We start from the raw sequence: 102,184 nt of genomic DNA, 5'->3' as shown, positions 1-102,184 counted from the left end.
ATTGAGATGTCATTAATCCGAAAATTGGTACGATTGCAAAAAGAAAAAACAACTACTGGCAAAACCGGAAAATAAAAAAACCGAGAGAACCGTCAGTTATTAATGAAAAATGTCAGTCAGTGGAAACTTTTGGATATGCTAAATTGTCTCAATTGAAACCCAATGAGATTTACCATTAATCAAAATAAATCTTACGACTACAAAAAGGAGAACAAATACAGTCAAAAATCGAGTAGTCAATCGAAAAGTGCAAGAAGAAGAAAGCTTTGAAGCCATATAAAACTATTCAATGATAACTTTTTGTTCGCCTAAAGTTGTTTTCAGCGCCAATGAGAACTTTTAAATATTCGATAACGTGATAAAATTCGAAAAAACCAAACTTTTGAAGGAACATTCAGAAATCAAAAAGAATTATGGAAACTCGTAACGTTAAAGTAATGAAACCATTAGATATTGGATGAAACCGCTGACCAGACTAGTTGTTTATTCATTTTTAAGCCTCTGGGGCCTGTCAATAATGGGACCGACCATCGAATTTAGAGAAGTGAGTTTTCAAAAATTAATTCAAAAAAGCGGGTACGGTTTTTGAAAAATGTGGTTTCAAAGACTTAACAACCATTAGGTATGCATTCAAAGAAATAGATAGGTTAACTTAATCCTCTTTAGGAAACCGATTGCACTTTTTGTCAACGAGATTAAGCTATAGGACTACAAAAAATCAAGAAATGCAGGAAAAACACCAAAATTCACTAAAAATTAGGAAAAGAAATTTTTGAAGCGTTGTGCCTCATTTGATCATAAATGGGTTTCGTTATTAATGAAGCTGGAAGTGATTCGTCTCCGAGTGACATGAGCAAAAACAAAAACTTGTGAAAAAATTACAAAAAACAGCTCTCCATTATAATTTGTCTTTTAGGTTGTAAACTGCCGGATGAAACCAAAACTAACTTTTTTAATGGCTGCTCGTCTTTTTTTAGGAACACCGATTTGTTCCATATTTTATCGTAAAAAAAACAAATTATAAATTTTTGATAGAAAAATCTCAAATTGATCAAAAGCGAAGCTAAAGGTGGAAAAAAATTACAGCAAAATGTGAATTATTCACTGAAACTTTAAACCATGATAAGTCCTCGAAAAAAAAGAAATTCAAAAAATCTTAATTTTAAATTCTATGCTGGAAGAGTTTTCTAATGATACCACTCTCGATTCTATGCGACGATTATATCGATTGGCCAAATTTGACCGAACAAAAAAAACATTTGAGTATATAGTTCGTCCCCCCACAATGTGGGTTGGAACAATAAAATGCTTAACCCATGATTGTGACAAGATGTCTTTGCTTGTAGTAGTTTCAAGGCAACCCATGTGCTGTTCTTCCTTTTCATACCTCCGATTATCGTTTAGGTTGTTTTTCTGTGGCGGTTTTCGAACCGAAGCTTAGTTGGCGAGTCCAGTGATGGTGTAGGAAAATTTCAGGGAATCTTGCGGTAGCAGTCCTAATTTTTTATGAATTAACTCATTAGCGATCGCTGAATACCACGGAAATCTGAATCAGTGGCGAGACTGTGCTGTGAGATTAGACTCTTTTTCCAACACTGTTGCTAAATGAAGGCTAGTGGAAAAACTCTAATCAGCTGCAGTGTGGCGTAAATTATGCAACGAGAGCTTTTAAATTGCTCTTGAATGAAGTTTGTAGCAATTATTGTAAACGTGATGGTTTTATATGCAAATTTTTTGCTTTACCGTTTTTGCGCTTTTCGTCCAGAATATTTTTTGATTTCTTCTTTTTTGATTGATCTCTATGGCTCGCACTCCGAAGTAAAGTTTGTTGCTTAAATAAAACTGATAATAAAATTAAAATATTAAAATAAAATTGATCGCAGCGTAGCAACAAAAAGGGCCAGATAGGTAAGTAGGCAGTGCTTTTGTTGAGCGAGCGGGCGGTCCATGGTTTGGATCCCGGTGTGGGCAACGGTTTTTTTTCCCATCCTACTCAAGTAAGAGTTTAGCATACGGCACTAGCAACTTCTCAGTTGTGCTAATCGGATACGTGCGATTCGTGGCAGCGTTTGTTCTTTGGCTATCTTTGGTGGTGTACCTACTTGCTGTCTTTGTTCAACTGAGTATGGACTGTGTGTCGGTGGATGCTTTTGAGCGCATTTTTGTATTCTTTGCGATTTAATTGCTCTTGATTGTTTGTGTATTGTTTCACGCGTCCATACATGTATCATTTAGTGTCGGTCTCATGGGACGAAAACTGGTTGGAGAGGTTGTTTTATGAGCACGATGGCTCTGATAAGTTCCCGCTAGAAATTGCTCTGCTAACACTGTATGAGCTTTCACAGGCAGCATTTCACCCACATTGTTTAAGTAATTGATACCATACGATTTTACAGCGCCAGTAATTGCGCGAAGAGCAATGTTTTGTTGTGTTTGAAGGTGGTTTCAGTTTGTAGTGCTGTTTGTGGAAGCCCAAATGGGAGCACCGTAGTTCAAGACGCTCCGACCGACAGCTTTGTTAGTCACTGAGAGTGTCTCTTGTGCAGCTCAGTCGCTACTAGCAATCTCTTTCAGGATGTTATTGCGTTTTTGTTTTCTGTTTGGTGCTGCTTAAATGTTCTCCAAAATTGAGCATCTATCGAAGGTGACAACAAGTACTTTTACTTTGGACTTTACTGGTATTGGTGGGTTGTTGATAGTGAGTTGTGGGTCAAACTTGTGCTCCTTGCTCCAGGAGTTATCATGTAAGGTAATTTTTCAACCTGTTGGTGAGATATAGTTCAAGTTATATCATCAGGGTAAGACTTATATTGTATATTGATGATGATAACGGCTGTTCCAAATGTGAAGTAGCACCACTTGACGTAAACCACATTTTCAACTGTAGTAAGAAAAGCACGGACCTGAAAGTGATTGACCTGTGGGAAAGACCTGTAGAGGTAGACCAGAGGAAAGACCAGTAGACCCTTCCCCCGATGTTGACGATGCCCCTCCTGGCCTCCCTAAGCCGGTGACCCGATGTCATTCACCGTGGCGTGGATGCAGAAAGGTCGCCGCAGCACAAGCATGTTGTGGATAGGCAGTCACACACTACTACTAATATATCTATCGTTATTATGATACCAATGCAACTAGGGTACCAGTTAAAAAGGGCAATAAGCGCCGGTATCCCGATATAATTACCTGCGAATTGCAGCTCTGTGCGACAGCTACAATAACAACATTTTTACACCCATAAAGAAAAATTTATCTAGGCTACAGCCCCTGAATTAAATTGCATCGTCTGTCGTTCTTCCGACATTAGTCGGTTTGTGTTTTAAAACTGTTATCGCCCTCTTGAATTTTATGAACAACTCGGCTGCGAGTTTGATGTGATAACTTCTCAATAGAGATAACAACAGTGTATTAATATTCATTGTACGTGATTTCTGTCACTGAAGCTCATATCGTTTTCAGATTATCATTATGGCTAAACAGCAACAGGAAACAGATGTGACAGCCTTTGCGGTATCTTTTCTGTCTTTCCTGGAAAATGAGTCCACTCTTCCTCTTTTCGACCCTGTGCGACTGTGGTTGACAAACCACGAAACATATTCAGAGTTTTTCAGAACAGTGGAATTCGAAAGACAGACTGAGGCTGAAACAGACAGAACTCTATGTAGAGCAATTTATTTGCTTGTTGACTTTCTCAAACTTGAAAACCACGAATTGCGGGAAAACCAAGAAGCTAAACCTCGAATTAGGTTCCCTTTTCGCCTCCTTGTGGATTTTCGGCCTGAAGGTGCCCTTTGCTATATTCTGGGCGAAATGTTCACAGCGAAATTTGAGAAATGTTGGGCATTTTTTGATTTGCGTTCTGTTACCAAAAGAGGAGAGACATTGCTGTTGCTAACCCGAATTGAAAAATGTCTAATTGATAAAAGTTTGTTCATTATTCCTAGAATTTTTTTCAGTGGCGAAGTTTCTCAATCGCTGACTGATGAGCTGACTGAAATTGTTCGGGATCATAAAGGTGTTATTGTTGAGACAGAAGTATTGGCCTCACATATTATCCACAACAAACAGCAAACTGTTCATAATCTAATGCAACGAGAGGATAATTTAAAAAGACTCGTTTTTTCCTCCAAAGAATTTTCACTGGTTCATCAGTTATTTACGCCTGAGAGTTTCATGCAGTGTTTGAGTAATTCACAAGTTGCCAAATCAGAGAACGGTTTTAATATCAATGCTTTCAACAATGCTATTTCAAAATATCACGTCGACTATAGCTGGCTCTTGACTGTGAAGTGCTACGGCGAGTGGGTTTCTGAGTTAGATTTTCTCACAAAAGTTGAAAACTCGACTGAGATTTTAAGTCTGTCATCAAATGTTTTCTCAAGTACCGATCTGGGTGATATCAACGTGTCTCCAAGCAATGGAATGGGAAATGAGACCTGGAAGGATAAACAAAATGATGGAAGTGAGGAAAATATTGTTGTGGAGATTCCTGAAACCACTGCTGTAGTGAATAATGTGACCAGTCCTAATGTCATTCAGTCTCTTGTTCAAGCTAATGTCACCCTAGTGGATTTGGATGAAGAACCAACCATGTCACTAGCAAGCCAGAGCAAGCGAGCCAGGTTGTCTTTGGAATCGAATAATAAAACGAATAAAGAAACTTCAATTCTTGCTGATCAGACGTTTCACATTATTATACCTTCTTACAGTGCATGGTTTGAGTACGAGTCCATTCATAATATTGAAAAGCGAGCTTTGCCCGAGTTTTTCATTGACGACCAAAGTGAAGTTAAATGCCCAGAAAAGTACTTGTATTTGAGAAATTTTATGATTGATAGCTACAGAATCAATCCTTTTGTCCATCTAAGTGTCACAGCCGTGAGAAGAAATTTATCGGGTGATGTTTGTACAATATTTCGTGTGCATGCATTTTTGCAGCAGTGGGGTTTAATCAATTACCAGTGTGAGTTTGAGCCGAAACTGACCTCAACCAGGGCCCTGAGCTTAGCTAATCCAGCTACTTTTCACGTATTTGGAGACATCAAGCATAGTACAGAAGCTAAATTGGAAACAAACATAGAAGGAAAAAGCTTTGCGGAAGTGAAGCCTAATATCAAACCGGTTCAAATTGTAAGAAGTCTGAGCTCTGTGGAAAGAATTGCTCATTTTCCTGAAAGTGAGGATTCGACGAAAAATGTCTCATCTTCCAGTAGGACAAATGTTTACAGGGTAGGCAATTTCGGTCTACATTTGGACATGTACGCGGCTAAAAAACAAAAACAGCAACAAAGTGCAACTACACAGGGAAATGCTTCGTCAACAAACGCTACTGAAGATACCAGTGAGTGGAATCAAACTGAAATTTTCCTTCTTCTGGAAGCAATCCAAATTTATGAAGAAGATTGGGAAAAAATTGGTGAACATGTCGGCACCAAAACTTCGGAGCAGTGCATTGCCCAGTTTCTCAAACTGCCAATTGAAGATAGCTTTTTGAACGAATCTAAAACTGGTCAGCCCAGTGCAAGGTTGGATCCGGTTCCTTTTGCTAGCACCCCAAATCCAGTGATGACAACTGTCGCTTTTCTGGCCAGAGAAGTTGACCAGCGACTGGCTGCCGAAGCAGCAAAAGGTGCGTTGGATACCCTCAGTCGGCTAGCTACAAAGAGAGTTTTGAACTGTGCTTTACAGAATGACGATGCAATAACAATGACTTCAACGCACAGTGAAGGCCCCTCGTCCAGCATCTACTCGGAGAACGAACACGATGATGGTGTGTCGTCCTCCGCAGCATCTTGTCACGATTTCAGTGACGATCTAAGTTCGAACAAAGAGAACATTGAAATATCAACAGCTGCCAATCATAATGAAGAAATTTCATCGAGCGAGAGTATTGCAGAAGCCACCGTAATGCGTTCAGTCCGAGATGCCGATATAGAAAGTCGCAGTATAACGAATGACGATTACGTAATGAACCCCGAGGAAGACCCGTCTTCGGCGTTGGCAAATTTTGTACCGACTATGCAGAGCTTACGAGAGGCAATTGACGAGTATGAGCGGTTGGTTATTAACGTGGAAACAACGGATGAGGAGACAGATCAAGTGGAGGGTGGTGGTGGTCACGTGATGACGTTTGAACAGATGGAAGCTATCCATAACACTCCAATTGATCGACAGATGTCCCTGCTAGCGACTGAAGCCGCTCTTAAATGCTCTGCCGAGAAGGCGAAACATCTCAAGTCACTGGTGGAGCGCCGAATACGTGTTGCAGTAGTGTCATTGGTTGAAACTCAACTGAAAAAGTTGGAACTGAAGATGAAACATTTTGAGGAGTTGGAAGCAATTTTGGAGAAAGAGAGGTCAGAGTACGAAGCAAAGAGGAAGTCAATTATGGAGGAGCGACAGAAGTATGTGTTAGAACAGACTCAAATTATGTACGAAATGCAGGCTCGGCAACGTAAAGAATCGACGCCTCCGCAGCAGAATGCAAACACAGTTCAAGTGCAATATTACCCCGAGAGAGGCGGTGATCCTAATGTTGGCTGTCAACAATCAAACCAATTGCAAACTAGTTTTCAATCTACCAACTGAAGAAATCAGATAGAGTTCATTTTATATGGAAATATTTTGTCACTTTTGTCAGCATGCTTTGTAGAGTACATTAGAAATGCAACCTTTTTAAAAATTGTAGAATAATATTGAATGTTTAATTTAATTTGGTGCCAATTGAAGCAGCCACCGGGAAGAGTTAGTAATGATTAGGAATGCGAAGCAGGAGTCGTGTTTCTTATGCAAACAGGTAGGTGGGTGATTGCAAATCATCAAGAAGGTTTACACATGCTTTCAGCAGAAGGGGTATTTCCGAGCACAACTAACTCGGTGTTTCGAGAAAACCATCGTTAGCACAGATTAAGTATTATGTGAAGATGTTATTTAATTTAGATGACATTAGATGCCAATGAGCACAGCTCATTTAGGAGAACGTTAACAAACATGATTTTTTTTCAGTTTTCAATTCAATTAACGTGTCATAATGCAATCAATAAACAATTATTATTGGCCCTCTTGGTTTTGTACGACTTGAAGAGTTTTCGTTTTCTGGGGGTTTTTTCATCAGGCGGCTTTTTAACAAACCATTTTTACAGTTTTTAAAATATTTTCTCAAGATTTAGAGCACTTGTTTTGTTTTGAAAACGAAAATTGATCGCTATCAAAAGAACTGTTGTAGCATATAAATTGACTCTGTCGGTCTTTAGCTGTTCATTTTGCTTACTTATCAATACGTACCTCAGACTCTTTGACATTTTTCAACCAACAGATCCCAAAAATTTCTAACGGCTTAATGTACTAGTACTTACGCATTGCACTTGCAACCTTTCAATTTTACTAATTGACTGGAACTTAAATAAGTAAAAACTGAAAGCCGTTTCGATATTTTGAGAAATTTCTTTAAGACGATTCAAGAGTGTGTATACGACCTTTATGCGTTTTTATTTAACGAAACAGGGAATTGACTGCTTTTTCTGCAAAAAGTTATCTGACTGAAGGCAATGAGATCTATTGAACCGAACCATACTTTGTCATCTGAGACAAGTTTGATTTTTTTACTGAATGAGCATAGTTAGTTAAACTTCCACATTTTCTACTGAATGAGCATTGTTAAACTTCTACTGAATGAGCATAGTTAAACTGCTACAGGTATTCGGTTGCAGTTTTGGTTTCTGCCCGTTGTAATTAATTGCTCTTGAACGAAGTTAATATCAATTATTGTAAACGTGTTGGTCGTTTTTATGCAAATTTTTTGCTTGACCATTTTGCGCTTTCCTTCTAGAACAATCTTTGACTTTAAGCGAGTGGGTAGTGCTTCTGACGAGGGAGCGGGAGGTCAATGGTTCCAATTCCGGTGTGGTTAGCTATTTTTGCACCCATATAGAAAATTTTATCTAGGCTACAGCCCCTGAATTAAATTGCCTCGCCTGTCGTGCAAGAGCAATTCTTCCGACATTAGTCGGTTTATTTTTGACCTCATTTAGGAAGAAGACCCCGCACGGAAATAAAACCCCACGTAAATAAGCCCCTTTTCAATGTCTCAGCGAACTAACTATCACGACCGAACTAACTATCACAACCGAACTAACTATCACGACTGAAGTTCGAGGTATTTTATGTTGGAGGGGGTTTATTTCTTTGAGCCAAAAGTTCTCAAGTGTTTGTATTTACGTGTCGAGTGAGGATAATTGTTCCTGCTAAATCTAAGATTCATTAAATTAGCAAAAATTTTGCTCGCCGAGTTTTTTTATTTTGAGTAGTTTGAATGCTGCCGCCTCTTTAATTGCATCGGGGGTTATTTACTCTACAAGAATTTTTAAAGTTTTTGTGCATCTCCTAAGATATAAATAAATCAGAAGCAATTTTTCTTCAAAAGTTTTAGAGTTATTAGCAGTTATAGGAGTCTGCACAAGAATTTTGAGAGAGTAAAAAACGACACCAGTCGACAAATGATGCATTCATGTCATTGCAAAGAGCTAAATTTCATTTAATTGGAAAGGTGAGCTCCACATGAAATAAAATATAATTTGGGTACTTTAAACATCGTTGAAGTTTTCATGACACCATGCTTGAATAAGTAAACAGTTTAATAGTTCACCATGAGCCCATTCGAACTTTTAATTGTATGCTGATGCCTTAAACTTTAAATTTTGTTTTGATAGTAAGAATGTTGACATGCTGTGTTATTTACACAATTTTGTAATAGTCACGTGACCTTGGTCGACATGTCAAATAATTCAGTTTGATTTTCGCTTAACATTTTCTCAGATTTATTTCACAAAGTGTCTGAAACACCTCCTGGATTTGACACGGTGAGAGAAATGTTGAACTGTATCGCAAGAAGTTTGTTTTTATTGTTTCTCCTCATCATAGAATTACAGGGAAGGCTTCTTATGCGACAAAATATTGGAACCGAAGATGAATCAATTGAACAGAGCATTATTGAAGAAATAGCGTATAACATCCCTGACAACTCAAAAGGCTATTTACCATTTACTAACTTGTACTGGTGGACGATGGAAGTTGCCGAGTATGATTACGATGATTGCGAAACACTTTGCAAGAGTGACAAGAACGATTACGTAATGACTCACAAATGTATCATCACTGGCAGTATGATACCGAGCAAGGCTGAAGACAATGTCTGCAGTTGCTGCTGTTTTTTTCCATACTTCCATGCTAGAGAAGAACTTCCATAATTTAATATTTGAAAGAAAAAACTTGTCTTCATATATTTTCTGAAAAAGCTATACAATATTATGAAAGCATCAACGCAAATTTTTTCCTTCAGTCCGTTGTCAAATTCCTTACTCTCTTTCAATATCTATTCGTCTAGAGTACGATTCCAAAATGAGAACCAGATATCAAATTAACTATGAATATGAAAGTAGAACATATCACAGTCCAAGCCAAATTCCAAATCAGTGATTTGAGATTCCAACCGCGCATTTCAGAACCATAATTAACATGAGAACTGGTCTAAAGCCGTGTTATTAGTTTTATGAAAACGTTTTTGGCTCAATATTAAATTACAAATCGCTTCAGAAAACTGACGACGAATATATAGTCAAAGTCTGCGCATTTCAACCAAACTTAACATGAGAACTGGTCTAAAGCCGTGTTATTAGTTTTATGAAAACGTTTTTAGCTCTATCAATATTAAATTACACATCGCTTCAGAAAACCGATCAAGAATATATAGTCAAAGTTTTGCCGGAAATGACAGTTTCTGAGAGTTTGACAGTTTTGGTCCATTTTCCAAGGAAATGGCTTTTTACCATGATTTTTTTATGATATGACCGATTTTAATTAGCGTTTTAGCATAATGCATTGACCGTTTTTTTAAAAATAAAACAGTTTGTGACCGCTTTTGATCGCTATTTTTATAAGAAGGCCGTTTTCGACTGCTTTTTGGTGTGCCCAGGTGGTTGTTATATCAATAGATTAAATATATACACTAAGAACTGAAAACTTAATTCATAGCTCAATTGAAATCCAGCATCACATATACAACCTAAAGCATTATTAACAGAAGCCTGTCAACAGCATTCATTCCCTCAAATCCTGGAACTTCAATGCATAACATCTGAAATGAAAAAAAAATGGTGTCCCGCCTTTTCACCCCTATTCGTTTAACCCCCTATCATTTAACCCCGATTTAATCACCCCTGTATCATTTAACCCCTCTATCTTTTAACCCCTCTATCATTTCACCCCGATTTTAATCTTTCTATAAAATAAGGATAATAAAATTAGCAATATAATCATTTGGCCATGCCTCGCGGGCCATGGCCATGGCTCAGCGGCCCGTGGGACTTGATATGAAACTATCACAACTGAACGTGGGATTAATTTATCCACTTAATTAGGACAAAACATGCCTTTAATGTCGACTTCTAAGTGCCGGGATGAAATGCTAGAGGGGCGAAATGATAGAGGGGTTAAATGATAGAGGGGCGAAAAAATCGGGGTTAAATGATAGGGGGTTAAATAAATAGGGGTGAAAAGAAGTAGAACCCCAAATTGAAGTAGTATCCTTGTCCGCGCTGAACTGATCAATACCTAACCTGACAGAATATTTTTTTTGGTTCTACTTTTCACCCCTATTTATTTAACCCCCTATCATTTAACCCCGATTTTTTCACCCCTCTATCATTTAACCCCTCTATCATTTCACCCCTCTAGCATTTCATCCCGGCACTTAGAAGTCGACATTAAAGGCATGTTTTGTCCTAATTAAGTGGATAAATTAATCCCACGTTCGGTTGTGATAGTTTCATATCAAGTCCCACGGGCCGGATTTTATTATCCTTATTTTATAGAAAGATTAAAATCGGGGTGAAATGATAGAGGGGTTAAAAGATAGAGGGGTTAAATGATACAGGGGTGATTAAATCGGGGTTAAATGATAGGGGGTTAAACGAATAGGGGTGAAAAGGCGGGACACCTTCAATTTGGGACTATCTAAGCAACTTTGCGAAATATCCAGTGAACAACAGGAAAAAGCTATCAAAAAAATTGTAAAACAAAAATAGAGATTAACGAGAGGCGAAAAAAGTGATGAATGCATAGAGCAGTGGATTTGTTCTTCTAAATATACATCAGCCAAAATTTTTTATTTGCACAATATCCCGCTAACATGGTGGACAGAACTATTGTTTTGTTTTTGTTCGAGGATTGAAATAACTAACAAAATAATTTCCGTTATAAGAAATGATAAAAACATATCATTCATCAAACCGCTCATGTAAGACAACTGTTGAAACGCTCTTTTGGCTCAAAAAGTGCTCAAAACCCTCAAACCCTCTAATAATTATAGCCGAAAATCAGTTGTCGGAAAGAGTGCAAATCTTAACGGCCAAATAATTGTACAGGTTTTGACAAAGCAAGTAATCATTTCCTATGTGTTCTGTTGGAAAAGTTTGAGCAACCACTATGGCAAATGCTTTTACTATGAGCTCGAGATCTTAATTAAAATTAGCTTGCTGCAAATTGGTTGAGTTAAAGAATATTCTCCAATGTTTTCATTGAACAACTAAGAGATTACCAGCCCATCTGAACAATTTTGTCAGCCATCTTGAAATACTTTTCTATTATATCAACATAGGGAATGAATACTGGGAATAGTATTTTTGTATTTTTCACAAAAGTTGATTATTATTCAAATCTTCTTTAAAAAAACATACGTTTTGGGCACATTGATGGCTGTATTACTTGGATGCGCAGCCCAGATATGCAGAAATTAGAGGACAAAAATTCTAAATCTCTAAATTGTACGCCTCCTAAATGTAGATTAAATGTGTATTGTTTAACAAACAACAAACTCTTAAGATCAAAAGGGCTTTGAAGAATTCATATCAGTTTTTTTAGATTCCTTCCGACACTAAATTTTTGATTTCTAAGGGAATCTAGATAAATATGTCTTCAGAAGTCAAACAATAAAAATGTTACAATGACCACCTGGTCATTTGACAGCAGCTAAATTTTATTGTGAACTATTTAGTGTTTTCTCTCAAATTAAATTTTTATTGTAAAATGTGCAGAAAAATCAGTTAATTATGAATATTTTAAATATCTGCCGAATTTAAATTGTGAATCAACTGTTCAGTTAAAAAAAATTGGCCATGCAAACCACCAGTTAACTTAAGGCTTTGATGATGTTCCTTCATTCTATAATTCGTAGCATCCCTCTAAATAAGTTGTATAAAAAATTAGCTGCCAGATTCGCTTTAGAGGAATTCAAAATGAGTATTTCCCCTCTGTCGAAGTGAATATGAAATTGTTTGTTCTGTAAATACTTTGTTTTTCACTTTGAAATTTTATAACGTAACCCAAAACGTATGATAGAGGAAACGTGCTCTCAAAAACTGCAAAAATATTTCGCGTTGAATAATTACTGCAACCATTTGCAAACAAAATGTTATTTTGAAACGTTTTGAAACTTATTCGTTAGTTCCATTTGCTCATTTTACCCTAAACTTACTTGCGTGCAAAAGCCAGGTCACTGCAATCAAACTTCCACAGTGCCAGATTTTCCTCTATATATAATATATGTGAAAGGGTTTTTAAACTTGCCAGCGTTCGCTAAAATTTCATATCAAGGACAGAATATTTTAAAACTTTAAAGCATGTGTTTCAAGCAAAGTCACGTGACTCTGGCTAATGTCATTTCGAAATTTTGATACGCATCTTGAACAACTACGCGGTTTCTTTTAAATTTCGCAATTACTCAATTATTTTATTATATTCACGTAACCTATACAGATGGCCTTCAGTTATTTCTAAGACATTTAATGAAAATATTAAAATCGAAAACAAAGTCAATTCTACAGCACAAGGATTGAACGACTTATTTAAAATAAACATTGCAATAATTGTAAGACTATAAGTAAAACTGCCCATTAGCACAGCCAGTTATTCAAAACTGGCAGATAAAAAATTGCGATTAAAATCTGACACAAAAAACATACACTGTTTAATTAAGAACATTATGCTGCAGTTTTTTGAAAAATGTTTAAAGCATAGCTCCAATGCACAAAAAACTCGATTTAAAAAATGAGCTTTTTGAGGTTATTATCACAGACAATCGCTTGCTTGCAACATGTTAAGCTTTTTCTATTCTATTACAGTCACATGCTTGATGATTTGTTTTTGTACTGTTTTTTGTACTATCAAGCCTTCAACAGTTAACATACAAAAGTTGCCATTGCACGGGTTATTTTTCTGCGTCTATTTCTTTTTTTCTCGCATCGAATCTCTTGACCAAAAACGTTTTGAAAAAATTCATCGTTTTTGACTTTCTATTTTGAGAGACTTTTAAAGTGTAAATTGAAATTTGATTGAGCAATTTTAGGACATTTTGGAACAACTTCAAAAGTGTTAAGAATTGATAATAGCTAGTAAAAACCTCCGCTATTCAAAAAAATTAAATACTGCTATTAAAATAACAAATAAATCCATCACTGTTTTTGTGAGTGTTTGACAACAGCTAGTAAAAACCTGCACAATTCACAAAAATTTATGAGTTTCTGATAAAAAGCATCACAGGGCTTAGCACTATTTCTAGATGGAAATTCCAGCCGAAAATAGGACACCCGTTTGCTTTTCAGTGTACGGTATAATGAAAAAAGAACTTCATCGCTTGTTCCCTAAAAAATTCATTCAACAATTGCTGAAATTAGATTGATTCCATCTTCTGAAACAATTAGTGCTTCAATTCTTGAATCAGTTGTATAAATAAAATGTCACCTAAAGTGTCTGCTGTCAAAAATTTCTGTTTATAGTGATCAGTCTATAAAATAAATTACTTTGAAAAGCTGTCATCAATTTCGAAAAATAGAAGACTTTTAGACAAATAGCCCAGACGGCTTTACAGATTGAGTTTCAGCCAAAACGAATAAAATTGGATATATGAAGTTTAGGCGACGGGTTCCTTAGAAATAACATAAAAGAACACGTTTCAATTACAAAAGTGCTTCTGGTGGCCAAAAAGCTGCCAAATAAGAGGTAATATAAGTTAGAAATATTACAGTGCAACCGAAAAATTATATAAACACTTTCCGCTTCCATGAAAGTATAATTTCAATTACAAAAAAAAAACAAATGAAATGTATGGGGAAATATTAAAAGTGGTTGCTCGATTTGCTATTTGGAGACCTTGATTTATAAGTGTTTGTCTGCTCCTCGAAAAACACAGCTGTGGTTTTATAATAATACGTAGAAAACATCCAAATTTATTTTAAAACTACGGACGCTCAAAATAATTTGGTGAAACAGAACGAAAACAAAAGGAATGAATGTGAGCTAATGACGAAATTTGTTAGTTACTAATATAGAAAGAGGTCATAGAGTTTACAATCTACAACGAACAAAGTATTTGCGGGAGAAGTAACGCGAAAATTCCTCGAAATTACAAACTGCTGTGCTCTTTCTGACATGCAAGTTAGCGATGCTGTTTTTATAATTAAATAATTCGTTTTTTTTTTTCATTGAAATAAAATGAAATGACACCAATTTGGCGAATTCAAAGATTTGGTTTTAAAAGTTTTTGTCAAGAGGTGCAGTGAAAGAGAACAATAGATGAAAAAATGTGTTTGCACACTTCGGTTTTTGATTTGATTGATAAAAGCCAAGTATCATAGCTGTGCGAATGAACAGTTTTTCTGACAAAAATAAAACCATATTATACAAAATTAACAAAACGGTAAGCGGTAAGAGGTACATTTCTCGTTGGTAAAGGAAAAGCAAAGATTTAAATGTCATTTGCGCATTTTTCTCCTGGTCAAAAAGCTGTCCTAGTCCCAGAACTTGTTCACCTAAGGTGACTGATTTGGTATAATTCTTGCTCGTCAGGTTCAATCGGAGATAGCAAGTTTTGTGGTCTATAAAAGGGGGAACTTTTTTGAAATTAAACGGTTTTTTGTTTTATATCATTGTAAACTATTTGAGTAAACATTAGTTTATTTTCGCCAGAGTTTTTGATTAGACGTCAAAATTGGAAAAAAGCAACCAAATTATAGAACAATAAATTTAAAACGTTATTGTTTTACAACATTGTAGTAGAAAGTAGATAAGAAAATTGTCTTCAATTATTTGCATGAGTAACAAGTCAGACGTTTAGGTCTGTGCATTTTGACGACTTTGGGCAACATTGATAAAACATTTTGTTTTGCACACGTTTTCGATAAAAAAGATAAATAATTAAAAACGGAGCATATATTATAGCAGCAAGAGTCAATTTAAAACCAAACCGAACCGGCAAGCAATTGTAACAAAATTTGCTAACATAAAATCTAACTTGAATGGAAATTACAGACGAAGTAACAAAGTGAAAAATACAAAATTGTGAACTATAGACAACCATCCAAATTTGTACAAAACTATGCAACAAATTAAACCGTTAAAAGTAAATATATACCAACAAAATGTTACCAAAAAGGAGGCAAATTAGAGTAAAATTGACAAATGGCTACAAACTGCTCGGTCCAGATCACTCGAATAAGAGAAAAATCGAAAATCCGCAAGTTAAAGGTCTACTATCAACAGATTCCTAATCGTAAATCGACACGCCAAAATTCTCTGAGCAAAATCAAATGAAAACCAGTTAAGCATATGGTCACCCTCTCCCTTAAATGGGATGAGAACAAATACCGATATCAGGATAAAAATTACTGTTATGTCTGATCTCACTAACAAATATATATCTTGAATCGACACTCTAACTGCTTTGCTTCAAAAAAATTTAATTGGCTCTTTTAAAACTCAAAACGGGAGTTCCAGTAATTCCCACTGCAGCCATTCAATTGATTGTGCTCAAGATTCCCCAAGGATGAGATATCACTCTCTGAATGTCAAACGCAAAGTTTTATTCAAAAGCCAAACAAAAAATCAGCTGCGTTCACAATCAACAGGAATGATGCTAACCAATAATCTTTATCACCTAGGGTCTAAATCTTAGTATAAAAACAGCATCATTTTTAACAATGATTTGTTTTAACTACTCACAAAGTTTTTGGGCTTTAATGTTCCACCGCTTCTTAGCGTGACAGGAACTGTAAGCTCGACTAAATTTCTTTGCTTGGTCAATTTTGGCAGCCCATATTTTCGACTTAGATTGTTGTGAGTGTTATCATCCGAAAAACCGTCCCGTGTAGAATATATGCTTGAAAAAAATTAACTTTTTTTCATTGCATTATCAAAGCATAGTTCTTTGAAAAAAATTGTACGTTGTTTTGGCTAACAATTTTCTCATTTTTGAATAAAATTTGACCATTTTGGTTAAAAAATGTGTTTAAATGACTAATAATGGTGTTTTATATTTAAAGTCAATAGAGTGTTGCTATTAAAAATGTACGATCAACTGCATTTCCAACCTTCAAAAATAAAAATTTAACTGACTTTTTTATGAGTCCATTTAGTGTTTTCCGGGTCAAAAAATGGACGTGCTAAAAATGCTAAAAATTGAAACAAGAACCAGTAAAGCAACTAATTATCCCCACAAGTGGGTTGATAACAAAGTTTGACTTCAGAAAAAAGACTATCGTTACGTTTGCTGTGATAACTAAATTGATATCTTGAATTGATCCGCTAACAGCTTTCAGTTAATAAATTTTCATAGGCTAGACTCTTGGCTCAAAACCGGACTTCCAAGATTTCCTTCTGCAGCAATTCGAACTTCAATTGATTGAGCTTGATATTTCCTATGGAGGAAATCTTTTTCACACAATGTCAAACACAAAATTTTCATTTTTTAGTAAAAAAAACAAATAAAAATTCAGTTGTCTTCAAAATCAATATAAATGAGGCTAGTAATTGATCTGCTCATTTCGGGTTTAAGGCCATGGTATCGGTTAATCATCATCTTATAACAATCAATTAATTAACTACTCAGCTCAACTTACTACGAACTTTTGACCTATCACACCTTAGTGAGGGAGGAACGATCAGCTCAAATGGGTTTGTTTTGTCCAGCCAATATTGGCCGATCAACATATTCATTGTTGAGAACAGTGAGCTTTCTCATAGGAAAAATGGTCCAATGTAGAATCTATGCTTACAAAGATTTTAGATTTTTTATTTTCCTGAGGTTTAATCGAGTTTAAAAGTTCGGGTAAATTTGAATGCTGTACGTTGTCTCAATTCAGATTCTCCTCATTGCTCACCATTTGGACAATTTTGATAACAATGGGTTTGAAATGTTAATAATGGTGTTTTATCTTTGAAGGCTGTTAAAATTTTTTGATCAATTGGCTATCCCAATTTCAGAAACAAAAAATCAGCGGATTTTCTTATAGAAGATTTTCGTTTTGTTTCCAGATCAAAACTTGGACGCACCAAAACTGCCGAAATAATAGAAGGAGAACCAGAAAAGCACTTAATTACCCCTCACTAAGTGGGATGGGAAAAAAGATCTATTTCAGAACAAAAAAGATTGTTAGGTTTGCTCTGATACCTAAACAATTGGCTAGATTCTAAACTCAAAACCGGACTTCCAAGATTTCCGTCTGCAGCAATTCCAACTTCAATTAGTTGACCTTGATATTCCCCATGGAGGAGATATCTTTCAGTCAATGTCAAACACAAAATTCTCATTTTGTTGGTCAAAAACCAAATAAAAAATCAGTCGTCTTCAAAATCAATATAAATGAGGCTAATAAATGATCTGATCATTTCGGGTTTAAGGCCGTGGTATCGGTTAATCATCATCTTATAACAATCAATGATTTAACTACTCAGCTCAACTCACTACGAACTTTATTGTCATGTCACATCTTAGTGGGGGAGGAACGATCAGCTCAAATAGGTTTGTTTTGTCCAGCCAATATTGGCCGATCGACATTTTCATTGTTTTGAACAGTGAGCTTTCTCATAGGAAAAATCGTCCAATGCAGAATCTATGCTTACAAAGATTTCAGAGTTTTTGTTTTTCTGAGGTGTTATTGAGTTTAAAATAACTGGTAAATTTGAATGCTGTACGTCGTCTCAATTCAGATTTTCCTCATTGCTCATCACTTCGACAATTCTGATAAAAAAAATGGGTTTAAAATGTTAATAATGGTGTGTTATCTTTAGAGGTTTAAAAAATTTTTTTTTATCAACCAGCTATCCCAATTTCAGAAACAAAAAGTCAACGGACTTTCTTATAGAAGATTTTCGTTTTGTTTCCAGATCAAAACTTGGACGCACCAAAACTGCCTAAATAATCAAAGGAAATCCAGTAAAGCACATAATTACCCATCACTAAGTAGGATGGGAACAAAGATCTATTTCAGAACAAAAAAGATATTTAGCTTTGCTCTGATAACCAAAAACAATCGACTAGGTTCTAAACTCAAAACCGGACTACAGTGATTTCCGTCTGCAGCAATTCAAACTTCAATTGGATGAGCTTTATATTCCCCATGGAACAGATATCTTTCACTCAATGTAAAACAAAAATTTTTCATATTTTAGTCAAAACCAAACAAAAAATCAGTTGTCCTCAAAACCATTATAAAATGAGGCTAATAAATAATTTGTATCATTTCAGGTTTAAAGCCGTGATATTGGTTAATCATAAAGTTTTAACAATCAATTATTTAACTACTCAGCCAAACTCAATACGAACTTTAATGTCCTGTCACACCTTAGTGGGGGAAGAACGATCAGCTCAAATAGGTTTATTTTGTTCAGCCAATTTTGGCCGATCGATATATTCATTGTTGAGAATTGTGAGCTGTCTTATAGGAAAAATCGTCCAATGTAGAGTCTATGCTTACAATGATTTTATTGTTTTTGTTTTTCTGAATTGCTATCGAGTTTAAAATTTCCGGTAAATTTGAATGCTGTACGTCGTCTCATTTCAGATTTTCCTCATTGCTCATCACTTCGACAATTCTGATAAAAAATGGGTTTAAAATGTTAATAATGGTGTTTTATCTTTAAAGGCTGTTTAAAATTTTTGATCAACTGGCTATCCCAAATTCGGAAATAAAAAATCAACGGACTTTCTCATAACAGATTTGCGTTTTATTAACATATCAAAATTTGGACGCACCAAAACTGCCTAAGTAATCAAAGGAAGTCCAGTAAAGCACTTAATTACCCCCTCCCCCCCACTAAGTGGGATGGGAACAAGGCTCTATTTCAGAACAAAAAAGATTGTTAGGTTTGCTCTGATAACCTAAACAATCGACTAGATTCTAAACTCAAAACCAGACTTCCAAGATTTCCGTCTGCATTAATTCCAACTTCAATTGGTTGACCTTGATATTCCCCATGGAGGAGATATCTTTCAGTCAATATAAAACACAAAATTCTCATTTTTTTTCAAAAACCAATTAAAATTCAGTTGTCTTCAAAATCAATATAAATGGGGCTAATAAATGATCTGATCATTTCAGCTTTAAGGCCGTGGTATCGGTTAATCATCATCTTACAACAATCAATTATTTAACTACTCAGCTCAACTCACTACGAACTTTATTGTCATGTCACATCTTAGTGGGGGAGGAACGATCAGTTCAAATAGGTTTGTTTTTTTTTCAGCCAATATTGGCCGATCGATGTTTTCATTGTTGAGAACTGTGAGCTGTCTCATAGGAAAAATCGTCCAATGTAGAATATATGCTTACAAAGATTATAGAATTTATTATTTTTCTGAGGTGTTATCGAGTTTAAAAATTCGGGTAAATTCGAAAGCTGTAAGTCGTCTCAATTCAAATTTTCCTCATTGCTCAACACTTCGACAATTTTGATTAAAATAGGTTTAAAATGTTAATAATGGTGTTTTATCTTTAATGGTTGTTAAAAATTTTCGATCACCTGGCTTTCCGAAATTCAGAAGTAAAAAATCAACGGACTTTCTTATAAACATTTTCGTTTTTTTCATGTCAAAATTTTCGACGTACCAAAACTGCCTAAATAATCAATGGAAATCCAGTAAAGCACTTAATTACCTCCCATTAAGTGGGATGGGAACAAAGATCCATTTCAGAATAAAAAAGATTGTTAGGTTTGCTCTGATAACCAAAACAATCTTGAATGTATCCACTAACTGCTTTTTTATTTAAAATCCTGGATTCTAAACTCAAAATGGAACTTCCAGTAAATCTGTCTGCAGCAATTCCAATTTCAATTGATTCAGTAAGATATTCCCCATTGAAAATATATCCTTCTCATTTTTTAGTTAAAAGCCAAACAAAATCTCAGTTGTCTGAACAACTATTATAAATGAGGCTAATCAATTATCTGTATAATTTCGGATTTTAGGTCTTTGTATCAGATTATCATTAATTGATAACAGTCAATTGTTTAAACACTCAGAACTTTTACGAAATTTATTGTCCTTTCACACCTTAGTGGGAGAGGAACGATCAGCTCAAATAGGTTGTTCTGTTCAGCAGATATTGGCCGATCGATTTCTCTTATCGTGGAGAATTGTTAGTTATATCATAAAAAACATCGTCCAACGTAGAATATATGCTTATAAAGACTTTAACGTTATGGCTTTTTCTGAAGTGTTATCGAGGTTTGAAGTTCCGGGAAAAGTTATGTTGTACGTCATTTTTGTTCTCATTTTCTATATGTTTGCTCAATTTCGTTTTTAGACAATTTTTCAAAAAAATAAGTTTAAATTGTAAATCGTGGTGTTTATTTGTTTTACAGGTGAAGTCAATAGTGTTCTTGTTAAAAATCTACAATCGAAGTGTCCAGCATAGTATAATTCAATAGCAGAATTTTGAATTTCAAAAGAATAATAGGATGATTTTTTTGTCAGAAGCTCTATCTAGACTAAAAGTTTTGCAAACTTTTATTGTTTTGCAAAAGACCATTCATTTGTTGCGAACATAGAAAAGAACACAGTTAATTCAATGAGAACATCTTTGAATTTATTAGCTGGCAGTGTGAACTCTAACAAAACTCGTTTAGGTTTGAGTAGATTAACAAAAACAATTGAATGAACCTAGAGAGATACATTAGTAATATTAAAGCGTGAAGCAATAACAAAACATGTCTAACTTTTTGCTAATCGCGAAGCAGTTGTGAAATGCTGTCAATGTCTCAGAACAGACAGGTGCTTCAGCTGAAAATAAACTGTCAAGGGCACAAATGTCATAAAAATGCTAATTGGAATAAGCAAAATGATTTGCACTGGGCGTGATTAGTGCGTAATTGAATCATCTAATTGGCTACTCTTTTAATCGGCTATACTTTTATTTAACTTTGAATAAAAACTTGAATACACATTTTCACAAAATATATAGAAAATGAGCATGTGGGGTTTGCTGAAGATCTTTCACGTCACTGCTTAAAGCTGATAAGAGACGGTCCCACACTCTAAATGGTTTCCAGGTAGATTTACATAGAATTTTTTTTGCAAGTAAAATTTTAGGTAAATTTGCCTAGAACTTACCTAGAATTTGCAGGTATTTTCACCTAAAAAATTACCTGCAAAATGAAATTTCTAGGTAATTCTACCTGCAATTTTTACATGCAATTTGCAGGTAGAACTACCTAGAATTTTTTTTTGTAGGTAAAATTCTAGAAGGGTAACACTGCAATTTTTACGTACTTTGCAGGCAAATTTACTTAGAATTGCAGGTAGTTTAGTAGTAGTAGTAGTAGCGAAGTCTTTAGAGATATACCATGGGTTTTCACCCTTTATGTCATTAGTGAGTAAGTTTGGAATGTTGGTTACAGTTCGTGCATCGGCAGAGTATCCTCCACGTACATAGATTTGCTTCGTTGAACTTTTCGAAGAATTTCCAAAATTGCTGTGTTATTCGTTCTTTTCTGTTTTCTTTCGTTGTTAAGTCGATATGTTTATTCAGAATGTTGTGCAGTGTTCCGTTTCGTGTCCAGAAGTTATCGTCGGTCCTTTTGAGTCTGGTTTTGGGAATGTTGAAGCTGGAGTTGGAGCCTTGTCTGGTTCGTTCGTTGGTATTACGTGATATGTAGTCTGATGTTTTTATGTCATACTTGTGGTCAGTGATGGCACAGAACATTAGGAGACTGTGGAGTTCGAAGTACATTGAGAGTGGCAGTAAGTTGAGTTCTTTGAGTCTTTCTTTATAGGGAAATGTTTTGTTTAGAATCCACTGTGTTGCACTTTTCTGTATTCTTTCGATGTTTGACAAGTCTGTTTTGGTGGGGTACCAGACCTCACATGCGTACAATATGAGGGGTGCCACGTATCCTGTGTATGCGTTTAGATTGGCTTTAGTCGTTGACTTGAAAGAAATGTTACGCTTGAGGAACCACAATGATTTCAGAGATTTAGTTCGACGCAGATTACAGTATTCCTTCCAGGAGAGGTCGTTCGAGATTAGGACACCAAGGTCTTTTTGAACTTTAACAGGTTTGACAGCGACTTCGTTCATCTTGACCACTGATTGTTTTTTGAAGTGTATCAGACTACATTTGTCATCATGGAGATTCATTTTTTTTGCGACACACCAGTTATGTAAACTTATTTGGTCACTTTCTAGGAGTTCATGAGATGTGCTTAACATTTTTTGGTCATCGGCATATCCGACGCATTCACTTTCACTCGCAACAGTGGTGAGTTCATTTATGTAGATTAAAAAGAGTAGAGAACCCAGTAGGGACCCTTGTGGGACCCCGCTAGTGACATCACGGAATTCAGATCTTGAGTTGTTTATTTTCACGCATTGTTTTCTATTGTCTAAATAATTGGCATTTAGATTTAGGGTTGTTCCACCTATTCCCATTTTGTAGATTTTCAAAAGCAGGAGATCGTGAGGAACCTTGTCGAAGGCTTTTTCGAAGTCTAAGTAGAAAACCCTTAGTTCATCAATTGCCGACGAATCGTTGAGCAGGTATGATTTATCGAGGGAGCAGATAATTTGTATAATGGCTGAGCGACTGTCTCTAAATTTGAATTGAAAGTTGTGAAGCTTTTGCCTTACTACTGGGTATAACCAGTCAATGTTGACGCTTTCTAGGACTTTCGACGGGCAACAGAGGCAGTTAATGGGTCTATATTTGGTTACGTCGCTTTTATCACCGTCTTTGTAGATTGGAGTTATTTCGCTTTCTTTCCAGTTTTGTGGGTATACACCTTTGTTGAAGCAGGTTTGAAAGATGACAGTTAATGATTTAGCCAGTGTGGTTGCAAGTTGTTTTAGGGTCTCGTTTCCTATTCGATCCGGTCCTTTCGCCTTTTTTGATTTAAGAGAAGTGAGTAATTCCGTGACTTGTTTTCTGCAGCAAGTTTTTTTGTTGAATGTATTTGGACCGAAGTCAACGTTTGTATTGTCTGTTTTTAAGTTAAAAACACTTTGGAAGTATTCGTTAAAGAAGTTCGCCTTTCCTTCATCATTTTCTGCTACTTTGTTTCGTAAATGCGTTTCATGTGGGTACGGTGGCGCTTTTTAATGGATCTCAGATAGGCTTGGATCTTACTGAATTCCCTTGTTCTGAAAATCTCGTTTTCGTAGTCGGCTTGGTCGTTACAGGATTTGATTTCTATTTTGCTTTCAAGATCAAGAATATTTTGCAGGTTTAGGGGTTCGCCTCTTCTGGCTTCTTTGCATTTGAGTGTGTTAAGTTGGTTGATTAGGTGGGAGGTAGGTTTGGAGATGCATGGAGGGAGGTAAGATCGGTGGCTAGTAATTCTTGGTACGTTTTCGATAAACAGTTTGTTGGACCATAAGTACCATTGATTGGTGACTTCGTCTACATTGCTATAACATTAAAGTGCGAAGGGATTATCGACGATTGTTTGATAAAAGTTCTCCCAGTTAGTCCAAGAGATTGTATATTTGACAATTTTATGGTGTTTGTCCGTTGCTTTATTGAAGGTTAACAGGGATTAGAATGCTGGGTGGTCTGAGCACTTTTTTAAATTGGTTGAATAGTTATCAATAAGTGTGGTGTCAATTGTTGAAATAAGCCAATACTCAGGTTCATCTATTAGGAAGACGTCTAACTGCGGTTTGCTGCCAAGTATGCATTAGAAGTCAAAATTTTGTTCATAGTTGAGATTCGCTAGTTGATCAGTGACTGTGTCTTCATATTCATCTGTGGACTGCAATGACCCCCAAGATGTATGCACAAAATTATTATCTCCAGTTATTATAGAGCTGGAGACTTTCAACTGTTTACGTTCGGTTTTGAGACTTGTAAGGAATTGCGCGCATTTCTCAGGTGGCCATCTGTAGGGACTGTTTTTTGAAGGGTTATATATAGAGCTGATCAACAATTTTTGTGCTTTGGTTTTGTCAGTTAGTAAAACAGTTATCGCGTCTTCAAATGTATGGCCAAGTGTCAGTTGTTTAGCGTTGATGTCTCTCCGGACCGCAATGAGTACTCCTCCGTGTTTGGAGATATTTTCAGTTGATGTTCTGTCATTTCTGAATATTTGGAATTTATTGAGAAAAATAGACTCGTTCGGGACAGATTTTGTTAGCCATGTCTCACTGAGACATAACACATTGTATTTTCGGGTTAAAATTGCATTTGCAAGAGATAAACGTCTTTGCAGGTCGAGGACGCTGTGTACGTTGAAATTGAGCAGAGTAATGTGTTCGGTTCTGTTTTCGTTGGTGTTTAGTCACCATCCCGTATCCAGGGCGGCCTCATCCCAGATGTTGCTTTGATCATCGTAGTGGAGTAGTTTCAGGTTTTGGACCTTGGGCTTGTTTCTTGGTATTCCCGATTCGATTTATTCTCGTCTTTTTTAAGTAGATCGTTCCCAACAGTTGTTCTTCTTTTGACAGTTCTCTGCTAAGGTACACTTTTTTATCATAGTTCCGCAATTTGCCAAGAGATAGTAAGAGCAGTTTTCTGTTCCAGTCATTACTGAGTTTGACTAGGACTGTTCTGTCCTTGTTTTCGTTGTATGTTCCAATTCGCCTACAGTCTTCGATGTTAGAATCGACATTTAGGAATTTTAGTATGTTTTCAATCTCAGCTTTGTCATTTTCAGCACGTTTTCTAGCATTGGTGTCTTTTAGCTCGGTTATTCCACGTACACGTACGCCGCTGGGGTGATCGTTTGTGGGAGGTTCGGTTTTTGGTTTGGCTTTTTTGGTCACAATGTCTCCTAGGTCGTTGAGGTTACTTTCAACAGCGCTCTTAAAGGATGTTATCTCTTTTTTCAGCTGATTACCGACGGTTTCCTTAACAAAAGTTTTCGTTGCCTCCTGATTTTCGTTGCTTTCGTCGATTTTGTTTTGGCTGCTGATAGCGTCCAGGACGACGTCCCGTTTGTTCGTTTTTACGCAGTTGTTTCATAGTAGAAGTACATTCAAATTTATCTTCTGGAAAGCGTTGATGACGGTGCCAGATAGCTGAGTACATTGGGTGGTCATATGCATAATGTTTTTGCATGATACGCATCAAAAGACTGTATGTTTTTTAGTAATGCCAGCCTTGCATGTATTACAGTTGATTGTAAGGCCCATTGCAATTTTCGATTTTAAACTTACTTCTTTGTTTGTTATTCGATCGACTTTTCGTTTGAGGCTTTTTCGTATTACTTCGCTACTACTCGAGGGTTGTTAGGATCGTAGCTGTTTCACTAGTTATTTCTCGCTAGGAGAGATTGTAGTGAAGCAGCGCTTGCTTGCTGTTATCTTTTGTTTGTCGCGAGGAGAGACAGCGGTATAACAACAAACAGTTAATTAGAAACTAGCTATCGTTACCTGGGTGGTTCTCGCTGGGAGAGCCGGAGGATACGGAGTTAGTTGTTGCAGTTGCAGTTCTTGAATGGGCACTCGATGTAGTCTAGGTGTCCTTCCTCGTTGCACTTGTTCAAGTAATTCTTGTACAACACTCGTTTCTTCAGGATCGTTTTCACGACGCTGATCCCGGACTTGCTAAGGTGCACGTCGTCGTGGCCGAGGTGTATCTCACTGAAAATTTCTTCTGACACACCACGATATTTCCAGTTTCTGCTTGTCTTATTTTTGTTGTCCAATAGTTTATTAGTTTTCGAAGAACGTTCACGATAGCTACCACGGTGGGGGATACCAAGTATGAAAACTTTTTTGGCAAGCTTGAACAGCTTTTCGCCCAGAAAGTCTAACTCGTCCACTACCTGTTGCTCGGACAGTGAAGATGGGAGGGTACCGTCGTATAGGTCGTTGCCACCAATAAAAACAACAATAATGTTGAACTTATCTTTGATGGGGAGGAATTGTTGAGCGTGGGCAATGCGTGCTCCAGCAATGGACAAGATGTTGAAGTTGGGGAACTCGATGTTTCGGGCTTGTGAATCTGCGAGGAGCAAGTTCTTCGAAGAAGAAGTCCATAGAGTGTGAAATCGTCCGTTGGACATCAAAGCATCAATCTCACCCGTCAAAGCTAGGAACGACGGGACTTAGAACTCGTTGATGTTGAAAGGGATTCTTGTTCCTAGCTCAAAAGATCTGAAATTGAATGATTTGACGAAGGGAAATGGCAATCTATTTAATAAGTTTATCACAACAATTAGATTGTTTGCAGGTAGTTTCTAGGTAAGTTGCATTAAAGAACAGTTTACTTGCAAATTCTAGGTAAATTTGCCTTGAACTTACCTAGAATTTGCAGGTATTTTCATCTAAAAAATTACCTGCAAAATGAAATTTCCAGGTAATTCTACCTGCAATTTTTACATGCAATTTGCAGGTAGAACTACCTAGAATTTTTTTGCAGGTAAAATTCTAGGAGGGTAACACTGCAATTTCTGGGTACTTTGAAGGCAAATTTACCTAGAATTGCAGGTAGTTTAGATTGCTTGCAGATAGTTTCTAGGTAAGTTGCATTAAAGAACAATTTACTTGCAAATTCTAGGTAAATTTGCCTTGAACTTACCTAGAATTTGCAGGTATTTTCATCTAAAAAATTACCTGCAAAATGAAATTTCCAGGTAATTCTACCTGCAATTTTTACATGCAATTTGCAGGTAGAACTACCTAGAATTTTTTTTGCAGGTAAAATTCTAGGAGGGTAACACTGCAATTTCTGGGTACTTTGCAGGCAAATTTACCTAGAATTGCAGGTAGTTTAGATTGCTTGCAGATAGTTTCTAGGTAAGTTGCATTAAAGAACAATTTACTTGCAAATTCTAGGTAAAATTACCTGCATTTTATAATCAATTTATCTGCAATTTGTTTAAAGTGCATTGTTCACCTTTCATAAACCCGTAAGAGAGTGCTAGTTGCAACAATTAATAGAGTTCTTGTTTCTGCAAACTTTATTTGCATATACTTTAATATAATTCTTACGAAGTTTTCAAATTTGTTCACCCGACTTGTTACCTGATATTTCTATAATGCTGGAAAAGATTTGAGGCAGCGCATTTTTGGCGATCGGCAATTTAAGGGGTAGACAAGAAAAACAAGGGTATTCATTGTCTACCGTGCAATAGTTTTCACATTCTTTTTAGATTTCTTTCCCAATTTCTCTACAATTACATTTTTAATTTCAGGTTTTTTGTAAATGATAGTTGCTAACCGGTGCAAATTTAATAGTGGTGGACAATTCTATTTGGTTGAAAATTGTTTGAAGGTAAATAGCTTTTAAATCTAATGACCTCCATTAATTTAGACAGCTCCTTTGGCTCGTGCTGCTAAGTTGCCCAAATGTTCATCCCAAATTAAGTCTCATCTGCGAAATTTGAACCATATTGAATGTATTCCTGTTTTATGTCTCACGCATTCACATCATATTGAGTAGTTACTCAGATTTTCGTTATAAATTATCATCAGTTTTTTAAATCAAAATGCTTTTAATCAAGTCTAAAACATGTTTTCTCATAACCAAATCTGTGCTTATAAATGCAAAAGTTTTGTTCTCGTTGTCAATGGTCAAATAGTTTCAGCAGCTGGCATTTTTCTTGAGTTACGTTACGCTTTGATTCGAAGTTTAGACTCAAGGCATTTTGCTCTTTCTTTCTCTCTCAATGGTATGCATGGTTGTGAGCTTAGTCACCACTTTAGATCAGTCAAACATACGCACAAACATATCAATGCTTTACTAAACTATACAGAATATTTTACTCAACTGTAAACCGTATTCGATTTTATACAACCGAATTGAGCTTTTTGAAAAATATATTACTGCATCGTAAAAGCATTTTTAGTTATCGCGACGGTTTAGTTTAACATGCATTTATCTATTATCTAACGATGCTTTGAATTTTGAAAAAAAACGGGCAATTTTATTTTTCCTGGTTATTTATAGTTGTTTTTAGTGTATATCGTCCCCAAATTCACGTATACTTGTATATTCTTTACTGATTGAGATGTCATTGAAGATGGAGTCCACGTTCTTGTGGTTTATTCTTACCATATTTTTTACTGCTCGTTTATCCAGCGCACAGTTCACTCCGGCGATCAAGAACGATTACCAGAACATTTTCGGTAAGATTGTCTTACAGTGTCTATCACCCCCGAAGCATCGGTCCATTTAGACCGCTTCACCCCCGATTAAGATCATAACCATTAAAGACCATTAACGGTATCTTGGGTATTTTAGACGTTTTGTTTTCGGCTATTTTTGACGTTTCCCCGGCTATTTTAGACGTTTTTTCGGCTATTTTTGGCGTTTATTTTCGGCTATTTTTGACGTTTCCTCGGCTATTTTAGACGTTTTTTTTTGTTCGGCTATTTTTGACGTTTTTTTTCGGCTATTTTTGACGTTTCCCCGGCTATTTTAGACGTTTGTTTTCGGCCAGCCGAGACTTGGATTTAGAATTGTCACGTCTTAAATCAGTCTTGGATTAAGAATTGCCAAGTCTAAAATCAAAGTTGGATTAGACTTGCCAAGTCTAAAGTCAGACTTGGATTAGACTTGCCAAGTCTCAGCCCAGACTTGGATTTAGAATTCCAAGTGTAAAAAGTGACATGATCTTAGTTCTGAATCAGTAATGAAATAAGACTTGGATTTAGAATTGCCCAGTATTGACTTGGCGTTAGGTCCGGGCAGTAGTAGGAGCATACATGAAAACTTCTCCTGCATTTAAGAAGATAAAATCACCTTAAAATACATATGAAAAAATATATACTACAGTGGCAAGCTCCATAGTCTTGATCAATGATTTAGTGTAAAAATTAAGGAAGAAATCAGCCAGAAGTATTTTTCAATTTATTCAAGGTCTGGTCCCCAAGTTGTTTGTTCGTGTGGTAAATTTTTAAAATACCTTTTGGTAAAGGCCTGTTGGTCTCGAGAAAGTTAGGTGACCTTTAGTTACACCATTTTGTTTAATGAATTTTGCTAGTCTTCTACTGTAAAATTCTTGTCATTGCAAAATCTAACTGGAATAAATTCTGACCTTAGGATTGCCGCCTTTCTAATTGATTGAAAAATCTCCTTTTGACTTTTAAGGTTATCAACTGGCTCCACTTATGAAAAACTGACTCGCACCAACTTAATCTCATATGATTTTTCTTTCTACCAAACACATTCCAAATTGTCTCCTAATTTAAAAAAAATGGTCGCCTGAAATATTGATTTTAGGATGTCTGCTTAAAAGTAAAAAAAAAGCCCGACAAATATTCTTCAACAAATTAAAGTAAACTGACGTTGTTTCTTTTTTAATCCAATGTTTTGTGCATTGAGCCCAAAATGTTGGTGCTCCAAGCTTTTGAAAAAAAATAAAGAAAACAGGAAAGATTTTGGATAGAAAAACGAGCTATCACGGTGTCCGTAAGAAAAGTAGCTCTGCTTCGTTTCGAGGCCATTAAAAGACAATTTCAATTACCATTGAAGCATCCAAGTGCTGATGTGATGCTGTTGTATTTGAATAAAAAGCATTTGAAACTGAGTGCGATTCTCCTCCATTAGGTGAAAAGAAGAGTTTGTCATGAAAATTCAGTAGTGTGTCGGAGAAATTGATAACTATTAATTTTATTCAATCATCGCTTAGCTACCGAATCAAATCATTGCTACTATCACGTGTGTTTATTTTCAATTTCATCATTGACAATTTTGCGGGAGTTTTCAAGGACACGATCTTGTTGGTAACAGAGGTAAACAATATTCAACAGCATTACCAAAATGTTTACTTTTTCTCCAAAAATATGGGGAAAAATACTAGCAGGGGAAGCCAAAGAACGATTGTTCATTTTTAATTCAAAAATCTTTTGAGTTTATAATATGTAAAATTTTGCTTCCAAACAATCGAGGAAAAATAGTATAAATTCCTAAAACAAGTTTGCGAAATTTATTCTACCTAAAAAAGAAACGCAAAAATACTTGAGTTAATTTTTATTAAAAAGATAATTCATTTTTCCTCCTCATGTTCCCCGATTTTCTCAATTCTAAAGCTTCGATTTTATACGACGTTAAGTGAATATAGAGAACAGGGCAAAATGGCCCACATTTTTCTTGTTACCGAAAAATCTTGTGATAATTATATATACAAGTATCACAAAGCTAAGGGTTGGGAGACTAATTGTGATATTTTCTCAATTTTCTTAATCTCGTCTTCTCCGTATACTGAAGGATCTTGTCTGTGAGAAAATGCCACGGGGTCACAATAGCAACGGATGTGCGCCAATCAGTGACAGCTAAACTAGAGTTTCAAAGACAAATGGAATCAAGAGGCTTCAACTTCCCAAAAATTGTTTGAAGAATTTCTGTTGCTATAAGCAAAAACTGTGGCATGTCAATTCTTTGTGATAGGAAATCTGTGATTAGAGAATTGGCTCCTGTCTGCATTTGTTATTGTTGATGTTTCTAAAATACGGTTGATATCCAAGATGTTAGCAGGTGGAAACAGCAATTCTTTTAAGGCATTGATTTGATGCAACACAACTTTAAGGCATGGATGGATTGAATAGGAGGAAAAGTTTTTCAAGAATCGTTCCTTGAGAGAAACACGTGTAGCCACTGCATTTGGAAAAGGCGATTTGCAAAAGTTTTTGGTTTTCAACAAATTGCCCTGGAGTTTTTATTTCTGTTTATCAATTAAGAAATGGTAGCATTTCTTCATGAAGTAACACTTCTTCGTCAATTCAGTTTAGCTGATCAAACATTGCGAAATTTCTCTCGGTGTCATTTCTGGTTTATTGGTTTTTAATATCTTTATTCTAAGTTCTATGATTTTGCAATTTATAAAACTCAATCCATATTGTATTTCTGATGAGGAAAATAAGAATCAAAGCTATTGAGCAGCATAACAACTGAATTCTAAAGGTTAATGGTTTCGTTCATAATACCAATCACTCTGTAGCTTGTGAAAAAAAAGTAGAAAATTGGTTTTGACTTTGACAGAGGTGCAAATTAAGTTAGCAAGCCAGCATTTCACAAAACAAGGGTTAATCATTTACTTGCAAAAACATTGGACTTTACTTTTCAAAACAGACAGAGATAATAGAAAACTTACTGGCAGTTGAGCAATATAGTTTTCATTTTTTTCTTCTACTGGCCAATAAAAACTTGACAAAAAATTGAATTTTAGGTTAAATTTGGGAAACTGTTTTACGTTGACCCACATGTTCGATGCACTAAGGTTATCGTATGACACATGTTACACAATCAGGTTCACAATTTTTTTTATCCTCGCGATAATTTATTCGGCCTGCCGCCTTTGAATATTGAACATTTTTTGTTACGATTTACGGTGACCATTGATACAATGACCTTCAATGCAATCCGAGCAAGATAAAGAAAAACAATGATAATTAACCACGTGCTGAAACTAAATGTTCATAATTTCAAACGATAATAACAAAATCACTTGGTCTTTCCTAGCTTCGGATTTTTAAGCATTAAACGTTATAAAGCATTTCTAAGCAAGTGATTCAATTAATGTTGCACCGCAACACTCTTAAATTTCCTCGTGTCATATTGCCACGCAATGCCTGAAAAAACAAACAATAAATGATTCGGTAGCATAAAGAATTTCATCAGCTTTACAAGATTAAGGTTCGGAGCTCTGTCTGGCTAAGTTTCAAGGTTTTTTTTGTTTTGCTCACCTTGAAAAAATAGCCATCTGGCAACCAATTTTTGATTTTAATGGCTTCAATAATTTGTGTTTTCGCAGATTGTTTGTTATTTCTTGAGTTTTTCTGCATCTTTAGTCCGTTTCTATGGCTTAGTCTAACCAAAGACAGGTCCTCTCAGTTTCGTTATGACATTTTAGTAAATTTATCGGGAATTATTTTGTTAAAAGCTAATGATTTTTCGGACATTTGAAATTATTTGGTTTTAAAAATGTTGATAGATGCGTGTTGTAGTTATCTATCGCTTTTTGTTTCTTGGATGGAAATTTAAATATTGTGATGATACACGAGAAAGCTGTAGTTGGAACTTTACACCTTTATATTGGAATATATTGGAATTGTAATGGATAAGCGCAATCCTCTGGAGTCTATAGGAATCATTATCAAAGCAGTGTTTTGTTCTTGCATGAAAAAAAATATTTGTTCACGCGGGACCAGTTTCGTATGTTGTGTTGCAGACAACGTGTTCCTCAACAGCCGGTGTAAAGATAGGACCAGGTGTATGATGAGTGAATGGGACTATGTGAAGGAACTGACTAGAGACATGGCTGATCAGTTCGTGGGACCCACCATCTACATCAGACCCAGGAATTTCTACTTCAACAAAGACAACACTGATAACATACATTTGGCCACATTCATGTGTGCAGCCAGACAGGATTTCGACGACATCGCATTCTACAAGTTGGTTTCTACTGAAATGTTGCTATTTTCACGTTTTGACTTTGACACGTGGCATGTGTTCTTCGTTCTCAAGCTTAGGTCCAAAATGTTTGTCAGGATCTTTTCCGTTTGTGACCCCCTTATAGAGCAAGTGTCATTACATGGTCAATCATTATGTAAAAATTTAGCACGTGAGTGGGGGGGGGGGGGGGGGGAGGTTGCGAATAATATGCACCCACTAAACTGGGGGGGGGGGCACAAACAGAAAAGATCCTGTTTGTCAACTGATGCACTAAACATTTGAAGAGCTGTAAAATTTTCTGTATATCACAAGTTAAGAAGACGGCTACATACCAACAAGTGAAAAGCTTTAATTTTTTAACCGAGAAAACACATTCGGTGCACAAAATTACGCGATTTTTCAAGTCAGGTTGTTTGGGTATACAAGCAATGTTGTCAAATAATAGTAGCCAATGAAACAATCCAAAACTGGCCACAATTTAAACGGACAAGAAACATGAAATTAAGCGCATTCGACTCCTGCTTTTTAAACTCGGCCTAAAAACCTAATTTTAATCCAGTTTTTACTCGATACGAGAAAAAGCAGTAGACTAGGTAATATGTTTGCACGAATTTAATGATTAGTTAGTGATCCAGGAGAGTTGAGAATTGGGAAAGCCGACGTGACACTCATCAATGACGCTCTAAACACTGTTCTCTTGTTGTTTCACAGCACCTATCTAAATAAGCAGAAAAAAACTGTCTGAGAAGAAATTTTCAAAGAAAAGAGTTGAGCGAAGCCGTGTTTTCAAACCAACTACGAACTTTGATAGAGTAACATATATCAAAAATTTAAACCAAGGTAAAATATTTATCAAAGACAAAATGCAAGAAAAAACCTAGAAGCAGTTATGAGAGTTGAGAAACAAATGCAAACTTTTTTATTTTCAAAATTTTTATGGTGACTTCCAAGGTATAATGCATGCAAGAAATTAGCCGTAGAATTACCAACCAATTGAAAACCAGTCTCTGGAATGCCCGTTGCGATCACAAAAAGCAAATAGTTTCTCGACATTGACATCCATAGGGGGGCAAAGCGCATCGAAAGTTGGTCTCAATTCAGATTCGTATTTTTTAAGTTTATAAGTTCTGGGAAAAATTGGCTCCTTGAAAAAATATAGCGATCAGATTCGTTTTACTTTTTTAAAAGAATGAATAAACCTTGGCAGGGAATTTTGATGACAATGCTTTTAAAGTACAAGGTAGTCAAAGATTTTTCTTTAATCAACAGTGTTTAATTACCCTAAATTTAAACTTCAACTTAATGCGGATTAATGAGAGGTATATGGTCAATCAAATAGGTCAATAGTCATGTTGGATTTGTCAAGAAGATTGGTCAAACTTGAAAAATCTGCAGGTTTTTTGGAAATAAGGAATTCTATCAAATTGTATTAAGCATTTTTTTGATATTGAAACCTTGGCTGAACAAAATAAATGATAGTGGAGAGTGAAGTTTCATCAACACAAATGAAAATCTTGAATATCTTATGATGTGTAAAAAATAAATTATCAAGATTTGTTTCATTGGGTGTTGCTTGTGCCGCGGCTGCGACAGCCTCTGATGGAGAGGTTAAAATTAACCAAGAACCAGGTTATGTTAGTTGATAGGAATAACACGTACATTTTTGGCTCTCAGAAACTGCACTATGAGATACTCCGTTCTCATTAAGTATAAATTGCTAAATGGTCATCATGTCTTAGAAATGTCTCAGAACTTTTGGATAGCTGACAACTGGCACTTGGATCAATGTTTCAGGTGGTACAAAGATGGTGTTGAAGTGCAAGTCACAGAGAAACCACACATCTCACTTGCTGGTGGTATGTTGGAGATCAACTCTCCGAAGGAAGAAGATGCAGGTGGATACTATTGTGCAGCTACCAACATAGCGGGAACATCACGTAGCAGAACCCGAAACCTCTATGCTGCATGTACGCAAAACCTTTTGAGGAAATTAGTGGATATGTTGTGATCAAGCCCCCCCCCTCCCTTATACAGCCCCCCCCCCAGTGCGCTGATTTTTTTTCCTGTTAAATATAACAAGGAGGCGCGGTAATGTGCCTTCCCAAAAAAATTTTTGCGACCGCGCATCGACATTTTTGACTTAACCGTCTAACAAATTAGGATAAGATGTGAAATTATTGTTATGAGCGCTATCCACTAACTGAAAAAATAATCTCGCATTAGGGGGCCGATGACACCCGCCTTTGACGAGACAACGAGACAAGACAAACAATAAATTAGAACAACCACAACACACAATAATTTCGGCAAAATTGATTATCCAGTTTCCCTGAAATACTCAGTAAAAGACAAAAAAAAGCGTCGAAAAACAGTAAGCAAACAAACTTGTACTCCGCCAGAAAGCATATTGGACCTTTGATTAAATAGATTCGGTAACAAGTCGTCAACATTGAGCAAATTTAAAAAAACTTCGGAAAATTCTGAACATGAATAATTTCAAGAAGCCAATGGAATCTGTCATTAGTGTGGTTAAATCATAAGGCTACAAAAGAATAACAGGAAAAACCAAAACAATTACAAAAACAATATACGAAAGCACAGTGGTCAAGCCATTGAAACCCTGAGCATTTATCTGAACAGATCTCATAAATTCGATTGGGTCTCAGTAGAATTTCAATGGGGCCTCTTCTTCAAAGCATTATGTGAAAAAAACAACGAAAGAACCACAAAGTTTTGCAAGTATCAAGAACTTTTTTGTTAAAATCGTGTCAAGGTGTTAAAATCATTAGTTAAAACGTTAATTAATAACAGAGAATAAAGATTTCTTCAACAGAAAGTAAAAATGATTGGCTTTAAATTAGATTAAGTTACAATTACTCAAAAATACAAATACACAACGATGAGGAAAAAAGCACAAATATTACAAATACCTTGAAAGTTCTTGCAAACAAACAACAACAATCATTATAACCATTTGTTAGTTTAGTTGATTAAAGAAAACACAAAATATGTTCACTTATGTGTACCTCCTTAGGAATCGAATCAGAACCAACATCGTTCGCAATATGTTATAGAAGTACAAAAAGAAACGATAAAAACACTAAAATTTGTGAGAAATTAGAGTCGAAGCCAATAAAACGATACGTCAATGAAACTCCTAGTATAAAGGTCATAAAATTGTTAGTATAATGCTTAAAAACTCTATGCAAATTTTGTCAGTAGAACGAAGATGGCATCTTTCAATAAGGAGACTATTCGACAAGCTGACCGAAATCAGATCAGAGCTTAAAAATTCACTGATTTTTTAACAAATTACATTCAAAGTCATAAAAAAATTGGGAATCAATTGCAAGCTTGAGTTAGGTTCACATTTATTCTTTTTTGGGAAAATAATATGCTCTTTGATTTATCACCGCAAAAACTTTTGATATGTGACCTTTGATTAAGATGACCACAAATACGAAAAATGGAGGCATAACTCAGGAAACCATTAAAAGTAAACAAATACACATTATCGAAACAAAAACCATACGTTTTTTTCTGAAAACAATATGTATCTGTTCATTGCGCCTTGTTTGATTGAAATCTTTCTTGGTTGTATGTAACTGACATAGAAAACAAATTAGGGCGATATGATTTTTTAAAAAAACAACACCTCGTTTTTATCCTTTTTGTTTGTAGAAGCGCCATTTTGAGAGCAAAACTAGACTTGCTATCACTGCTTGCTATATGGGCGTAGTTTTTGCAAAATTGGGAGCCATATATTGAATAATCTTATTATATCAAAAATAACTGCGTGTGTTAAGTAAATATCGATTAAAAATAGACCTCATTTGAAAGTCCGTGGCTTTTTATCAGCAGTCGTTTGGTTTTTGAAGTTGGCAAAATGGATCAAGTGGTCTTAAGAACAAATCTTGCTGCCATTTTTGATAAAAATTTCAGTCAAAAAGTCAAATCAAACTGTTCAAGAACCGTCCTTTTTTCTAGACATAACACTGCCATTCTTAATTAAAACATATTCTTAGCGCAATTGATGAAAACATGAGCAGAAATTACAGAAGTTGTGGACGAAAAATGAAAATCATGTAAATAATAGTAGGCAAGGGAATTGTGAAGCCCAGAAGTTGATTTAAAAGTATCTCAAACTAATGACTCTGCTGAAATTTGGCTTCCTTTCGCCTTATTGTTCATGTACTAAGACTAAGTGGAGTTGAAGTGAAGAAAAATCAGATTGTTATCGCTGAATTTAGCGAACATTGTGTTCTCGTAATTTGTTTGTTGAAGACCCGTCTGTTTTTCGTGGACTGTTGGTCATTATTCAGAAATTTGTCATCTGTAGCTCTTTTATACTAATTTCTCAAGTTGACTCTGTAGGAAAGCCAACAAAAAATTTGCGAATACGCAGATGAAATCTGACCAATTGCCGTTTCGAAAACAAATTATTTAAACTTAAAAAAAATAATTCGTAAACTCAGATTATTTAATTAAAATAGAATTTGGGTCGATTGTTTCAGATGTTGACGAGTTCAACCAAGGTGAACGATTCCAAGTTGTCTCCGCAAACCAAGTGGCCATTATAGGATGTGATCGACCAAACCACTTTAAGAGGCTTGACTACTTTTGGAAACGACAAGTACTGGCTCAAAATGGAACTCTGCTTAACCAGTATGAGTTTATAGAGCAGAATGAACGATTCATTATCGACGAAAACAATGGCAACCTTTATATGATTAAACCTGGTCGGGACGATTTGAACCGAGTTTACAAGTGTGTCGTGAGAAATGAGAAAGAGTACGAGCAGGAAACGGGAAGTTTTAGTTTTGTTGAGGGGCCCGCAGTTAGTGTACGAATGAGTCAAGATCTACCCACTTTGAATGATCTGTCAATCAAGTTCCCAACCGATGCGAATGCAGAGTATAGAACACGATCAACTAGGAACATAACGATGTACTGCATTGCTGATGGCGGGTAAGTTGCAAGCATATCAACATCCCAGTGAAACGAAACTTGATACACCTTGACAAGACATGCAAGATCTTGACAGTCTTGACAAACCATGGATTATCTTACCAAGATCTTGCTAGGACAAAAATTCTTAGTACATCTTGATAAAATCTTGCCATGATCTTACCAAGGTGTATCAAGAAAATTTCTTGATCAAACTTGCCAAGATCATGGTAAAGGTGTAACATGGCAAGATCTTGGTAAGATTTTCAATGATTTATTATGTTTCTTATCGAGGCTGCTTTGCCTGCTTTTTTTTCCACTAGATGAAGTGTAAACCGTTTTCTATCTTTTCATATGAAAAAGAGGCCTTGTAAACGGATTCCTCTTGTATAGATAGGCGTACACATTGATTTATGCAACGATTTTAAAAGGTTTAAACACTTTTTAGTGAAGCTGTCTTTTCACATCACTTTTTGGTAATGCATGGGCTTTTCATAACTCGAGGAAATGATTTATTGTAATTAATGAGAATTCTTCCTATTTATTTCTGTGGATGCCTCAGCATCCAACAAGTAACTCCAAACTAGCATTGCAAATAGCATATTGACCTCAAGAATGATGGCATTTTGCCAAAAAAAAAATTACGAAATAATACAATTTTTAAGATCAGTTGTTGCAAGTGTAGGTTGTATTAAAATTTCGAACGAAATGAAGTTGATACTGTAGATATAACGATCATGATTTCATTAGCAATTAGGCTTAGCGGTGTTTCAAGTAACGAAACTGTTGATATTTTGGGTGTCCCGCTTTTTCACTCCTATTCATTTAACCCCCTATCGTTTAACCCCGATTTATTCACCCCTGTATCCTTTAACCTATCTATCTTTTAACCCCTCTATCATTTCACCCCGATTTTAATCTTTCAAAAAAATCAGGATTATTAAATTAGCAATATAATCATTTGGGCATGGCCACGCCTCGCGCTAAACCATTTGATCAGAAGTATCGCGCTAAACCATTTAAGCAGAAGTTTTGGCAGTTTTATGCTAATTAAAACAATTTAAAGTATTTGAATTTTCTGCTGATTGAGACATTTAACTATTTTTCCTTAGTTTCAGCGTCTTTTTCGATCTATCTTAGATTTTTGTTTCTTTAACAAATATTTACGGATTAATATTGAGTGTATTATAGAGCTCATTGTGACTGTCCACAATCCACAAAATTTCAATTATATTGGGTGCTCCTCTTATAATTATTTGTTCATATATTCTTGATTCTTTGAGTTCAATGAAAAATCAATCTTGAGTAGGGATATTAATCATGCTGGAACAACAAATTGAGCAACAAAGTGAGTTGCTAGTTTTAGATGCTAAATTTTTCAATTCTTTAGAAAAACGAAGGGATAAAGCTTTCGGCTTTAGAGATATTTTTTCTGCTGCTGCTGTTTTTCTTGATTTGACAACAACTGCTACGAAATTCATTATTTGCTCTCATCAAAGTTTCTGGAATAATTTAGTTTTGCCCGAAATTTTCTGTCTGTTGTTGTCCTATAAACCCTTATTATTGGCAGTACATGTTTTTTTTATGTTTTCAGTGATTGACTTACGGTTTTCATAGTTGTAACATTTAGTTCAAAAAAAATTGAGCTTTGTGTGCCTGTTGCTTTTTTGTACTGTTGTTACTGAGACTGAAGGCTGATAATTCTCATTGAGTTTTTAAGGAGTCATAAGTTAGCATATGAAATAATATTACTTTAATTTTTTTCCTTGAGAAGAACTGAAGCATTATGATTTTTACCCTATCTTTTGTTTTTTTTTACATTAAAATTATTCTCATTGAAAAAAAGCATGCAACTATTTTATAACAAAAAATGATATTTGTCTTTAGTTTCAAGGAAAACGGAGTTTTGACTTTTATACTGTTTGCCCCTAGTTATCAATAGGAAACTCGAGTTTTGATGCAATTGCTAGTTCTTGCGATCACATAATACTGCTTGTAATCTCTATAATAAAAAAGTTCCTCAGCCCTAAAACTGTGTTGTTTTAATTGTTCGGACCCCTCTTGAGGGGGGGGGGGGAGGAGCTATACTTAAACGGGGTTTTTTGTTCAGACAATTTTGGCCGATTGATATATTCATCGTTGAGAGTTGAGACAGGTATCATTAGAAAGCTTGTCGGGCGTAAAATATTGAATTAAAAAGATTTTTTAATTTTCGTTTTAGGGAATTATCGAGGTTTTAACTTTTGAGAAAATAGAGTGAATTACATTGATTTTATTGACTTTTTCCGGAATTTTTGACTAAAATTTTAAAAGTTTTGCATTATTTTGTTAAAGTTTTGTAAGAAAGTGTTGTTTGCTTCGTGTTTTAAAACAGAAAATATTGTCGACCACTTTATTTATTATTTTTGTTCAAAATTCTTGCTAAATATTTCAAAATTCAGAATTTTTCATCAAAAACAGCACGAAATAAGTTTCTTTAGTCCACTTTGATTCAATTTGCAGGAATCACACGACCAAACACCACTAACACAATCTTTGTAGACTCAAAAGGGGGCTATTGCTACTTCAACTTCCGTTGAGAGTGCTCTGTAATTAAAACTTTGCCGTTTTTTGCTAACTTTACTCATTGATTATCAAAAAGGCAGCATTCGTTTTTGATTTCTTAACTAACAATTTATCTATATCTATAAAAGTTGTTAAAATAAATTTTTTTAATGAACAAACAATTTTTGCATGGCTAGTTTTGGACCAATCGTGGGCTGAAGCAATCCAAAAATAATTTGGATTGAAATCAGCCGGCCCTTTTATTAAATTAAATTAGTCGATCTTTTTATACTATGTTGATAGCAGAGCTTTTCAAATCAAAACTCAATAGTGATAGGTTCAATTGCCTTCCTAAGCAGCTCCAAATTAAAAATCATCTAGTTTTTTACTGGAAAGTTTTATGGTCGTTTTGACTTTTAAAAAAAATTGACCTTCAAATAAATAATGGTTTATTAAACTTTGCCATTTTCTAATTTTGCCAATTTGTAGCTTGGTGTCAGCAAAGAAAAACGGCTTTGTCTTTCTACTGATTTAATAATTAACCTTTATTGCGGTTTTACGCCTTAAGATATGGTTTTCTGTCTTTGATACTACTAGAATTCACATTTTTTTTATTTATAGGCAATTGCCCACTTTTCATGTTTTCTAGTCTTGTCACATTATCACGTTATTGAAAGTTCATATATCACAATTTTGGCGTTCTGAAACAAGAAAAAGTTGAATATATTAAAATCAGTAAAGATAAAGATTTTGGTTCTGACTGCTTCGACACTACTTTCTCGAAGAACCTAAATGAATTTTTTAATTTTGTTTTTAACTGTCGCTTTTACTTGTCTTTTTATTATTTGATTTTTCCTCTGCATCGACATGGCTTTATTGGTTTCAATGGAAGAATAGCTAAGCCAATGTTCCGATTTTAGTAGATAGCTGATGATGCTTTAGTGACTTTAAAAACAATTGTTCTCCAAAAAAAACCTTTTTGTTTTCGCAATTTTGTTCCTTTTGTTGTCAGTTTGTTACCTAGTCCGTTATTTAGAGGCCAAATATTACATCATTTGTGTCAATCGGAAGTGTCAAAAGGGATTGGTGCCATAAAATCTGATGTTTTTAAAGGTTTCGTTACGACTTTACTGGCTTCGACACAGGTTTTTCACACAAAAAATAAAATAATTATTCTGGACAAATGCAAGTCTCATGGGCTTCTTTTGTATGAATGAACGAACATATTCATTTATTTTCATTTGTAATTAATGGCTTTGATTACTTTGGAAAAAAAATTTTTCGAATAAAAAACAAGTGACTCTTTTGTCTACTTGTTTTCTGGTTTCATTAATGAGAGATCTCAAAATAAATTATTGGTGTTCAAACAAAGGTGCAAACAAACATTTTTTGAGGTCCAAAGTATGGCTTTACAGCTTCGAAAGCGTTTTCTGGCAAGTTTTAATTGATTTTTTGTTGGTTGTCTTTGTTGATCCTTTTGTAACGTCATAATAAATTAATTACCGACAACTTTTAATTCCTTTCCATGGAAGCATTGATAACCGTAAACCGATGGGATACTTTAGTTGATTTCTAATGTTTCTCATTACTTTGAACGTAATTGTTTTATTTTTCGACTTAACTGTTTTTCTTTATCTTCTAATTGTTACCAAGCCTTATGTTGGGCTGGTCCCATATCTTTTCTAGTAAATTGCAGGTTATTTTTTCTAGTTTCAGTTTTATCTGACGCTAATTTGACTTCTGTATTAAGCTTTGTTTTTTAAAACGGACAAAAAGTTTTTCATGCAATTAATGTTTGTTGCTGTTTTTTTTATTTTTCTGTTCGTCTTGACTCGCTTTCTTAATTTGGCATATCTCATCAATCTAATGCATCCGCCACTGAGTTTTTCGCTTTGGAGGCTATCTTTCTGTTCATACACCAATTTGTTTTGAGAAATAGTCGAATTTTTGGGTTTTTCTATCTGTTCCTCGTTTGGTAAACAATGGATGAGCGGGGTCGGAACCTTATGTGCGATCGCACATTACCAAGCCTCCTTGTTTCATTTAGTGTTTTTAGTTTATACGTACTGTTATTTACTTAGGAATCTTCTATTTTGCTATTTTTCGTGTCAATGACTTTTTCATTTTGTCATTGATAAGAACTGTTAAACGATGTTAACTTTTTTAATGTTAAGTGGAATGAAGTGGCTATGAATTTTGATATATGATTACGTTTTCTTTTATATTTCACGCCCCTAACTTTCAAAAACGTCTAAGTTTTGCAGTTTTCCATGTTTGTCGTTTTCCTTAATTTTTCTCATTTTTTGCTTTCAAAGTTGCTGTATTTTTTCTCAGAATGCGTACGGTGGAATTTATTAACTTGTTGTAATTCAGTTTTCATAATTTCACCAGCTTTAGTTTTCGGTGAGAAGGCAGTTCTGTTAATCAGATTGTTTCTGCTTTTTTTCGCATACATATGTATGGTAATATTGTCCAATGAAATCAAAGTGTATTATTCTTTTAAGTTTGTTGGTACTTGAGTAATTAGTCAATTATATTTCTTGTGTTGAATGAATAGAATTTGAATACAGAATCTCATTTTTTGTTGTTTTGCAAAATTGGTGTATATTTGATAGAAATGCATTTTTCTTCTTGAGAAATACATCAGCTTGATATATTTTTTAACTAAGGGTTTTTCCTAGTTCAGTTTTTGGCCGGACTAGTGAGATTTTAAAAATACATCACTGGTGTACTTATATGTTCATGTTTTGGAATCCATCAAGTTTCCTTGACAATCCATTGCTCTGTTTTACATTGAAAGTTTCCTTATACTGAAGCAAGCTTATAGTTAAGCCAAAAATATGGATGAGCGGGCTGGGAACATTACGAACAAAAGCACATTACCGAGCCTCATTGTTTTTATTCTTATTGAAAGTTTTGATCTCAAACCTCAAATATTATTGTTTGGATGTTGTTTAGGTACGATCTGCTCACGTACAGTTGGGTAGTGCCTGACCCGGATGCGGGTAACTACTACTACAGATACCAGGGAGCCAAACTGGAAATAATTGGGGCCACTCTCGACAACAATGGGGAGTACGAATGTTACGTCCGAAATCAGGAGAGGGAAAAGTCCATTGCTATGAAGTTGTATGTTTACGGTATGTCACTGTCTTGTCAAATAAAAACACTTTCAACATAATTTCTAGATTTGGTTAATAATCTTCTCGAATAAGTTCCTCGGAAGTTATGAAAATTAGCCAACTTTACAAGTTTTTTACTGAAGTTTTTTTTTACAAATGAGTAACATCAAGTAAGCAAATATAAGCGCACCCATGTTGAAGTCGACTTATTAAAAACTGTTTTACTTTTTTTTCCGCGAGGAAAAACAAAATATTTTCATTAGCCCATGTGAACAAGTCAATCCGCGTTAATGAAAATGGTTGTTACATAGATAATTATAAAATTTTTCTCAGTGTAACAGATGATCATAATCTACCGGAATAGTGGGGGAGGGGATGGGGGGGGGGGGGGTTCTGGAGACAAAGCATTGTTCGACTGAAACGGGAATTTAACAAGAAACGTACAATATGGTTGGTTTGATTAGAGCGTCCGAGAATAACGAAGAAGCTGGAGAATTTGGAGGCAAGAGCGGGTCAACAGTATACACTTAGTTGTGAGGCGAGTGCTGAACCTGCACCATCATACAGGTTTGTACTGCAATCAATCATACTACATACAACGTGGTAACACTTGGTAGATAAACAGTAACTCGTTTGTATAGCTCGGAATAATCGTTTCCGTATTTTTTATTTTAAAAAAGAAATGTGAATGCTCATCTATTGCTAGCTGTTATCATTTTTAGCTAATGGCGAGAGCCTATAAGTCAGATCAGAAAATGGATTTCAAACAATTCAGAGCGTTTTCGTAACTTGATGGTTCTTGTTGAATTTTGTGGTGTCAACAACACCTTATTTTTCTGATTTAGAAAAAGCTTTCATTTCAATTTTTTGTTACTCGCTTGAGGCTGTAGTTTGCAGCCATAAACCATTGCCGACAAATGCAGTTCACTGTTCAAAAAATGTTAAAAAGAAGTAAAAAAAACATCAGATCGTTGAAAAAACCGTCGGTTTAAAGCATTCAGTATCACAACTTATAGCAAAACAGCTTAGATTTTGCGATGGTTTTCAGTTTTCTGTAGTTGGTTCTTAAATTGTTTACTTTGAAAGAACAATAGTTCACAAATAAATCTGTGTGATTTTTCGGTTAACTTAAAATTAAATTATAATGAAATTTCATCATTATGACCAGGATACATGCAGTGACGTATTTTTGATTGATTGTCTTGTACATTAATATTTTTAAGTTGCAAATTGCTTTTTTAAACCCACGTTGGACAAAAAAAACAATATTGCTCTTTAGTTATTCAGGCAAGTAACAATTTGATGGTTCTGTAGTTTCTTTAATAAACCATCATTTTAAAAGTAGAACCTGTAGTTCTGTAACCTGTTTTTTTCGTAATCTTGTTATAGATAATAGCTCTGATGGCCTATGATCAAATTTTTTGTAGCAAAGTTGCTAAATATGAGATAGAATAAGCAGCATATTTCTCGCAAGTACTGGCAAAACTCAGAAAATAATTGGGCAGCACTACAAATTAAGTTCAATTTGCTACCTCTGCTAATTGCTACCAATAGTAAAGTTTTTGAGGTATATGAACAGTATTGAACCTGCTGAAAATTCTTCATGTAGCATACGGAACATGCCAACTAGCATTTCAGTATGATTTTTTTATAGCAAGCATTTCATTTTCCTTGAGGATGCCGTCCGTAACCGTTTGTCAAAAAAGTCCGGATCATGTTATAGAAGCTGTTTGATAGCGTACTGTTTTTTTCAAAAGGTGCCATTATTTCAACTTTATAGGACACGCTATAGTTAGGCTCAGAAATTGCAACACTAGCTACCGTTTGAAAAACGCATGACATGCAAATGAACAACGAAATGCAGATCTCTGCATGTTTAATTGCTTTTGAACGAAGTTCATAGCAATTAGTGTGAACGTGTTGGTCTTTTTATGCTAAAATTTGCGCTTGACCGTGTTGCTCGTTTCTTCTAGAACATTCTTTGACTTCTCAGGTGACTTTTTCACGTTTTCGTTCTTTTGAGTAATCTTTATTGCTCTCACTCCAAAGTAAAGTTTGTTGCTGAAATTGATTGCAGTGTATCAACAACAAGCGCCAGATAGGTGATTGGGCAGTGCTTCTGGTGAGTGATCGGGAGGTCCATGGTTCGGATCCCAGCGTGGGCAAATGTTTTTCCACCCGCCTGTCGTTCGAAAGCAATAATTCAGACATTAGTCGGTTTATGTTTTAAATTTGAACTTTGACCTTTGAAATAGATAGCGTTGCAACTTTATGGGACTAACTATACCAACAAGTTGTTTTAGATTACTAATTTTTTGTATGTTCTTTTGACTGTTTTTTTGTCCGATCATTGGTCAGTTGAAAGCCAGTAACCAATCAGTTCAAAAACGTTCAAAAAACAAACATTATCAATTAAACGCGACGTATTTGATATAGTCTGTCCCATAAAGTTGAAATAATCGAATGTTCGAAGAGGTCCAAAAACATGCAATTCAGTGTTAATATGGCCATTTTAATGCAAAGGATTTCCCTTTTCATCTTTTTTTGTCTACATGTTTTCAAATTGAATTTTCACTTTTGAATTCTGTGCAGTGAGTTTTGGAAACATTCGGTTATTTCAACTTTATGGGACAAGCTATATATTTACTTAAATTTCATTATTTGCACTTTTTCCGATCTTTCTACGTGAATTAGAACGTGTTTTATACGCTTTTTGGCATCTATATATTAATTCAGTGTCGATATAAAAGGCACCATGTTTAAGCTCCTAATCTTTACATGTTTTAACAGCCCCTAAACATGCTTTTCGGCAAAAAGCGACTTGTAACAGTCGAATTCGAACCGGGGTCCGTGAGTTAAGAGGCAAAAGCGCAATGAGTTGAGCTAAGAAACAGATCAGCCGCGTTTTTATCTGGATTTTTGTCCATTAAGGTCGCATCCGTTTCCACTTTCTCCAATTCCCTCCTTTTTTCACAATTTTTTGTGCTCCATGCCTTTCTCCTGTCACTATCTATCTTGTATCAATCTACCTATTAAAAATAATTTGAATACCTATACCACAATATTAAAGCTCCTTATCTTCACATGTTTTAAGGCCTCTTAAATAAACATCAAAGCGTTTTGATTCGCATGTATTTTGAAAAAGGTTAATGACCGAAAACTTGACCTTGCCAAAAAGTAAATGACCGAAAAGTTACCTATGCCGTAAAGGTCAATGACTGAATACTGAATGTAAAAATGGTTCATTGTTCGAAAAGCTGCCTATGACCGAAAAGCTGTCATCTATATCTATATATTAATTCAGTGTCGACATAAAAGGCACCATGTTGAAGCTCCTAATCTTTACATGTTTTAACAGCCCCTAAACATGCTTTTCGGCAAAAAGCGACTTGTAACAGTCGAATTCAAACCGGGGTCCGTGAGTTAAGAGTCAAAAGCGCAATGAGTTGAGCTAAGAAACAGATGAGCTGCGTTTTTATTAATTCAGTGTGGACATAAAAGGCACCATGTTTAAGCTCCTAATCTTTACATGATTTAACAGCCACTAAACATGCTTTTCGGCAAAAACCGACTGGCAACAGTCGGATTCGAACCGGAGTATGTGAGTTCAGAGTCAAAAGCGCAATGAGTTGAGCAAAGAAACAGATGAGCCGCGTATTTATCGGGATTTTTGTCCATTAACGTCGCATTCGTTTTTCTATTTTCTCCAATTCCCTCCTTTTTTCACAATTTTCTGTGCTCCATGCCTTTCTCCTGTCACTATCTATCTTGTATCAATCTACATATTTAAAATTATTCGAATACCTATACCACCGTATTTAAGCTCCTAATCTTCACATGTTTTAAGGCCTCTTAAATATACATCAAAGCACTTTGACTCGGATGTATTTTGAAAAAGGTCAATGACCAAAACTTGACCTTGCCAAAAAGTAAATGACCGAAAAGTTACTTATGCCGTAAAGGTCAATGACTGAATACTGAATGTAAAAATGGTTCATTGTTCGAAAAGCTGCCTATCACCGAAAAGCTGTCATCTATATCTTCTAAAAATTAATTCAGTGTCGACATAAAAGTCACCATGTTTAAGCTCCTAATCTTTACATGTTTTAACAGCCCCTAAACATGCTTTTCGGCAAAAAGCGACTGGCAACAGTCGGATTCGAACCGGAGAATGTGAGTTCAGAGTCAAAAGCGCAATGAGTTGAGCTAAGAAACAGATGAGCCGCGTTTTTATCTGGATTTTTGTCCATTAAGGTCGCATCCGTTTCCACTTTCTCCAATTCCCTCCTTTTTTCACAATTTTTTGTGCTCCATGCCTTTCTCCTGTCACTATCTATCTTGTATCAATCTACCTATTAAAAATAATTTGAATACCTATACCACAATATTAAAGCTCCTTATCTTCACATGTTTTAAGGCCTCTTAAATAAACATCAAAGCGTTTTGATTCGCATGTATTTTGAAAAAGGTTAATGACCGAAAACTTGACCTTGCCAAAAAGTAAATGACCGAAAAGTTACCTATGCCGTAAAGGTCAATGACTGAATACTGAATGTAAAAATGGTTCATTGTTCGAAAAGCTGCCTATGACCGAAAAGCTGTCATCTATATCTATATATTAATTCAGTGTCGACATAAAGGCACCATGTTTAGGCTCCTAATCTTTACATGTTTTAACAGCCCCTAAACATGCTTTTCGGCAAAAAGCGACTGGCAACAGTCCGATTCGAACCGGGGTCTGTTAGTTAAGAGGCAAAAGAGCAATGAGTTGAGCTAAGAAACAGATGATCCGCGTTTTTATTAATTCAGTGTCAACATAAAAGGCACCATGTTTAAGCTCCTAATCTTTACGTGTTTTAACAACCCCTAAACATGCTTTTTGGCAAAAAGCGACTGGCAACAGTCGAATTCGAACCGGGGTCCGTGAGTTAAGAGGCAGAAGCGCAATGAGTTGAGCTAAGAAACAGATGAGCCGCGTTTTTATCTGGATTTTTGTCCATTAACGTCGCATTAGTTTTTTTACTTTCTCCAATTCCCTCCTTTTTTCACAATTTTTTGTGCTCCATGCCTTTCTCCTGTCACTATCTATCTTTTATCAATCTACATATTAAAAATTATTCGAATACCTATAGCACCATATGTAAGCTCCTAATCTTCACATGTTTTAAGGCCTCTTAAATATACATCAAAGCGTTTTGACTGGGATGTATTTTGAAAAAGGTCAATGACCGAAAACTTGACCTTGCCAAAAAGTAATTGACGAAAAAGTTACTTATGCCGTAAAGGTCAATGACTGAATACTGAATGTAAAAATGGTTCATTGTTCGAAAAGCTGCCTATGACCGAAAAGTTGTCATCTATATCTTCTATATATTAATTCAGTGTCGACATAAAAAGCACCATGTTTAAGCTCCTAATCTTTACATGTTTTAACAGCCCCTAAACATGCTTTTCATGCAAAAAGCGACTGGCAACAGTCGGATTCGAACCGGAGTATGTGAGTTCAGAGTCAAAAGCGCAATGAGTTGAGCTAAGAAACAGATGAGCCGCGTATTTATCGGGATTTTTGACAATTAACGTCACATTCGTTTTTCTACTTTCTCCAATTCCCTCCTTTTTTCACACTTTTTTGTGCTCCATGCCTTTCTCCTGTCACTATCTATCTTGTATCAATCTATATATTAAAAATTATTCGAATACCTATACCACTATATGTAAGCTCCTCATCTTCACATGTTTCAAGGCCTCTTAAATATACATCAAAGCGTTTTGACTCGGATGTATATTGAAAAAGGTCAATGACCAAAACTTGACCTTGCCAAAAAGTAAATGACCGAAAAGTTACCTATGCCGTAAAGGTCAATGACTGAATACTGAATGTAAAAATGGTTCATTGTTCGAAAAGCTGCCTATGACCGAAAAGCTGTCATCTATATCTTCTAAATATTAATTCAGTGTCGACATAAAAGGCACCATGTTTAAGCTCCTAATCTTTACATGTTTTAACAGCCCCTAAACATGCTTTTCTGCAAAAAGCGACTTGTAACAGTCGAATTCGAACCGGGGTCCGTGAGTTAAGAGTCAAAAGCGCAATGAGTTGAGCTAAGAAACAGATGATCCGCGTTCTTATTATTTCAGTGTCAACATAAAAGGCACCATGTTTAAGCTCCTAATTTTTACGTGTTTTAACAACCCCTAAACATGCATTTTGGCAAAAAGCGACTGGCAACAGTCGGATTCGAACCGGGGTATGTGAGTTCAGAGTCAAAAGCGCAATGAGTTGAGCTAAGAAACAGATGAGCCGCGTTTTTATCTGGATTTTTGTCCATTAACGTCGCATTAGTTTTTTTACTTTCTCCAATTCCCTCCTTTTTTCACAATTTTTTGTGCTCCATGCCTTTCTCCTGTCACTATCTATCTTTTATCAATCTACATATTAAAAATTATTCGAATACCTATAGCACCATATGTAAGCTCCTAATCTTCACATGTTTTAAGGCCTCTTAAATATACATCAAAGCGTTTTGACTGGGATGTATTTTGAAAAAGGTCAATGACCGAAAACTTGACCTTGCCAAAAAGTAATTGACGAAAAAGTTACTTATGCCGTAAAGGTCAATGACTGAATACTGAATGTAAAAATGGTTCATTGTTCGAAAAGCTGCCTATGACCGAAAAGTTGTCATCTATATCTTCTATATATTAATTCAGTGTCGACATAAAAAGCACCATGTTTAAGCTCCTAATCTTTACATGTTTTAACAGCCCCTAAACATGCTTTTCATGCAAAAAGCGACTGGCAACAGTCGGATTCGAACCGGAGTATGTGAGTTCAGAGTCAAAAGCGCAATGAGTTGAGCTAAGAAACAGATGAGCCGCGTATTTATCGGGATTTTTGACAATTAACGTCACATTCGTTTTTCTACTTTCTCCAATTCCCTCCTTTTTTCACACTTTTTTGTGCTCCATGCCTTTCTCCTGTCACTATCTATCTTGTATCAATCTATATATTAAAAATTATTCGAATACCTATACCACTATATGTAAGCTCCTCATCTTCACATGTTTCAAGGCCTCTTAAATATACATCAAAGCGTTTTGACTCGGATGTATATTGAAAAAGGTCAATGACCAAAACTTGACCTTGCCAAAAAGTAAATGACCGAAAAGTTACCTATGCCGTAAAGGTCAATGACTGAATACTGAATGTAAAAATGGTTCATTGTTCGAAAAGCTGCCTATGACCGAAAAGCTGTCATCTATATCTTCTAAATATTAATTCAGTGTCGACATAAAAGGCACCATGTTTAAGCTCCTAATCTTTACATGTTTTAACAGCCCCTAAACATGCTTTTCTGCAGAAAGCGACTTGTAACAGTCGAATTAGAACCGGGGTCCGTGAGTTAAGAGTCAAAAGCGCAATGAGTTGAGCTAAGAAACAGATGATCCGCGTTCTTATTATTTCAGTGTCAACATAAAAGGCACCATGTTTAAGCTCCTAATTTTTACGTGTTTTAACAACCCCTAAACATGCTTTTTGGCAAAAAGCGACTGGCAACAGTCGGATTCGAACCGGGGTATGTGAGTTCAGAGTCAAAAGCGCAATGAGTTGAGCTAAGAAACAGATGAGCCGCGTATTTATCGGGATTTTTGTCCATTAACGTCGCATTAGTTTTTTTACTTTCTCCAATTCCCTACTTTTTTCACAATTTTTTGTGCTCCATGCCTTTCTCCTGTCACTATCTATCTTGTATCAATCTACATATTAAAAATTATTCGAATACCTATACCACCATATTTAAGCTCCTAATCTTCACATGTTTTAAGGCCTCCTAAATATACATCAAAGCGTTTTGATTCGCATGTATTTTGAAAAAAGTCAATGACTGAAATTTTGACCATCTTGAAAAGTGAATGACCGAAAATTAACCTATGCCTTAAAGGTCAATGGCTGAATACTGAATGTAAAAATGGTTCATTTTTGGAAAAGCTGCCTATGAACGAAAAGCTGTCATTGTCGGGGTAATTTATGCAATAAAAGTCAATGACTGGATAGCTGCGGATGTTTTTAATCGGAACTTTTTACGCTGAATGTTTGTGTGACCAATTTTTGAACAATCTTTTGCTTCTTTTTTCAGTTATGCTTGATCTCAGTCTCATAAAAGTTTTGAACAACTGAAGTTTAATTAACTGAATCTTTTGTTGCCAGTTTTTTTTCAAACGTTAGGCTCTGAAGAATTCGGTCTATTTTTCTTTTTTACTTTCGAAGGAAGGTCTTTTTTCTTCCGTTTCTTTCTTTCTTTGCTCCTTCTTTTTCTTTTTCTTCATTTGTTTTGTTTTTGGTTATTTTTCTTTTTCTCTGTCTCTTCTGATTTTTACCTTTCCTTTCACTTTTGTCTTTGTTTTTTCCTTTCTTTATATCTCCTTTTCTTTTGCTTTTTTCTCTATCTTTTCTGTCTTTCTGCTTTTTTTTCTGCCTTTTTCTGTATTTGTCTGCGTTTCTTTTCTCTTTTTTATTCTTTCTTTTCTCCTTTTAGTTTTTTAATGGTTTTTCTCTTTTTCGTTCTTCCCTTTAGCTTGTCGTTCTTTCCTCTTTCCTCTCTATTTCTTTTCTGTCTTACTGTACTCTTTTTTTGCTTTTCTTTTCACTTTGTTTTCTCTTTTCTGTTGTTTTCTGACTTTTTTCTCATCCTTTCTCTCTTTTGTTCCTGTTTAGCTTCTCTCTTTATTGTCTCGCTAACTTTTCTGTCTTTCTTCTCTCTTGTTTTTCTCTGTCTTTTCTGTCTTTGTGTTTTCTTTTCTCTCATTTCCTTCTGATAGTATTTTCTTTCTCTTTTAGTTTTTTGTTTTTCTTTTCTGTCTCTCTCGTTCTCTTTTTTCTCCGTTCTTTCTGCTTTCTTCTCTTTTTTTTGCTTTCTGTCGTATTCCTTTTCCTTTTCTGTATTTCATTTCTCTCTTTTCTCCATTGCTTTTGTCTGTTTTTTTTCTGTTTTTTTCCTGCCTTTATTTGTTTTCATTCGTTTTCTTTTTCGTTCCTCTGTCGTTTCTGTATTTTCTCGTTCTCTTCTCTTTCCTTTCTGTTTTTTCCGCTCTTTTGTGTTTTTTTGTCTTTCTTTTCTCTCTTGATTTCTTTTTCTTTTTTCTTGCGTTTCTCTTTCCTGTCTTTCAATTCTGTCTCTTTTCTCTCTTTCTTTTAATTCTTTCCTTTCTGTTCTTTCCTTTCTTTTCTCATTTGTTTCTTTCTGCTCCCTCTTTCTCTTCTTTCTCTCCTTTCGCCTTTTCTCTCTCTTTCTCCTCATGTTTTTCTCTCTTACTTCTCTCTTGCTTTTTTCTTTTCTTGCTTTTCTGTCTTTTGACTCTTTTCTGTCTTTCGTTTCTCGATTTATTTTCTTTTGTTTGTCTTTCTTTCTCTTTCTTTTCTGTCCTTTTTTCTTTTCCCTCCTCTCTCTCTCTTGCTCTTTTTTTTGTTTGTTTTTCTTTCTCTGTTTCTTTTGTCTTTTTTGACTTTTTCCTCTTTCGTCCACCCATCTTTTCTCTCTATTTTGTCTTTTTTTCGGTCATTTTTTCTCTCGTTTTATCTTGCTTTTCTCTTTTTCTCTTCCTTTCTTTTCTGTCTTTTTTCTCTTTCTTTTGTCTTTTCTGTCTTTCTTTTCTCTCTTTTTCTTCTGTTCTGTTTTGCTGCCCTTTTTCTTTTTTCTGTCTTTCCTTTGTCTTCTGTCTCGTTTCGCCCTTTCGTTTCTTTCTTTTCTCATTCCTTTCTGTCTTTGTCTTTTTTCTCTGTTTTCTCTCCCTCCATATCTTGTTTCTTCTCTTTTTTACGCTCCTTAAAAATGCAGCCTAACGAATTACATGCGTTACGCTACGACACCATGTAGAATTTTGTTATCTGTACAAGTCTTAGCGCTCCCTAATTGTAAGGGTCAGCAAAGCCGAAAAAAGTTGAACACAAAGTTGCTGGGACTTGGAGGTATTATGCTAAACCAAACACATCGGTAACGTAACGTAATACCTATGGCTGTTGAACGAGGGGCATGTGTTCCAGCCCGAGGTGGTAGAAATTAAATGAATTTTAAAACTTCTATTTTTCAAATGATCTTGTTATACTTTTGCGGGCCTGCTAGTATTTTTTAGTTATATATCTCAGAAATAGCGTATATACTTTGTAACATTACTGAGATATCAATAATATTGGTGACTAATCTTGACCCGATAATCTCGGTGGCTCCCGATCAAGTTCAGTGAAACTTAGAAACTTCGCTGATAAGTTCTGTTAAATCCCTTTAATTTCCATTTTTAGCTTACAGTCAATCCGGTTACCCCCGTCCGACGTTACCGAATAACCCATTAGCTAAGTCAGGAAGTTATAATTAGGTGTTAAAAATATGAAATCCTTTCGGTAATGCTGGTAGCTTTCCCTCCAGAAAACAAAAATAAAGTACGAGGTAAAATTTATAGGCTACCCGTTGCTCTCGGGGAAAAGACTACCCAGGCTCTGCTTTTAGACCATGACAAGACGATTTTTCAGGTTTTGCCCCATGATCAAATCTTTCCACATCCAGGAATCTTTGATCAGTTACGAGGCTTTGTTGATACTGAAACCGCCTGTGGTCAGACTGTTTTCCAGGATCAGACCACATTCTATTGTTTCTGAAATGCATGTTCTTGAATTGTTTATTTTGTATAAATTTCAATAAATATATGCTATTCTGAGATGAGCATTCAACTTGAGTTTGTAAATTCATTTGAGAACTCTGAAACCACTTTTAGAGCTGCCACCCACCGTTTTTATCGATAAAACTGTTGTAAGTCATTACCAGTTAGAGTTCAATTAAAGCATATACTTCTGAGCCTTTTGAAAAATTGAACTACCAGTTTTCGCGACTACCAGTAGCCATCTGAGTACACCCTTGTCCAACCATGGTTCACACCTTTTCATGTGTTTTTTGAGTTGAGCGTTACCCCAAGTCTAAATTTTGTGGGACCCTGTTAATTCAGTTGAACGCGGAAGCAAAGACAGAGATGGTTTATTAACTTGGTATAATTACTTAGTTTGATTTGCTGCATTTTGCCTGATTCAGACATGTGTTTCGCTATTATCAGTTCTGTTTAAGTGGTTTATTTCGCAGCTGTTATATGCGGAATATACCGGCTGTTAGCCGAGAATCGGGCAATTAAGGCAATTAATTACGCCACCTTTCTCTTCAGTGTTATAATTTAGTAACTGTACTGGAGTTTATAATAACTGGGTATGTGCTCCGCTTAGTCACAGTCTATCGGAATTAGACACGCAGCCATTTGGAACATTTTTGCTGCTGTTATCAGCTATCCTTTTCTTCCACATTTCAGACCGTTCTTCTAAGAGCAAGCAGCGGTGCTAATTTTTGAGTCACTTATTGGTCACTTCTTTTTGAGTGTGTAAGCTTGAACTACCTTTGTTTGTGTAGATGGTACTACAATGGAGACTTAATAACACAGGGTTCTGGTCTGAGTCCCAATGGAAATGCACTTGAGTTTGAACAGCTGAGGGAAGAGCACTCTGGGATGTACCAGTGCGAGGCATACAATGAACATGGCAATGCCATGAGCACTGCACAGGTCACAGTCGATGGTTAGTTCTCTCGTTCATAGCTAATGTAGATAAACATAGCTACTATAATCCTTTTCAGCAATGGTTACGTGACTCTGAAGTCACTGATAACTTCTGGCGTTTATCGAGAACCGTGAAGCGGTTCGAGATATTAAGTCAGAATTTCGAAGTGACTTCTGCAGAGTCACGTAACCATGCTTAAAACACGAAACGCGCAAGTTTTAAAATGACGAAAGTCAAAGGAAGTCAACTTCTGGCTAAGTAGCAACTCCTGGCATTTTGAATTCTGGCACTGCAGACTTTCGGCATTTTAAAATGTGCACGTGATTGTTTTAAGTGTTTTTGTAATCAAAAATATAGTCCAGTTTCCAATTCATTCTTTTGCAACAAGTCAAGAAGTTGTGAAGTGAAATATTCTTATACTTTTCACACACACATTAAAGACTTGGTGACACAAAAGATCAGGGTCTTTCCCATTATAGCCCCCACCCCCATACATGAAATTATAGCCCCCCCCCCATTATTGTATGGTTACCATGATTGGGGGGGGGGGCTATAATGGGATAGACCCAGAGATCAAATATTTTTATGACCTTCTGAAGTGCTACTAGGAGATGTATAGCCTTTTTGGCACCTGGTTACTTCTGTTCTCTGGCTGTCATTACTAAAACTGAACAATTCTTCGTTATTTGTAAAAGTCATGGGAGATAATCAAATTTAGAATGTAAAACATGTTTCAAAAAAATGTAGTTAATTGGTAAGAAAAACTGCGAATGTCTGAAGAACGTAACCTATATTCAAAATACGCAACTTGAAAGCTTGAAATTGCCGAAATATCATGGAAGTCAACATCTGGCTATGTATATAAAAATTTCTGGCATTTTAGCTTCTAGCACTGCAAATGCTGATGCGGTCTCAGTCTGTTTGAATATCTGAAAACAAATAATGTTTTGGTTAGAATTCTGTAATTTGCTGTATCAATTCCTGGGTCAGTATCAACAGAATAGAAATCACAGCTATTTTCCCCAGATTAGTAACGCCAGCTCATTGTATTGTTGGCATTCCATAGAGCTATTTTTCGACTGTGGAGAGCATTATTGATGATGTGTTTAGACGTGGAACCGATCTTCATCTCTCAATTTGACTTTCGAGTCGATGGCAGTCTTGTGTTCGAGGAAGGCTACGATGGTCGCATAGAATGTCGACCCTTTGCAATACCCAGACCTATCTTCAGTTGGAGTGTACAGTCAAAGTCAATCCAGAACGACACTAAGTACCAGATGTGGCTGGATGGCACTCTGCACATCAAGTCAGTAACTGGAAGCGACAATGGGGACTACAAGTGCACTGCACAGGGTGGTGGAAATAGTGAGGCCATGAACTTCCAAGTGTCAGTTATACGTAAGTAAACACTGTCCCCCCTACCCCATCTTTCCCCCTAGCCTATTGGAGACAACCTATATATTAATTCAACGTTGAGAGAGAGAACCACTGAACACTGTGTGAAATAACATATAATGTTGCCAAATCTCTTGCAAGATCTTGAGAGATAACTGCGCCTCCTTGACAGATCTTACAACAGAACCGTCGGAGTTCCAATAGGTCTTCTTGACCAACGCCTCGGTTCCTCTTTCCGACTTCCTTTATCTTCTCTCGTTGCTATCCAAGTTACAAGAAACAGTTTTGGAGGTCAGAGTTCCTGTTTACGACTTGCGAAGTGTTGAGAGCAACATTGCTCTTGCGAGCATCTTCGCAGCTGATTTCAGAAATTTGCGCACGTGTAATCACTATCCCGGTCGGGTCTCCAAGCCGAAATGAAATCATTGCCGTTCAAGAGCTATTGAAATTATCACTACCACAGCGGATTTTCAAGGTACTCATGACAGTCAGTTGGTCTTAATTTTTGGTACCTAAAAAATTCAAGTATAAATTGAGTAAAACTCTCCTGTTGTGTTTCGGCAATGTATGTTCCCGTTAAGTGCTGCAGTGGCAGAGTGCCTAAACTGTCGCAACACTTCTGTTTCATAATAGTTTACGTTGAAAATTTCGCTCACTATTTTAACCTAATCGATATATTTGTCTCTTATAATTTTATCAGATCTTTCACGTTCTTGTCTTAATTAATCTTGGAATATTATTATTTTTTATTAAGGTAGAATCTGTAATTTTTATGATCGTTTGAAGTACAATTTACCCATGTAAGATCTTTTAATTTTCCTTATTTATAGGTTAAGACCAAAATCTTTTTCGCTCTAACGACAGATAAGTCACGCAAAATCAGTAAGGTGATTTGGAAGCTGTTAATTAGTGGCAGAAGTTTTATTTTTGTATTAAAACGGCAAGACGAACGATTTAAAAAATTTTGAATGAGTTGTGATATCTGAAAAACTGATCAGTAATATTAACCCTAGTTATGGAAACTATTGATTTTTTTTAAATTTTATTGGCAAATTTTTGGCTCTAATTAGTTATTAGCTTTTAGACAAAACAGATGGTTCGATTGTGTTCGACATTTTGCTGCAGTTCTTCCTCTGTTCTTTGTTTTATTACAAGGGGCTGCAAGTTGGCAGCCTCTGATATAGGTCAGAATAAGAAGGTTAATTTCATTGTTCTGAGATTTAAGACTAGAATGATTTAAGTCAGGAACAAAAATACAAACCATCTTTCGAGCACAAATCAATTTATTGATCCCGTAGAAGTTTATCGAACGGTTTATCGATCTACCCTTTTTTCAAGAGGGTAGATGATTTCCTTTTGTCTCTTGCTCTGCCTTTTATCGTCCAAATTCTTTCCTTCTAAAGACTTGACATAGGCAGCCATTGGGGTGCTCACGTCCTCCACCTTCATTTTTGATAAGAATTATAAAAATCCACGTATTGAATGAAAAAACTAGTTGCCACCCTATTGATTTCTAGAAGAAAATTTTTGATTCCTGCAGTGTTTTCTTGACAGTTGCTCTCATTTTGATAACTCAAGGCTATTTCTTAAATCTGCGCTCAATATTTGAGTTTCGAATTGTCATCAGATGCTCCACTTTCCGACTGACAGGCAAAGTAGCCGTTTCTATCCGTGGAATTGCAAACATAAGTTGCTGCACGAACTTTTGAACGTCAGTTTTGAAGCGTTGATGCAGTTTTTTTCTACCAACAAAGCAGTCAAATGGAAAACAGTCATTTTCGAATAGGAACCGTTACTTTAAACAAAAAAACCTAAAAAGTTCAGCAGTTTTTTCCAATTATTTTTTACGATTAGGGTCTGAGACGATTCAAAAATCTGAGCAAAACCTCAGGCCTTAACACTAGTTCAGACCTGCACGCCCTGTTACATTTTGATCCGCAATGGATGTTGCTTGCCCCGTTGTCGGTTATCTTGAATATGCAAATATCAATGCATTAGGAATGATAATTTGTGAAAAGAACAATCAGTAATGCATAAACACAACACAAGGATTAAAATCAAGGATAAAAAACCGTTGACCTGATTCAGTGGTTAAACTGGATCGATGCAACGGTTAACTTCAGTTAAAGGTTAATGGTTCAAGGTAACACAAACACTCTCACACACAAGTAAGCGCACACAAACACGCACACACACGCGCGTGGTCAGTTTAAGCGAACCTTCGAAAACAAGTAAACGTCCCAAAACCAAAAAATGCAATTCAATACACATTGGTCATTAGAATGCCTACGTGCACACGCATTCAAGCACGCTCTTACGCTCACGCACGAACACACACAAAACACATACACAACCAACGCCCATACGCACACAAAGGACTGTTACAATCCAGAACTTCACTGGATGATAATACCTCCGTTCCGTCCCCATAGCCCAACTCATTGCGTTTTTGCTTCTCAACCCATAGACCTGGGTTCAAATCTAATTTTTGCTTGTTTTTTTTTCTGTGAACATCCTGTTTAAGTGATGTTAAAACATGTATAGATTTGGAGCTTAAACATGGTGGTATAACATTTTCACGTTAAGCTTAATATATAGATAGATTTCAATGTTGAAAGATGAATTCATAGAAGAGAGCATTTCAATTCTTTTTTTTCTCACATTTTTTGCCGTCATTGAGCATTTAATACCTTTTAAGAGAACTGAGAGTATTGATCGTACTGTCAGTACAAATTTCCCAATACCAAAATCTTCTAAGTAGACAAAAAAAAAACCCAAGATACCCAATTTTTTACTCAAATGTTGAAGTGAAAGAATGAGTATATAGCATGAAAATGTCTAATTGAGATCATTTAGAGTGTAGTAGAGTGCGTTTATGAAGTTTTAGATGTAAGACTAGTTCATTTGGCCATGACTCACCGGCCATGGTCAAGCCTCAGTCAAGCCGAGATTCGTAGGAATTGATGTGACATAACATTAGAAATTGGACTGGTTTGTACTAAGAAAATGAAATACGTGCAATATGGGGGACATCTGAGACAAGTCAAGTAAGATGTCTAATTAAAAGCTCCTGTGGTAATTAAAATCCGATATACTTAAATGTGTCAATACGACCTTGTAACGTTGCGTTATGTATGTAAAATAATGGAAGAGAACATGCCAATAAAGATAAAGCCGGTAGATTAAATGCGTGTAGGTTCAAAAAGATCAGACATCAAGTCAAATTTAATTCGATTGTCTAAATGTTATTTATTTCAGTATTGAATAATATGAATGTTGTTTTCATTTTTAGCTCGCGTGGATGTTGAAATGGTGAGTAGTGAGCAAACTACACGTGTAAACCGGAGTGTTGACTTGACATGTCAGTTGGCCTCTGATAACCCGAGTGAGGGTCAGTTCCTCTGGTTCCTGAATGACATGCAGATCCACCCCAGCTCACATGACTCCATCGTAGCTATCGAAGAGTACGTATGAATGTTATACTGCAGTATCTTTTCAAAGTATCTTACATTATTTCCTGGTGAAAATTTGTTTTTCGCTGTACTTTATTAGCTGTGAAACAGTTGCTGCTAATATGTCGGGGTTTTAACAAACTTAGCAAAAATTATTGTTTGGATACCAAGTAGACGGATCATCGCCAACATCAAAGTGAAAAAGACATGTGTTTTTCAGTTTGATGTTGGCGATGATCCGTCTACTTATCCAAACACTAATTTTCGCTAAGTTTCTTAGAACCAACAGCTAATAAAATACAGCTAATATTATTGAACAGCTAATAATATTATTATTACAGCTAATAATATTTAACAGCTAATAAAATACAGCGAAAAAAAATTTACACAAACTTGATTAAATCAGGAAATGTTCGAAGGGACTATTCAAAATACCTGTAACATTAAATTACCATTAATTTTTGGATTGCGTTATATATCACATTGTATAAATATTTGCTGCCAATCTTGAGTTTGAGAAGTCTTGAGAAGTTAATTAACTAGAGTTAGTACATTGTTCGGTACTAATTTAAAAAACCCGTCATGACAATGTTTATCTTGTAAGATTCTGAAAGAACATTCTTGTAAGATGTATATAAGAGAAAACCTTTATCCTATTGACCTCTATCCTTTGTTTACAGTTTTAAAGTTTAAAGTTTTTAAGTTTTTCTTCCTTCTCAATTCGTCCTAAATCAATCAGTATAACTTCTATCTTCAGGCACTACCGAAGACTTGACAAAATATTTGGCTCCGATGATTTCGCTCACAAAGTGCAGAACAACTTGACTTTTGCGATGAACGAGAAGTCTCCGTATTTCTACCCATCCTCGACCAGTGGGAATCCATTCTATCCCCCGGTTGGACCAGGAAAGTTCACACAGAATGATGCCCAGAATTCCCAGAGCGTGAGAAATGAGAGAGAGTGGCTGGAGATTAAACAGTGGGATCCGTATAATCCATACAAAACAAGCGAGCAGTTCGAGAAAGAGTTGAAAGCGGAGAATGACACTGTTCTTAGATACTATGGCACAGACATCCCATGGTATATTGAGTCACAATTCAGAACGAGGGAAAGTCTTCACTACATTCTCGTTAGTTGTCCCATTTTTACAAACTTATATGCAAAAAAGAATAATTGCTTGTGAGAACATGTGGCTGAGAATTGTACAATTGCTGGCGAGAAACAGTGAACATCGTTAAGTTCACTGTCATTTCGTTACCGTTTTTCATTCAAAATTACTACTTAAGACTGCGATCTTCCAGTTACGTTGAAAAAGGGGGTCTTTAGGGCCGAAGAGGAAGCGGATTTGGTCCTCATTTCTTCAGACCTTATAAAAAAGTTTATAGGTACGTCTATCTATAAAGGACTTCTATCTACATTTAGAAATTGTCAGCAATCAATAAGTTGAAAAAATACAGCTGGTTTTGTGGCAGAGGCGGAAGGAGTTCTGTTCTCATCACACAAACTGCATCATAGTTCAATGGGTACGTCTTCCTCGATATTTGCAATAGACACATTGGCATCTGCTGGTAAATATCCTTCTGTCCAATTGCTTTGGCAGAACGTGCCATCACAACCAACGCTCCTGAAACCGGTCGGCATTGCCTGCAGCTCCGTTGATGACCGCTCTTTAATTTCGTTGGAGATACTGTGGGTCTAGAACTTCATAATTTCGTTGGAGATTCCTTGAACTTCATACTTAACAATGCACTATCTGCCAGATCTTCCGCTCCACCATACACTGTATGCACTTTCAGTGCCTCCATTATTATACATTTGCCTTGGCAAACAACATTGTAGTAGACAATATTAGGTTTTTCGCGTTCGTCCGACACGAAATCGATATCTTTTAAACAATCTCCTACACCCAGCATAACTTCATTTCGCTCCTTAAACTAAACGTTGCTAGAACTTTTTTTGTTTTAAAGAACCCATGGTAAATTTGGGGACTCCATGCCTGCAAAAAAAGTTTCCCGTTAGTTTTGTGTCAGAGGTTGCATTTTTAAAGAAATCCCAATTTCTTCCTATGCTCCATGTTTTATACTAGTTCACCATTTTTTTCTAATTTGAGATGGATTCCTGCCACGAACTGCTTGTCACCAACTGACTTCAGTTTATCTACTGGCTATAAATTTTTGGTGAGAAAGTGTTCGATTTCTGAGGATGTTCATTGAGGTGACATCGCATAACCAACGCTCTTCATACCAACCGTGATTGCCTCATGCTCCTTGGATCAACTTTCTTCAGTTTTTCTCATTTCTCTCGATCTTTAGATTCTGCGTTTTTAGCTTTGTGGAACATGTTTCCCGCAACAGCATTGTCTACCAGATTTTCTGCTCCTCTGTACATTGTACGGTTTCAGTGCTTTATTTTCTCATTGGTTATGGCAAACGTAGTTGTCAACTGTAGGCGTATCTCCCATATGATTTCGAAGTCCCCTATAAAATGGACTCGCATATCTTCAGCTTTATTTGCTACTTTGACTTTTTGAACTTTGCGTCAATTTTTGTTTGCTTCGCAGAAAACAATGAGAAATTTATTGTTCATGCTTGCGAAATTTTTCAAACGGTCTTAGTCTCAACCAAATGATCCCTTTTTACGTTTATATCAACTTGAAGTGAAAAAAACATGTCATATGACACAATTATTCTCCTTTAAAGCTCATTTCTGCCAACAACTGTTTTCAGAATAATTGCTGTTGAGAAATTTTTTTGAGAAATAAAGAACAATTTCTTGTGATAAATGGTATATTTAAGTTAATTTAAGTGTTTTCTTTCAAATACACTATTTAAACTTCGAGTTTTCAAGAATCAGCAAGTTTGAAGAACGACTGCTGGTTTTCAAGGCAGGGGAAGTAGCATAATTGGTTTTCGTCTCCTCCAGAATTGCGGAAAAGTTTAACAGGTACGTCTTTCTACTTAAAACGTCCACCTACATCTACAAAATGTCGGAAATGAATTAGTTGAAATAAGTATATGGTCTCGGTTGCAGAGCATGAAGAAGATCAGTTCTCATCTCAAGAATTGCACGAAAGTTGAAGGTTCGTCTTCTGGAATAATTCTACAAGACGCTTTGAGTCCACGTCATTTTTTGCCATTGCTACTTGCCACATCGCATTACAGCGCTCTTCAAACCAATCGGGATTGCTTTCTGATCCTTGAATGACCGGTCTTTAGGATTCTCATTTCGCTAAAAAAATACTTGGTGTAGAGATTTAGAAAACTTGTTTTCCAATGTATTTTTGTTGGATCTTTGGCTTTCATCGGATTTGGATTTAAACTGCTGTGTTCTTTAAAGTCTCGTACTTCAGACCTCCGAAATTACAAAAACGTGAATAAGTAAGTTTTCTCGATACTTCCTTCCACTTGACATTGTGACATCTTGAGATGCACATCATTTTTTCCAAATGCGTTTGCACCTCTTGCCACATCAACTGGGATTGCCTTATGCTCATTGGATTTAGGATCTTTAGTTTTCTCATTTCGCCGAATATACTCTGGGTCTTTAGATATGTGGAATTTGATGCTCGCAACTGCCTTGTAGCCAGGTCTTCTGCTCCTCTCTACAATGTGTACTTTCAGTGGCTCCATTAATTTGCATTGGTGCTGGCAAACAGCGTTAAATATGTCAATGATAGCGAATATGTCAATATTCTCCCATTTCTCCCATTTGATTTTGAAATCCTTTAAAGTGCACTCTTACACTCATTCTTGCTTATTTTGTCTTTGAACAATGCATAATCATTCTTGCTTCGCAGAATCCAAAAAATATTAAGTTACGTCTAATGAAAGATTTCCCCCTTTTGTGAAACGTCTTAGTGGAAAAGTCTTAGTCATATTTATTGTCTTTGTCTTAGTTGTCTGTTTGTCTTTGTTAGACATTGTCTTAGTCCCCCTTTTGCTTGCCATTGCTAACAAATGTTCAAAAGTGCGAAGTTTTAGGAATCATTTAGATTGTAAAACGGCGTCTTAAGATAGAAGCAGATTTGGTCAGCCTATCCTCAGAATTAAACAAAGGTTTATAAGTACGTCTTCAAGTTCACAGCTTTTTGCTCAAAAGCCTTTTAACCTTGCCACATCATATTAACAACGCTCTTGACACCAACCGTGATTGCTTTCTGCTCCTTGATGGCCGCTTTTTAGCTTTCTCATTTCAGAAAAGATAAAATGGGTCTAGAGATTTGTAGAACTTGATACTTGCCAATGCTTTGTCTGCCAGATTTTCTACTCCTCTGCACACTGTGTACGCTCTCAATGCCTCCTCCGTAATCATACAGTGGACATGGCAAAACTCGTTGTAGTAGTCAATAGTTGGTTCACGTTTCCCACTTTTGTCCTGCACAAAATGAACTCCCTACCAGGGTTACTACTTGTTATGCCTTTTTGGACGCTGCAAGAACAATTTTTCTTCGCAGAATCCATGCAAATTTTGCAGTTAACGCTTGAGAAAGATTTTCCGTTTTTATCCCGTAGTCAGAATATGATTCTCTTATTACAAATTGTTTTAGGTTCTCTCACTTTGACAAAAAGGCACATTGACTTTTATTTCACCCAGTTTTCTTCCTTGAAAGTGCATCCGTACCGCCAATTGTTTCCAGAATAATATCTGGAGAAAACTATGTTTTTTGCGAAGTACAAATGCTGGTAAGAACAGTGAATTTAAAATGTTTCGTTACGTTATTCATTCTAAAATTCAACGCTGCGGTTTTTCAGTTATCAGTTAGGTTGAAAAGGGGTCGTTAAGGCAGAAGGGCGAAACATATCTGGTCTTCATATCTTCAGAAATTGCACAAAACGTTAATAGATACTTCTATCCACAGAATTTTATCTATATCTAGAAATTGTCAGTAATTAGTGAGTTGACAAAATGAAGCTGATCTTCGTGACATAGGAGGAAGCAGATCTGTTCACATCTCACAAATTTCATCAAAATTCATTAGGTACATCCTCGATATTTTCCTCGACACTTTGTGTGGCATCTGCAGGTTGGCATCCTTTTGTTCGATTGCTTTGACATCACGCACCGTCACCTAACGAATGGTCTTCAAACCAGACGGCGTTGCATTGAGCTCATTGGATGACCGCTCTTTAGCTGCCTCATTTCGTTGTAGATACTCTGTCTAGAGATTGGTTGAACTTGATACTTAACAAGTATCTTTCGTGTCTTCAGTGTCTGCTAGATCTTTCGCTCCACTATACACTATGTACGCTTTCAGTGCCTGTATTTTCATCCATTGGCAACTGGTCTTGGCAAACAACGTTGCAGTAATGAATTGTAGCTTGTTGGCACTCGTCCGATTCGGAATCGATGTCCTCTTTAAAATGCACTCCTACTTGCAGTCTACTTTTTTGGTCTTTAAACGTTTCTTATTTTTTTTGTTTCAAAGAACCCATGGTAGATTTGGGAACTCCATTCCTGCCAAAATTGTTTCGAGTTAGTTTTTTGTCTGTTAAATTTTGCATTTAATTATAAGAAATCTTAATTTTATTTCACGTTGACAAATTATGCTCGATGATTTATAACAGTTCACCCATTTTTAACAGTTGCAAGAGTAGGAAGACTTTATAGAAATTTTCTATCGAAATACCTCCATTACTGAAAATCGGTAAAGGGGTGAGTTTAATGTCAGTCAGGGAGAGTAACGGGGTGAATTGATATAAGACAAGGGAAGTGATAAATTTTGTCATAGTAAGAGAAGATTACTATGACTTTGTAAGAAACGAAAAATTTGACTAAGAGAAGTAAATAAATAGGAACCATGGTTCGCACGCAGTAACATACCAAGCTTCTCACAAATTTGTTAAAGCAAAAAACTTCAAGCAACATTTGAGGTGAGACGGGAGATTAAAAAGATCTTCATAGTCTCCCGTCTCGCCTCATCCCTTGCAGTTTTGAATGTTGTTTGTTTTTTTTTTTTGTTTTAGCGAATCTATGAGAAGCTTGGTGTTACTGCGTGCGAACCGTGGTTCTCCCAGTCAAATTTTTTGTTTCTTACAAAATCATAGTAATTTTCTCGCACTATGACAATATTTTATTACTTCCCTTGTCTTATATCAATTCACCCTGTTATCCTCCCTGTTTGACGTTAAGTTCACCCCGTTACCCATTTTTGGTAATGTATTTCGATAAAAATTTTCTATGAAGTCCTCTTACTCTTGCAACTTTTTGGGGGGCAAAATTTTGACTCAGGTTTGACTCACGTATTAGGTCGGAGACGGTGTGAAAAATGGGACCCTGCGGCTGTATAGACCACAAAAATGGCAACAGGGGACTTACAAATGCTGCTATGCCACTCTCTACGGACAAACGTGCAAAGAGGTGCTTGTAAATGTTATTGGTAAGTGAAATCTGCTGAGCTATGGTATTTGATGGAACCAATTGTGTTGTGAACAGCAATTTTGATCTTCTTTGGGATCTATTCTGTTTCGGCCCCCCAGTGTTTTTTATGACCCCCAGTTACAAATTATATGTTATTATATAGCACGTTACTATGTAAGAAAAAAGCACGTGCCCCTGGGGGTCATAAAAGATTTATGCTCACTAAGCTGGGGGCCGAAACAGAATAGATCCCTTCTTTGTTTTCTGAGAAGTCAAATGAGTTTGAACTGCTCAGCAGGTTTTCGAAAAAAATATTACCTGAAAATGAACATCAAAGTTTTGACGATAGCACGATAGGGGAGCGATTAGATTGAGGGGTGATATTGATGTGGCATCAATTTTGCATATGTTCATTGGTTCTGCTTGACCTAATTGCTACTACAATTGCTGAGTAATTATTTCGTTTGTTAGACACACCCCCCGAGCCTTCTAACGTTCTTTTCAACACCGAAACTCTGGAACTGAAGTGGGGAAATCCTGGTCGTGCTGTGGACCTAGAGATAGAGAAGTTTCTTATCATGGCAGAGACAATCGCCTTGTATCCTTACCCAGAGTTAATGCAGACTCTGCCTATGGACGAGACATACACTCACCCAGATCCTTTCAGCCCCGTTGAAGGTGCATTCCTGCCACCAACTGGTTTCAGAACAATTGCGGGTGAGTAAGTTCAGGGATAAATTTTGCGAAGCAAGTATCGCAAAACGTGTCAAAATTGACGTTCACAGTGGAAACAGTTTTTGGACCTTTTCCGTTTGTGCCCCCCCCCCCCCCCACCGGCATGTCTAGGAGCCTTTTCGAAAAGCTTGTTTAGAAGACAAATTGTGCGGAATGGTTAATAGGAGACGTCAAGAGTCCAATGAACTAAAGAGTTCAAAACCAACAAGATGGGTGGGAATCGAACCAGAGCCAAGGGGAGTTATTCATGAACATATATAGGTGCCTGTGTATTTTCGTGTGGGTGTCTATGTAAAAGTGGGATATTATAAAGTTGAGGCAATCTTATTTTTAACAGCTAGCTCCTACACAGAAAAAAATGCATATTTAGGGGGCTTGTCTAACAGCGTGTTTAGCAAATAAATTGGGCAGCATTGGCGATAAAAACACACCGAGATCAATCAATAACTCAAACAAAAAAATGGGTGGGAATCGGAACTGACCCAAAAGACCGTTAGTCAATAGCAGTTCCCACATGGCTGTGTGGTATCAAAATGTTCCTTGCCCAGAAGATCTAATATCACGGGTTACATGCGTTGTATGTGTCTAAGCGTATGTTCATGTGTGAGGTTGTGAAAAGATTAGTAAATCTTGTATAATAAACGAGTGAGCTGGAAGGAACAAAATTTTTGAAAGTTTGAGGGGTTTCCTGATGAGCGTATTTAAATGTTGTTTTGAGCAGCATGGGTTCAATTGGACACGTCGAAAGAAATCAATGACCAAACAGATTTGAAATAAAAGGTAAATGAGTGCAAATTGAGCCCTGATTGGAAAGATCTTAGGAGAATTTACCACTGGCTAATGGCGGATTGAAATATGATCACCCAGAAATAATTTTTGGTCCCCTGTAAGGTGTTGGTGTGTCTGAGTACTTCTGAGTGGAGGCATTATGATAGAGTTAAATTAATCAACGATCCTATGTTTTTAAGCGTGAGCTCTGAAAAGGGCGGAATCTTTGCATGCTTAAGGGGGCTCTAGAAACGCGTATTTAGTAGGCCAACTATGATTTCTACGAATTCATACAAAGGTGATAAGCTCGTAAATGATGTCATTAATTTCAAATACGAAGATCACGACTTCGTGGGTTTTGTTCAAGGATCCCAAAAGTTTTGGATCTGTGAGGAGTCTCGTTCTTTCTTGATGTTCCAATAATTATCAGGGCAACATTCAGTCTACTAGAAGATCAAAGGAACTCAATCCAATATGAGCGTTGTTGGAAATCATGGGAATCAAATAAGCCCCAGCATGATAGTGTGGATGATATATTTGTAACCGAACGACAAGGAAAACAATACTAAAATTAATTATTTTTCAGAAAATCCGACCTAAACAGTGATCGTTTTTCATCTGAATGGTTAGCAACAGTTAGATGATCTTTAATGAAAACCAATTATCTGAATGCTGATATTTTGCTGACACTTCTCCGATGTGGGGACAAAGATCAGGACATCATTTTTGAGAGGGAGAAAGTTTCTTCCCTGAAATGAATATAACGAACGCACTGTAAATGTTTTCAACTTTTTTCTTCTTTCTGCATAAAGATTATCTGACCACTAAGGTGGGGGGCTATAATGGGAAAGACCCTAATCCGTTGTTTCTGATTTGAGATCTTTTCCAATTTGTGCCCGACGTACTGGGGGGCACAAACGGAAAAGATCCCCATTTGATACAGTAGCGGAGGCGTGATTGGCTTTTTAAAAGCTGCCTTTCAGTCAAACTACATTTGATTGAGCGTTTTAATCTCAAGATGTACAAGATGTCGAATCCTTGCGATCACCAAAGCACAAGGACTCCGTGGCGCAACGGTAGCGCGTCTGACTCCAGATCAGAAGGTTGCGTGTTCGAATCACGTCGGGGTCAGAAAATTGTAATTTTTCCAATTTGCTTGTTAAACGAAATGGAAATGGAGAAACATAACAGGACAAGTCTTGAAATACATCGCAAAAAGTGAATTAAACAAGGATCTGAATTAAAAAAGTGAATTAAACAAATAACATTTCAACAACAAGAAGAAAATAAAAAAGACAAAAACGTCTATGACCCTAATTCAAGCAAAAATCTTGAAAAAAAACAGGATCTTTTCCGTTTGTGCCCCCTCCCCAAGCTTAGTGGGCGTATATTATTTGCACCCCCCAGACGCACGTGCCATATTTTTACATGATGATTTACTATGTACCCCAGACATTCCGGAATTTTTTATCGTGTAAGATCTGGGATCTTTTCCGTTTGTGCCCCCCCCCCCCAGTACGTTATGCGCCCCCCCCCCCCCAGTTGCAGCGCACGTGCCATTACATAGTAAATCACTTTGTAAAAATATGGCACGTGCGTCTGGGGGATGCAAATAGTATGCGCCCACTAAGCTGGGGGGCACAAACGGAAAAATCCAAGATCTTATGAGTATCTTATAAGATCTTACACGATAAAAATTCCCTATGAGTCATAGCGCTGACGAATTTTAATCTTATAAGATCTTATAAGTATCTTATCAGATCTTGGATCTTTTCCGTTTGTGCCCCCCCCCCCCCCCCCAGCTTAGTGGGCACATATTATTTGCATCCCCCAGACGCATGCCCCATATTTTTACAAAGTGATTGACTATGTAATGGGGGCGCATAACGTACTGGTGGGGGGCACAAACGGAAAAGACCCAAAAAAAACAATTAGAAGGTTTCTTACACGATAAACATTTTTTGTCAGGCAGAATTTTTATCGTGTAAGATCTTATAAGGCAGAATTTTTATCTTGTAAGATCTGACAAAAGTGAACTTTTATCGTGTAAGATCTTATCAGACCTGATAAAATTTTTTTATCGTGTAAGACCTGATAAATTGTCTTACAAAGTCTTAGTCAGGCGACGCATAATCTTCTAAGATCTTATAAGACAATTTTGCAAGAAATTTGTAAGATCTTACACGATAAAAATTCTCAAATGTCTGGGGTAATGGCACGTGCTCTGTAACTGGGGGGGGGGGGGCGCATAAAGTACTGGGAGGGGGGGCACAAACGAAAAAGATCCAAAAAACAATGAGAAGGTTTCTTCTAAACAATTCAGAAGTTTACAAAATTCCGACTACACGGTTCCTTGGAAGGAGTACACAAAACAACAAGGTGAGAATCAATGACAAAAATAAAAAAGAGGGGATATTTTCCGTCTGTTGTGCCCCCCCCCCCACAAGCTTAGTAGGTGCATATTAGGCTCTTTCCCATTTTAGCCCCCCATGAAAACGTAGCCCCCCATTATGGTATATTTACCATGATATGGGGGGAGGGGCTATACCTTATCTGACCACTAAGCTGGGGGGGGGGGGGGGTGGGCTATGATGGGAAAGAGGTAGTATACATAAATGTTGTGTATCAGTATACAGGGGGTCCACGGTGTGTAGAAAACCGACCCCCTCATTTTTGGCCGAAAAATACAAATTTTGAAAATTTTTAGAAATGATCCCAAATCGAAGGGGGTGTTTTAATTTTCACATTTAGACGTTTTATATTTTTTTCAATTTTTTAACCTTCGGTTTTCTGGGGAACACAGTTGAAATTTTTTGTTCCCACTAAATATTTACAAGTCCCTAATAATTTTTTTCAGAAAAAGTCGGCTTGCGCGCGATGGGACAATATATGAAGACAAAATCAAAACATGAGTTTGGAAAAAATACCCCTAGCAAGATCATTTTTCAAATTGTAGTTCCAGTAAACAAACATCAAGTAAAATCGATAAAATGTTCAAATGAGTACCCGAGTTACGAGAGACGAAATTGATGGGGTTATTACAAATTTGGTTTTCGATGATGGAAACCGAGAGACCTCCATGGTGATGCTGTTCCAATACCGTAGTCCCTCGATCAGAAATCTTATTTTTGGCCAATTGAGTTTTATAATGCTCATCATTAGTCTCTGTTTCGCCATGCTATTCTTGATATCAGAAAGTTGTGAGGAGAAGTCAATTTTGATTGCACTGCTTTCCAGTCTAGTTAGTTATATTTTACCAAATCCCAAACTATGAAAAAGTCATTCTCACAAACGATAGAATCTTTATGGCGGTTGTAGGCCCAAATGGTTCTTGGAAAACCGATCTAAAATTCAACATGTTGAGATCGTCGTTCTACCCTGCATTCACCAAAATTTATTACTTCTACAAAGAGTTCCAGGACACATTTAAAGCTGTGCAGCAAAAAATACCACAAATCGAGTTTATCAAGTATTCTGGATTGGATGCTACAAAAAAGCTTTCGGATTGTCTGCTCATTTACGACGACTCTTGCGAGGAACTTTTCAACGACAAAGACTGAAAATAGCTACGCCTGGACATCATCGCAAACTGCATGTGATCTACGTCAAACAAAACTTATTCAAACAGAGTAACTGGTCGCGGAAAATTGACCAAAACACTACTCATATAATTTTATTCAAATCACTGCGTGACATTCAACAAATAGAATACCTCGAAAACAGTTAAACTGTCTCCAATTACTCAAAGACTCATACAAAATAGCAACCAACCAGCCCTATGGACATTTAATCATTGACCTGGATCCGAAAACAAGACAAGGTTTACGATTTTTGTCTCAACTCATTGGTCCTGAACCAACTATTTTCTATATCCCCTCGGAGGAAGCTGTGATTACTCTAATTACGAATGAAAAGGAAACATTTGCTTATGCTCAAGCAATGGGCAAAAAGCACAAACAAGAACTCCATCATTGAATCCAAATTAGTTAGGGAGAGCGAATTAATTTGGTTTCTGTGTGATTGTGTGATGAACGTACTCTCTGGAATTGTACCAGTCAACAAAAAATAATTGCAAAAAATTGAGAAAACTCTGCGTCAACTTTCGAACAGGAAGACAGAAAAAACAGAATTGATTCAATCTCCTCTGGCACCAGTCTCATTCAACTCATAGCGTTACTCTACATTGAAAACCTAGAACAAAATGCATACTCAAGAGTTTGTGTAAATACCTAAACAGATGCATACAAGAGAACAACCTCATATCTCTCAATTACTCAACAACAAAAATATTCACAACCCAGACAAGAAAATATCGCTTCTCCAAAGAAACAAGTCACGGTCAACTCCCCTTGCCTGGCAACAGGTTGCTGAGCAACAAACTGACGCTTCATTGGATGATTTAAGTACAATAAACGCGTCTATGGAAAAATCATTTACGACAGACAACACATCAACTATCAAACAAGGAGTGTTGAATGATATTAGAATCCTGAAAGAGATCAAATTAGAAAGAGCGAGAAAAATACTCGAGATCATAGAGGAATCCGATTTTGTATCCCTGGACTCATCAAAGAGATTGCTTATCAAATGCTCAATTACAGAGGTTCTTGCGGCTACATATCTTTACAATCTACAACAAACCACTTGTAAACTATCTTTCAAACAATTCATTCTATTAAAGCTTCTCGATATTGGTCCACATTTGACGTGTAACATATTTGCCAAAAATTTTCTAGTTTTACCATCTGAAAAGAAACAGCACTGTTTGGAATATGAGTCGGGCAAGGAAGTCGCTTCAAAATCCCGCAGAAAAAAAGCAAAAGCTTCTCACAATGACGAGAGAAGCTTTGAAGAGGCAGAAGAACAAATCAAACTAACCAAACCCTGGCAAAATTACGTCCTATCAAATTAAACAGTCAGACAAATAGTAAACTAAAGGCAGTGCTGCTTTTGGTAGCATTGTTAATTTAAAGAAGGCTAGCGATTTCACCAGAGTTAAAAATGTTCGCTATTTTCAGTCAAAAGCCCCTACACAAAATACAGACAATTCAGGAGTATTTTCATTCGACTGAAAACTGTTGCATAGAGAATAGACGGAATCTGGTCTGTCGATGTTGCGTATATGGACAAAGTTGCCCAACACAACAATGGCGTAAAATATTTATTAGTGGCTGTGGATGTTTTATCACGTTACTTACGAGTGCAACCATTGATCGCTTTAAATGCAAAAGATGCTGTTGAACCGTTCAAAAAATGATCAAAACGAAACAGCCAGAGAAAGTATGGATAGACAAGGGATCAGAATTCACGGGAGATTTCAAAAAAATTTTTAAGAAGAAAGGAATTGATTTATATACAACAGAAAACGAAACCAAGTTGGCATTTGCAGAGAAGAACTTTCAATCGCTTAAAAACATCACTTACAAATATTTGGAGGAAAAGTGGAGTTGGACGTATATTAAAGAGCTGCCCTAGCTTGTAAAAACTATAAACGGTCGTGTTAACCGGGTTACCCAATTAGCACCTAATTTTTTTCAAAAAACGCGAACCATTTTTAATATCACTCGCTGTAGACAAAAACAAATACAAACCAACATGCGAAGAAGGAGACCTTGTTCAGATTACAAGGCCCGACAAAAAATTTAGAAAAGGTTATAAACAAAACTACACAGACGAAATTTTCACAGTACTACGATTGGCTGCAACAAGTCCACCCACATACAATCTCATTGACGCAAACAACGTTAAAATCTTAGGAAAAATTTATGAACCAGAATTGGTACAAGTTGACGTGTTCAAAACTGAAGAGAAGCATTGAGTTCTAACAGCGATGAGTTTACAATTGACTTGATTTTGAACGCGTCGATGGCAATTTTTCATGAAAACACTATGGCATCATTTCGGAACCAATTATCCCAACCGATCCAACTACAATAAGAAAGGCAAGTGGCGCTCACCTCACTATCTTTTCCATCATATATCAATAACGTCAACTCTGGAGAAATTGTTGTTTACACAAGTTAAAGGACCGAGACCGACGAGTCGAGAAATCAATCAGGGCAAAACAGAAAAATTTGGACTGGCATTTACAACAGTTGGGAAAATCTAGTCACGGAAATTATTTGCATTAAAAATTTGAAACAGTTCGATGGCAGATTCGACAAAGTCACGCAAAAGCTTACGTTGACATTTGGGAAAAACGAAGGATTCATACCAAGACAATGAAATTCCCAGCATTCTTGGATTCAAGGGGACACCCGACCCTTCACATAGTGGATTTGTGCATATCCGTTGCAAAAAAACGTGGAAAATGGAAATCCGAACGCTCCTAACAGACTATTAGCCAACTTCACCGTTGATATAACATGTGGCTCGCATTTTTTTGTCTACATCGATATTATTGAATATCAACACGTGAGTAACTCGGCAACCAGCTGATTGATCAATATGTAAAGGTTTTTCTCCTCCTCACTACCTTCACTTCATTGTATATGTGTTGATAGACTTCCATTGAACCAGTGAATTCACCAATTAATAAATTTTTTTCTTCCCTATGCCTTCACTGTATAGTATATGTGTTGATAGGCTTTCATTGAACCAGCTTATTGATCAATTAATAAATTTTCTTTCTCCTCACTACCTTCACTTTATAGTATATGTGTTGATAGGATTTCATTGAACCAGTGCATTTGTAAATAAATAAAGTTTTTTCCTCCTCAGTGCCCTCGCTATACAGTATATGTGTTGATAGGCTTTCATTGAACCAGCTGATTGATCAATTAACAAAACTTTTTCTCCTCACTTCCTGCTTTTTACAGTATATGTGTTGATAGGCTTCCATTGAAATAGTGGATTCATCAATTAAAATTTTTTTCATTCCTATGCATTCACCGTATAGTATATGTGTTGATAGGCTTTCATTGAACCAGTGGAATCATCTTTTAATAAAGTTTTTTTCTACCCTATGCCCTCGCTTTATAGTATGTTTTGAAATACTTTCATTGAACCAGCTGATTAATCAAATAATAAAGTTTTTTTTCTCCTCATTACCTCCACTTTATAGTGCATGTGTTGTGATAGGCTTTCATTGAACCACTGGATTCATCAATTAATAAAAAAATTTTCGCCTTAGTGCCCTCGCTTTATAGTGTATGTGTTAATAAGCTTTCATTGAACCATTGAATTTGTCAATTACAAAAGTTTTCTGCTCCTCAGTGTCCTCTCTATATAGTACATGTGTCGATAGGCTTTTATTGAACCAGCTGATTGATCAATTAAAAAATTTTCTCCTCACTTCCTTCTTTTTATAGTATATGTGTTGATAGGCTTCTACTGAACCAGTGGATTCATCAATTAAAAAAATTTTTTCTTTCCTATGCCTCTACTGTATAGTATATGTGTTGATAGGCTTTCATTGAACCAGCTTATCGATGATTTAATGAAGTTTTTTTTCTCCTCGCTACCTTCACTTCACTGTTTATGTGTTGATAGGCCTCCATTGAACTAGTGGGTTCATAAATTAATAAAGGTTCTTCTTCCCTATATCTTCACTGAATAATATATGTGTTGATAGGCTTTCATCGAACTAGGTGATTCATCATTTAAATTTTGTTCTTCCCTATGCCTTTGGTCTATAGTTTATATAATGATAAGCTTTCTTTGAACCAGCTTATTGATCAATTATAAAGTTTTTTTCTCATATTACCCTCATTTTATAGTATATGTGTTGATAGGCTTTCATTGAACCAGTGGAATCATCAATTAATAACGTTTTCTACTCCTCAGTGCCCTCGCTTTATGGTATGTGTTTATAGGCTTTCATTGAACCAGCGGATTCATCAATCAATAAAAGTTTTTTCTCATTGCCCTGGTTTTATAGTATGTGTTGATAGGCTTTCATTGAACCATTGATTGATCAATTAATAAGGTTGTTTTTCTCCTCAATACCTTCACTTTATAGTATGTGTTGATAGGCTTCCATTGAACCAGTGGATTCATCAATTGATAAAGTTTTTTCTTCCCTATGCCTTCACTGTATAGTATGTGTTGATTGGCTTTCATTGAACCAGTGGAATTGTCAATTAACAAAGTTTTTCTCCTCAGTGCCCTTTTTTTAGTATGTGTTGATAGGCTTTCATTGAACCAGCTGATTGCTCAAATAATAACTTTTTTTCTCCTCACTACCTCCACTTTACAGTACATGTGTTGTGATAGGCTTTCAATGAACCACTGGATTCTTCAATTAATAAAAAAAAATTCGCCTTAGTGCCTTCGCTGTATGGTATATGTGTTGATAGGCTTTCATTGAACCAGTGGATTCATCAATTAGAAAAGTTTTTTTCCTTCCCTATGCCTTCGCTCTATAGTTTATGTTGTTGATAGGCTCTCATTGAGCCAGTTGATTGATTCACGTTTTAAGTCTCTTAAATCCGCATTACAGTCACTCTATAGTATAAGTGTTGTTACGCGTTCATTGAACCAGTTGATTCAATATTTTATACGATTTACTTTGGCTTTTTGGCTTTATAATCAAGGATATGTTTCGAAACTCTAGGCTGCAAGCAGCTCAACCATTAATGTATTTTATTTTTCGCTCTATAGGCTTCACAATCGAGTTTATGTTTCAAAACGCTAGGTTGTAGGCAGCATAACAATTGATGTATAAGTTATTTTTCGCATTTTTGGCTTCATAGTTGAGCACATGTTTCAAAAAGCTAGGCTGTAGGTAGCTCAACCATTGATGTATTAGTTATTATTCACCCTACCTGCTTCACAGTCGAGTATATGTTTCCAACGTTGGGCAGCTCAACAATAAATGTATAGGATATTTTTCACCATACACCTTTTATAGAGAATTGATAAAATCAAAAGTTTTTGTTTTTTTGGTTTCCTCTTCACCCATAACAAAATAAAGAATTCTTAGTTACCTCCGAAGATCGTGTGGTTGCTCTCTGTCAAAACCTATGACCACGACTAGCCTGAGTGTCTTTGAGCTTAGTGATTGAGTGAATAGTGGTGCTTGTAAATGTTTGTGATGATGGTCCATCCTACTTTTCGTGGGGGGTTTGCATCAACAAGCAAAGTCCGCTCCCCGACCATTAAGTTTGCTAAAGTCAAGGAGGCAGCAGCTGCAAGTATTCCGCGAGCACTGTTTCCCAGTACTAAGTAAGATTAATGATCTTCAAACTCAGAAACTCCGGACAACATCAAATAATTAATTCCCAAAAATAATCAAAGCATGAACAAAATGAAGTACAAATGAAAGTAACATTTGACTTATCAAAGATTTGTAATATTTGTAATTTAGCGTTTTTGGTGAAGAGGAAAATTTTTGTTGTAGAAAACCATAGAAAAAGTGACCAAAAAGACTTGAAGGAGACTATTCAACTAACCATGAGTTGATGGGTTGGAGAGACTACCGAGAAAGACCCTTAGACAGACCACCCGAGTACATGCTCTGTTTTGGCTCTACGCCCTGGCTCTCCGCTTTGGCTCTCCAACCTTGCTCTGCGCTTTGGCTCCCCACCCTTGCTGTTTGCTTTAAGTTAAAATCTGACTGAATGCCGCGCAGGTAGCTTAGGTGTCAATGTACAAGATTTTTTATCGATACAACTTCTTGATATAAAGCTTAGGTATGATTACACAAGTTCATTTTCTTTTACATCTTATCAATAAAAGTCAAAACTCCCTTAGGTATCGCTTGGGTAGCTTAGGTGTCATTACACATGTTCTTTTTCATTATCACCTCTTATTAACGATAGTCAAAACTCAATTAGGTACCGCGTGGGTAGCTTAGGTATCAATACACAAGTTTTTCTCTATTATTACCTCTAACTAATAAAGTCAAAACTCAAAACTCGATAAAGTACCAATTGGGTAGCTTAGATAACAATACACGAGTTCTTTTTTCGCTATCAATTGTTGTTATTAGTAAAGTCAAAACTCGATTTGGTACAGCTTGGGTAGCTCGGCTATCAATGCACAACTTCTTTCTTCTGATTGGTAAAACTCAAAACTCGATTAATTGCCGCTGGGGTAGGTCAGGTACCAATACTCAAGTTCTTTGTGCTTATTACATCTTAATAATAAAACTTAAAACTCAATTAGGTACCACTTGGGTAACTTAGTAATCATTATAAGTTCTTTTTCCCCAAACCAATTATTTCTAAAATCAAAAATTGGCTAGGTATCACGCAAGCTTTTTGTTTTACTTGAAAAAAACTGGTCACATTTAAGCAAAACCTTTCATTGTCTAAATGAAATTTGTCACTGACTCAAGGTTTAGTAACGATGGTTAAACGTTATTCACTTCAGTCTATATTATAGCCATATCGCAAAAAAGCAAGTCTTAGTTAAGTTATCAACAGTGGAAGTTGTCTTTTGAATATTGTTTAGCACAAGTTCGAAAAAGATCACGTTTGCTCGTTGAATGAAACCAGGCACGATCACTCCATAGTATGCTGAGCAGTTTCAGATTTGATTTTTTGGCTCTGATTCTTGAGAACACTACGTGCTTTCACCGCAGCTTTCCTTTCAAAAGTCAGCTCCTCTTTGATCCATTTAAAAATCAAGATCTCATTTTTTTTGATGAAAGCAGTCTCTGTATTTTCAAATCTGCAGTACTGTAATATTTTCGAGCATCCTCTCGAACTTTTATGTTCTCACGGTCTACTTTCTGCTTAAGTTCCTCCGCTTTTACCAGTTTCAAAGCTCACGCATTGTAAAAAATTCGGGCCTGGTTGTAAATTTTTTCGTAGTACTCACACTGTGGGCATGTAGATTCCAGCTGTACTTCTTTGCACTCAGAGATCGGACGGTTAGATTAGAATGAACTGTAAACGTCATATCGGATGCAAATGCCAAGTTTTCTTTGTCAGCGTTTATTCCATCCGTTGTTTGTGACTCTGGTTCAACGTATCAAATGTTTGAGTTCTCAGAAACTAGCTCTTGAGTTGTCGATTTCATGACCATTGTTCTATTTTAGTTGTTAACTTGATAAAAATCCGGTTGTACCTCGTACAATTCGGTCTCACGTTCGTTTCCATTCGACGAACTCATATGGTTAAGGCTCGGAAAATTCACAAAATGTTTTGGTGAAGACGTTAGATCAACGAGCTCTATATCAATCTTATCATCGTACTCTCGATCGTCCACACCACAGCGATCCATTTTCTGAAACAAAACAATGTCATCAGTGTCCAATATATCACCGCGGTTCGATGGGGTAAACATGTAATACATGATATAACTTCATTTTCGCTGATGTGCCCATTAAGTAATTCCAGGAAAGCAAATTAAATTAGAAATTCTGATACGAATAGCGATCCGATAGATAAGTCAGAACCCAGCTGGTAACAACCTAGCTCTACAAAAACTAGAAGAAAGGTCGCTGATATTTCTGGGTTTTTGAACCTCAATTGTTCGAAAATAATAAAGCGATTTGAAAAGGTTTCACCAGTATGAAACAGACCTAAGTAAATCAAATCTAATACCTTTATACGCAGAGTCGCCATCTTGTGAACGGCTCGTGGAAAAGTGAACGGTTCGTACTTACATGTTCTTGCATTTCCCGGTTCCGTATTTGAATTATGTACAGTGCGCTTAATCCCCCTGATTACAAAGTAGAATCAATCTGACAAATTGCTTGATAAACAAAAAATAATATTTGAATTAGTCATAAGTCTGGGTAAAGCTTCATACGCCTAGTTGTCTACACACCCCAAATAAAACCCCTCTTGCTCGGGTAATAAATATCAGGAGTTGTTGAGTAACTTCAGGTTGGACTCACTAAGTAGAAAGGGGGAAACAAAGGATAAATGAGGAAAGGGTAAAACTGTTCACTCGAGCACATTTGAGCATTTATGTTGTTCCTTCGAATAGACAGAAGATGGCATAACACAGACAGCTAATTGAATATATTTATTCTTCATGAGCGACAGATTTGATTTTAACTACATGAATACAATAACTATATACTACATTGTAGTGTTTGTACACAAAACAGTGTTGACTAATAAATGAACTGAACTGTTCACATCAATAGTTGAGTTATATTATTTAGACGAATATCAATCGGACAATATGATAAAAGGGGGAGTTAACGGGGAATTTAAATGTACGTGGAAATCTATGTTGAAAATTAAAATCTGGGTTAAGATTACAGAGGGGTTCGTTTTTTTAAACTACGTGGACCCCCCCCTAGTAGTGACACACATCATTTTCTTATACTACTGAAAGAACCGCATAATATTTGCACCACTTGACGCATGCGCATTAATTTTGCACAAGGATTTACCATGTTGTCGCACGTGCTCTGTAACTGGATGTGCATAACATACTGGGAGCACAAACGAAAAAACTCCAAAAGAGGCAGAAAATAAAATCGGCAACAATCAGGTTTTCTTTGTCGGTGGATAAGAGAACTTCAATTAAACAATATGGCGACACCTTTAGCAACCGCATATTAAAAAGATTATAAGTCATGAAATGGCTCCTAGCAGGTCTAAATAAAAATTTATCTTCAATATAATGCGATGAGCACAAAAAAGACACTAAAACATGAAGAAGTGAAAAGCGAACTTTTTTTAAGAAGAAGTGCTAAAATGGAAAAACATTTCTTGAGGGCTCAAGAGACTAATTAGATTCACTTATTCCTCATACTCAACCGAGAAAATCTGCTATTAAGGAAAATAATTGAGAAATGATAAATGAATAAAAAACAAAATTATAACCGTATCGGAAAATCAAAAAAAAAATTTAAAAACAAAATGAAAGTCAGAGGTACGGACTGAATCAAAGATTTCTGGTAATTTAATCCACACTAGCAGCCAAGTAGATCTGTCATTAATGACATTAGGCGGTAACACAGCAATGAATACAAGAAGAACAAACACAAAATTTAACCAAAATTTTGAAAATAGTAGTCATAAAAAATAGAAACGATGAACTGAAACAATTGATCCAATCTGTTTAGGAATTTTTTGCAACATGACCTGCCAAAAATGATATTAAGATTTAAGACAAAAATGTGAACAAATCTAAAATGTCAATTGAAAAAAAAACCATTTTAGCAACCTATGAGATTTCTCCTTAATGAGATTAAAAGAAAATACAACTAAAATTACACCAAATACTCGCAAAATTTAAAAGTTCAAATTTTTGAACAAATTTTTTCAATATCACGAAAACCACTAGCCGAGAACTCGAATCATTGTTCAAATTAGTTTATGCAGCATTAGCAAATATTGAGATCTGTCAGTTTTGATACAAAGTGATAAGACAACATTTACTGGCAAAGCCATTTTACTGGCAAAGACATAAAAAGCATTAGTTGCCCGTACATATATTCAAGCAATTGGAAACTGGCCCTATTAGAACACACATGTTTCATTAATATAGCACTCAAGAGAAGAAACCATGAAAACAAAAATTGAAACTGCCGCACCAAAACAGCAATCTCCCTATGAGCTTGAATATTTTAAGCTACGCCTCAAACGTCCACGTTTTTTCGTTGCCTGGACTTATTCAAGCCTGATTAAATTCACCACTTACAACATACTTGGGGCACAAGGAAAAAAACTCCAAAAGAGGCGGAAACTAAAGTTGGCAACAATCAAGTTTTTTTGTCGTTGGATAAGAGAACTTCAATTAAACAATATGGCGACACCCTTAACCACAGCATTATAAAAAGATTATAGGGCACGAAATGGCTCTTAGCAGTTCTAAATAAAAACTTATCTTTAATATAAAGCACTAAGAGCACAAGAAAAACAACAAACATAAAGAAGTGAAAAACGAATTTTTTCTAAAGAAGAAGAGCTAAAATGGAAACTACTCTTAAGGGCTCATGCGACTAATTAGATTCACTTATTCCTCAATCGCAACCGACTTAATCTTCTACTAAGGAGAATAATTGAGAAATGATAAAAGAATACAAAACAAAAATATGAGATCGGAAAATCAAAAATTTGCTAAAAAAAATTATAAAAACAAATATGAAAGTCAGAGTTACGAACTGAAACAAAGATTTCTAGTGATTTAACCACATTAGCAGCCAAGTAGATCTGTCATTAATGACATTAGGTGGTAATACAGCAATAAATACAAGAAGCACTAACATAAAATTTAACCAAAATCTGAAAAATCGTCGTCAGAAAAAGCAGAAATTATAAACTGAAACAATTGATCCTTTTTGTTTTGTAATTTTTTTGCAACAAATGTGACCTGCCAATAATGATACTGAGATATAGGACCAAAATGTGAATAAAACTACAAAAATGTTAATTGGAAAAAACCATATTAGCAACTTATGAGATTTCTCCTTAAAGAGATTGAATAAAAATACAACTAAAATTACAGCACATACTCGCAAAACTCCAAAGTTCATTTTTTTAAAGTAATTTTGTCGATGTCACAAAAACCACTAGCCGAGAACTCGAATCATTATAAAAATTAGTTTGTGCAACATTAGCTAATAATGAGACCTGTCAGTTTTGATACAAAGTGACAAGACAACATTTACTGGCAAAGACATAAAAAGCATTAGTTGCCCGTACATGTAGTCAAGCAATTGGAAACTGGCCCTTTTAGAACACATATGTTTCCTTTATATTGTACTCAAGAGAAGAAACCATTACAACAAAAATCGAAAGTGCCGCACCAAAACAGCAATTTCTCAATGAGCTTGAAATTTTAAAATTACGCCTAAAACGTCCTCGCTTTTTCGTTGCCTGCACTAGTTCAGCGTGATTAAAATAATCACTTATTTTGACTTCTCACTGACGTGAAAAATCCAAAAAAAGTGTAAACAGATCTTTTATAATTGACAGCGCACAAATACAATCCAAGTACTTCGAAGTGTTAAAAAATGAACACCCAGTGATTATTTTCAGATTTTTTCACTCAGAAAAAAGTTAAATCATTTTATAAATATCAAGAGCTTTGAAGGCCAACGTGTCCTTAAATTCTATTTTGCTTGATCAATTAGAAAAAATTTATTCTGAACAATGTCTAAAAATCCCCTCCGCTTCCCAAAATTCCTTCCAAAACGTAGTTGAAGGACAAATGGGGGTATTGAGGGATCCTTCAGTTAGTTCTTGAATATAGGTAGCCTTCCGACAATTTAAAGCTCTCGAAATAGTTTTTTTTTTCATTTTTGATGGAATATTATTTTTAATTGTTATGCATTTTTGAGCTAGTTGAATGGCCATACGACCTATTAATAGAGGCCATCGTCTTCACAACGGCTACTGTAAAAAAAATTCTAATGCAAAGTATTTGGATCGATGATCTCTATGAGTTTTTACAGGAAGTCAAATTCTGCTGTTTAGGTCAATCAAACTGATAGAGAAATTAAAATGGTTTTTATCTTCAAGCATCTTTCTGAGAGCAAAAGAGAGAGTGAGAAAGTAAGCGCAAAAAAATGGCGCCAAGCGAGTAATATTTGTTGATCAAAAGCGGCTTTTTTTATCACGAGCTGCTTTTTCAAGGTGTTTCCCATTTATCTAGGCCAATATTATTCATCCCTATTATCTATTCAACTGAACTCAATTCAATTTCTCATACTTTTCCTAGTTCTCTTCATTGTTACCCCAAATAATTTAACCCATTATATTTTAAAACAAAATCATTTCAATTATTAGTTAACATTTCACCAATTTCACCAATTTTAAAATAAAATCATTTCACTATTAACATTTCACCAATGTCAAATTTCTCGAGCAAATTTATTCGATTTAAATAATTTCCACGATCGATGGTTTGAGTTATAAGTGTCTATGGAAACTAATTAGCGAGTCTGCTTTTAATCTCCTTCAAAACTGATTATATTCGCAACTGTACTTCATGATGAGTTCTTTCAGAGCTGGCGTGAAAACTAGTGACAATATTTTGCAACTAAGACTGAGTGAAAGGAAACCCAATTGGCAATAATTTCGGAAATATTTCTCTTAAAAGTAATTATGGAATAAGAAGAGGATTAACATTATTTGGAATTATTTGGATTGTGGAATAAGAAGAGGGTTTTGCAATTACCAATGTCCTTGTTCATAAGAACAATTAAATCTTTGAAACGGTCCTGAAGTAATTACAGATAAGATTCATGCAGCAATGTCGCAGCTTAATGACATGCTCACGATAGAAGAGGTGGATTAAGTTTATCCGTAAGTGCAACGTTTCACAACGTTTTGAGTAACTATAAACCATCGCGGAAAAAGTTAACGAAAAATTGAAAATGCTGATTAAATATTGTTACTCGTTCCCTCGAAACGCAAAATTTATTGAATTTTGCTTTTTAGGACATTGGCCAGGCATTTTAAGCCGCACAGTTATCTATCCAAAAACCGGTTTCCGAAACACTCCGTACTTTTTTGGCTGTTGATGCCAAATTTGTGTCCAAACTATATGCATTCCTAATCTTTAAATTTAATAGTACCAAGTATATAAAAGAATAAAATCAGATTGAAATGAAAGAACGGTGAATTAATAAGGCGCTACTTTTAGGCAATACTTAAACAAATTGAAGTTCACTTGCTCCACGTGCTCAAGAAAGGGCCAAGTTTACCCACTTACTGTTTAATAAGCTGGTAAACATGGAATTTATCTAATGCAAATAATCTAATGGATTTTAGCTATAAGATATGGAAATGGCTCAGGATTAGTGTGAAATTATAATCCCTTTTTTATGAATTATTACATCTTTCGAAATGGTGACTATGATATTACAATTTTGTAACACATTTCTACATCTTCAACCTAAATTGCTATTTAAGATATGGCTTAAAAAATTGATAAGGCTTGCGGAATTAATGGAGTGAAACGGATCAAATGATCCAAAAATCAATTGATTTGTGCATTATGGCTTGTATTGCTTGGCGTACAGCATGTTCAATTGAAGGAAATTCTGTGTGTTGATCAGTAGCTCTTTTAGTCTCATTAATGCTGTTACTTGGCATCACTCAACTAGAACCCTTTGATGAGGTAACAAGTGGGGTGTGTTTCTGTTTCTGATGTAGCTGATTATTAAAGTAATGCAATTAACGCACTTTGAAAACAATTCATTATTATTTAGAAGCAGATTCTTCCGCCTCTCGCATCGACTTGTCCTCTGTGTTGACTGGATACAATACAATGAGGTTCAAAGTGGTGTCAGTAAACGCAGTTGGCCAGAGTGTGCCAAGTGTGCAAACAGTTGATATCGTCATTCCACAGTCTAAGCCCAGAATGGTAGTCCAGAATATCAGGGCGGGGCACGCCCTCAGGGCAGCCAAGAAGAGATTGTTAGCTGTCGCCTTTGACGTTAGTTTGAATCGGATATATTCTCGTTAGTTACTTTTTGATCCAAATCAATAGATTTTATTGATAACTTCAGTTCTCATTATTTTGATTGAAAATTTTTATCCAATTAATGTTAAATTTTTATCAAATTTATGCCAAAATAAATCAAAGCTGGTCGAGCATGATTGTGCTGTATCTGTTAAAATAGCCACACAATAATGTTGTGAACCTAAAATGACTGCGACAGAAAAAATTGGTTACTTTGTAATCGCTTTTTGGGACAAGATTTTGGGGCGAAAAAGTTAGATAGCCAGCTCCAAATGCCAATTCAGTTTTATTCAACCAATTTCTACAATAACCAAAATTGTGCCAACGCTCCAAACTTTCTTCGGAGGCTAGGAAAGTAATTGACACTAGCCCTTCTTTTTTGTGAAGTCAATTTTGGCCAATCGATATACAAAAGTGGTATCACCAAAAACCCTTGAAAAATTGAATCGACTGCTGACATTTTAAATTTTGTGGTTTCTAAAGGAAAAATTAAGGTTTGAAAATTCTTTGAAACTTTTTCACTATTACGTTAATATTTTTTAACCACTATTATCCAAAAGGGCGCCCGAAATGGACTGGTTTTCATTAAGGGTCAACATAACAAAAAAAACATTATGGAGAATACGAATAAAGTTACAATGAGCAGCAACAAATTACCTTTTGAATTTTTATTTAATCATGAAAAATCAATTTTCCTGCTTTGGGATGTGCTCAATAGAACATGTAACTACTGGAGTTTTAACTTTCATCGGGTTCAAATTAAATGTCACAATTTAAGAATGGTTTCGTCTTAATTTTAATGAAACTAATATAAGTTTTAGTAAACTTTCGAAAAGTTTTAGAACAAGAAATTATTTAATTGCAGTTATATGAAAATAGAATCAATATTTTATGAGTGAGGCGAATTTAAGGTTAAGTCAGAATAGAAAATAAATTTTAATTTTTAGGCTACATCAAGCTTGAGAACCGGTGAAAACTGTGTGATTATTATTATTTCTAATTTAAGCAGGGCTAAATATCGTGTCTATAAAACGATGAGTTAAAATTTGTTAATTTTGTACATTTTCAGCCTATAATCTAGGCAAGAATTTTGATAATAAAATTGTAAAATTTTAAATCATTTTACTTCTAGCAGTAAACTGTCCTGTTCTTCCACTTTACTTCTAGCAGTAAAGTGTGAAGTCCGATAGCGGACATTCATGATAAAAAATAGCATTACAAATTTTTAAAAAATATTTTTACTTTTAGCTTCATCGATTAGGTAGTTCAACTGTCCGATAATGATTTTCAGCTTTTTGACAAAAAAATGAAAAAACGGAAAAAACACTGAACGCTTAAATTAAGGTTTAAATTAAATTAAATTTCTTCCCATCGTTTGATTCTGTTGTCATTTTGTGCTCCTGGAAAAAAACGACGTTTATAAGTCAGAGCGAACTAAGAGTTATTTTGAATTGTTAGATTCAAGAAATGGGAATTTTCTGAAAAAGCAGACCTCTTTTTCGGGCGGAACATTGCTCAATTGTTCAGGTTTCTTTTAAGTTTTTATCCAAATTGATACTGGACTATTAAGGAATAAAGTTCTGTGACGTCTTGTCCCGATAATTATTCTGACCCGCTTAAGTGGGGTGAGAAACTATATACTCAATTGGGCCTCTGTTTAGTCAATATTGGCCGATGGATGTAACCATCGTAGAGAGTTGTGAGTAATATCATTAGAAAAACGGTCCAACGCAGAATATGTATTTAAAAAGTTTTTTTAATTTTCGCTTTTGACAAGGAGTTATCGAAGCTTAACTTTTTGTGAAGAGATGACAATCGTTGTTTTTAGTCACATTTTCTGTAATTTTGACCAAATTTTCTTCCATTTTAAATGTAAAAATTGTTAACGGTCGTGGTTTTGGTTTTATCGTTGAAGATAGAGGAGGGTTGCTGAATTGTTCTATCCGAGTTTTTCGGCTAGAATTTACGCTAGATTTTTCAGAATTCGCGCTTGTTTAAAATGGGACCAAATATGCTTTTAGACCACTTTTTTAAATTTGCACGATAGACACCTTAAAACTGCGGTCATACTCTTCACTTTTATTTTTGATATACTAAATAAATTTGTTTAAAAATTATCTATTGCGCAACTACTTGAGCAGATGAGTGTTTTCTGATTTTTTGTAGTCCAATGACTTAGTCTCCCCGATCAAAGATCAAATTGGCTTTTTTATTTGAATTTATGTCACGAAAACTTTCATAACAGTAAACTCGTTTATCTCATCTTTGGTCTTTGACGAGAACCATTTATTTTATTAACTGACTCCAATGTTCACGTAGTTCGAATTTTCTTTTCTGTTAAAAGCACACTAGTTTAGTTATTTTAAACAGGTAATATTGAAACGTTAAAATCGGGAGGGACAAAGCAGTCTTTTAATACTTCTTTTTAGATTTAGCAAAAACATTTATTGGGACAATAGGCGTCAATAAACATTATCCATTGATGGCTGCTTTACTTTTTTTTGCCAGCCGGACTATTTTCTGATAAATTTTGGTCGATATTAATCTAGATATGTTAAGTTTTGAAAAATTGTCTTGGTAATGAGGGTTTGGAACGTTTTCTGCTATTGCACATTACTAATCTTCCTTGTTTACATTAATATTAATAGCTGCTACAAAACTCCAACTAGACGAGTAGCTTCAACCATGGCTTTCAGGAGATCAGGACGTATCACCCCTATACATCTCAAAATTTTTTATAGCTCAAAAGAATGTCTTTTTTGATTGCCGCCAAGCGATAGCTGAAACTAAGTATCACGTCCTAGTTTTTAAAGTTCGAAGAACTTTAATTCTAATGGCGAGCTGCCGGAATGTTGTCTCCCCACTTTCATGTCTGATGTTTTTTAGCCTGTCCCTGTCAACGAATTCGGAGCTGACAATTGCTATTTCAACGTCTACTACCGAGAAAAAGGATCTAATTCTGATTTCATAGTGCAGCCTATGCGATCTCCGTTTCAAACTCAGATCACGATAGAACTCTCGTCTGGATCACAGTTTGGCTCTTCAACCAGTAGAGCTCTCAAAGACTATGAAGTCCAGATTGAGATTGTGAACGAAAAAGGGGCGGGACCTAAGTCCCAGATAGTCACTGTCCAAGAAGTTCCACTGCGTAAGTCATGTTGTTTTTATGTGCTTTTATTGGCTTGCAGAACAGAGCAATAGTGATTGATAATCACTTACCACAGTTAAAGTTGAAACAATTTTGGCGTATTCAATTTTGTTGTGTTAACCAACTTTACTCTTGTCGGTGGAGAAATTTTTCCAACAGTTAAGCAAAAAATTATTGAAAATTATCTAGTTTATGAAAACCTATCATGGAGACTTTAAGAATGCCTAAGTAATTTCATTGCATATCTTAATCTGTGTAATTGGGGCTATTTAACGTTATTTAAATCCTGTGTTTTAAAGCCTATTCGATTGCATCATAATGCTAATACACTCCCACTAACATGCTATCTTAAATCTGACATTCGAATTAAGAGTTTTCAAGAACGCAAATGTGTAACACTTGATGTGGAAAACAGTGCAGTTTTCTGCAAAAATTGTGTCTGATTTGAGGAGATAAATGTTGACATATACATTCTATAGTTTAATAAAGACTCTCTTTGAGATGTCAACTTTTTTCAAAGCGGTTTTGAGGAGTGTTGATTCTGTTGTTAGTGTTGATATTGTCATTTCAGCAACTGAGCAATCTGTCACGAATGTTCAAGTTGCACCCACCTCCGGCACCTCTGTATTGGTGACTTTTCTGGGCATTGATATCTCTCAGGAGCCGACCTTCGTTGGGTATCAGGTCGAGTTCTTCAAGTACTCTGAGAATGACTTTGACGTCACCAACTTCAATTTCGAGTTCTCAGAGGGAAATTCTACGAGGAAACAGGAAGTTCACGTGTATGATTTGAACCCAGCAATGAACTACAAGTTCAGGGTGTATGCTGTGAATGCTGGAGGACGGGGTCCAGCTTCTGAACAGGTGAGATTGTGGTTCCAGTGTGTGTGATTGTTACACCAGACTGGCTCGTTTACGAATTCAAACGTTTCAGTTTCCGCTTCTCTCTGAATTCGCTTCTTTAAAAAAATAGTAGTGTAATTCAAAGTTATCCTATTTTTCTGTCAGCCGTTTCCGTCAAATATTCTTTTCTCCCTTCAGAAGCTCCAAACAATGTTTTTTATATCATTTAGTAGAAGAATTGTCGCCCTTGACGCAATTTGCTGCTACAGCCTTTGGCATCGGTTTATAGCCTAAATCATCATGAAACCTAATTCCAGTCCTAAATTTTTTTAGTTCATTAATTATCTTTATGATAGAAGTTGTTCAATAAACTGTCATGAAACTTTAGTTTTTTAACTATTATTTCTTCCCAATTTCATGTCCAAATGTTTCCAAAAGCGTTTAAAAAAGATGGAAATTAAAGTTTGCAAAAACTAACGACCCCGCAAGTGTGTTTGTAATATGTGTTTTGTGCTTAGAAATCGAGCAGTTTATCTATTTTTCAGGTATTTGGAGAGACGTACATGGCACAGCCGAGTGAACAGCCACAGGATGTGATGGTGTACTCATACGAGGGAGACACCACTGTCAGGGTACAATGGTCCCCAGTATTCGTCAAGGACGCAGAGGCACAACTCGAAGGATATAGGGTGAGTATAGAACTCGAGGAAGGGTTCTATTGCAAAAATGCAGTAGGCACACTAAGTTGATTCAAGTCGGTGCCATAGCAAAAAATTCTGCAAAAGTTGCTTGAGAGCTCAACATTGATATTGTGGTGCATTAGAATACAGTTTCTTACAGGAGGTACAAACTGATCGGAACGATATCGATAGACAGAGTGAAAAACCATATATTAATATTGAGCTGCGAAAAGCGTTCCAATCCATTACTAAATATTATTTACTGAGAAATTTATTAGATATTATTTACTTGACAGCAATGACAAAACCCAGATTGAAGGGGGCGGCCCACGCCAGCCGTGGTCAAGCCGAGTTGGGTCGTGCTCGAGGGGTAACGCGTAGCGCAGTGACAGTCACAAAGAAGAAAATCGCCTCAACCTAATTCTTAGAAACAAATTAGTCTCGATAAAATCTCAAAAAATTAGCTTGACTTAGGAAAAAATATATAAATGGGCACATGTCAAGAAACAGGCAAGACCCATGAAAATAATCTGTCTCGACCATTGTCCTCGACAATGGTTCTGATCATTAGTCTTCATTTACACCCCCCCCCCCTCCCCCATCTGAGCGGACCTATTAACGTCGTTCAATAAACTGGAGGCTCCGACTGGGGTACTGCTCTTAACTTCATTTCTCTTTTTAAGCTTGCTTCAAAAGGTCAAACGAGGTTTTTATCTCCCTGTTTGTTCACGTATGTGTGTTGATGATAATGAATCGCTGTCATGTTGAGGTGTTCTACTGGCTGATGGGGATCCCTGACAACGAGAGTGCCTACTTCGACTGGAGGAGAGACATGGAGAACGACGAGGAAGCCTTCTTAAAAGATCTGGTGCCAGGATCCAGGTACTTCATCATCGTGCAGCCATTCAGCAAAGGAGGATTTGGCACCCGCAGCGAGCCTTTCCCATTCCTCATGAGTAAGCTCTACTTTTGCTCTACAATTTCTCTCATTTCCTTCGAATCAAAATATTATAAATTGGCCGCACAAAGATGCAATCGAAAGTGCGGTCAGACTATCAACATGGGTCGGGCCGGACCCTCTGTCTGTGACCCAAGTTGGTCTGGCCTTTTCTATGTAGTTTTCTCTGGCTTTTGCATTTCTAGTTTCGTTGATTCCTGACTTAATAGAGCGATGAATTCTGCGTCAAATGGTAGAAGAATCAAATGTAGGACTTCGAAGATCAAAAGGTAGTTGTGTAAGCATTTTCAGGCGAACATTTTTTACTCTTTTCTAAATACTTGCGCAACAATGTACTAAATGTACAATTTGCTTTTAAAAATGAAATCATTTAAATCACGTGGTTAAATGAAGTTGACCGCTCTAGCTTTCACTTTGTTCAAACAGTTTCTTAATGGTTCTGAATCGTATTATCCCTCAGTTTTCGCTTTGGTGGAGTGAATTTCACATGTTCATCATTGGATGAAGCAGAGGAACAATTTCTCTCAATTTAGAGAAATTAGTATAATGAGGCATGAATGCATGATGAGTGTTGTTTCAGGGGAGACCAAGTACAACGAACTTTACGAGAGTGGCGCTATCATAACTCAGCCGATGGCCCCAGTTCTCTTTTTCGCCTTGACAATCCTCACATCAACAGCTGCTAATTACTTCACCTTTCCAATCTGAATCCAAATCACATTCACTCACTTAACTGTTTTTTTGTACTACTTAACTATAATTATTTCAAATAATCTTTCATGTAAATTTTAGTTTCTGAAACTGTTGTAAGAAATGTTTTGAGATTCCAAACCTGATTTTCCATTTTTCCAGCAGCCAGCCTAAAGAACTTTTAAAGAGCACAAACACTCGACCAATTCAAAAACCGGATAACCACAGACCGATGCGGTGGAAAAGATGACCAGGAGCCTAATTTTTGGTGATCCGTATATGATATCAGTTCTCAAAAGTTCCTAAATTTTTGCCTGCGGACGGAACTTTTAAATTATAACCCAAAAACTTCTACCAAATTTCCACCCTTCTTGTATACATTGTCGGTAATGCTCCTGTTCTTTAGTATTCTATCCAATCAAACAACGGAAAAAACGCACAGCGATAACCTGATATCTTCGAATTTAATGCTCCAGATTGTAAGCCCGATAAGGCCTTGATCGATTTTGAATTTGCCCCAAAACCATCCACATTCAATGTTTGGGCTGCTAATTCCTTTTTTTGTACGGAAAATTGGAGAACTTGGATTGAAAAAGCTGTCAGAAAATCCTGAAATGGCCGTGATCCAGCTCTCGAAAAAGAAGAGGAAAAAATTGCCTTTGAAGTTATTGTCGAGGAACTAACCAATTTGGCAGATCAACAGCAATTGGATAGCTTTGTCATTGAAAAAAAGACCAGCTTTATTTATATTTTCAATCAAATTATGTCAAGCTTCTGGAATCAAAGACGCAGCCATAGAGGACATTGGATGAACAGCAAATGCTGTTCAGGGTTGACATCATGGTAAGCAAGGCTTGTTCAGCGGAACCCAACCAGGAATTTGGAAGCTTTGGGGTATTTGCAAAAAGACGCTGCAGTACAAAAGTTGAATTTTCTGAATGCCTCGGCGCGATCAAAATAAATAAGGAAAAAGTATGAAACCGTGAAAGGAAGAGTTGGGAACACGATGGAGATTTACAGAGGCGAAACCAATTACCATTTTTAGGGCCAATGCCTGTTTGTCTTAGTTGTGTATTTGAAATATTATGCTGTATTTGTGTTCTCGTGTTAAATCAAATTTGAAATCCAACTTAATGTTTTTGAGATGGCACCCTCTTTGCGTATTCAGAGCGTTATGTCGAATCCTCATATCATTATTCACTAGGGAATTTGAAACAGAGCATTTACCTTTTAATTAGCGAAAACTTAAGTATGGATTTCATTAAACTTCCAGTTCGGATTCGCGCATTTATGCCTGCTCTAACAGTAGGTTTTATATTTTTGCTTAGATTGTGTAGTTTGGAAAGTACCAGTATTTTCATTATCTAGACTGAGATGACCAAGATTATATTCAAAACAAGACTTACAGAGTCAGTTGTGTGTGCAATAACATTGAAAGCTCAAGCAATTATAAGTGCTGCGAAGCTCTAAGCTGAGCATAGGGATATTGCGGTGCACTTGGTTTTTACGACTGAAAGTTCATGACTCGAATTTTGTTTTTGAGCATTGAATTGTGTTCTAGTGCGTTAACTTCTGTTTTCTAACATTAGGCCTTTAGCAGTAACTTAATTACTAATAAATAGGAGCTCTTGGAATAGTTAGGAACTGCTGGTATCAATCAAGGTAGAAAGGTAATTTTAAGTTTGGATCACACGTCCCTCCTCTCTGTCCAAATTACAACAACCAAAAATCTTGTAACGCTAAGTAAAAGCCTACAAGATGTACTATGAACTAGATAAATAACTCGCGTTTTTTTCAGTTCATTGTCTTTTGAATACTTAATTTCTATATAAGGAAATTCTTTTATTTTGTTTTAAAACCAATTTGTATAATCGAATATATTTCGATACAGTTTCATAAATTTTCTGTAGCAATTGTCTTCCTATAATTTAAAACTTCACTCCCCCCCCTCGCCCACCTCCCAAAACTTTAATTATAATTAGCTTATAATTTTTCAAACAACTCCCCTTTTAGTAACAGGCATTTAAGGGCAACCAAATTATGTTTCTTTTTCTCTACGATGCGTAAACCATAAGTGAAAATTTGACCCAAACAAGCCAACCTCGCATATATATCCCCCTATTTTGAAAATGGAAGAGTCGTGAAAATCAGTCAAAAAATAGTCAGCAGATTTTCACGTCAGCAGGGCAGCTCACAGTCATGTCTTCACAAAAAATTTTTGTCTCACTCCAATAATTATGTTTATTTGTCCAGTGTGTCAAAATGGCCATGCTGCAAACAATAATTCATTTGGATTTCATTAGATGTCATGTGAAACACTATACAACCTATTGCACCCAATTTCCAGCTTTGCTTTTCGACTGCAGTACGCAATTACGCTTCTGTTGCAATCGGCATAATGATTGACCACGCATTCCGTGAGCAGGACTAATGCTGTACCCATTTAACAATCAAGGTGTGCATCCGAGGAGTAGGTGCGAGTGGATGTCATTTTAAGGAACTCACTCAAAATGTGGAAATTACTGAGAAAAGTTCTGAATGAGCAAGAATATTTTACGTGATCATTAATGAATTCGTTGAGAACTCAGCTCATTAGGTAAATAATTCCTTAAAATTTATCCACTGAAAAAAACTATCCGGATAAGTAAAGCTACTGCTTGGATTCAGGGAGATCTTCAGGTAGGAAAAAAAATTATTCGCCACTTGATTTTCAGCTAATTAATGAGACGAGACGAAAAACTAAATTCTCTATGTGCCAAAATATCATCTAAATTTAATACAATGTCAAGCAGACACCATTGTGTGACCAATCAGAAATTGAATATTACAACACAAAATTAAGTAAATTATTGGACTGGTTGCTAGTAATGAAAAGAGAGATCTGCAAGCCACTCATCAATCATCATTTGCAAAATGATCAATATTTTGATAGAAAGGAGCACCGTAAGGGGTAAATTATAATAATAGCACTATTCTCCAAAAAATAGTTTTCATTCAATAGCTTGCTAAGACCGAAAGAATAAGCCAAATAAGTAATACTGAACCTAGCAGCAGAGCAATCTGATAACATACAAATATTAATTAATCATAGAGAATTGGCGCCCGGCGAACTGCTGTTAAAGAACAGCAAATATATAATTCGAAGTATTCGAACCATTTCGTTTCCAACATATTAAATAGTTTTGCTTCAAAATAGTTAATGACAAGTTATTAATGAGTTGCTAATGGAACTAAGACAATAGATCGAAAGATATTCCCCCGAAAGCCTAAAAAAACTGGGAATAGAAAGCGACATTAGGTCGAAGTTAAGTTGAATAACGCGTTAATGTTTAATAAAAATTATGGTCATGATAGACTCATATCAATTTCCTCAAGCCACAGGCATGCCCACTTTAGTTTATCCAGAGTTTCAAACTGAGCGAGGATGATAAATACTGAGTCTTTCCAGGTTTATGTTATCTTCCTATCAACTGCCTCTATTTCATTTAAACTTTACTAATTTCGATTCTCTGCCTTTCGATTTATTGTCCTCTCCCGTTGTAAATGAGGTAAATTGAGACAAATATTGCATTGGAATAGTTTCGGATTTTTTAACAATCCCACCTAATTTTCAAAGTTTTTTTAAATCACAACCAGACAAAAATTAAATCTTTATGCATATGCTTAGTATGCTCAACTCAGCAGAACAAATTTAAGTTTACCACGGTCATTAGCCAAAGAAAAGAAATAAACAGCAGAATTTTCTCAGTGATGAGTCGGTGGCCACGCTTCCCGGCCTTGTATTGCTAACCGGCCCGCGGTTTCTGGATTAAATCCAACAGGTACAAAATGCACGGCAAAGCGGTTCGTAATCACGCTCTGAGTCGTATTAGCTCATCTAAACCCTAGGCTAAGGTGAGCATACTGATAATTATAGGTAGAAATTATTTGCTAGGTACCTAGCTAGGATTGTCAAACCGATCCGTGTTTCGATTGTGATCACTTGGAGCTTGTTAAGAAAAGCAACAACATTACGCCGCAAATAGAACTCATTTCAATCAATAAGGGAACTAAGATCAAATTCAGAAACTAGCTTTTCCCTGAGCAATTATATGGGTAAGTGGTAATCAGTGGTTTGTCTTCTTATTCCGCAAGTGACCAGGGACTTTGATGCAACTATTTGTCAATTAGGCTTTCTTTCACTTCTGTCTAATCGTCACATCGTTAACAGCTATCCAGGCAAGATTAAGTAAAATGACTGGAGCAAAATGTACGGTTTGCGGCGTAATGAAACTAAGGAATTAGCCAGGCAAGAGTCAGAATCAGGCAACAGACAGCACAATTTACAGTTGCACTCCACTCATATTTCACTCAATTATAAAAAAAACAACACTTTCATCCAAAGTAAGTCTACTTCTTGAACAATTTAATCGATATTAACTTTCGGGCAAAATAGTCTCAAACAAATTATAGTTTTCCACATGCATTTAAGAGCTGCTATAAAAACGAACAATTTCTGGGTCGTTAGCTTGTCCAATCTGCTTTGGTTCAAAATGGCCGCCAAAATAGTTAGATTGCAGGTCATATATAAGGTAACCGAGTGGGCGTGATTAAAGTCTCCATATCTTAACATCCCAATCACCAGAAGCAGAAAAGAGGCAAGATGAATTAGTGGCGAATGCGTGCACGTGCGCTTTGTGAGCTTTCAGCTCACCCAGTGGCTTCAAACTGGTCGAGTCCCACACCTTCATCTCGCCCGATCTGCAACCACTCACCAAGTACGGATGCACATCTCTATTGCGTTGGACTGCTGGAAACATGGCCATTGCCGTGATCCAGTGGTTGTGTGCATTTGGAACTGACGTCACATTCTCACATTTTCCGTCAACAACTTTGCTCACATCCCATTGTTTAATGCAACTGTCGCGACCAGATGAGTAAAGCCAGTCGTTGTATAGGCACAGACTTTCTACTCCATCGTAATGCGGCGGTTCCAGACTTCGACAACCACCTTCTAAAATTGCCTCACAGCATTTCACCGAATGATCTCTTGAACCAGTGAACAACAGGTCTGGACTATTTTCAGTCTGGCCCCTTTTAACAGCTACTACATTAATTGCTGCCGAATGTGATTGACTGGGATCGAGCTGGACACTCAATGCTTCTGAAAGATGTCTCAAGTCCCAGATGCGAATAAAATTCCTCGCAACCGAATACAAAAGATTTCCACAGAAGCTAAACGCAATGTCATTTATTTGGTCCTCACCATGCGGTATTTTTGTGGTCTGGGCACTCGGGTAGTCAATTCGTTCATAGGAGCCACCAGCTGATTTTAGAGTTTTAAAAGAGGCAATATCTGCCTGCTTTGACAAGGGATCGAGCACTTTGATAACATGCAAGGACGCACAGAACAAGAGATTTCGGGTAGTGTGGTATCTCACTTGTAAGACAGAGTGAGGGAATCCAACAATAGACAAGATCTCAGATCCCGCGTTTAGATCCCAAACTTTCACGGTCCGGTCAAGTGAACCGGTGAACAAGTTGTCTTCTGTCGCATCAACTGAGACCACCCCTTTTTTATGACCCTCGGCAACGTGATGACATTTGAGAGGAAAGTTGCTAGCACCTGGGATTGCACCACGGTACCCACTAATTGCACCCACTTCAGATTTGTCCTCATCTTCTAAATCAACCCGTGGTACACTTTTTAAAAGACGTTTGAACACATCAGCGTCACCCGATGACTTGGAAGAGTTGAGTCGGAAGGAGTTTGAACGAGACAAGTTTTCAGCATCACCGGCTGCGCTATTGCTGTCTCCAGAACTTTTCCTACTCGAATTAATCAGTCCACCGTTTCTTCGAGGACTTGCGGGGACCGTCAAGTCTTCCGTGCTCATGAGTTGGATGCCAAACCTATCCATCAAGGGCGTTCCACTCACAATGAAAGTTTCACATTCTGCGGTGGGTTTGTCTCCTCTGGCTCCCAGTTCATTTAGATCATCCGATTTGCTTTGTTGAGTGGCATCAATTGTTACTGTTCTATTGCTATTTCGACTAGTACTACCCCTTTCCATGGTTACGGTTATGGGCAACCTATACGTCGTAGGCGATTGGTGTGGTTCGTTTGGAGGCGGGGGTACTTTTTGCTGAGCCGCATTCAACGCATTAGCCAATTGTGCAGTTTCAGCTGTGTCTTTTATAAACGTACAATTTAAAGCATCGTCTTGAACTGCATTCAACCTTGAGTCTGTGGGATTGAGCTCATTCTCGCCTTCTAGAATAACAAAATCAAGCAGCTGCTGCTGGATTGTTTTATTCATCTCAGCTTCTCCCATCTGGGCTTCAAGCTCTCTGATTTTTGCCTCATCTTCGCGCAATTGCACGCTCTTCTCAACTGTGAAAGAGATGAGCTGTTGGAGTAAAGATTTGCAATGCTTCGAATCCAGCGACTCAACGTCCAACTGGGTCAGCATGGACGACTGCGTAGTTGAAGTCAGAGCCACCATTGCAGTTTGCTTTTCTTCAATTCTCTCTTGCGTCTCCTCAATTGAGCACTTGACCACCTCCAACTCTTCCTCCAACCGCTCCACAACCTTCCTGTCCTTCAGTTGCTTAGCAGCTGTCATCTTCTTCACTACGGTCTCCTTTTCCCGACTCCATCTTTCACGCTCCTTAATATGCTCACTCATCTCCTTCTCCAAATAAGAGACAGAGTACATACTTTCGATCTGATTTTCCATCATGGTCAGAAAATTTTCCCAGCTCACTTTCGAACCTGATGAGGTGCGTCGCTTGTTCTGCTGGTGCCGAGATGTCTCGTGTCTGTTGTTGATTGCGATCCTAGACATGGTGTTGTCTTCTCTTCTGCTCAGGCTAGCTGTTTCTGCCCTCGCTGTGGCGACTGTCCCATTCATAATTTGCCCACTCCGTGTGGCCCTTCTGCTCTCAGACCTGCTTTTCACCGCTCTTCCCGCAGACTTGTCAGACATACCGTGCTTGTTTGTTTTCCTCAGAAGCTCTAGCTCCTGCATCTTTCGCTGTAATATCGATTTTTTCTGTGCATTCTCAATTTCAAGGGCTTTGATTTTGTTGTCTTTGACACGTTCCTGTTTTCGCAGCTGGGCAACTTCCACTTTTTGCCTCTGTTCTCGATCTCTGTGTTTTTTGCCCTCCTCTTTCAATTGACGCACTAACTTGGCTTTATCCTCTCGCATTTTCTCAACATCCGTTTTCAGAGCCAAAATTCTGGTCTCGTTTCGCTTCAACTCACTTGTGTGCTTTTTATTCACACGTTCGAAGCTTCTCAACTTTTTAATCTCCTTTTCCAAACTTGACACTTTGTGCTGGTAGTCTTTCGCAATTTTGTCAGAGTCACTTCCAGTTTTATTACTACCATCTGCGTTCCTCATTTGCTGTTCTTTCTCATTTTCTAACAGCTTCAATTTTCCCATTAGCTGTGCAACTTTTTTATCGTATCCTTGGCGCATAATGTTTAAAGCGCTCTGAGATTTCTCCAACTGTTGAATCAATTTCTCTTTAACTGATATCTCTTCCGTTATATATGCAATGTCTGCGACTATTAAGTTATCTGCTGCTGATTTGTCTTCCGATGACAGGTCGTCCTCTAAGTCGTCGTCACTGTCCGAAGTACCGTCGCTATCTCCTGAACCAGCCGCTTCATCTTCCTCCAAGCTCAACTTCAAATCGCCGCTTTTCTCACTCAAGCATTCGCTAACTGACATCTCGTCACATGAAGGAGAATTCGCTTGTGGCTTACTTTTATCACTAGTTAACAACTTTTCTCTTTTTCGACTTTCCCCTCGCCCCAGATCATCAGCTTTTTGGTTTGACCTTGGGTTATTCAAATGTTCTTTCTTTTCTATCAAGTCGGCTTCTGCTAAAGCTAAAAGATCAGTAGTTTCATTTTGATACTTTTTGATATCAATAAAAGAGCTGGCTAACAAGTCATCGTAATTAGAAACTTTCGTTGAAAAGTTCGCTGTGTGATCACCTTTTGATCTTGCTAATTGTTTTCGATAGTTCGCATTTTCTATCTCTGCTTCTGTCAATTTCGTTTTAACCGATTCCATTTCATGCATATAGAGGGAAACTAAATCGTCGATACAACTCGTCTCGCCACCTGATCTTAAGTTCGCCATGTCTTTCTCCACTTTTAACGAGCTAATTTCTCCTGTTTTTGATTCAATTGTGGCTTGTAAAACTTTAATTTTCTCCCGTAAATTGTCTTGTTCTTTCAGAAGCAGACGATTTTCGTCGTTAATGTCATTCAAAAAACAAACATCGGCGGTTAGTTTTCCTTGTTTATACTTCAAAAGCTCATCTTCCAGTTCCTGGATTCTGGATTTTAGATCACTTATAAGTTTGCTCGCTTTATCTTGATTAACTGAGGGTTTATTCTTGATGTTCTTGGCACGATTAGCGTATATAAGCGTGTTCAACGTCTCCATAAAATCACAATCAGAGGGACTCACACATGCAATCATCGTTGTGCGACTGTTCCCGCCCAACGAATCTTGCAAAAGACGAGTAAGCTTTGAGTTTCTGTAGGGTACATGAGATCCACGTTTCGTTGCATCACCTAGTGCACTAATCACATTGCCCAAAGCAAGAAGGCCACAGTTGATTGCAATTCCCTCTTTCTGTCGTTCTCCAGTAGCTCCAGTGCGCTTCAAGCGCTCAGAACCAGCGAGATCTACGAAATGAAATTTTGCTGTCAAAGTCTCGAAATCTAAGGAGGGGATTTGTTCTTTCTCAGTTGTATCGTTCTCCAATACTCGTTGCTGCTTTACGGTGATTGTGAAGATGGCATGGCTTCTAGATGAAGTGGCGTTCATATTCGTACTAGCTGTAACTCGGTTCAGAGAACCAATTTCCAGACATTTTAAACAATCTTTGACATTGCTGACGGGACGCGTTGAAGCACCACTAACGTAAATTTTTGCGCCCTCACCATGAATTTTAATAACACCTTTGGAGCCAATTTTCTCAGCGGGAAGTAACAAATCATTAATTTCTTCATTGTATAGTTCTAAAAATTGCGCGCTAACTTTGAAGTCTGGTGCTGTACTTCTGTTGTGATGTGCCTCCGATTTGGCTTCATCAATGAGCTCAAACAAGCGATCTACACATCGAGGAATAAGTCCGCTGTTTTCAAGTACAATTTCAGACGCCCAGGCTGTTCCCATTGTGTACGTTTTACCCGAGCCTGTTTGACCATACGCCAATATAGTCGAATTGTATCCCTGGAGCAAGCCATCAACTAACTCGGCTACAGAATCGTCAAAAATTTCACGTTGATTTGTCTCAATGTCAAAAACTTTGTCAAAAGTGAACATTTTGTCGCTCCCAATAGCAATTTGTGCTTCGTTAGCAGTTACTGAAGTGCACTGTTTGAGACCTTCGTTTATTTCTGCCAAACTTTGCGGTCTCACCCTCACGGCGACCCGCACATTTGTTTCTGTCGAAGGCGCAGCCTGTGACATGCCTAAATCTGGAAAATATAGTATGCAAAGCCGAATCATAAAGTACAGACAGTAGCCACACGACTATTTAGTAGTTGTAGCCGTAAAAGACTCAATTCCTGTTTTCGGAAGTACAAATAGAGAGCCGAAAAACATTTTATATAACAACTACTTCCGGTCGAACAGCTCCAAAACCCTCTGCGGGGATCAATGTTGCCTGACTTCAGCCTCGGAGCGGGTACAATTTTACTAAATGCTGGGTACAATGCTGGCTTAAAATGATGGTTTTAGAGCTAATGGATGTATTGTGCCCCCTTATAAACTGTGATATATAGCATGTGCGCCAAGGGATTAAAAGTTATATGCTCACTAAGCTTGTGGGTCAAAAATTAGATTAGCATTTTTGATTTGACGTTTAAAAGCCAACTGCCACGAAATAATTAAGCCACTAAAACAAAAATGGCAAAGACCGACTGGATTAACATAAATCAAAGAGGAAGCGTATCTAAAACCGAAATATATTTTGTGGTTTTGCTCTCATTCAAAAAATAACAAGGGTACCTGAAGAAAGATAAATGTCCTGTAAAAGGCATTCAAGCTACTAAACTGCTGCAAGTAACTTCACACAGGACACATTTTGTCCCATGGTAGGGTTTCTAAAATGAAACCAAGTATAGAACCAACAGCTATAAACTATATGGCCATGACATTGCAAGCAACTATAACGTTTGATTTTCAAAAAAGTTAATGCAGAATCAAATCCGATTAAAAAAGTCATATTTGGAATATAGCAATGTAGTAGTAGTAGGTCAAGTTTGCGGCTTCATGTCGGGGGTGTGTTAGTAACCCTTTTGTATCTTCAGTGGACAATGAGTGTTATGCTGGTTGCAGTTTCTACAATAACAGAGTAATCTCCAGGTGCATAAGTTATGTTCATTGTAGTGCTTGTAAAATAAATCCCAGTAGGTTCTCGTGATTTTAGCTTTTCTCCCGATTGTTTCTTGCAGGTTGAGTGATTTCGATACGATGTTAAAAAGAACTGCTACTCTAAGCCAAAGTTTTCATCGGTTTTATGTAGTCTGTTCTTCTGTCTTACAATCTCGTTGATCGTGCTTTCTCTTGTTCTCTCGTTTGCCTTGATATTGATGAAATTGCTAATTTCGATGCTAATTCCATGAATAATCGAGCAGTACAATAAGACTTTGGAGTTGAGCGTGGAGTGACAATGAAAACAGTTCTATTTCTGTGAGTCGTTTTTTGTAATCAGGTTCAGACCAGCATATCCATTTTGTTGCCTCTTTTTGCAGTTTCTCAATTAGCCTCAGGTCTGTTTTAATTGGATACCATACCTCACAACCACACATGATTATGCGAACAATGTAGCCGATGTAAGCGTTCAGCCTGGATTTCATGGGAGTGGACGATGACAGATTTCTTTTAAGTGACCACAGTGCTCTTAGTGCTTTGGAGTGACGCCTGTCTGAATTTTCAATCCAGTTCAGAGTGTCTG

At 36.4% G+C, this 102,184-nt stretch overlaps 3 protein-coding genes and 1 non-coding gene across 4 annotated transcripts; 3 read left to right on the top strand and 1 right to left on the bottom strand.

The window, feature by feature from the left end:
* The first annotated feature begins 3,364 nt into the window (after positions 1 to 3,364).
* LOC142341518 (SWI/SNF complex subunit SMARCC2-like) lies at positions 3,365 to 6,720 on the top strand. The gene has a single exon (XM_075392504.1). The coding sequence runs from the start codon at positions 3,466 to 3,468 to the stop codon at positions 6,583 to 6,585; it is 3,120 nt and encodes a 1,039-aa protein (XP_075248619.1). The 5' UTR covers positions 3,365 to 3,465; the 3' UTR covers positions 6,586 to 6,720.
* A 21,187-nt stretch (positions 6,721 to 27,907) lies between these two features.
* LOC142341516 (contactin-4-like) lies at positions 27,908 to 91,354 on the top strand. The gene is made up of 18 exons (XM_075392503.1): positions 27,908 to 28,391; positions 32,435 to 32,660; positions 34,456 to 34,628; positions 37,176 to 37,629; positions 43,111 to 43,292; positions 43,739 to 43,841; positions 54,719 to 54,882; positions 55,975 to 56,262; positions 59,552 to 59,723; positions 60,469 to 60,841; positions 65,959 to 66,088; positions 66,541 to 66,786; positions 84,641 to 84,867; positions 87,781 to 88,042; positions 88,614 to 88,906; positions 89,431 to 89,574; positions 90,335 to 90,521; positions 91,104 to 91,354. Exons 1-18 carry the CDS (start codon positions 28,274 to 28,276, stop codon positions 91,229 to 91,231), a joined length of 3,870 nt encoding a protein of 1,289 aa, XP_075248618.1. The 5' UTR covers positions 27,908 to 28,273; the 3' UTR covers positions 91,232 to 91,354.
* On the top strand, positions 68,632 to 68,703 carry Trnaw-cca (transfer RNA tryptophan (anticodon CCA)). The gene has a single exon. It is a non-coding gene; the product is annotated as a tRNA-Trp (tRNA).
* Positions 91,355 to 95,320: 3,966 nt separating the features above from the next.
* On the bottom strand, positions 95,321 to 100,727 carry LOC142341515 (kinesin-like protein KIF21A). The gene has a single exon (XM_075392502.1). The coding sequence runs from the start codon at positions 100,693 to 100,695 to the stop codon at positions 95,803 to 95,805; it is 4,893 nt and encodes a 1,630-aa protein (XP_075248617.1). The 5' UTR covers positions 100,696 to 100,727; the 3' UTR covers positions 95,321 to 95,802.
* Positions 100,728 to 102,184: the final 1,457 nt, after the last annotated feature.

The sequence above is a fragment of the Convolutriloba macropyga genome, chromosome 6 (genome assembly GCF_964194025.1).
Source record: "Convolutriloba macropyga chromosome 6, txConMacr16.3, whole genome shotgun sequence".
NCBI classification, from domain to species: Eukaryota; Metazoa; Xenacoelomorpha; order Acoela; family Convolutidae; genus Convolutriloba; species Convolutriloba macropyga.
This window is presented reverse-complemented; position numbering and strand designations above follow the sequence as displayed.

What these genes read in the sequence shown, in the direction of transcription:
- LOC142341516 (XM_075392503.1), top strand. Translation starts at nt 28,274, where the DNA reads ATGTCATTGAAGATGGAGTCCACGTTCTTGTGGTTTATTCTTACCATA. An exon ending in CTTCCAAGTGTCAGTTATAC is followed by an intron (nt 56,263 to 59,551) that starts GTAAGTAAACAC and finishes TTTCATTTTTAG; the next exon opens with CTCGCGTGGATGTTGAAATG. An exon ending in TCCATCGTAGCTATCGAAGA is followed by an intron (nt 59,724 to 60,468) that starts GTACGTATGAAT and finishes TTCTATCTTCAG; the next exon opens with GCACTACCGAAGACTTGACA.
- LOC142341515 (XM_075392502.1), bottom strand. Translation starts at nt 100,695, where the DNA reads ATGTCACAGGCTGCGCCTTCGACAGAAACAAATGTGCGGGTCGCCGTG.
- LOC142341518 (XM_075392504.1), top strand. Translation starts at nt 3,466, where the DNA reads ATGGCTAAACAGCAACAGGAAACAGATGTGACAGCCTTTGCGGTATCT.